The sequence below is a fragment of the Toxotes jaculatrix genome, chromosome 1, assembly GCF_017976425.1.
Source record: "Toxotes jaculatrix isolate fToxJac2 chromosome 1, fToxJac2.pri, whole genome shotgun sequence".
NCBI classification, from domain to species: domain Eukaryota; kingdom Metazoa; phylum Chordata; class Actinopteri; family Toxotidae; genus Toxotes; species Toxotes jaculatrix.
Genome location: NC_054394.1, coordinates 29,952,861 through 30,094,450, shown reverse-complemented (window position 1 = coordinate 30,094,450; position 141,590 = coordinate 29,952,861). Strand labels below are relative to the sequence as shown.

The window sequence follows — 141,590 nt, the reverse complement described above, 5'->3', positions numbered from 1 at the left end:
CATCCACCCCTCTGTTACTGCCATAAATCTCAAACTTGGATTCATCAGTCAAATGCTGGTGTTTCTCTGCCCTCCCCAAGCGTTTGGCCTTGTTTCCCTTCCTGAGAAGTGGAAGTAGAAACTGCTCCTCGTCCTCTGAGACCATTACACCGCAGCCTTCTTTTGACAGTACGTTTGTTGATTGGAGTCTTTTCTCCTTTATACAGCAAACTCTGTATCAGTGATGAATTTGCTTCTCTATCTCTCAGGGAACTGAGCTAGATGTATTAATCTTCTGAGGGTGTGGTCACCTTTGGTCTGCCTGATCGTGCTTTGGATATAACTGATCCAGTTTCTGCAAAGCATTGTAGAGTCCCATGCACTGCCCCCTTACAAATCTTTATTCCAGCCATGCTTTGATGCTGAGAAAGCTCCTCTTTGCTTTGAATAACAATCTGACTTTGACACTCTCCTAGTTTTTGGTGCCTTTTTTTTCCCCCCACGATCACACTGCTACTGAGGGCACAGCCTTATTTATAACAGGTGAACACTCTGAACACAGCTCAAGGAAATCTGACCTTTTGTGCGAAGGCGTTAAGGTGGTCAGTGCCCTGAATGTGCTCAAATTTGATTGCTGAACTAGAAATGGAGCTGAATCTTAAATGCCTGCTCTTTGTTTTACATGACATAACTTGTTATGTTTTTAAATGTTTCTGAACCCTCAAACTTCCTGATTATTTCCAGGTTTATGTGAAAGTATTTGAAATTTTCGACGTGGTTTCAGAGGTTTTGACTTGTGTGAATTTACCCACCCATTAGTGCCGTCTAATTCACTTTGGATGAAATCAGGCTGCATTTAAAATTCCCTGTGTGTTCTGTCTGAACACGTCCTGAGACTTTAGAGATGCAGACATATATTCATGATGCTGTGCTATTGGAGTAAAACTGTTTATTTCTTTGACTTAACTGTAACAGTTTTGCTGTTTGCTGGAATTTTGCTGTTATAAATACAGTAATAATCACAGTGGTAGATTTGCAACAGATTTTACAGTAACCTTAAAAATCCTGTGATTATTTCTGCAGTATCTGACCAACCAGCTGGCCAATTGTTGCCAGGAAGTTAGTGTAATTTTAACAATAAACCAGGCAGAATATCACCAGCTGAAACCTTTAAGCCAGCTATTCAGAGTATGGAGAAAAATAGCTCGGAGTCCAAATGACAGATTTCAAACTGATTCATGCGACAAATAGTCACTTTTAAAAAAAACTAATTAACTGTACACAGCATGTCATCAGATTCGTTAGCGTTTTCTTTGCACTTAACACAATCTGTTCTACTTACCACTGAAACAGCCCTGATATGTACACCAGTCCAGTTTCTTCCTGCTTTAATAATGACTCAGTTAATCATGTGGCTAATGAGAAAACACCCCAGAAAACCACTGATGAAATGGGCTGAGCAGTCATGTAATATTTACCAGGCGACTAAAGGCTGCAAAATTTCCTCTCTTGTTCAGACACACACACACACACACACACACACACACACACACACACACACACACACACACACACACACACACACACAAAGTCAGACACTGTAGGGGTTTCTGGTGTTTGTCTGTACATATTTGTACCCATATGTGAGTGTGTGAATGCCTGCAGCAGAATAGATGAGAGGAGCACCTCTCAAAATAAAGCTTTCTGCTGGTGCTAAAATTTCACCTACTTTTAGGGGGTTTTTTTTCCCAGGGAAAGGATGAGAGCGCGCTCAGCTGGGAGACGAGTCACAGAACTACTGTGTGATGAGTCACTTCAGTCACCTAAACAGCACCGAGGCAAAGAGAGAGACCAGCAAATGGGAAAGATGGAGAAATTATATGTTTTTGTGGACTGTCCATGCTCTTGATGTCAGCTACCAGTCGGAAGATGAAGTTCAGGCTGATTAAATCATTTATTTTAGACGTTTGAAAAATGTCTTCCGGGCTGGTCTCTTGGTTTTGCTGTCATAATCAGTGGACTCCAGTGTCTTAACAGCCTCCTCAATCACTTGGGCAACAATTGTGTTGGCTGCCTCAAAGATGGCTGAGGTGGTGTACACAGGGGAGGAAGTCTGACTGGGGCTTTTCTCAAAGGCCAAAGAGCAGCTGTCAACCAGGTCAGTGAGGGACACTTCCCTGTCAGTGTCAGCAGAAGCCCTCTGAAGTCCATGAGAAGAGTCTGTGGATTTTCTACTTCTCTCCTCCTCCTGAAAATCTTCAGAAGCTTCAGCCAGCAGTTGGCTCTCTGGCTGAGCCAGCTCATCCACCTGAGTGAACGAGGTGGTGGAGGCTGGCGATGTGCTCCTGATGATTTTCTGTGTGGTGTCCTCCTCTTTTTTAAGCAACTCCAGAGGAGTGGGTGTCTGGTCCGCCTCATACTCGTGGCAGACTGGCGTGATCTCTTTACTCCTCTTTTTGCCAAAGCCCTTCTTCCATATTTTCTTTATCTTTTTGAAAAATGTCTTCCGGGCTGGCCTCTTGGTTTTGCTGTTATAATCAGTGGACTCCAGTGTCTTAACAGCCTCCTCAATCACTTGGGCAACAATTGTGTTGGCTGCCTCAAAGATGGCTGAGGTGGTGTACACAGGGGAGGAAGTCTGACTGGGGCTTTTCTCAAAGGCCAAAGAGCAGCTGTCAACCAGGTCAGTGAGGGACACTTCCCTGTCAGTGTCGGCAGAAGCCCTCTGAAGCCCATGAGAACAGTCTGTGGATTTTCTACTTCCCTCCTCCTGAAAATCTTCAGAAGCTTCAGCCAGCAGTTGGCTCTCTGGCTGAGCCAGCTCATCCACCTGAGTGAACGAGGTGGTGGAGGCTGGCGATGTGCTCCTGATGATTTTCTGTGTGGTGTCCTCCTCTTTTTTAAGCAACTCCAGAGGAGTGGGTGTCTGGTCCGCCTCATACTCGTGGCAGACTGGCGTGATCTCTTTACTCCTCTTTTTGCCAAAGCCCTTCTTCCATATTTTCTTTATCTTTTTGAAAAATGTCTTCCGGGCTGGCCTCTTGGTTTTGCTGTTATAATCAGTGGACTCCAGTGTCTTAACAGCCTCCTCAATCACTTGGGCAACAATTGTGTTGGCTGCCTCAAAGATGGCTGAGGTGGTGTACACAGGGGAGGAAGTCTGACTGGGGCTTTTCTCAAAGGCCAAAGAGCAGCTGTCAACCAAGTCAGTGAGAGAGCTAGCTGTTAGCTAGCATGCTAAGTATTAGCAAGCCACAACCTACTGACTAACTTGCCAGGGCAATAATTCCTAAAGTTAACATTTAGTTAAAGTGTGACAGCCAGACAATGGTATCTCAAGATGATCAATAAATTATATTCTTCTTTTGTTTTCTCTTCTCTCTCTCTCTCTCGTCAGCGGGACTTAGTGCAAGGATTAAGAAATGTGCGCCAATTGACCGAAAGCCATTGAATCGAAGTCCCAGAGACCTCCTGGTGGTGCCTCATGTATTATCAGCACCATGCTCATTGAAACAATACGGATTCACAGTTGGTATTTGAACCTTGAAAAAACATTTATACAACATGATTCAATAATATTTTTTTCAGCCATTAAAGTGGTAACTGTAATTAAACATTGAATCAACATAGACTTTTCAACCTCAACCAAAAATAACCAATCTGACCATAACTCAATTTTGAATTGATATCTTTTGCTATCTGGGAAGTGATCATATTTCTTTTTGCTTGCATTACTTTTTTTATAATGTTTTAATGTGTTTTTTAAATCATTTATTTTAGACGTTTTCATTGTGCGCACACACTTATCGGTTGTTGTTCTCAGGTTTTCGTGGGAAACATCTCAGCTAGCTTAGCTGTTAGCAATGGCTCGGCTCTCTCCCGCTGCCTCTCCTCTTTCCTGCCCGGTGTGTGAAATGTTTAGTTACTCCTCTGCCTCCTTTAGCGATAATGCTATTTTTAATAAATGTAGCATTTTTATAGCATTGGAGGCGAGGCTGAAGGAAGTAGAGGCTCGGCTCCGCATCTTAGAGAACCACCAAGTAGCTGCGCTAGCTAGTCAATCAATCCCCTGTAGGTGGTGTGGATTAGCCTAGAGCAGCTTCAGCTAACCGTCCTGCTGTAGCTCCTGTTAGACGTTACCCAGCAGTTCCGGAGCAGTTGGGAAGTGAGTGATGAGTCACTTCAGTCACATAAACAGCTCAGAGGCAAAAAGAGATACCAGCAAATGGGAAAGATGGAGAAATTATATGTTTTTGTGGACTGCCCATGCATGCCCTTGATGTCAGCTAAGATGAAGTTCAGGCTGATTCACTATTAAAGATTTTCTGTGTTGTCAGTTAGTTGTGTAGTGTGGTCTATGTTGTAATACTATGTGTGCAATGCACATTAGCTTATCATAGTATTTATGTTTTTTTGTTTTGTTTTTACAGAAAAAAAAGTCCTTTCACTTTTGATTAAAAAAACAAGGTTTTCAAAATGAATCTCTGAACTCTTAACTAACATGGTGCTTCAGTTAAGTGCATTTAGCCTGTTCACCTGTCTGTGTGCAGACACCTTCCCTTGATCTGGAATTAACATGCACGTTAACTCCCCCATGCAGCAGAGTATGTCACTCACATTAATTCCCAAATGCACAAACTACATTTTAAATCCCTGGAGGAGTTTTTCTCTCAGGGGGAGAAAGTGACCATGTACAATGTAGAGCAGGGCTACTCTGTACCCTATGGAGACCCACGCAGGCCACTAGGGTAAGTCACAGCTGCACTGGCAGCAGAACAGCTGCTTCCACCCAGGACACCGTTTAGTCCGAGCCTTCTTCTCCGGGTTGTTCTCCATGTTCTCCTCCAGGTTGTTTTCCAGATTCTCCTCTCAGTTCTTCTCCAGGTTCTTCTTCTTCTTATCCTTTTGTTATTAGAAATGACATTACATGAGTACAAAAAAAAAAGTAAAATGCTACAGTTCAACTCAAATACCACAGTGAGGAGACAACATCAACGACACCTAGGTTAGGTAGGACAGAGGAAAGGATTTGGGTAAAGGATGAAACATCTTCAAGAACAAACAAGAAATCCAGCTGCCTTTGACTTACGTCTCCTCGGATCTGGTCACATGTTCTCTATCTAAATTCTACTTTTAATGTGGTCTCAGACATTTTAATTTCTATGTATATGCATATTTACCTTTGAAAAGATGTTGCGGAATAAGTACCAAAAGTTGCTTCTCTTCTTAGCCTCAGTTACTGACTGACTGTGACTGTGAAGCTTTCACACAGTTTGTGTGAACTGATCATCTGACTTTTCAATGACCCACAGATATGCCTCACAGAATTGTTTTTACAGAAAAAAAAAGTCCTTTCACTTTTGATTAAAAAAACAAGGTTTTCAAATTGTGAAAATAAATCTTTGAACTCTTAACTAATATGGTGCTTCAGTTAAGTGCATTTAGCCTGTTCACCTGTCTGTGGGCAGACACCTCCAGATGATCTGGAGTTGACATGTTAACTCCCCCATGCAGCAGAGTATGTCCCTCACATTAATTCATTGTGTGCACTTATCGGTTGTTGTTTTCAAGACTCGTGGGAAACAGGTGGTAGAGTCAATGTTCTTCTTGCTCATGAACTGACCCAATATCTGAAAGTCAACTAATTTAACCTGATTAATTTTTTTCAGGTTTTTAAAAATGTAAATTTTAGCATAATACAGACTTTGAAGCTCCATGATTGGATGTCTTTCATCGAAATGCACCCTGAGAGACCTACTTCACTTCTCTGCTGCAGTTTTTCTTAAACAAACCAGAAATGTCCTGACATATCTGAATTCCACCAGGGGACAGTTTCATGTCCATCCAAGTTGTGAAATGCTCCAAGTATCAGTCACCTAATGTTACAGCCTCTCTAGGTAAACGTTGGAGATGAACACTGCAGCCTCTAAGGCACGATAGTAGTGCTTCAGACTTTGAGTGTGATTTCTGAGAAACAGAGAAAGCCACATTCCAGTTCTCTCTTAATTAACATGTAAATGTTATACAAAGCAGCAGTATCATCCGAATTTAAGTATTGATGATGCTGACAGGCAGAAGCAGTGAGTTTGATTGAGTTTTAGTGATGTTTATTTTGAAGGGAAAGAAAGGGGGCGTGGGGGAGTAGTACAGTGTAGAGCAGTGTAGGTTGGGGTGGGGTTGATTGTATTGGGGGGGAGGGGGGGGGGTGATTGGTGGGGGGGGGGGGGGGGGGGGGGCGGGGGTGATTGGTTGGGGTTGGGGGCGGGGTAGTAGTACAGTGTAGAGCAGGGCTACACTGCACCCTATGGAGACCCAACATTTCCCACAAGAGCAAGCACTTGGCGACAGCGGCAAGGAAAAACTCCCTTTTAACAGGGAGAAACCTTGGACAGAACCAGGCTCATGGTGGGCGGCCATCTGCCTCGACCGGTTGGGTTTGGCTGTAGGTCCACACAGGTCACTAGGATGAGACACAGCTGCACTGACAGCAGCAGAACAGCTGCTTCCACCCAGGACACCGTTTAGTCCGAGCCTTCTTCTCCGGGTTCTTCTCCATGTTCTCCTCCGAGTTCTTCTCCAGACTCTCCTCCGAGTTCTTCTCCAGGTTTTTCTTCTTCTTATCCTTTTGTTATTAGAAATGACATCACATGAGAACAAAAATAGAAGTTAAAGGCTACAGTTCAACTCAAACACCACAGTGAGGAGATATTTTAAAGTCAAAGACAACTAGACTTGTTTGGTCCTGATGAGGCTTCACTGCTTCACAACTTGCCTGGATGAAGGAGCTCAAACATAAAAATACAGGGATTCTTATGCTTTCACATCAGTTAAATTAGGTAGGACAGAGGAAAGGATTTGGGTAAAGGATGAAACATCTTCAAGAACAAACAAGAAATCCAGCTGCCTTTGACTTACGGCTCCTCAGATCTGGCAACATGTTCTCTATCTAAATTTTAATTATAATGTGTCTAAGACATTTTAATTTCCATGAATATGCATACTTACCTTTGAAAAGATGTTGCGGAAAAAGCTGCAAAAGCTGTTTCTTTTCTTAGCCTCAGTCTCCTTGACACTGACACCAGAGTCTTTGAACTGAGGCTGAGAAGAAGTCCTCATCTCTTCATGATGTTTCAAAGGAACCGAACTGATGGAGGACAGAGAGGTGTCTGGGGTCATGTCGTCGTCTGTCAGATTTTCCAGTGGGACCGGCTGAATCTTTGTCCTCTGCCGTCTTGTAAAATGTCTCCTCCACAGCGACTTGCTCTTTTTGGTGCTCTTTCCTCTTGCTAGTGGTATGTTAGGCTCCAAGTCTTTTTGTGCTATGATCCTCTTCTGGACCACAGCGCCTCTGCCTGTGAGGAAGGATTTCATCATTGAAATGGCTCCTGCCAGTGTCTTCTCTGCTGCTCTGTCTCTTGACACCTGGCAGCTGACAGGAGCAGAGGCACTGGACAGTCTTCCATCCAATGATAGGGCAGAGTTGACCTCACCGAGTACCTCGGTCACTGTGGCCTCTGTGAATTCAGGTGAAATTTTTACAGGTATATCTTCACCAAGAACTTCACAAACGGCCTCAGTCAGGGAGCTTTCCACTCTACTCTCGATGTTGTAGTTGAAGACGTTCTCCAGGTGCTCTGAGGTTATGGGGCTCATCCGTGTGAAGGTGCCAGATGTGGAGGATGACTGATGGATTGACTGCCAGACTGCTTCAATAACCGCATCTAAGATGCACTTCAGCATATCTGTGCACATGTCGATCAAGTACTCCTTCACATCTTTGTTGTATACACCTTCGCTGACTTCTCTCCATTGCCTAAAACAGAAAGAGCAGAAACAAAAGGTGAAAAACAGAAATAATAATGCACAAAAATATCATAGATATATTTCAGTATCAAAAGGAGTATCAGAGGGGAAACGACTATCTTACTCTTCACTGAGACTTCTGAAGAATCTTCTTATGACGGGTGACATGGTGGAAGAATCCAGCTGTTGTTGCTGTTCTTCATTTTCTTCCTGGGAAAATACTCTGTTAATATTGTCTTCTGAGGGTCCTGGAGTTAGGCAACTGTCTGTGATGTGATCTTCCTGAACCTCTGTAGGTCTCACTTCAGGAGGCTCAGCAAACAGTTGTTCCAGTCCATAAGACAATTGCTGCTCAGGTGGGGTGGAGGCAGTCCTTTTCTGGTCCGCCTCATACTCGTGGCAGACTGGCGTGACCTTTTTACTCCTCTTTCTGCCAAAGCCCTTCTTCCATATTTTCTTTATCTTTTTGAAAACTGTCTTCCGGGCTGGCCTCTTGGTTTCGCTGTCATAATCTGTGGACTCCAGTGTCTTAACAGCCTCCTCAATCACTTGGGCAACAATTGTGTTGGCTGCCTCAAAGATGGCTGAGGTGGTGTACACAGGGGAGGAAGTCTGACTGGGGCTTTTCTCAAAGGCCAAAGAGCAGCTGTCAACCAGGTCAGTGAGGGACACTTCCCTGTCAGTGTCGGCAGAAGCCCTCTGAAGCCCATGAGAAGAGTCTGTGGATTTTCTACTTCCCTCCTCCTGAAAATCTTCAGAAGCTTCAGCCAGCAGTTGGCTCTCTGGCTGAGCCAGCTCATCCACCTGAGTGAACAAGGTGGTGGAGGCCGGCGATGTGCTCCTGATGATTTTCTGTGTGGTGTCCTCTTCTTTTTCAAGCAACTCCAGAGGAGTGGGTGTCTGGTCCGCCTCACACTCGTGGCAGACTGGCGTGATCTCTTTACTCCTCTTTTTGCCAAAGCCCTTCTTCCATATTTTCTTTATCTTTTTGAAAAATGTCTTCCGGGCTGGCCCCTTGGTTTCGCTCTCATAATCAGTGGACTCCAGTGTCTTAACAGCCTCCTCAATCACTTGGGCAACAATTGTGTTGGCTGCCTCAAAGATGGCTGAGGTGGTGTACACAGGGGAGGAAGTCTGACTGGGGCTTTTCTCAAAGGCCAAAGAGCAGCTGTCAACCAGGTCAGTGAGGGACACTTCCCTGTCAGTGTCGGCAGAAGCCCTCTGAAGCCCATGAGAAGAGTCTGTGGATTTTCTACTTCTCTCCTCCTCCTGAAAATCTTCAGAAGCTTCAGCCAGCAGTTGGCTCTCTGGCTGAGCCAGCTCATCCACCTGAGTGAACGAGGTGGTGGAGGCCGGCGATGTGCTTCTGATGATCTTCTGTGTGGTGTCCTCTTCTTTTTCAAGCAACTCCAGAGGAGTGGGTGTCTGGTCCGCCTCATACTCGTGGCAGACTGGCGTGATCTCTTTGCTCCTCTTTTTGCCAAAGCCCTTCTTCCATATTTTCTTTATCTTTTTGAAAAATGTCTTCCGGGCTGGCCTCTCGGTTTCATTTTCAGAATCAGTGGACTCCAGTGCCTCACTGATTACCTGTGAGGAAAGCATTTTGGCTGCCTCGCTGATTGCTGTGGTGGAGGAAGAGGAAGCAGAAGAAGCTGGTCTCTCGCTGTCTTCTGATCTGGTGGAACAGCTGGCCAAACATCCTGTCTCGGTGATCTCACTGAGATCTTGAGCATGAGGCGTGATCACCTCAGAGATGTCTTTGGCCGGAGAGGAGTTTTGACAGGTGTCGTCCTCGTCCTCTGGAACATCCCCTCGGTGCTCAGAAAACACTCGCCGCAATGCAAAAAATCTGTCAAGGTTTTTCCTCACCTTCTGTTGTGTGCGCTCTTCTGTGGCGTCTTCCTCTTCATTCCAGCGGTTGATCGATTGCATCAATTCGCCGACGTTCGCTGCAGCCATTCCCAGAACATCTGGGACGAGAGTGTTGACGATGTCTTCTATGTCGTTTTCCATGTCCGTGCTGTTTGAAGTTGTGTCCTAGTAGAGAAACATATAAGCAGTGCCAGAGAAAATTTTCAGATTCATCTCTCACATTAAGGTTGAAGTATCACAGTGTTTAAGTCCTGAATTCAGAATTTTACTGAGGTTAAAGTATGAACTCTATCATCACTAATCCACATTACCACATGGTACACTCATTTTTTCTTACATATTGTAAATATATTGCAAAGATTTCCTTGGTGTATTGTTGTGTGGTACAACAAAATAAAAGACAATATTTTCAAATTGTGAAAATTAATCTCTGAACTCTTAACTAACAAACTGATGGTGCATTCAGCCTATTTACCTGTCTTCTATTTACCTGTCTTTGTGCTGACATCTCTAGATGATCAAGTGTAATGTGCTATTGTTTTACACTCTGCCTTCTCTTGTTGATCTTCTCTGGTGATGATGCTGGTAGATAAGATATATTCACTGGAGATCAAAGCCAAACTGAAGCCAGTATGATGTCATAACTCTAGAGTGTTGCTTAGTTACCGAGCTCTTTTCAGTTTCCTTTGATCTAGTTTTCTGTCCTTTTATCTACTTTTTCCTATTTGAGAGTAAAGTTTTATGATTTTCAAGTGAATTCAACTTACATTTTTCTTTTTTTTTTTATGTTCAGACGGCTTCAGAACATGATTTCAAAATACCTGAAGCTTTTTTTTTAATGTGAGGTGATGGGTTGAATGAATGTTCTGCACAAAATTCAATCAGTTTTCCAAAGACACATGATCAGCACACAGTGGCAGTTTTTGGCACGGGCGAATTATTGACATTATTGAGGATTTTGCATCAAGGAAGGCCAGAAAGGTCAGGTTTTAGTTTTAGTTTTTGTTTGCTGTTCTTAGTGCAATAGAAATCTTATAATTAGATTCTTTTGGTGTGTTTTCATTTGTGTGATGAAGGATTTGTGCTATTCAGAATATTTCATTTATATTTTATTTGTATATTATTCTTTAATTTTTTTTTAGTATTCTAAAATAATTAGATTATATTGTTTTTATTTTATATTATTGTTATTCTCTGCTGTTGTTATGTGTGATTGTGTATATTTTTGCCACACATATAGAGTATATTTATTTAATTTCTGAAAGCTTTAATTTCTAAATTGTTTTGGCAATGTTGGAGTTGGAGTTTGTTAGAATATAAACATTGTTATAATAAAACATGGCTGTTCGTAGGTTAGGGGTTGGGGTTAGGGTTAGGGTTGGTGGGGGTGCTCGGAGGGGATCTCGCCCAGGGAGTAATTCATTGTAGAACCGCCACTGTCAGCACACCAGTAGCGTGCATTCTGTGAGAGTGAAATGATCCTGAGACCCCTCTTTTATAAGACGGTTATCCCATAGGCTGTTTGTGAAAGCAGCTGATTTATGACCCATTTGTCTTTTCAGCAACTGCCCCAAAGCAACTAGTTTATGTCCAAGTGACAAAGCCCTCTTGTGGCTGTAGTAATTATGAGAGAAGGAAAACAGGAACATTAGGTGATTTTGTTATGCAGGGACAAAGTCCATAAAGGGAGGAGGGAGGTTGGGGTGGATGGATGGATGGATCGACTAAAAACACTGCACGTTAAAATGGGAGATCACTGTTTGTTTCCTGCTTCTAACTGGTCAAAGATCAAAGGTCACCATCCATCATTTCTGCTAGAAAGTGATGCATATCACTCACTGATGGTATACAGGTAGCGTGGCCGCCACACATGTAATGCTATGCAGTCATATAACACAGAGTGAGGAACACCCAGAGGCAGATGTGTTTACATGGACCACCGTGCAGCTTTGCGTTTGAGGCTGCAGTCTTATACAGTATGATGGGAGGTGGTGTGGAACGTCCTGTCTTTAAAATGTCCTCTGTGTCTGCTTGAACCACCGTGACGTGACGCTGCATAACAGACGACTGGCCACACATTTGTACTGCTAGCATGGTTTACCATGTTGGAACAGGATCAGCTCAACATTTTTTAAAATCATTTTAGCTTAACTTAGTTTACCATAAAAACTGGAATCGGGGGACACGGATCCCCTGTGCATCCCACTGCAGCTGAATGTTCTGACTAAAAGACCGACTTCATATATGTTGGAAAAATGTTTACATTTGTGTCATACACCTTGCTTGCAAACTGAATAAATCCACTTCTACAAACTCTCTAACAACACAATATGAAGAACAGAACAAAACCTGTGTCAGTGCTCGTGTAAGGACCTGACTGATGTTTTAAAAAACTGTGAACCTGTCCTTTAAACCTCACAGAGAAAAATAATCACACACAAATCCACAGCTAAACCACAATATTACAGATCACAGGGCACGGCATCACTGCATCTAAAAATAAAAAAACAACAAACCATCGCACTAATTGAGACCTTCTGTAGCAGACGAGCTGACACAGTGCTGTGAGAGCCTGATCGTGGCTGCTATTCCTGACAACAGTGAGTAACCTTAACCTTTTAACCTTAACTTTTATGATTATGATTTTACATAAAACCAAATTAAATGATAAGCTTATAAAATTAAAATCAGATTTTAGTTTCCTTATTTCCGCCTCTCCCGACCCCTCAGATTCATCTTGTGACCCTGTGGAGGGAACTGACACTTAGGTTGGGAACCAATGGACCAATCCACCAAATTACACAATGAAATTGTGAAAACCAGCTTTACTGTGACCAGCTTACCTGTTGCATCACCACTACTGATTTAATAATGTATTAATAATAATATATCAGTCACAGGGCATTTCTCTGCAGAATGAGAACTTTAATTACATTTTGCTGACAATACTAATGTGGTTTTGAGTAGGAAGTAGAATAGAAATATAAAATGCTTGTTTATTTGTTTGGAAATGTATTTTATTTGAAAAAAATGTCACTTCAGGGTAGAAATGAATATGAAATCAATAAGTGGCTAAATATTTAGTACTTTAAAAGAAAAAGATGAAAAGAGGTTTGGTCCAATGAGTCCTAATAATGTTATTCATTTTTTTAAATTGTTTTAATTGCTAATTTCTCATTTGGATCCTTTTCCTGCTGGTGCAGACTCACAATTAACCCTCTATTTAAACTTTATTTCTAATCTGGTTATTTTTTATTTCAGGGCTGCGTCTGTCAACAACATTATCAACAAGCATCAAAACAAATCACTGACTCTTGGATCTGTGCCATCACCAAATCATACAGTTTGTATGATTTTAAAACCAAGAAGAAAATCAAGAGGTGAGTAAATGATTAAAATCAAATTATAAATGGTTAGAATCAAAGGCCAAGCAATCCTCCTAAAGGCAGAAAGAGATGTAATGCAATCACCCTCCAACAGGTGGCCCTGCAGTCTGGAATGAAGAGCCAAGGTTCTGCCCCATTTCTTAAATTAGCCTCTGTCCCACTTGTTTTTATAGGGACACTTTTTCAGAATTCATGAAGGCTGAATGATGGACGTCAGATCTCTACATGTATGCTGCACATTTTCTGTTGCTTCAAAGTGATGCTGTTGCAGTACAGCAGCTCCGGGCCTTCAGTGTTATCATGATGTGCCGAGAGTTGAAGCATCTGGAGGGCGGGCCGTTCCTTCTGTCATTAACAGAGTGGTTGGGGGGGGAAAAAAGCAAAAACAAATGAGGTTCTGTTCAATAGATTACCATCTCACATTTCTAATATTTCAGCCCTATTTTTTACTTTGTTCTACTGTGCTGCTGTTACACAGAACCCCAGTCAGTGGTGGGATGTATTTGCTGTGTCCTTGTGTATGTTAACTGTCTGACTTGTTTGTGTTTTCCACTCACAGCACTGGTAAAGTTTGTTGATGCGAGCAACGTCATTACTGCTCATGTATGTAGCTTGTCCGAAGATAAGGTTAGGATTGCTCTTGGCGACGATGGTTGGCTGCCCGTTTTTGGAGAAGGCCAAACTTGAGGAGGACACAAACATAACAGTTTTCATATATTGAGAGCTACACGCACACAAACACACACAAATGTAAACCTACCCCTCTCAAGTAATTAAAGTCAGAATGATATATAAACACTGCAAATACAGACGCATGAAGTCACACAAACACTCACTTGCTGTAATGCATGACAGAGTTGAAGTCGTAAGGGGTTCCCAAGTTGTTAGTCCACACCTTTCTGAAGTTTGATTCCTTTCCTGCACGGATGGAAAGAACAAATTAAATATTAAAGAACAACTTTTACATTTTCACCTGTTTCAGCCCTCCACTTCGGTCCAGGCTGAAGTAGCTGCACAGACTGGCTGCCATGAAATTCAGTACAGATGTTCATGATGCCCAGAGGACGAATCCTAATCTGACTCGGTGTCCAAGAGGACGTCCTCTATTGTCCTCATTGCCGTGCAACAAATAGACGCAGGACTGTGAAATAAAGGTTTGTGTGGGTGAGCTGACCTGACTGAATGTTCTGGGTGAGGATGCTGACGTATCTGTCCCGGTCTGAGCGGACTTGCTCATGGTGGAAACCGAGAGCGTGGAGAACCTCGTGCTGCACCGTGTCCGTGTACAAACAACCATTTTTCCTCAGGGAGACTGGCTGTCCTCGGCTCTGACGCCCCAGGTAGGACCAGCACCTGCCACAGACACACACACACACACACACACACACACACACACACACACACACACACACACACACACAATAAAACAGGTATTGTTTTGTTGACACATTAGTGTTGTTGACACATCCCTGGCCTCTTGTGTTGTCTGACAAATTCTGAAGTCAACTGGCTAAGTGGATGTGTATCATCTTCCACTTTCTGTCTGTCTCCACTGTCTTCAGCTGTTAATAAAGCCAATAGATGATGACAAAGTTGTCACCAGCAGAGTGAAAACACCAACTGCTGATGTTTATTTTGGTGTGTGTGTGTGTGTTTCTACCCAGATCCAGAGAAGAAGTGGAGGTAATTCCGATGCCACCAGCGTTTCCAGACAAAGCGAATGCAGGTGGATCGGTGGAAGGTCAGCAGGCTCCTGATGATGATGTTGCGCTCCTCTCTGGCTGCAGAGACAAAGTACAGGCTGCTGAGAACAGACTACACCCTCCCTCAAGCAAAGTACAGTAACTTTCATTTTCAGTTTTTCAAAGTAACCCTGTTCAAATCAAACTCTCTCCTTTTATCTCAGGTGCTAAACACAGAGAGAAAAGAAATTAATAAAACATCAGGGGATGGAAATGTCCTAAAGAACGCACGCTGAGCTGCTGTCAACAAATAACACCACAAATAAGAGCAAACATTTCCTAAAGAACTTTTCAGTCGTCCTTTCCAGCTATAAACTTAAAAATTACTTACCTACTTAACTTTAATCTAGTCTTTGTTTTCTTGTGACTTATTTGATAGTTTTCCTTCTTTGGGCTTTGAACACTTATATAAAGGAAACTAAGAGGTTTAGAGGATAAATGTCTCTTTGGTGAAACTGCTAACAAGTCAAACATGTGTAACTCGTGATGAGGATGATTTAATATTTGGTTGATAGTAGATAGCTGTAGCTACAGCTACCAGGGAAATGTAGTGGAGTGAAAAGTGGGGTAGAAGTAGGGAATGGGATTAGCACCTCATAAATGTACTTAAGCTCAGTACTGGAGTGAATGTACTTAATAATTTTCCACCAAGTGTTAAAACAATACTTCTTCATTCTGCAGAAAGATTTTGGTTTTGTAAACTGCTACTTACTGTATTCAGAGGAGATAGAGACGGGGACTATGACGAAGCCTCTGCTTTTAGGCCACTTGCAGCCTCTGGCTGTGCAGGGGTCTGCGTTCCTGTTTAGATTTGGCACAATGTCGCCGTGGGTCAGGGTCCCTGCAGAACAACAAACAGACATTTACATGAATATTTAAACAAGTTTTATTTGTGACACATTCCCATTTTTAATATGAAAGACAATGAGCAAAAATCTTTATCATTTTTCATTAATTTGTCACTTACTTTTTCAATTATTTGATTAGTTATTTAGTTTTGTAAAATACTGAAAAATGTCATTTTCAAGTTCCCAGAGCTTAAGCTAATATCAGCCCTCACCCTAACAATTTGCCTGTTTATACCAAACCTCATTGTATTTTTGCCATCCTGTATTTCTGATTTAACCAGAAGAGTTAGACCATAGAAAACCTCTGTCTTACTTATGCCAGCGTTGGCTCTTGCGATGATTTCAGAGACGTGTAAAGGTGCGTCTGGAGGCAAACAGAGAAAACAGAGGGCGTCAGAAACCAGGAGCCGCAGTTTAACATGTGAATCATCCACATTTTTGATGTTAATATCTGGGGAATTCTCCATCAGTCGTCTCACCTGGTTGATTTCCATCTTCAGTCGCACCCTGCAGCACAAAAGAACAATATTGGAAATTTTTAAATGACGTTTTCTACTTTTTTTCAGATGTTTTTTCAGATGATTCTGTTCAGTGAAAGTCAAACATGTAAATATGTTCATGACTTAGGTTGTTTTTTTCTTAGTTCATGTCAAGTTGATGTTGAAACTACATGTTTTTTACAGAATAAAAAATTCCCATTGCTGAAAAAGCCAGACGTACTGGAGGAATGGCTGTCAACGAGAATAAGAAGAGGAAGAGGAGAACAGGAATCATGACGGTGGTCCTCTCCAGTTCAACTTCAAATCTGAAAATACAGGAAAATCTGAGCAGTGTTTGCTGCATAAGTTTTGGTGCATCTAAGTGTCTAAGTGTTAAATCAGTGACATGAGAATGGAAAGAATAAGAAGGAGATGAGTGGAGTTTACCTGTTGTACCGGGAGTCTGGTGCTGAATACAGCAGGTGCTCAGCTCCTGGCTCTTTATAGGCAGCTCTCACAGGGTGTGGCTTTGGTTTTTAAATCTGTCAGCTCAGGTGTCAGAGAAGCGCTCAGTTTATTTGAAGCTGCTCACATATTCAGTCAACAATGATTTTACAGGAAGGAAATCAGTCGTGGAGGAGGGATTCAGATCCTTTAGTCAAAGAAAACCTCACAAATGTAAAACCACACATTATGCAGAAAAACACCTCCGTTAGAGTTGTACTGTTCTGTATTATTATCACCTCCACAAAAGCTGTTATCACTGTTTGTTGTTCTGTTTATTTATTTATTTATTTGTCAGCAGAATCGTGCCAAAAAAAGCGCTGAACCAAACATAACGAAGTGCGGGGCATGGCCCAGGGAAGAACCCAGTACATTCTGATGAAAGGGACGGATTCAGGAATATCACTTTCCTGCAAGGTTGACATTTTTTTTTAACATTTTGCTCAATTTCTCAGGGAATAATGTTTGGATCTTCATCATATTCATGGTACTTACTGTGTTTTATGGCAAATAAATATTTCATACTGTCAGACTGACGGATTGTTTGGCCTTGGTGGAGAGTTGCACTTTACTGAGTGCGCAATTTAACTGTTAAGTTAGTTGAGGAAAAGGAAAATTGAACAACTTTATTGCTGCTGTGCATCATAATCTGTAAGAAACCATCATTTTTCATCTTGTCATGTTTTGTGTGTAAGATTTACTTAATCTGTAAAGTGACTAAAGCTGTCGGGCAAATGTGTCGGAGTAAAACGCACATTTCCCTCTGAGTGGTTGTGGCTGAGTCGAAAACAAAATCTAAACAACAATGAACCCTCAGGCATGTTGAGAGGAATGGGTCAAAAATAAAAAGAGCCATGAAATTCATTTAGTCACAATGAATTTCATGTTTAAATTTAATGTCGTTTCTGCTCATTTTATCGTACGTTTCTGGATGGCAAAGCCCGTGCTCTTCTCAGGGGTGAAGGTATTGTTACATAAAGATCTTATTCAATACTCTGCTCATCAGGTTAGGACACATCATCGCTCAACGTGTTGCAAGCAGGTTGTCTGTGGACAGAAGCATGTGAATGGATGAGTTATTTTCAAGTGACACAATAACAATGGTCTATTGTTCACTTTGATTCAAAGGACGTTGTGTGGTAGAAACCAGGAACCACTTTTTATTTTTAATAGCTTGCAATGAAAGGGTTTAAGTTCAATAAACAAATTAGAAATACAAAGTCAAAGTAAAACATATTTAAATTGGAACTGTTCTCTGTAGAGCGCATTCCTCCACTAAGGCCAAACTATCCTCCACACGTCTCTTTAGTTCTGGTAGCATAAACGATTTATTTGTCATAAAACACAACAAGTGCAGTGTTTGTGTGTGAGATGCAGATTCAGCATTTTCTTCCACCGTATCAGTCTCATCATATTAATGACAGGATCTGCACCAAACTGCAAAAAGTCATAGATCTAAACACCATAAAAATGTCTGATTTCTCACACGTTGAAAAAAAAAACCTTGTTGGTAAAAATACACAGAGGGAATTTGAAGGATTGAGGGAAGACACATACCTTTACACCACAAGCTGTATCACATGTATCACAGTATCTGAAGTAGGCCTGCAACTAAGAGTTATTTTATTATTTTCATTATCAGTGTGAGTGACTGCCAATCATTTTTCCAATTGTTCAGTCTATGAAATTAAATGCCAGAAAAAAGTGGAAAATGCTTGTTATAATTTCCCACAGACCAAGGTGACCCAAGGTGGTCCAAAAGCCCCCCCCCCCCCCCGCCTCCCCCCATCAAATCGAACCAGCAAACTGTTTATTCAGTATTTATGGGTTTTTTTCTACATTCTGCTTTTTTGGTCTGTATTATGTAAGTTATGTAAGTTCAACACAAAGAAGAACCAGCATATTCATAATGGTCCACCTGACAGGTGCAATCATTACTGTCACTAAAAGACACTCATCACTTGTCACTTTTTTTGTCAACATGAACAGAAAGTTATCTCAGTCTCTGAGCGTTCACATGCAAACCGACATTACTGGAGGCTTTAGAGCAGCGGTGACATGCGGAGGAGCTCAGGCTTTAAATTGACATTTAAAGCTCCCAGTCATTATATGTGACCTCAAAGAACAAAACAGTCTCCTGGTTACTGGGGAATGTGGCACGGCTGCATGTTGTAGTTGGGTGCACATGTGTGACATGTACTTTAGGAACACACCTTTATTCTTTAGACCTTTATTTTAAGGATCCCTTAGTTTAACTTATGACATTTTATTCACATTTTGGTGTGTGCTGTAGAGACAGCTGTGTTATAAGATACAAATTTATAGGAAAAAAAGAAAAGTATACAGAACACAGAAGAGCGTAAATAGGTGGAGTTAATGTTTGACCATGTTCGTCACTTTCTGTGATATTTACTGAACAGAACTGCAAATATCTGGTCAAACTGTAACAGTATATATCTGTATATTGATTCACAACTGGAAATATCTTCTCCCTTCATACTGGAATCCAAGAAAACATAGAAAACACTTTCAGAAAAAAAAATACACTTTTCAAATGCAAGTCTTTGGTGCCATGAACACCACAATCAAAAATCCATTCATGTCCTTGTGCTGGTGTGGCAGCAGAAATGTCAGAGACAGAGAACTCACAGCTCAACAGATCAGATAAAAGTTGTATGAATGTAAGTGAGAATTTTTTTTCCTCCTTATTTGGGTGAACTAACCCTTTAACATCAGGAACTGCAGACATACAGGGAACGACAGGATGAACTGTTCCTCAACCGACTGTTTAAATATGTTTTGTCATTTAAATGTGAGGTGAGATCTTTTTGTTTTCAGCTTCTGAGCGTTTCTGTGACAGACACACCTGAGTACTGGATCCTACCAAGGGCCATAAGATTGATTACACTTCTGCTGCTCCCACGAGAAAATCACTGATATGTTTTCTGGATTGTGATGACCGACAACAGACCTGGCTTGAGGACTTGTGCCAGGAAGATCACTACATCATCACCTACACACTTGGAGCTAACGCGATCTTACACTGATCTCCTTAAAGCAGGTGAGAGTGCTGCCACATTAGTGAAACCCCTTCTCTGCCTACGTGACTTTGGGCTCAGTGGATGCGATTCCTCAGTTTTGGAACTGCACTGCCATGCACCTCAAAAAACAAGCTGATGTTTCAGATGGTCAGGCGCCCTGATGCCCTGATACCGCAGAAATGGTCAGGCTGGTTTGCTGCTGAGCAGCACATCACCTCTAATGTGCACGCTGCTTATGCTACTGATATCAGGTCACCAGCTCGGTCAGCTGTTCAAAAAGAATGCTATGCTAAGGACAGCAAATGTACAAGAACTAACACTGCCTCTGGGACCATACCAAACATTTTTTGAAACTGCACAGCCAGTTTCTATTTATTTCATTCCTGTGCGTGTTAGTCATATAGTAATGCAGCCAGACAGTTGTGATTCTCCATTTCTTTCTGTAGGTAAATGAGTTACTGGCTTTAGCACAACCGGTTGTGGTGCATTCTGTTAATGCATCATTCTTCCTGCTCCGGGAGGATCGATGAAACTGCATGAGGAGCCCACTAGGTTTGTGACCATTACCATAACTGAGAGCTCCAGCAATGAAACGGTTAACTGTGGATACTGATGCATGTGTGTGTGTGCATCTGCGCACACACACATGTGTGCACTGTCGGTGTAGGTGTACTCTTCTTTTGGCCATTAAACTCATTGTGCATGATGTTCTGTATGTGTTGGAGGACTAGTTGCAGTTGGAGTGTCTGCCTCCACCCGCTGCTGTGTGCCGCTGCAGCTCCTCACCCCTGGTGCCGCATCCCTCCACTGCCTCTGCCTGCTCTTGGCCTGAGAGATGTGTGGATATGACAGAGGCAGCATTTTTCCAGTAAGTGATTTGGAACTGAGTTGTCCGTTAAAGGATAACTGAGCTGCACAGGGCTTCTGTTGGAAACGCTTATTAAGATTTTGTGGTGGAAAGAGAATCAAATGACCACAAAGAATCTCAAAACAAAATACAAAGAGATATAAAAAAAATGAAAAAGAGAAGAAGAAGAACTACATAGAGATGTCAAACAACCACAAAGAGACACACAAACACCACCACCACAAACACTCAAAAAACTAGAAAAACAAATAGAGACAAAAACAAAGACATTCAAAAGAACAAGAGAGTGCGTTTTCCGAAGCAGCTGGAGGCTGATCTGTATGCACTGAGATTTTTATGTTGAATGTTTTTAATGCTCATGAAGGCAGCTGTAAGGCTATCTATCTAGCTTTCACTGGAGCTTTCCCAGTAACCACCAGCTATCACCTGGTAGCTTTTATTTTGAAAATCTGGCCCACATCAGAACTCCCCTTTAAGCTTCTGTTACTGTTTTGCTTTGAAAATCTGTGTTTGTGTGTAGAAACCTCAGGGAGGCAAACTGATCTGTATCAGCTGTGTGTGCCCACCTGCAATTAAAGGTTGCCATGGCGATGGTAACTGCTTAGTTACCGTTGGTTTAAGCAGGGATTACGCTGAGTCTCACCTCTCCAACTCTGTCTTATCACTCGCTGTAATTCACATCAGTTCCTTCCTATCTACCTTTTTCTCTGGGCCATTCCCGTGGGTGGAACCTCCAGTGAGAAAGCAGAAGCAGCAATCGTGGTTCTTTCAAAACCGATTCACCTTCAGTTTAGTAAATACTGCTTTGTGTTTTTTTTTTTTTTTTACAGATATTTAACTAAAGCAGCATTTTCTAAAATGTCCTTGTGGAGTATGTGTTGTGCTGTTCATGGCTGTACTAACAACCAGACTGAGCTACATCTGTGGCTTCAACAACAGTGTGTTGAACATGCACCCAGAATAAACCGTAACCAGCGGTTTCCATCTCCTGCCTACAGACGAAGAATCCCAAAGAATGTGGCTGAAAAACCTCAACCTGAACAGACCACCCAAAACGCTGTATGTGTGCTCATTTCATTTTGTTGACAAGAAGCCAGCGGAGGAAAACCCGCATCTCACTTTGTGGTTGGGCTACGAAAGACCACCGGAGAAGAGACACTGGGTCCTCAGTGGGATTGACATCAGCGCCAAGAGAACATCAGGTGTGGTGGCAGGTGAAGGGAGGACACGAGTTAAAACGAGTTAAAACCTCAAACGGTCAGGTCAACAAGACTGCTGGAATGTGGATAGACATGATTCTGAACACACCAAGGATCTCTGGGGACTTCAGTGGCAACTGCTCACTGTCTGAAAACACCTCCAACATGTTGGATGGGGTTGAGGTCAGAGCTCTGCACAAGCAAGTCAAGTTCTTCCACATCAAACTGGAACAACCTTTCTGTTATGGAGCCGTGGGGAGGCAGAAAAGAGACAAACACACAGTTGTCTAAAATAGTGCTGTCTGTGGCTGCATTAAGGATTTTAGGGGTCGAGTGTGGACCATCAAAAACAGCCCAGTGTGTATTTTGTTCCTCAGATATAAGGACTCATTGATCTGAGTTTTAAACCAAAGGAGCAAACTTCCTCCAGTTTAACCTGACATACAGAATTCCTTTGAAAAACTCTTGTGTTGCACATAAGTTGCAGTGATGTTTCTGGCTCAGCAGGTTACAGCAGTGATTGACATGAAAATGAAACATGCTGTTGACTTCACAGAGCAGTACATGCTAAATGTATGTGATTATTAATACCAGGTATGTTTGCATATGACACAAGGGTCTGAGTGTGTAATTATATTTGGGCATGTGAATGGTAAAAGTATTACAACATTAAATTTTCACATACTTATTTTAATGGGTCTGTGGTGCAGAGCCATAACCAATGTAAGGCTGTTGTTTCACAAACAACATTTCTTAGTACGTTTATTTATTTTATCAGCTTTGGTCTCTTTGTGGAAATTGTTGATTCTAAAAATGCATTAATACCAGCTTTCTATTTGAAACATGGACTGACAATGTAATTGAGAAGCATACTGTGATATTATTGTTTTGTTTTGTTTTTTTTTCTTATAAATAGCTGGAAAAACAGTGTAAAAAAAAGATTTTTGATCAGGAAGATTGATGGTGTGCATCTGATTTCAGTGGTGTCTATGGTGCATTTGAATATTCAACAGTTAGTAAAGAATCCCTGTTTGTTTGTATGGAACTTAACATATTTACAAAGTGCTTAAACAAAGAAAACAAAGAATAAATGAGACTGCTAAAATTATACACTAAAGAGTTATAATTAAGGGGACGAGTGTACTGGACCTTTGTCAGAATTACTATAGCCAGTAGAGGGCACCTTATCACTCAGTCAATCAATCAATCAATCAATCAGACTTTAATTGTATAGCACTTTTCATACAAACACAACGTAACACAAAAATACATTTCTGTGTCTGTAATTTATAAACATTGAAAATGACATTTACTGTAGATTCATTAAGCTGCAGCTGGGATCTGGTTGTTTTTATATCCCTTCACACAAAATAAAGGAAGCATGCAAAGACTGAAATGTTTTTAGACACTAAAAATAAATCTTTGTCTCAGGAACACTCTGCACTGATGTTTTAGCTTTGATTGAGGTTTAAGTCAAGTATGGTATTTTACAATCTTGCAGAGGAAGGTGATTAGATTTTTGAGTCCTAGGGTCTGCAGTTTCTGTGCAGCTCTAACAAACTCCATCAGTCAGAAGGACAGAGCAACCTGTATGTGTGTGAAACCACACATTAACTGTACCAGTTAAAGGCTTATCATGGCACTGAAACCACGACAGCAGACAGTTTGGATTCTGGTATTTCCCAACATTATTCTAATGTCCTTATAAATGTGTTTTTTAGAAGATAAAAAAGATAAATATAATCAATAAACAGAAAATACTTTACAATACACTTTGTATTGTATACTTTGTAGTGCTGTGTAAATAAAATATTCCATTTGTTGACTCCAGCACAACATTTTTACAAAGCTTAGCATGCCCTGCTCTCTGCTGGCCGAAACCATGTACAACACTTTCCAAAAGTGCACTTGCTCTGCTTGGAATAATAACTTGTGTCTGATGTGTTTTAAGATAAAAGTATAAACACCTTACTACTGTATATTTTCTTTATTTGTGTGTATATATATAAAGTAATAAATACACAAACAAATAAAATAGTTAAAAGATTAAAACAAACTAAACATATTTTTAAAACACAGCATAGTACATCTATATGTACATATGATGTGGTGGTACAAACTATGCAATAACCATAGACTGTACACACGCGCGCGCCGTCATCTGACTGATCAGATGATGGTCACGTGCTTCAGTCAGCTGATGCTAACGCTAACCGGACGGTCGGACGGTTCTCCTGCTGCAGAGACGGATCTGACGGTCAGACAGGATGCCTTTCTCCGAGCTGTATTTTAATGTCGATAATGGCTACCTGGAGGGGCTGGTCAGAGGCTTTAAAGCCGGAATACTGTCCCAGGCGGATTATTTAAACCTCGTTCAATGCGAGACCCTGGAAGGTGAGTTTAAACAGATGGTCGCTAACGGCTAATAGCTAGCTACCCTGGGCTAATCTCTCTAGCTAACGTCGTTCTCATTGCTAGTTAGCAGTTAGCTAGGTTTAACTCCGCGATAAGGTTGCTTTTATTCGTACAATTCAACGTATCAGTTTATAGTATTATCACGTAGAGCTGCTCATTAAGCTTCACAATGACAATTTGCACAGATTAAAGGAGAAATATAATTCAACGCTCTCTAATCTCTCTACACAGCTAACGCAATGCTAACTTAAGCTAAGTCAGTGTAATTGGGTGTTGTGTCGTTTATTGATCAACGATGGGCTTTTTTTTCTAAGAGGAAGTGAAAGTACAGAGGATTTACGCTGTTTCTTTCAGCTTTCACAAAATTACACATTTCTGTTACACCGACGTTTTAACTGTGCTGCTTGTGGTTGTTTTCTGGTTAACATCAATGTTTTGTTTTATTGCGAAGCAAACATGTGATATGATCTGTAAAAGATCATACCGGCGGTTCTGTTATACAACTCTACTGCACAATCCTGTGGATTATTTTACTAACAGTACTTATAAATGTGTTTTTTTCCACTACTCGCAGCATCTGTACAGCATCGGAATCAAAGAAAGGAAAATTAGTCACAGTGGACATACTCTTTAGTTTTATTTTCAAAGGTTCATCAAGTATTAATCGTATTGTGTATGTGCAGATTCATGTAGAGAGTCTTCACTATTACACAATAATAATGTAACATTTGCACCAAAGGCCTGATGTTCACTGATAGTTTGTGTATTTCAAACAATATCAAGTCTGAGGTTAGAAAAGAAATTTTACGTCCTCAAACTCAGCTGCAATGATCAGCCGATTGATACAAAATAGTTAATAAACTATTTGGTTATCAATAGTTACTTTTAGTTTGAGTTTTTTTTTAAACAAAAATGCCATTTGTGGTTACAGCTTCTCATATGTGTATATTTTTCTGTTTTTCTCAGTCTGGCTTACGGATTGTTCTGACAATCTAACAATGAATCGACTAACAAACAGCTAATTGAATAAGAGAGAAAATAATTGTCAGATTAATCAGTGATGGAAATAATTGTCAGTTGTTGTCCTGTACACAACATTCAAATATAGAAGGCTGTCAAAGTCTTAGTCTCGTAGTCAGTTATATACCTGGTTCCCATAGAAGTGTTATTTCTTTTTAGTTGAATTTTTATACAGTTAAAGTGGTAAATAAACTTGAACTGCTTTGTCTGGACACACCTGTGCAGAGGAGAGCATAGACTCCCCAACCCATGCATTACACCCTGACAAGAAGCACCTGATGAATCAAGATTTTGCAGAGGTAGTATAGACCTGTCTACAGTGCTCATCAGATAACAGCAGGCTTACCAGATGACACAAGAATTTGTGATTACCATCATAGGAGAAATATAATTAGCTGCAATATAAAATATCAATATGTAGAGAGAATTGGCTAAAACGTGCAAAAATTCTGGTATCGTCGTTAGGTGTGTTTTAAGATCAACATCATTGATGAATCTGATGATTATTTTTTTCAATTCTCTGATCAATTGTTTGGTCTATGAAACATCAGAGACCTGGGGAAAATGTCCTTACCAACATCTCCATAGTACTTTTTCTGTCCAACTAACAGCCCAGAACCCTGAGAGATTCACTTCACCATATGATGAGAAAAAGCAGCCAGTTGTCAGATTTCTGAAACTGGAACCATTCACTGTTTGGCATTTTTAGTTGAAATTCACTTCAACTATTAATCAGAAAAGTTGCTGGTTATTTTTTAAACACTGATCGATCAAATGACTGTTTTTGCTGTAGATCACAGTTTAGTTTTTTTTTTTTTTTTTTTTTGATAAACACCTTAAAACACCAATCAGAGGCTTTCTAATCAGCTGTCCGTGCGTCTCCCCTGCAGATCTGAAGCTCCACCTGCAGAGCACAGACTATGGCAGCTTCCTGGCCAACGAGGCATCTCCTCTCACCGTGTCGGTTATTGATGACAAGCTGAAGGAGAAGATGGTGGTGGAGTTTCGCCACATGAGGAACCAGTCGTACGAGCCGCTGGCCAGCTTTATGGACTTCATCACGTAAGCAAAAAGCCGCCGCGTTGAAATAAACTTCTTGGACCATAATATTCCTTACAAATGTTCTGTTATGGAGCTTTAAAGTCGCAATAAATTATTTTTACACTGTGTACGTCAATGTCTCGACACCTTGTGTGACACCTGAAAACATTTCCCCAAATTTCACCTTGTGTAAACCATGAAAACCACGACCGTTAGATTGATATGTGAACACGGTGATGTACATGTGTGAAGGTCTGTCAGCCAGGGTGGTGGCCATGTCAACGTTTGTAAAATACTGAGATCAGCATGTGAATGGCTATATACAGATATACAGTCCAATACACTGTATATCTACATGCTGTAGGACCTGGATGATAATTTTTATCAAAAACCAGAAAGAGGGAAATGGTCCACAGGCTGCTCACAGAGTGATCTACCACAAGACAGATGAGTTGACTTCTTCTTCTCTATCGTGACGAATTCTCTCCTGGTCCCTTCCACGTGTGACTTCAGGTACAGCTACATGATCGATAACGTCATCCTGCTCATCACGGGCACTCTGCACCAGCGGGCCATCTCTGAGCTGGTGCCAAAGTGTCACCCACTGGGCAGCTTCGAGCAGATGGAGGCGGTCAACATCGCCCAGACCCCCGCTGAGCTGTACAACGCCATCCTCGTGGACACACCCCTGGGTATGTACCTCCATATAAACTGGAACTTAAAGGAGGATGAGAAAAGTCAACAGTAATGTGCTGTGCTGAGCAGGAGATGGCGCCAAACTTCAACATGACTTTGTGTTGATTTGATGTGAATTCTCTTCCTTTTCTTTTCAGCTGCGTTCTTCCAGGACTGTATATCTGAACAGGACTTGGATGAGATGAACATTGAAATCATTCGTAACACACTTTACAAGGTGAGAAATGTTATAGTCACCATAAACTTACTTACTACTACTTTTTGTTTTTTATTTTTGCAGTGTTCTACAGAATAAAAGGCAGGATGAACTAAAACAGCAGAAAGAGTCAAAACAAAGTAAATTTAATGGAGAGAAAACAGGCAAACAGGCAGGAGATTAAAAATCATAAGAAATACAGGAATTGTAAAAGATACTGATACTGACAACTCAGGGATTGCAATTAAGTTTTATAATATACATGATATGATATAGGATTATATTTTCTATTTTCAATTTAATATATAATTTAGAGAATGGTAATTTAAAGAATGGTCATCATCATTATTATTATTAATAATGGGATTCCTAAAATATATTTTAGGCTTATCTGGAGGCTTTCTATAAGTTCTGCTCCAACCTTGGAGGAACCACTGCTGACACCATGTGTCCTATTCTGGAGGTGAGTCTCTGCCCTGTTTTACAGGTGAAAATAAACAAACGTGCTCCTCACATGTGTACGGAAACATTGAATTGTTGTCAGGTTGATTCGTCGATGCACAGAAACAAGCTCAGTGAGCATGACTGCAGGTTAAAGCATCAGCTCAGTCACTTGTTGTCTCTGCCGCAGTTCGAGGCCGACAGGAGAGCCTTCATCATCACCATCAACTCATTCGGCACTGAGCTGTCCAAGGAGGACCGTGCCAAGCTCTTCCCCCACTGCGGCAAGCTTTACCCAGAAGGCCTTGCTCAGCTGGCCCGGGCAGATGACTACGAGCAGGTCAAGGCCGTCGCTGATTTCTATCCTGTAAGTCCAAAAACACGTGGCCTGTAGATGTCACCTGAGCATTTAAACATAAAACAAAGCCACTGATGTTATTCTACAGCTCTGTTTTTATACAGACCCTCTGATTTTATGCAGCGAAGGTGAATCCAGTGTTTCCTCTAAATATTGTGAATCATTCTGACCTGCAGAGTTTTAGATCAGCCAGCATGGTTTTGTTTGTTTGTTTGTTCTTGTTTACTTGTGTGCGTGTGTGTGTCCGGCTTGTCATATCACTTGGCTGTTTATCCGTCTCTTTTTAATGTCTAAGTCACTGTTTCTGCAAAGCTCAAAGTTCATCATACAGTTTATTCTCTCAGTTAAGAGCCTGTGCCTGTGTCTGAGCTTCCCTACTCATGTCCTCAGGAGTACAAGCTGCTGTTCGAAGGCGCCGGCAGCAATCCAGGAGACAAAACGCTGGAGGATCGTTTCTTTGAGCACGAGGTGACCCACATCATCAAGCGCACATTTTACACCCGAGCAGAGAAACAGAATTATATTGATGGATTAACAAATCACCCAAAGGCCTTTGTTTGACTCATGCTCTGATTCACTCTCTTTGCTGCTTTAACACCATCCTCCTCCTCCTGCACTTTCCCCTGATGTTCTTTCTCCTCCCTCCCCCTGCAGGTGAAGTTGAACAAGCTGGCCTTCCTCAACCAGTTCCACTTTAGTGTTTTCTACGCCTACGTGAAGCTGAAGGAGCAGGAGTGCAGGAACATTGTCTGGATCGCAGAGTGCATCGCCCAGCGGCATCGCGCCAAGATTGACAACTACATTCCCATCTTTTAAGCCTACTCGTCCTCAATCTCACCTTCCTCTCCTTCTTCCCATCTTCATTTCACTCAGTCCTATGTCTTGAACAGTGTCACAGCTCGGTGTTAAAGAATCTGATGGTTTGATGCTAAATTTTCTCCGTTCTTCACTCGTGGGTGTGAATTGGTTCTCGGCACCAGAGTTTCTTGTTAGAATGTGAGTTCCAGTCAGGCTCATTATTGCTTACAACATAAGACATATAATCACTCTGAATACCAAGCTTTTTAAACAGGAGGAGACTCACAGGAGCCTGGTCCAGCAGAGGTGGTTGGTGTTTGTTTTGACAACCTTGCAATGTAAAGGAGGGAACTCATTTGACTTTCAAAACCTCACCTCTGACTGTCTCAACTTTGACTTTCAGCGTGTTGTTTTCGGTGGCACTCCTTGTCCGCCTGACGTGTCACCGAGTAAAATTCATCAGAAGAAGAGTTTGCATTTTACTCCAGACGGTAAAGCCGCTTTCCCCAGAACTCCCAGCACAGTAAACACCAACCACCTTTCTAAGGTTCTGTTGATCTGGTCATCTGATCATATTGATATTCAGGCACGTGAAATAGCAGAAGGTGTAACATACTGTATGTTCTGGATTAATCACCAAAGTCAGGAGAAAACTTGACTGACCTTCAGCCTGTCCAGCTCAAAGCAGAGATGAAAACATTCCTCGCATCAGTCCTCGCCAGGTTCCCTATAACCGGTATTTATTTCTGTTTTAGTGCTAGGTTTTGTCAGCATGTCTGGTCATTACTGTGGTTTTCCCCAAAAACTAACGTGAAACGTGTGAGTCCCACCTGATTTGCTGTCTTAACTAGATTGTGGTTAGATATTAAAAATACAACGGGCGAACAGGAGCTTCCAGTCGTCACCATCCCTGTTCCTGTGGGAACTTTCTGTAAATGAACGTTCTGGAATGAGGCAAAATCTTGTGAGTATATGACAGATATAATGTTTAAACTTTAAAAAGATATAAATAGATATTTAAAGATGACTATATGATTTTGTTTTCTCATGCTGTAAAAATTGATTTATTGCTGTTTTGATCTGTTTCTTACTTGTGAAATGTGTACTGTAAATGTGGTAAAAAAAAAAAAAATAAACAGACTAAACTGCACTAATGCAGGTCTGCAGAAATGTAAAAGACTCATCAAATGGCTGTGAAATAGCAATTTAGTTTTTAGAGGAGGAAAAGGTCAGATGTTTGAGTTTTCACACACAAAGCAAGCAAACATTTTGTAAGTTAAAAAGCCTAAAATACAAATATAAAGAGAGATCTGACAGGGTTTCAGATACACTGTAAATCTGATCCTGATTAAATTTTTACTTAGTTTAATGTATGAAAGTGATTCAGTTTTATTCAATTGAAATGTAGTAACTTGAAGCACAAACATCTCTCTGTGAGTCCCCAGTGGTTCAGCACAGGCTGAACTCTCTTTAGGTTTAATTAAGTCCAATCAGGCCGTTCAGCTCCAGCTGCTGTATGATCGGCCTGCAGGCCTGTCAGCGAACCTGCACATCTTCTCAGAGCCTCTGCAAAACTGAGAGGAGAAACGTCCAGACATGAGCTTCCAGCTTAAAACCAGCGCTCAGCTCTTCGACCTGCACTGCTCTGTAGGCCTGACAGACTGGGACATGGACAAGGAGCTGAAACTGGCAACAACCACCGACCAGTTTTACCACGGTGACAGTTTATTCTCTTTCTTCTGTAGTTTTTGGCTTCACTGTAGGTTAAATGACAAACCAAAATCCCTGTAGCACAGAAAACCAGGTGGGTCACAGTTAAAACACATTATCACAGGGAAGGTTTGACATTTAGAAACAAGTTTCAGGTTTTAAATTACATTCAGAGGGGTGAATGAAGTCTCAAGGTTGAATCAACACATTTAAAGTTCAAAATGTGCAGTTAGATGTCTGTGTTTCGCTCTGTCCATCTCCGATGACAGATGACAAATTGAATGATCAGTATGTGGTCCAGAGGCCTTCTGCAAGAGCCTCGAGAAGAAAGGATGAATTCATCTGGTACGACAAAACCTCAGGTAAGCTGAGAGAAAAACGCTGAGTTTTTCAATAAGACGAAGGTGATAATGTCATTTTACGGCACCAGTCTTCTGTCTGTGGATCAACCGGCTAATTCAGCTATGTTTAATCTTTGAGCAGCTTTAACACAATTAACTCTAACAGTTTTCCACTTTTTTGTTAATTTCTGCTCCGTATTTGCAAAGCTTTTAAATACATATTTGAATTATTATTCTGTCATTATTTTAAAATGATCCTGTGAAATTTCAGTGTTTATCAGTAGAATGGGTCTCTGTGTATCCTTGAGGCTTAGAGGAACTGTTGAATTAGTCATTTAACAAATGTTATTAAAGCATTCATTTCCTCCCTCATAGTCTTTACCATAGGTGTCCTTTAATGTTGCCACTGTGAGACTGGATTAAATGCCTTCATTAAAATATGGAGCACAGTCCTCATATAGACCTGCTCTGTATGAGGAGTGCCTTGAGATAACTTCTGTTACGATTTGATGTTATACCAAAAAAATAGAATTGAATTAAAACTACAAAAAAAAACTAAAACTAATTTGAAATGAATAGATTTTTCATTTCACTGTGAATATGTGATTTGATGTGCTGAGGGAAACGCACTGCACTGATCTTTGTGGCACCTTGAATGTCTGCCATGGTGTTTCCGTCCGTCAGACACCTTCGTGAAACCAAACCTGTGGCTGTTAGTGAATCCTGGCATCGCCTGCCCAATCCAGTACGGAGGAGATGCAGCAGATCTGCGGACTCTCTGTGAACCTGCAGAGGAAATCCAAACACCTCTGCTGAGGCCTGCAGAGACCCAACATCCACCTGCAACAGAGCTCCACATGTTTCCCACCCATGGTGCTCCACTCCAGGAGGAACTGCTGCACCCTGAGTACATGGTACAGCACACACTGCAGACACCATCAGCGGTCTCTCTGTTCTATATGCTTCATATATACACATCTTTATCTGCATTTGGTTTGAAATTTGCTGGCTTGTTAAAGTGTTGGGTATATTTATGTATAATAATCCATTATATTTTAATAACTGATCATGTGTATTGTGTAAGAGCAGATGTTAAGCGCAGGTACCTCAGAGATTGTGCTTAAACAAAGTGCTTGAGTAAATGTACATTCCAGCTCTGGTGAGGTTACACATGAAACGATCTTAGTTTAAAAAGAAAGGGTGTAGAATTATTCAAAACCACCACAGGAATTAATGCACTAATTCAAACAATGTGAGTCTTTTTTCCTTTTATTTTTTCCCCTATATTTATAAAATCAAGAACGAAGACGTCTCCTGTCCGCCGGCTAAGAACAGACGCAAGGGGAGGACCACCAAAGCCAGGGTGAGGACACCAGGCTTAGGACTGGCCTGCTTTCCTTCACTGAGACGTAAATCTGATCAAACTATACTAAGACAGAGCTGATGAATCCGATTAGTTATTTGAGAGTTAAAGTGCCTATCGATTTTTGTTCAAACGTTAACTTTGTAGTTTCTTTTGTCCTGAATATTTATTGTTATTAATAAAAACTTATTTTAAATATCCTCAAGAGATAAAATACGTAAGTGTGGTGACTGCATGGTTTCCTCATGGTGCCCTGCAAATGTTAAAATTAAAACTCATGCACGTGCAGCACAAGTGGATTGAATGGAATTTTTGCATTTTACTCCAGGACAGTAAGACCCTGAAGCCAGGAAGCTGGCCTCGTCCACCAGTGAATTACTGCATCCTCATCGCCCTGGCACTCAAGAGCAGCCACACTGGGAGCCTCAAAGTCCAGCAGATTTATAACTTCACCAGGTCATGATTTGATAGTTTGGTAAAACGCACCCAACGGTTTTATGCAAAGGTTTAAGGTCCTCTCCCCTGTGATTATACAACACACATTCTGTTGATCAGACATTTCTGAAGTTGCCGGAAGGCAAAACTTTCAATGATAAAGTTGCATTGACGCAACATTCCTTTCTGTCCTTTCCCAGAGAGCACTTCCCCTTCTTTCAGACAGCTCCAGACGGCTGGAAGAACACCATCCGACACAACCTGTGCTTCAACACCAGCTTCCGCAAAACCTGCAACCAGCTGTGCAGAGACGGAAAGAGGAAGTCGTGTTTTTGGCACTTGACTCTTGACGGCCAGCGCCGGCTAAGGGACGAGATCCGCACGCTGACAGGAGAATCCTTCAAGCAGCTGGAGAGGAGCATGTCCCACCCAGGTGAAATGTGATAAGACATTAATCTGAGGACATGAATTCAGTCATTTGAGAACATGTCAAGTGTCACCATCACAAAACACAGGTGCCAAAATGATGATCCTTCTTATCAAACTAACCACAGCAGCTTGTAACCTCAGCTCTTACGAATACAGATATTTAAAGCTATTAGCCTAATTTCAGGGAATGAGAAACTTAACTGTGTTGTTGTGGGTGACAGGCAGAAAATATTTATTACTAATTAATGTTTTCTGTTTCAGATATAATTCGGAGTTTACTTGCACTGTGACAGGAGTTGGAAAAGTGTCAGAGTTGAAATCAATGCATAATAAAACTTAATATACAGAATGTTTTCTTCTCTGTTATGTATTATTCATGTATTCTGTAATCTCTCCCTGAGCTTCAATACCAACCACCAAGATTTCACTTTGTCCTCCTTGAGTTGAAAATTAGTCTCTGTCTACTAAACTTACCTTTCTAAGAAAGGACTGCAATCACCAACAGTTCCAGTGATTTAAAACAGTGATTCAGAGGAGTTTTATTTGCCTGCCTCCTGGTGTTTCTAGAGCGTAACATGACTTTTTTTCATGTCTGTAGCTAAAATTTTCCCTTTCATTTGCCAATAGTCAAATGGTTTCCGGAGGTGCTGTGACAGGGAGCTCAGGTGTGTCTGCTAGTCAAATGATTGTTGATACAAGAAACGCAAAGTAGTGAGACGCACAGTCTGATGTTGGAGACTCATTGACCAGCATTGAGTGTTTCTCACAGAAGACATTCCTGCACAAGAGACAGCAAACCAACGCATTGGGTCAGGTAACAACATCAACTGAACACACTAACACTGGGGTTCCCTCCATTAGTGGGTTTTTGTTTGTTTTTGTCATATCTGGTATCACATTATTCACAAATATGCTTTGCACAAGACACTAAGATGTCCATGACTGTATTTACCTGCTGAGCAGTTTTAAAAGTTGTCAGACTGTTTATCCTCACTACACACAATAGCACAGAGTGGTTCAATATGATGCTCTCTGTACAACAGGATTGTGGTGATGATGATGATGATGATGATGATGAAGAGCAGCCTCTCAGGAGCCTTCCTGGTCCTCCTCCTCTGCAGTGATGTGTCTGGACAATCTGTGTTGTTGAAATTTTACACATTCGTCCAAGATTATAAAACCTGGCAGGACGCTCAAAGCTTCTGCAGGAATGGGTAGGGGTTTCTTTTTATTCACATTAGTGTCAATAGCTCATCAGAACAAGACATCAAAATTGTTTCTGAAAAAAAGGAAAAGACCAAAAGTTCAAAACTTTCAGACCAAATACCTGAAAACTGTGTTTTGTCTGTTTGCTTATTATTGCAGGGTGATATGCTAACATGCTAACATGCTAAACTATAGGTGCACTTTTATCCACCTTTTTTTGTGCATTAAAAAACCTGCGTGGAAACACAGAACAAACCTCACAAATAACGATCAGCTGATGTGGAACTGTTGGTGTATCGATAAAAGCAAAATACGACAAAGTGCAATGGAAACAGACCTGAGGAAAAAATCATGATGTACATGAAACATGTGACTTAAACACTCACTGAAGTTTCTGCTTCAATAAAGAGACTAAAAAAAGCAGCAGGTGAAAACATCAGACTCTGTGATGAGGAGACTATAACATTTCTCACATTAATACATGGGACAAATGGAAATGCATTATTTCCATCTTGTCTTTTTTTTCATATTTGTTTCCACCATTTGAGGTTTGACTTAAAGAATACGTCATCTTGTTGCACCTTCTTCTCCTACAGTGGTTTAATGGCATCCAACTGGAGAAGTAGTGTAACCCACTGCTTATCTCCATGATCTTTATTCTAACCGCAGACTCTCATTGACCCCGATGGTTTGTTCACAAGTTGTTTTCTCTGCTGTTTGAAAGTGAATGATTTTCAAATAGCTTTTAATCGCACAGCATTCAGGTAAATGTAAAATATGGAAAAAGGAAAATGTAACAAATGAGCAAAACCTCAAGCTGTTTCTGACTCGAGGTTTCGCTGTGCAGATAAAAATCTCGATTTTCTTTTTTGTCCAAACAGCTCACCAAACTACAATGACTTGGCCACCATGACTACAGATTCAGATATTTCAAGAATGTATTTACATCAATTTCGTGCATGGATTGGGCTAAAAAAGAGCGGTTCAGATTCCTGGCTTTGGCCTGATGGACAAAGTGACTTATTCAGTTATACCTGGGAGTCGAACGAACCAAACAGCGGTGAGGACTGTGCTTCCATCTTTAACACCAGGAACAACAAGTGAGACTTTTCTAACACCATTTTAAAAACTGTAACAGTTTTGTTTGATGTTAACCAGATTCACTTCAATTCACATGTATTTACTCTTACTGCTGAGCACTCTACCTGTGCACACCGAGGTGCTTCATATTTTGTAACATGATTTAAAACTTTGTATCTGCTGTTATAGCTAGAGTTGAGAAGTGTGAGTCCTGATTTTCATAATGTACAGAAATGAATGGAAACTGATGGCTGCCAGGAGTTTCATGAAGTCAAGCACCATTTTGAAATTGTGTTGGCTGTGCTGTAATCAATCAAGTAATCATTTTATTTATATAGTGCTTCACAATAGACAAAAAAGTATAATAGAGCACAAGGTTTGGGTTTAGGTTACTAAAGCCTTACTTTAGGTTTAACAGAAGAGGAAAGAGAGCCAAGACTTTCTATCCTCCTCGGGATAAAGCCTGCTGGGGAAGACAAAAAGACAGACCAGTTTTTCTTCTGTATTTCTGACAAAGTAGCAGCTTAAAAACTGTTTGCTGCAGTATTGAGGTGCACTGGTGTTACCCCAGGTGTCTGAAATCCAAAGGATTGTGACTTTAAACTCTTAATGAACGACAAAAAAAGATTTCTTTGCCCCTGAAATTTAACTTTGATTGTTACTTATTTAGTCAGGAGTTGTATAACATTTGAAACCTTGTCTTCAGGGGCTTTAAGAAAACACACACAAATATATACAGCTATACACCTCGTGTAGCGGGGTAGGGACAGAATTCAAAAATCTAAAGCATGATTTGATTTGGAAAAGGGTCACGTAAAAAGGACAAACTGGATGAATGCATCAAATTCTTCCAAATTCTCAGTTTCTTATTTTCTTTCTCTCTAATATTGTTTGTTTGTTTGTTTCTTTCTTTCTTTCTCTTGAAAGGATTTATGGCGCCAGATGTGAAAGATATTTCTTCTTCATCTGTTCCAAGTCGGATGGAAACTACCACTATGAATTTATACCTCTGACGAAGACATGGTCAGAGGCCCAGGACTACTGCAGGAATAATAAAAGTGATCTGGCAGTTCTCAAATACTTATCAGACCCACATTTTTCTGGAAACAGCTTTCCGATCTGGGTTGGACTGTACAGAGATGGTAAACACTAACACACTTGCAGCTTGTCATGGTTTTATGAACTGTTCTTTTGTATTCAGCCCAGTAACTTGTCCATTGGTGAGTTTTTCTTTCTAAGATGATACCACAGCTGTTAAGTCCCCCTCTCAAATAGCTAAATGTCCGTCTCACAATAAGTAGCCTCTCAAGACCCAGACTTTATGGTTCTGTAGCTTTTTGACAACAATGCACATCAGCAGACAAAAAGTTGAAAATGTGGTATTGAGTGCTGGCAAAAGCTGCAACCAACAGGGTTGATTTCACTTCCCTCATGATGAAAACTGAGCACACGCTCTGCAGTTTGTCTGCAGTGTGATAAGGAGCTGAGGACTCTATAACCAACTCCCTTCACCTCCTGAAACACATAGAAGCGAGCAAACTCCTACTATTTGATCATTTTTTTCTTGTTTTTTCTTCTTTTCTTGCTCTCAGTGCAGTTCATGGTAGGATGAATTTTACCTCTGTTGTGATGCTGAACTTTCAACATCTGTTCTGCAGGGGAAACATGGAGCTGGAGCTCAGGGTTTTCAGAGTACAGAAATTGGAAATCAGGTGGCCAAAGTAACAACGGAGACTGTGTCACCATCCTCTCAACAAATAAAGAGATGGTTGCCCGACCCTGCTCCGACCGCTTTCCCTTCATATGCTACAGGGACAACCTGGTCTTGATAAACGACAGCAAGACCTGGTACGAAGCGCTGGACCATTGCAGAGCCCTTGGCTTGGAGTTGGTCAGCGTGCAGCCTGGACCAGACCATAAGTACATGATGGCCAAGATCATGGCGGCCAACACGGAGGAGGTGGGTTCACATTCAGCCACATATGTAAGAAATGCTGGCATGAGATCTGTTTTTGTAAGTGCTGTTTGTTACGGTGAGTTAACGCAGACAACAACAGAGAAGCTTTCTCCAGAATATAAAGGAAAGTAAACAGGAGATCTGAGGAGGGAGGCGTCACACTCTGGTTTGCCTCTGTGTTGTGTGCCCACCTGCACATGCTCATCAGCGTCTCTCTGTCCTTGCACCCACCAGCCCGGCCCATAAACTTCACATTAAGATTACCTCATGCACATAAAAATAGTTTTCCTAGACTCTTGGAATGTACAGACTTTAAACCTTAATGGGCTGAAAATTATAATAATACAAAGAGTAATAAATGAGCTTGTTTTATAGATGTCTCTTTTATAATGGTGATCTGTGGGGAAAATGCTTTGTAGACTGCAGGGTTTTTTTTGTTGCAGCTCTGTTAATACATCCATGGAGGTTCATTAGTCGTTTCCTCTCACTAGGTGTGGACAGGCCTTCATTTCCTGGGCGGTGACTGGCTGTGGATTAACGGGGCTGATATGTTGTACTCTGACCTGCCCGTTTGCCCCATCAACGGGCAGCACTGTGGAGTCTTAACCAAGAATAACACAAAGAGTATAGAGACCAGACGCTGTTCAGAGAAGAGGAACTTCCTGTGTTACAAGTAAGACTGACATCACTACAATCATCACTCCAAGAACGTCCTGCATCTACTATCTACCTTCTGTGTTTGTGTTCACATGCCACCAAAATTTTGATGACGACGACATGAAAATGATATGAAGTGTGCTTTTTTCTTCTAAAGTTTTTACTCGTGCCAGAAATTTAAGCAAATCTTCTAATTAGCAGCCTTCTAATCTCATAGATTATATATCAGCTCAGTAAAAGTTGTGCTCAGCTTTGTACTCATTACTCCTTTCTCTCACAATAAATAGAAGTAACTTGGAGTACTGTAGACAACTTAAATTTCTTTATCATAAAGACCAAGCTCAGAAATGCAAAGGAAAACTGGGAAACACAAGCAAATAAGAAAAACAAACCAAAACACTGGTGATATAATAAAGTTGTAATTTTTCTTTACATTTCATATCTGAGCTCTCTGTTGAATTTTGTCATGATAATAATAGCTTTGAGTTGCCATTACTATCTACAGTAACATGTTTTTGCGTAACAAGTAAATTTCCCTGCTATGGGATCAATAAAGTTCTTATCTCATCTCGTCTCATCTCATCTTTTGTTAACGGACACACTAAACTCGAATCTCTGACACACCAAACTCAAACGTAAAAGTAAGACCTCTCCAAAAACCCGTTCAAAACTCACTTTGAACCATGTCCATGTTGTAATGGAAGCACTGGAGATGAAACTGATGCCGGCTGTGATCAGAGTGTTGCTGTGCAGAGAAACACACTCACTGTAAATCATTGCAGTCAGCTGGATGAGTGAGTATCAGTGTTGGCAGGCGGGCCAACACACACACACACACACACACACACACACACACACACACACACACACACAAACTAATCACTCTTGGTTTCCCCTGGTGGTCACATGGCTCCATAGAAAACAATGGCAGAAATATAAGAATTTCATGTATCAGCCTACAAAGGGAAAACGGTTCAATCTGGTGAAATACAGTAAAAATGTCCAATATCACCCCTTTTCTTCAAAATGAAATGCTAACATTACAGAATGAGAGAAATGGTCGCACTCTGGAAATGTTCTTCAGATGATAAAAACGTTCTTAATTACATTTCTAACACGAGACTCAAAGCTGAGATCTGATGACTCAGAGGTTTTTCCTCCCGTTTACAGGGGTTCAGTGCCAGTACTTACAGTTTCACACTGAGTTTCTCTCGCTGAGCTTCAATACCTACGGCCAAGATTTCAGTTTGTCCTCCTTGAGTTGAAACCTATTCTCTATCTACTAAACTTGCCTTTCTAAGAAAGGACTGCAATCACAAACAGTTCCATATATGATGAGCACTGATTTAAAACAGTGATTCAGAGGAGTTTTATTTGCCTGCCTCCTGGTGTCTCTAGAGCGTAACATGACTTTTTTTCATTTCTGTAGCTAAAATTTTCCCTTTCATTTTCCAATAGTCAAATGGTTTCCCAGAGGTGCTGTGACAGGGAGCTCAGCTGTGTCTGCTAATCAAATGATTGTTGATACTAGAAACACAAAGTAGTGAGACGCACAGTCTGATGTTGGAGACTCATCGAGCAGCATTGAGTGTTTCTCACAGAAGACATTCCTGCACAAGAGACAGCAAACCAACGCATTGGGTCAGGTAACGACATCAACTGAACACACTAACACTGGGGTTCCCTCCATTAGTGGGTTTTTGTTTGTTTGTTTGTTTTTGTCATATCTGGTATCACATTATTCACAAATATGCTTTGCACAAGACACTAAGATGTCCATGACTGTATTTATCTGCTGAGCAGTTTTAAAAGTTGTCAGACTGTTTATCCTCACTGCACACAATCGCACAGAGTGGTTCAATATGATGCTCTCTGTACAACAGGATTGTGGTGATGATGATGATGATGATGAAGAGCAGCCTCTCAGGAGCCTTCCTGGTCCTCCTCCTCTGCAGTGATGTGTCTGGACTGCAATCTGTGTTGTTAAAATTTTACACAGTCGTTCAAGAACATAAAACCTGGCAGGACGCTCAAAGCTTCTGCAGGAATGGGTAGGGGTTTCTTTTTATTCACATTAGTGTCAATAGCTCATCAGAACAAGACATCAAAATTGTTTCTGAAAAAAAGGAAAAGACCAAAAGTTCAACACTTTGTTTTCAGACCAAATACCTGAAAACTGTGTTTTGTCTGTTTGCTTATTATTGCAGGGTGATATGCTAACGTGCTAACATGCTAAACTAAAGGTGCACTTTTATCCACCTTTTTTTGTGCATTAAAAAACCTGCGTGGAAACACAGAACAAACCTCACAAATAACGATCAGCTGATGTGGAAATGTTCGTGTATCGATAAAAGCAAAATGCGACAAAGTGCAATGGAAACAGACCTGAGGAAAAAATCATGATGTACATGAAACATGTGACTTAAACACTCACTGAAGTTTCTGCTTCAATAAAGAGACTAAAAAAAGCAGCAGGTGAAAACATCAGACTCTGTGATGAGGAGACTATAACATTTCTCACATTAATACATGGAACAAATGGAAATGCATTATTTCCATCTTGTCTTTTTTTTCATATTTGTTTCCACCATTTGAGGTTTGACTTAAAGAATACGTTGTCTTGTTGCACCTTCTTCTCCTACAGTGGTTTAATGGCATCCAACTGGAGAAGTAGTGTAACCCACTGCTTATCTCCATGATCTTTATTCTAACCGCAGACTCTCATTGACCCCGATGGTTTGTTCACAAGTTGTTTTCTCTGCTGTTTGAAAGTGAATGATTTTCAAATAGCTTTTAATCGCACAGCATTCAGGTAAATGTAAAATATGGAAAAAGGAAAATGTAACAAATGAACAAAACCTCAAGCTGTTTCTGACTCGAGGTTTCGCTGTGCAGATAAAAATCTTGATTTTCTTTTTTGTCCAAGCAGCTCACCAGACTACAATGATTTGGCCACCATGACTACAGATTCAGATGTTTCAGAATTGAATTTATATCACCCTAACACATGGATTGGCTTAAAAAGGAGCAGCTCAGATTCCGGTGAGGACTGTGCTTCCATCCATAACACCCTGAACAAGTAATGTGAGATGTTTCTAACACCATTTTAAAAACTGTAACATGAAACAGTTTTGTTTGATGTTAACCAGATTCACTTCAATTCACATGTATTTACTCTTACCGCTGAGCACTCTACCTGTGCACACCGAAGGTGTTTCGTATTTTGTAATATTATTTAAAATTTTGTATATTTGCTGTTATAGGTAGAGTTGAGAATATAAGTGTGAGTCAATGATGAAAACCTTTAAAAATCCTTGAGGACACAGATTCTTGAGAAAAACTGAGCACACGCTCTGCAGTTTGTCTGCAGTGTGATAAGGAGCTGAGGACTCTATAACCAGCTCCCTTCACCTCCTGAAACACATAGAAGCGAGCAAACTCCTATTTGATCATTTTTTTCTTGTTTTTTCTTCTTTTCTTGCTCTCAGTGCAGTTCATGGTAGGATGAATTTTACCTCTGTCGTGATGCTGAACTTTCAACATCTGTTCTGCAGGGAAAACATGGAGCTGGAGCTCAGGGTTTTCAGAGTACAGAAATTGGAAATCAAAAGAGCCAAGTAACAACGAAGACTGTGTCACCGTCCTCTCAGGAACTAAAGAGATGGCTGCCCGACCCTGCTCCGACCGCTTTCCCTTCATATGCTACAGGGACAACCTGGTCTTGATAAACGACAGCAAGACGTGGTACGAAGCGCTGGACCATTGCAGAGCCCTTGGCTTGGAGCTGGTCAGTGTGCAGCCTGAACCAGACCGTGAACCAAACCATGAACCAGACCATAAGTACATGATGGCCAAGATCACAGCGGCCAACACGGAGGAGGTGGGTTCACATTCAGCCACATATGTAAGAAATGCTGGCATGAGATCTGTTTTTGTAAGTGCTGTTTGTTACGGTGAGATAACTCAGACAACAACAGAGAAGCTTTCTCCAGAATATAAAGGAAAGCAAACAGGAGATCTGAGGAGGGAGGCGTCACACTCTGGTTTGCCTCTGTGTTGTGTGCCCACCTGCACATGCTCATCAGCGTCTCTCTGTCCTTGCACCCACCAGCCCGGCCCATAAACTTCACATTAAGATTACCTCATGCACATAAAAATAGTTTTCCTAGACTCTTGGAATGTACAGACTTTAAACCTTAATGGGCTGAAAATTATAATAATACAAAGAGTAATAAATGAGCTTGTTTTATAGATGTCTCTTTTATAATGGTGGTCTGTGGGGAAAATGCTTTGTAGACTGCAGGGTTTTTTTTTTGTTGCAGCTCTGTTAATACATCCATGGAGGTTCATTAGTCGTTTCCTCTCACTAGGTGTGGACAGGCCTTCATTTCCTGGGCGGTGACTGGCTGTGGATTAACGGGGCTGATATGTTGTACTCTGACCTGCCCGTTTGCCCCATCAACGGGCAGCACTGTGGAGTCTTAACCAAGAATAACACAAAGAGTATAGAGACCAGATGCTGTTCAGAGAAGAGGAACTTCCTGTGTTACAAGTAAGACTGACACCACTACAATCATCACTCCAAGAACGTCCTGCATCTACTATCTACCTTCTGTGTTTGTTCATATGCCACCAAAATTTTGATGACGACGACATGAAAATGATATGATGTGTGCTTTTTTCTTCTAAAATTTTTACTCGTGCCGGAAACTTAGGCAAATCTTCTAATTACAAAGCCTCTCATAGATTATATATCAGCTCAGTAAAAGTTGTGCTCAGCTTTGTACTCATTACTCCTTTCTCTCACAATAAATAGAAGTAACTTGGAGTACTGTAGACAACTTAAATTTCTTTATCATAAAGACCAAGCTCAGAAATGCAAAGGAAAACTGGGAAACACAAGCAAATAAGAAAAACAAACCAAAACACTGGTGATATAATAAAGTTGTAATTTTTCTTTACATTTCATATCTGAGCTCTCTGTTGAATTTTGTCATGATAATAATAGCTTTGAGTTGCCATTACTATCTACAGTAACATGTTTTTGCGTAACAAGTAAATTTCCCTGCTATGGGATCAATAAAGTTCTTATCTCATCTCGTCTCATCTCATCTTTTGTTAACGGACACACTAAACTCGAATCTCTGACACACCAAACTCAAACGTAAAAGTAAGACCTCTCCAAAAACCCGTTCAAAACTCACTTTGAACCATGTCCATGTTGTAATGGAAGCACTGGAGATGAAACTGATGCCGGCTGTGATCAGAGTGTTGCTGTGCAGAGAAACACACTCACTGTAAATCATTGCAGTCAGCTGGATGAGTGAGTATCAGTGTTGGCAGGCGGGCCAACACACACACACACACACACACACACACACACACACACACACACACACACAAACTAATCACTCTTGGTTTCCCCTGGTGGTCACATGGCTCCATAGAAAACAATGGCAGAAATATAAGAATTTCATGTATCAGCCTACAAAGGGAAAACGGTTCAATCTGGTGAAATACAGTAAAAATGTCCAATATCACCCCTTTTCTTCAAAATGAAATGCTAACATTACAGAATGAGAGAAATGGTCGCACTCTGGAAATGTTCTTCAGATGATAAAAACGTTCTTAATTACATTTCTAACACGAGACTCAAAGCTGAGATCTGATGACTCAGAGGTTTTTCCTCCCGTTTACAGGGGTTCAGTGCCAGTACTTACAGTTTCACACTGAGTTTCTCTCGCTGAGCTTCAATACCTACGGCCAAGATTTCAGTTTGTCCTCCTTGAGTTGAAACCTATTCTCTATCTACTAAACTTGCCTTTCTAAGAAAGGACTGCAATCACAAACAGTTCCATATATGATGAGCACTGATTTAAAACAGTGATTCAGAGGAGTTTTATTTGCCTGCCTCCTGGTGTCTCTAGAGCGTAACATGACTTTTTTTCATTTCTGTAGCTAAAATTTTCCCTTTCATTTTCCAATAGTCAAATGGTTTCCCAGAGGTGCTGTGACAGGGAGCTCAGCTGTGTCTGCTAATCAAATGATTGTTGATACTAGAAACACAAAGTAGTGAGACGCACAGTCTGATGTTGGAGACTCATCGAGCAGCATTGAGTGTTTCTCACAGAAGACATTCCTGCACAAGAGACAGCAAACCAACGCATTGGGTCAGGTAACGACATCAACTGAACACACTAACACTGGGGTTCCCTCCATTAGTGGGTTTTTGTTTGTTTGTTTGTTTTTGTCATATCTGGTATCACATTATTCACAAATATGCTTTGCACAAGACACTAAGATGTCCATGACTGTATTTATCTGCTGAGCAGTTTTAAAAGTTGTCAGACTGTTTATCCTCACTGCACACAATCGCACAGAGTGGTTCAATATGATGCTCTCTGTACAACAGGATTGTGGTGATGATGATGATGATGATGAAGAGCAGCCTCTCAGGAGCCTTCCTGGTCCTCCTCCTCTGCAGTGATGTGTCTGGACTGCAATCTGTGTTGTTAAAATTTTACACAGTCGTTCAAGAACATAAAACCTGGCAGGACGCTCAAAGCTTCTGCAGGAATGGGTAGGGGTTTCTTTTTATTCACATTAGTGTCAATAGCTCATCAGAACAAGACATCAAAATTGTTTCTGAAAAAAAGGAAAAGACCAAAAGTTCAACACTTTGTTTTCAGACCAAATACCTGAAAACTGTGTTTTGTCTGTTTGCTTATTATTGCAGGGTGATATGCTAACGTGCTAACATGCTAAACTAAAGGTGCACTTTTATCCACCTTTTTTTGTGCATTAAAAAACCTGCGTGGAAACACAGAACAAACCTCACAAATAACGATCAGCTGATGTGGAAATGTTCGTGTATCGATAAAAGCAAAATGCGACAAAGTGCAATGGAAACAGACCTGAGGAAAAAATCATGATGTACATGAAACATGTGACTTAAACACTCACTGAAGTTTCTGCTTCAATAAAGAGACTAAAAAAAGCAGCAGGTGAAAACATCAGACTCTGTGATGAGGAGACTATAACATTTCTCACATTAATACATGGAACAAATGGAAATGCATTATTTCCATCTTGTCTTTTTTTTCATATTTGTTTCCACCATTTGAGGTTTGACTTAAAGAATACGTTGTCTTGTTGCACCTTCTTCTCCTACAGTGGTTTAATGGCATCCAACTGGAGAAGTAGTGTAACCCACTGCTTATCTCCATGATCTTTATTCTAACCGCAGACTCTCATTGACCCCGATGGTTTGTTCACAAGTTGTTTTCTCTGCTGTTTGAAAGTGAATGATTTTCAAATAGCTTTTAATCGCACAGCATTCAGGTAAATGTAAAATATGGAAAAAGGAAAATGTAACAAATGAACAAAACCTCAAGCTGTTTCTGACTCGAGGTTTCGCTGTGCAGATAAAAATCTTGATTTTCTTTTTTGTCCAAGCAGCTCACCAGACTACAATGATTTGGCCACCATGACTACAGATTCAGATGTTTCAGAATTGAATTTATATCACCCTAACACATGGATTGGCTTAAAAAGGAGCAGCTCAGATTCCGGTGAGGACTGTGCTTCCATCCATAACACCCTGAACAAGTAATGTGAGATGTTTCTAACACCATTTTAAAAACTGTAACATGAAACAGTTTTGTTTGATGTTAACCAGATTCACTTCAATTCACATGTATTTACTCTTACCGCTGAGCACTCTACCTGTGCACACCGAAGGTGTTTCGTATTTTGTAATATTATTTAAAATTTTGTATATTTGCTGTTATAGGTAGAGTTGAGAATATAAGTGTGAGTCAATGATGAAAACCTTTAAAAATCCTTGAGGACACAGATTCTTGAGAAAAACTGAGCACACGCTCTGCAGTTTGTCTGCAGTGTGATAAGGAGCTGAGGACTCTATAACCAGCTCCCTTCACCTCCTGAAACACATAGAAGCGAGCAAACTCCTATTTGATCATTTTTTTCTTGTTTTTTCTTCTTTTCTTGCTCTCAGTGCAGTTCATGGTAGGATGAATTTTACCTCTGTCGTGATGCTGAACTTTCAACATCTGTTCTGCAGGGAAAACATGGAGCTGGAGCTCAGGGTTTTCAGAGTACAGAAATTGGAAATCAAAAGAGCCAAGTAACAACGAAGACTGTGTCACCGTCCTCTCAGGAACTAAAGAGATGGCTGCCCGACCCTGCTCCGACCGCTTTCCCTTCATATGCTACAGGGACAACCTGGTCTTGATAAACGACAGCAAGACGTGGTACGAAGCGCTGGACCATTGCAGAGCCCTTGGCTTGGAGCTGGTCAGTGTGCAGCCTGAACCAGACCGTGAACCAAACCATGAACCAGACCATAAGTACATGATGGCCAAGATCACAGCGGCCAACACGGAGGAGGTGGGTTCACATTCAGCCACATATGTAAGAAATGCTGGCATGAGATCTGTTTTTGTAAGTGCTGTTTGTTACGGTGAGATAACTCAGACAACAACAGAGAAGCTTTCTCCAGAATATAAAGGAAAGCAAACAGGAGATCTGAGGAGGGAGGCGTCACACTCTGGTTTGCCTCTGTGTTGTGTGCCCACCTGCACATGCTCATCAGCGTCTCTCTGTCCTTGCACCCACCAGCCCGGCCCATAAACTTCACATTAAGATTACCTCATGCACATAAAAATAGTTTTCCTAGACTCTTGGAATGTACAGACTTTAAACCTTAATGGGCTGAAAATTATAATAATACAAAGAGTAATAAATGAGCTTGTTTTATAGATGTCTCTTTTATAATGGTGGTCTGTGGGGAAAATGCTTTGTAGACTGCAGGGTTTTTTTTTTGTTGCAGCTCTGTTAATACATCCATGGAGGTTCATTAGTCGTTTCCTCTCACTAGGTGTGGACAGGCCTTCATTTCCTGGGCGGTGACTGGCTGTGGATTAACGGGGCTGATATGTTGTACTCTGACCTGCCCGTTTGCCCCATCAACGGGCAGCACTGTGGAGTCTTAACCAAGAATAACACAAAGAGTATAGAGACCAGATGCTGTTCAGAGAAGAGGAACTTCCTGTGTTACAAGTAAGACTGACACCACTACAATCATCACTCCAAGAACGTCCTGCATCTACTATCTACCTTCTGTGTTTGTTCATATGCCACCAAAATTTTGATGACGACGACATGAAAATGATATGATGTGTGCTTTTTTCTTCTAAAATTTTTACTCGTGCCGGAAACTTAGGCAAATCTTCTAATTACAAAGCCTCTCATAGATTATATATCAGCTCAGTAAAAGTTGTGCTCAGCTTTGTACTCATTACTCCTTTCTCACACAATAAATAGAAGTAACTTGGAATACTGTAGACAACTTAAATTTCTTTATCATAAAGACCAAGCTCAGAAATGTAAAGGAAAACTGGGAAACACAAGCAAATAAGAAAAACAAACCAAAACACTGGTGATATAATAAAGTTATAATTTTTCTTTACATTTCATATCTGAGCTCTCTGTTGAATTTTGTCATGATAATAATAGCTTTGAGTTGCCGTTACTATCTACAGTAACATGTTTTTGCGTAACAAGTAAATTTCCCTGCTGTGGGATCAATAAAGTTCTTATCTCATCTCATCTCATCTCATCTCATCTCATCTTTTGTTAACGGACACACTAAACTAGAGTCTATGACACACACCAAACTCAAACGTAAAAGTAAGACCTCTCCAAAAACCCGTTCAAAACTCACTTTGAACCATGTCCATGTTGTAATGGAAGCACGGGAGATGAAACTGATGCCGGCTGTGATCAGAGTGTTGCTGTGCAGAGAAACACACTCACTGTAAATCATTGCAGTCAGCTGGATGAGTGAGTATCAGTGTTGGCAGGCAGGCCAAAACAAACACACGCACACGCACACGCACACACACACATAAGGTGTGTCCAGTATAACAGAAGCGTGCTGAGAAGCTGCTGGGATTACTGTCCTGCTATCTTGGGAGTGAAACAACATCTGAGATGAAAGAGAAGATCTTAGATTCTAAATTTGGGAATGGATAAAAACGTGAAATTAAAACACGTTTGAGGAGATGTGGAATGCGTTAAAAGCTGGATGAAGGGTATCTGTGTTAGTTGTGACTGGATTTTTCTGTTCTTTAACAGCTAATCCCTCACTGTGTTTAATGAAGCTGGCAGCTGTTCAGTGATGAATGTTTCACAGATGTGTCATGTGCTCGTTATGAGCGAGTGATGGAAACCTTTCCTGGAGGGCAGAGCCTTAGAAAACCCAGCCTGTATGAACAGCATGGTGCTGGCAGGGAGTGTGTGTGAGTTTATGTGGACTATGTCTTGAACAAAATACACAATTTCAATCAGCTGAGACTAAATGATTTCTCTTTCATCAAGACAAATCATACTTACCTTCCAAAATACAAAAATGATTCATGAAGCCATTTTCTTTTTTTGCGGTAGTACTCCCAAACACCTGGACACAGACTTTGATGTGTATAATTTGTGGGAACAATTGTGGTCATAGTTAAAAAGAAACCAACATTAAAGGACGAGCGGAAGCAAACACTCGATCCTCTCTGTCAAAGTCAGATCTTCAAGATCAAAGTATTTTGCGATTCAGAGCAGTGTCTTTAGTAATGGGTCTGTGCTCATGGGATTTGTGCAGTTCATATCCTGTCACTGGTTTCAGGCCAGTTTCTGGTGACTGACAGTTACAGGTAAAAATGCACCAGCAAAATCAAGGAAGAAGCACAATACAAGCTTGCAACCATGGATGTAAACAATACACATTTTGAAGTATTAAAAAAAAATAGTTTTACACATTTAAAAAGAGACATTTAGAAAGAGAACACATTTGTTGGACCTCATGGATACACACAGCACTGAAAGTAAACCCAACTTTTTATTTCAAGAAAATGTAAATTTGTTTCATATGTTTATTTTAGGCATTATGTTTTATGTAAATGATACCAGTGCCTGGCCTAGTGAGAAAAACATATTTTAAAAATAAATTATGGTCATGATGTCAGGTACACGGAAACTGAAATAACTGACATTGTAGGGAAAAAACTCTCCTTCAGTTTCTCTGGTTTCTAACATGCAGTTCAGTCAAATTTTCACTAGGTGGCAGACGTTTCTCCCTCTGCCAGGCAAGAACCATCCTCACACACAGGCCTGCTTCAAATGCACATGCTGAACTGCATCCATCCAGTCAAAGTGGGGCCTTTCGGTTTGTTTATTTTGTGGATTCAAACAGATACGGACACTGAACAAGTGTGTGATGTGGTGGAGCTTTGTTTTCTGCCCTGTCTTTAATCCAGATCTGTGACTCTCAGACTACAGATTCTGGACCTGTTGCACAGTCTGGCATTCTTAAAATTTATTACTGAGGAAATGTTGAACATATGAACTCACCAGGCCTCCTTCTTCTTTGTCTTCTTAGCAACTGACAAGGTGGAGCAAAGTGTTTTGGAGGATGAAAACTGACAATGAAGGTGAATTAGTTTGGCAGATGATGGAGGCAGTTCCATTAAAGTCAATACAAATCATGTAAAGTCAAAGAGGTCACAGGGCTCCATGAGATTAGTGTCATTTTTTCTACTTTACACTCACCTGTCCAGGTATTTTCCACCTTATAAGTCACTGCAAAGATTGTCTTCCACTGAGTAAGTCACTCTTCACACTCTTCCTTAAGGAAATTTATGAATACTATAGTACGTCAGTGCATCAGTCAGCTGTTACACCAAAACAAAGACTTATTCCCGGGGCAGTGTTTCCTTTTACGCTGTGTACCACCTCCAACAAGCTCTAACTTCAGCTTTGCTGCATTAGCTGTTGAATGCTCCTTGCTGACGTCACTCACGGTGAATCCATTCCCTCATCTGTCTGGATTGGATCAGCAGCGGCTGCTTTCTTGCTCGTGATGCCGTCTGGCAGTGTTTACTGGAGTGAGAGACACTGACGGGGTGTTTGGGCCAAGAGTTGGGAACAGAGCTGCAACCTCCGGGCCGAGGCTCAGACAAAAGTTCACAGATTGTACAGTAAACCTATCAAACAGTAACATGCCTGTCAAACTAAAAACTAAAACACTGTGAACGCAGATAAAAAAGCAAAGGCTGCACGAAAGCAGACAAAGTGAAAGGGAGGAGCAGAGGCAGGTTCACTCCAGGTGACACAAACTGAGGAGACACATCTGCTCGAGTTGAAAATGTTTCAGCTTTCAGAGAGAAATTTGTGTGAATCAAGAAAATCAAAAGCTGCTCAGCCTGTTTGCTGGATTCCTCTGTAAAACTCAACTGGACCCACGGAGAGGTTCATTTGAATATTTCGATCGTTAAAGGGAAGATGATTGATGATTCTGCAAATCTAGTTTAAGCTTAATTAAACTTGTCTGTTGCGTAAAATCTTATTTAAATTTGTACCAGAATCAGTACAAACCTTCACTGTGGTTTCCACTGTTTTCATAATTATCATAGAGGTCAAACAGTGCATGTAAAGAAATCTGCTAATGTTATCTACTAGTTTTGTTTCTTTAAAAACTTAATCTGATGAGTTGGGTGAACTTTAGCGGTTTATTCTTTCAACTCATTATTTCAAATACAAAAATTAAATTAGAACAGTTTATAAACTGATATTTTAAAAGTATGTTAAGTTGAATTAACTTTAAATTTAAATTTAAATTAAAAACGTATATATTTATGTTACATTCCTATATGATGTTGCACAGTGTACCACTGTACACCACCACCTCAAAACCTGACACCTCTGTCCGACACTAGGTGGCAGCACCGGGCTAGGTGACATGCGCATTTCCCCGTGAAGACGTGCTCGGTAATGGCCGCAACCACCTTGAAAGCGGGAAGAAAGCTTCTGGCTCCGTCTTGTTAAGGCAAGTTGCTGCAAACTGGAACATTTTGTCGGCTTTTTATTTAGTAGCGCGTTAGCTAGCGCTAACGTCGCTAGCGCTAGCTGACACACTTTGACGTAATGAGCAGTTGTAAGCTAGCGCTAACAAGCTAACGTCGCTAGCGCTAGCTAACACACTTTAACTGAATGAGCACTTGTAAGCTAGCGCTGGCGCTAACGACGTTAGCCCTTCACATTGGTCTTGTAAAACTACACATTCAGTATAATTTAAAGGATAACTTAAAGAATTTCAGCGAAGGCATTGTGCTTCTTAACAGCTGCTAAATCAGTTGCTACAACCATTGATGGTGCAGTAAATCTTTAATGTAAAGTTGGACATTCAGAGAAATTAGGAGCAGCCAAAGTAAAAAATTTTAACTACTTTGTAAGTAACATTACAATATGAGTTAAATTAAACTTATGATGTCACGTTTTATGAATTGTGTTTGCAGTAATAAAAAATATTTCCTAAATCACAAACTAACGAACTGAAAAGACAGTGTAACACGCAGACGCATGTATGGTGCAGACTTAGTCTTTATAATTTTTTGACATGATTTTTTTTCATACTTACTCTTGAACTTGGAGTCAGTGACGATGAGTCAGATGTGAGAGAGATTGTGGATGCTGTCAAAGAGAATAACCTTGTTCTTGAAAATGACAGAGCTGATGTTCCAGGTAAAATTCTCACTCATGATGGCACTGGTGATGGATTCACAAACTTTGCAGTATTTATCAGGTTCTTGACAATCTTCCTCCAAAACTTTTCTCTTCACGCTATTCAGCTTGAAATTTTATGCAAAGCAAGTGCAGTCAAACAGCATGGCTGTGCAAATGTCCTTCGCCCTCTTGTTCAAGACCTGGTAACTCTTGAAAAACATGGTGTCTATGTTGAGCAGTTAGGTGAGTGTGTTAAAGGAGCTCTGCTGTTTGTGTCAGCTGATAACCTAGGTGCTCATTCTTTGGCTGGTTTTCAGGAGAGCGTCATCGTGGAGCACCCTTGTCCATTTTGCGTGGCTAAAAGGAGTGACATTCAGCAGAAAGAGGTCCGGTCAGGAGCATTTGAGCCCAGAGCCAGCCAGGATCGTGATAGGCAAGTGTCTGAAGTTTTAAAGAATCCAAATTTGATGAAAGAGTATGGTGTGAAAGGTCCTTGTGTTTTAAGAGACAGCTTGGAACATTTCCACATTGTCATTGGGTTTCCCCCTGACATAATGCATGATCTCTTGGAGGGCATCATCCCTGTCACACTGTCAGGGTTGTGGCTCCAGCATCTTGAGGAACTAATTTCTTCTGTGGATTTAGTCTGTCTCAGTGTCTCTGTCTCTCCATGTGATCCCTGACTGACTCCACGATGCTGAGATCAGGGCTCTGTGGGGTCCAGACCATGCTCTGCAGGACTCCTTGTTCTTCTTGTCTCTGAAGACAGGTCTTTATGAGCGTGGTCGTGTGTTTGGGCTCGTTGTCCTGCTGACACCTCCTTGTGGTTTTTAAATACCATGCAAACTCTTGCACAGCAGACTGGAAATCCATAAGCTGCTGTGAATATCATAGAATGTGATATTGATTGTGTATTGATTATGAGTTTGTAGTGAACTGAGGAGAGTCTCAGGTTGACTGAAGTTAACCTGGAGCTCAGAGGGATTGGGGTTTTTCACAGTTCGCCACAGAGTGTGTTGGGTTTTCCTAACTCTCCAAACTAAAAAGTAAAACTCCTCCTCTGGGGAGACACTGGAGAAAGTGTTGTAGTTGGCGGTCGGGGCGGCGTCTTCGTCAGCCTCGTACGAGCTGTTTCGACAGTCAGACTGTGTTAAGTGCTGTGGGAGTGTTGCCGTGGTAACCGTTTTGTGGAGTGTTTGTGAGTGTTTCAAGCTCCCGCGGGATTTTGGGGGGGGGGGGGGGGCGAGCAAGAAACTGTGTGTGTGTGTAAATCAGTGTTGGCTTGAAATGCCTGGGTGACCTCATGCACATCTGTGTGTGTTGGACTGATATACGGAGAGAGTTTGTAAAGAGAAAAGTTCCACTTCTGTCTTCGTGTTCAAAAGCCGAGTCTCTTGGTGTCTGAACAGCATTAAACAGACAAACAACAAACAAACAAACAGACTGGGTGGTATTAAGGCCCTGACAGTGATGGTGCTCAGTGTTTGGAGCTGGACGGAGCAGATCAGCTCGTCGCCTCCAGCAGCTGCTCCTGTTCTGAGCTGCCATATCTTATTCATAACCTGCTGAACAGTAACCGGATCCAACGCGCTCATTATTCCTTCAGCTTCGTTCTCAGGCTGCTGCTCATATCTGAGTTTTGTACAGTCGGAACAAAGGGAACAGCTTCTTCTCAGTTCTGCTCGTCTGCTCTCTTTGTGTGATACTGTTTTTGTTTTAATTTGTGTTTACCAGATCCTCAGATTCATTAAAGTGACCATAATGACACTGATGGTTCTGGACTCATCATCCAGAACCATCAGGGAAGTGTCTGATTGGTCCCAGATTCAGTCTGCAGCAGGACAACGAGCCCAAACATAAAGCCAGAGTCATAAAGAACTAAGAGGAACAAGGTCCTGCAGCAGATGGTCTGGCCCCCACAGAGCCCTGATCTCAGCATCGTGGAGTCAGTCTGGGATCACATGAAGAGACAGAGACACTGAGACAGACTAAATCCACAGATGGACTGAGGCAAGTTCTCCAAGATGCTGGAATACCAGACCTGCCCAGTACCTTGAAAACTGTGCGCGGGTGTAGGAGGAGAACTGGTGCTGTTTTAAAGACAAAGGCTTTGTTTACTACTTTTCAAAGTAAATATCATAAATCACCAGTGTTGCCAGATTAGAAGGATTTCCACCTACTTTTTATTTATCTGGATGGTTAAAAATTAATCATGGGCAGACTGTGATCATTTGGGCTGCGTTGGTCAAACACCAATAAAAAGTTCAGGCATGTTCCAGTTAACAGGCCACTCTCACATCCAAGCAGTATGACTGTGGACAGGACACTGAGTTCAGTAGCTCAGCTCCAGGCGCAACAACTAAAATGTTATTTCAGTTTATCACAACTGGAACTTCTATGTATTGATTAAATGTTAATTACCTACTTCTAATTAAACCTGTTCTGATTAACATTCTGTCATAGCGCTGTGATAAAGGCTTATATTTGTTCATATGAGTGAAAACTTTTTAACATTTAACATAACTAACTTTAAAGACTTTGTTGTGTTTGTGACTCATAATCTTCAGCTTTAAAACGGAACATTATAACCTTCATGAAGGAGGATTTTTTGCAGGACTGTCATATTAGACTTCATTAGTTTTACTTCAGTGTACCTAATAATCTGACAACAGAGTCAGATTATACAGTATATATACAAAATATTTATATAATGTAATATAAGTAATAATTGGACTGCTTTTTGTCATTAAAAACTCTCTGGGAACATCCAGAAAATTTCCAAACTGGTCACCTTCTAGAAATTCGGTGAAATGTAGTTTTTATTCAGAAAACAACGAAAGAAGAGAATAAAGTTTCATGTTGCAGCCATCGTTGCTTTTTTAAAGGGTAGTGAGAAACACAGCTGATCACTCCGCTCATACTCAGCCGGTCTCTCAGCCTGTTTAAAAAAAGACTGCATGTAGACACAGAGCTACAGTACACAGACTGACACTCCCCTCATAAGATGCATGCATACAATATTGTTACTGATCCACTGTTATGATATCATCTTACTTTTCCCTGTGGGACTGTGGGAGAGTCACGTGACCCCTGTCAGGGAACTGGTGGGGGGATCACAGTGCTTCAATGAAAACCACATGGAGGGAGGAGAGAGCTGAACTAACAGAGGGAGAGAGAGAGGCTGACATGAGCTGCAGAGTCAGAACGAGAAGACGGAGAGAGCAGCTGTAGGGAAGGTCTAAGACTCCAGGACCAGAACCAAGGTCAGATCCAGGACCAGAGGCTGTACACAACAATCAGAACCAGAACCCAGGAACAGCCCAGTCCACCATGTCAGAGTCCATCAGGAGAAGGAGCTCCAGCAGACAGCTGCTGCAGAACCTCATCAGGTGAGAGAAAAAGTCATCTAACACTTCACAGGGTTTGTTTTTTTTTCTTGTTTGTTTGTGCAGGATAAAACAGTTTGCTAAAACTGTGTTCTGCAGAGTTTGATAAAGTTTGAGGGTAATCGATCAGGAATAAAGCAGAATGTGATTTAAGGATTTCAGTCAGTCATCAACTAAATAAACAGGTGGTGGAAACTAACTACATTTACTGACTAATTTGTCTTCACTTCTTACCAGATGTGGAAAGTAACTGAGTACATTTACTCGAGTATTTAAGCGCTCCTTTGATACTTGTATATATTTTCATTTTCTGCTCCTCTAAACTTTTACTCCACTACTTTTCACTTATTAGTGCACTTTGTACATTTTATTTATCAGGCGTCACATCACATATTAAACGTTTCTAAATTTGGAGCATTTTTAGAGATTAAACTACCCCATGGTATATGGAATTGTCCAAATTTGCTCGATCTTGACCACTTACATAACATGAATGTACAATCAAGAATAATAATGATGTGGTATTATAGTAAAATAACTCTGACAGGACATTTCCACAAAGCAAGGTCTTTTTGCTTTTGGCTTTTTCTGCTGTAACTGCAGTACAGAAGCAGAATTGCTTGGGTTTTTTTTTTCTGTTCAACTTTAATTTTATTGTCCCCAAATCTGCAGCCAGATTGAACAGAGGACACACTTGAACATAAAGAATAAAATGTATAATTAAAACTATGTAAAACATTATGATAAAACTTCACACAAGCTCACAACAAACTTTTAATGTGCGTTAAGTTTATTTCACTTTAGTGACAGAATAGTCATGTTGTCAGTCATATTTACTGCTTTTTACAATCTTGAAGCATGAAAATCCAAATTTGGGAAAAGAATCCGAGTTTAGTTGAAATCATTTGTTTGAATACAGTCAGATTTGGCAAGAGTATAGGTGTAGTTTAAGGGGGTCTGTGTATAGTGATATGATATTATAATAAGTTCATTATAATAACATATAATTAGCTACCTTGCTTTCCAAATTTCCAAAATTTCCAAATTTCCAAAATTAACATTAATGCCACTTAAATGCCTTATCTTTGATGTTCCGTACTGTTATAGGAGAATAATGGCTATAAATGAAAACATCAAGAATTTCCCCAAGTTGAAATAACAACCTTTGGTGTTCAAGTTATGAAACTTCAATTGCACCCACGCTACAGAGCCTAATTAATTAATCAAGTCTTTGACTTCACTGTAAGATCTAAAGAAAAAATCAAGAAATGGCTCTGTCAGCTCTGCAGCAGCTTCTGACGGGTACCTGGGAGACGAAAACAAACGCACCTTTTTCAGGTACACAGCTATGACATGATAAGGTCAAGTCATAATGTAACATAGATCAAGCAGCTAATCTTTCATGTTTACTGAGGAGCCTAATTTATTATTTTAATTTATTTTAATTACACAGTGATGATAAAGTATATGGGCTGTGATATAATGTCTTCCTCTTTATTTTTACCAAATATTTACAGAAACACTTAAAGTTTATTCATTTCTCCTTCCCTGTCATCATTAAGTTTTCTTCTCTCTCTGTTCAGTGCTCCATTGGCCTTGTTCGTGCACTTAACACAGTCTGTTCTGATTGATCTCCTCTAACAGGCACAGGAGCCTGGCTTCGTGCTTTGTTTTTCATGTTTGCAGCCTCTTCCTAACAACTACTGCTCCTCGTTGTCAGTGAGGTTGTTGTTTCCTCTCTGATCGGTGGAACATTGCTGTGTGACTTCACTGTAAATGACACTGAGCTCTGAGTTCAATGGCCTCTTTTAGAGCTTCAACCTTCTTAATGGCCATGACATCATCTGGCTGAGTCCTAAACCCCCCCCAACCCCCACTACACACACACACACACACACACACAAAGAAAATGCCGTTCCCCAGGCCTCCATTGCCTCATTGTGTAAATGGTGGAAAAAGTGATGTGTATCAGACAGATTTCCTCCATAATTTGCTCGCTTCACATTTGTGCTTCGCAGCGTCATGTTAAATGTCCCAGCAGGCCCCGAGGAGACCTTGTGCACCAGACTGCTCTGCAGAGACAATGCACTGTAACAGCAGTAACTGTGTGAATAACGCAGCGCAGACATGCGTCATGAACTTTTGTCTGTATTAAACCTGAACCAGGAGCTGTGAGATTCTGAACCGAACCGTCAAACAGTTTAATAATGCTGGAGTCACTACAGGTGGACACTGTGCTGCAAGATCTGGTATTTTGACAGAACACAACAGACTGCAGACTCAGTTGTAGAGACACTTGATAGTCTGGAGACAGATAGTGACTCCAGCTGTGGGTTTGATATTTACTACGTTTTCTTCATCTCATTTGTTTTTCAGTAAAAATGTTCTGAATCTTTCCCTGACCTCAACCAAAACGACGACAAGTTGTTGCCCAAACTCAACCGCAGACGCAAAAGTCAAAGTCCGGCAGTTTGTACACCAACTATTAACCTCACCTCCTCCCTGTGACTTCTGTGTGGGACATGAATGTTGGATTTCATTCAGTCCAAAAAACAAACTGGCTGTGAAGACGTTTGTCAGCACAGGTCAGGGTTGGGCAGGAAGAACCGCGGCAAATTTCACTGTGATTTCTGTGTCACTTTCACATTTGTATCTCTTCACCTCCTAGATGTTAGATTTCAGTCCATCTCTAATGCATCATGAAATATTTACTGGTACTTTATTGTCAGTACAGTAGGAGGAAAGAAAATTATATTCTAAGTATTTTTGCACATACTGGGAATCTGCTTGGTACAGGAACGGGAAGCAAAACTGAAGTTTGGGAACCTTGATCTCATCTTGTAATGAAAGAGGAAAATGGGGAAAACTTAACAAAATTACACCATAAATCTAAGATTACTGTTTTGGATATCAGGCGGCTGTGGCTGAGTATAGAAAGGTCCACTGATGTGTCTTTCTTACTTCTCTCATTTATTTATGTGGTGTTGTACTTTAAAAAAAAAAAAACTGGCAGCAACTGATTCATTTAAGTTGAGGAATCAGTCTTAAAAACTCATGTTGCTCTTTGGATAAATGGTTTATTTCACTTTTACAGCAAAGTATACATGAACTCTGATCACTGATGTGATCCTTTAAGGATTTCATTCTCCGTCCCCTTCCTGCATGTCAGACCGCAGTGATGAGGTCCAGACAATCAGACCTGATCCCCGTTTGACCCATTTCTCCCCAAAAAAAGGCCTGAGTGAGAAGCTGAAACAACTCTGTCACACATTAAATGGATTTACAGCAAACTGAGGACTGATTCCTGCCAACATGGATCCCACTACGTCTCTAGCCTGCACGATCTTATGTAGGTCACTTTCCCACATAATAATGACCGCAGCATGTTTGACTCACAGCCGTCCACGGCCAGTGTCCTCAGCAGGAGCTCAAACCAGTGACATTTTCATTAGTCTTTTAAATTTAAATTTGTTTCTCGCACATTGAAGATGTTTTTTTGTGATGATCTCATCAAGACACATGTTGGATGAGCCCCGGGGTTGACATGTTTGGAAAATTAATCATATTTTTGGGTGAAGGCCTTTGCATTTAATTGATCTGCAGTTTGCCAGAGCAAAGATGAATTATCTGCATGTTTTATGTTTTCTATCTTAATGAAAACCAACGAGCTTGAGGCTTTGGCTGGTTTTTGTCCCACGGTGCTGCTGCAGTGTCGTGATCATCACAACACCAGCAGATTTTAGCAGAAGACTGGAGTTTCCAGAGTGAAGCCTCCAAACAAAGACAGCTTTTACATAGAAGCTTTTATTGTGAGTACATAGAAAATTAATTCATGTTTTTCTATGTTTGACCAGCCACTGTAATATCGAACATCGTTATATACAACTTAGCCAAATGATCTAAATCATTCAGAGGTAAATGGAAAAATGAGTGCGTCCAAAATGTTGGAAAAACTCTGCCAAGTGCCGTAATTTAAGAAAAGTTGATCTTTAAAGTGTGATGGATGTTTACAGACAGTTTGGGCGATAATAATTTTACTTTTCACTTTTGGTCTGAATAAGATTGACCTGAAAGTTTGTTAAAAACTATCTGAGTTTTCGTGTTTCTTTTCTGCTCAAACTTGTACAATGCCACCATGGCAGAAAAAAAAATCCAAGTCTTAAAAACAATGACATAAGACTTTGGAAAGCTTGTTTGTACCCAACTTAAGTCCAACAACAATTTCTGTTTTCAGAGGTGAACAGTTTCAAGCTGACAGCCAATCAGACGTCTGACTGAATATTTCCAAAGCTCCTTTTATTCCAGTTTTCTGACAAGATTTTCTCCAGACCTCCATCGTGCTTGTGGAGGTCTGGAGTTCTGCAGGATTTAAGTCTCTCTCCATCTTCCGTCGTGCTCCTCCTCCATCTCTTCGCCTCCTCCCTCTCCCTCTTTGTTTCTCTCCAGAGATTAAAATTAAGTGAAACAGCACAGCAGCTGGCTCGAGCTCCACCAGATGTGCTCGGACAATAAAAAGGGTTATTGTTATCAAGTCCCGCCCACTGGAAACTAAAACAGATCAGACCGAGAAAGTGAATGAGCTTTCAATGAAAGAGAAAGGCCAGGTCATTTTTTCCCTCTGATTTTTAAATCCACTCACCTGAGAAAATCCTCATACAGAAACTGTTCTATAGAGACCTTTCACTGTTGTACCAGACAAATAAATAGGAAATGTGAATAATGTGCAGGTGGGCAATGAAGTGGTTCACAGAGCACATAACATGGCTTTAAATTTCGTTTCTCGACTTCCATTTTTGTGGCAGCAGTTGGTTGTTTGTCTCTTTCCTGTTTCCGTCTCGCACAAAGACAGCTCCATGAATAAAAATGGTTTTCCCAGTTTGGTTTGGAGGAAGTTACCTGGTCTGCACAGAAACCAGATCTCAGTGCCACCCAGCACATTTGGGTTGGACTGGAATGAGTCAGGCTTTGTCACCCAGCATCAGTGGCGGAGCTCACTGATGCTCTTGTGTCTGAATGTTGTAAATATTTGCAGCCAATTTCTAAAATCTGGTGACAAGCCTGAAACCAGAGGAGTGGAGCCTGTTAGAGCAGCAGATTAATGCTCATGGATTCAGAATGAGATGTTCAAACAGTCACATATGGCTGTAATGTTCGAGAGTCCGCATACTTTTACTCACCCCCTGGGGCATGAGGAGCAGCTGGGGAGGTAAAAAAGAAAAAAAACACAAGTCATTGCGCTCAAAAACAGCAGAACTTTTTAAGTGATCGAATATCATCAAACACATGAGAGCATCGCAAGGAAGTGTGATAAACTTGTCATTTTTGTAAGAGAAGTTGTGTGACCAAACATTGTTTAAAGCAAAATTAAATGTGATGAGGAGACCATCACTGTCTACGAATCCTGGTCCTGCTGCTAACGCTCCACACACTGAGGCTCTTCAGGGAACGATTAAGATTGATGGAGACTTGCAGATGTTAACTGACTGCTATAGGCTGTTTTCAAAGGATGTGTGCGCTGACGGCCTGCCGGTGTCCGTTCTGTCTGCAGGGTGACGGCCCAGCGGAGCCAGGAGGATGCTGAGGAGGTGGAGCGGGAGCGAAGGAGGAGAGCCAGGGAGAAGCAGAGAGGAGAGGGGAGCCCCTCCTGGCCAGAGCCCCCCCATCACAACAACCTCACACAACACAACACAGAGTGAGTACGATGCAGGCTTTACAGTTGTGTGAATACGAACAGAGAGCTAAAGCTGGAATTTTTGATGTGGATGTAGATTCACTACAATCTCAGTCAAGGTGGACCAGGTGATATGTTACTTCTTACTGTATGTAATGTAAATGTATGTAATATGCCTATTTATTTATTTTTGTTGTATGTTTTTTTATTTCTGCAACTTGAGCAAAACATTGCAAAAGATTTCTGACTTTTTGTTAAATTCCACACTGGAGTCGTTTTCCATGTGACAGCATGTTCATAGTTTAACGTTGCACCAAACTTCATCAGCTTTCCTCCACACATAAGGAGCAATTTGCTCTGAACATCATTAATTTCACACTTCAGCTGTTTGAAAAGCAAAACCATGAAGAAGAACATTTGCTTTGCTATGGTGTGAATAATCCCCTGACTGGTGCTTGTAGCTGATTACAGGGGAAAAGACTTGCTCTTGTCCAGCGATGCTGCAGGTGAATGAGCTGAGGAAGCTGCTGCACCATCAGTTTCTGGTTGTTTGGTCAGAGGTGAGACGTCAGAGCGGGTCTCTCGGGGGGGGGTGGGATGTCCTCATCACCTGAGACTGTTTGCTGTTGAGCAGACTCACCTACAGCACCGTGAAGTAAAATGCACTTCACTCATCAGATGTTCACTGGTTCGGTCATTAGCTTCACGCTCGTCCTGACTGGAGATTTAAACATTATTAATCTAACTACCTGCTCTGCACAGGGTGATTCTTCAGCCTCAGCCTGCTCCGTGAAAGGACTGAAATCCTTTGTATTTTAGCTTTTCTTACATTTACTTTCTTCCCATGAGCATGTCTTTTTTGTAATGTATTATAGGAAAATGGTGTGGCGTATTAAAAAAAAAAAAACTAACTTTTTGGGGTCTCAAGCACTTGCTGAAGAGGTGAACGTTGTGTGAGGAGCACTTGGCTGAAAGATTCATGTTCAAAAAAGAAATCCAGGATTTTCTTCTTCTCTGCCTCACGTTTCAGAAGTTATTTAGCAAAAACACAGAAAAATCCTTTCATGGCCTGATAACCCACCAAACTTCACTGAAATTTGTTGGGCTTCCCTGAGAGAACACATAATCTTTTATCTGTGTTATTGATGCTGATGAGGCTCAATCTGCCGACCTGAGCTGACCTGAAACAAGAGGCAGCAGTGCTTCTCTGTTTGATGTTTCCATGGTTACCATCTCAGTTGCCATGGAGCCTGAAACTGCAGGTCCCGTCTACCACCTGCCGCCTCACTCAACTCGGTTACCTGTGTAATAAACTAAGCAGCAGATAAACCTGACCCTAGACTCTGAAGCATCGTCTTTGAATTCAGCTGCTTGTAAACTTTTCACTAGTGAAAAATAAATAAATAGATAGGTAGAACATCCGTCCGTCTAGTTTTAAAAATGGTTTTAAATATTAGCTCACCTTGATTTTCTTATAATCAAACTGTTTATGTGCTGCGGTCAAACCACTTTTACACCTACACTACATGTGGTCTTCATTTCCTCTGGTGTGTGTCATGCAGCAGCACAGTGCAGCAGTTTGCATGTTTAGTTTTTAGTGTGCTTCAACCAAAAAATTCATCAGGGCACAGAACTTGAGCTTTGGTCCCATTAATTCAAGCCAGGAGGTACAATCAGTCAGTCCTCTAAGGTACCCGTTTTTCCATCTGTTCCTCAGGTTGGACGAGGAGCTGAAGCCCAGTTGCTGCTTGGTTCTGGAGGAGGACGAGGGCTTCAGCGACTGGAGCCACAGGCTGGAGAATCGAAACGAGCAAGAGGTGCCGGATGACTGCAGGGCCAGGGTGCGGACACCTTCAGTACCACAGTGGAAACCAGGGCCTGAAGAGGAGAAACAGCAGGAGGATGAAGAACAGGGACGGGAGCCAGAAAGATGCAGTCGGCCCCAAGAAGCTTCAACAAGACCCGCAGAGAAGGTACGAAGCCTAGCAGATCGATTCTGTCAGTACTAACTACCAGCCTAACAAATTAGTTTGTGTTGTCCTGGATGTGTCTGATGCTTTGGCCAGTCTCAAGGTTTTCATGTTGAATCAACGTTTTCTATTTGAAAACTCTCTTTCAGAGCAAGTTTCCTGGACTAAACCTTTAGGGACAGTTAACAATACAATAGTCACTGTGGTGATGATGTTAGCTTCTACCCTGCTAAGATGTTAAAATCTGCATTTTAGCATTGTGAACATTGTTAGCATTTAACTCACTAGCATGGCTGTAGACTCCTAATGTTGTTTAAATATTCAATGTGAAAGCAACGGCAGTAATCATGATGATTACCACTGTAATTATCTGCAAGTACTTCAACCTTTTTATTACCTTTTATTATTATTATTATTTTTTTTTACACACGGAAAGAACTCATTAAAGAGCGTGAGCCCTTTACAAGTCTGCTGTGTTAACATCATAAAAACTACATAACCCAACAACGCTAACAGATGATAATCATAATCATAAGAATAAATGATTAAGCATGAGTGTTAAACAAAAGCATCACTGTTTTATTGAGAAGTGTCATTACTAAAAAATGTGCTTTTAATGAGCTCTGAAACGACTCAGGCAGCGTCAAGCCACAATCTCTGCTGCAGATTATTCAGTGAATATGTAGAAGTGCATCTGAAAACAGACTTTCCAAACTCAGGACTCAACGTTTGGCCGAGATCATCGTCTCTGTGGAAAAACATGTTAACCTGCTCTGCTTCTGGTTTCTTTTGTTTTAGACGTCAAGCAACAAAAAGGACGTCAGGACGTCATATAGCTCGTCAGTCTTTCTGCCGCAGGACACCAGACTGCAGCACGCCACAGGCCAACCACCCGACAGGACGTCCTACCTGGCGGCAGGGACAATGAGGCCACGGTGTGACATGTTTTTATCGCTGTCGTCTCGTGATTGGTGTTTTTCTCTTGGTTCAGTGTTTGCATCTGAATCATTCTCTGCTCAGTAACAGTTTGACTTTATTGACCTGTTCAGTTGTCTCCTCCACAGCGGGGGGGCCGGATGCAGGGTGGATGGAGAGGTGGAGCAGGAGGTGCTGAAGGAAGAGGAGGTGCAGCCTTCTTTGCAGAGGGAGTGGAGGTCAGCAGAACCCCGACAGAGCCGCAGAGATGAGGGTGATCTTGATGAAGAAGAACTGAGCTTCACACATGAAGAGAGGGAAGACCTCCACCTCAGGACAGAGCAGAGACACAGGGAAGAGGAGGAGGAAGAGGAGGAAGAAGAGCACAAGGTGCCAGACAAGGTTTGCTTTCTAATAATACTGTTACTGTTACTACTCCTGCCTCTACTGCTGTTCTTACTGGTACCTGTGTGTAAGGAAACCTGAAGATTTGTCATCAACTTTAGTCCACAACAAAATATGTTGGAAACTACCGTCCAGGTTGTCCTGAAACTTGCTGTGGTTATTCGTGGTCACCAGAATGGATTGTAATGTTTGTGATGACCGTTCCTCTAATACCACAATCACAATACAGTTTTTATTTGTGCACCAGTTGTGAAGAAAAAAAAAAAAGAAATTTAGTGGTGAAATCTCCATAAAATTTACGAGCCATTGTGTTTGTGAACATGAACAAACAAAACAGGGACCCACTTGTAAAAACACTGCTTTATAGTGCTACCACTGGTCAAAAACTCCTCAGGGTACCTTTAATGTCCACGTCACAAGCATGAACTTCACACGTTTTACTCCCATGACTGTATCTCAAAAACATATGTTGTGAGTTCTGTCCAACACTTTCACCTAGTGGGGTGTTAAAAAGGGCCCCAAGCTGGGACTCAGACTTTTACTCTTATTTTTCATCACCTCTGCTACTAAGCAGCATTGTGCTGACATAACTCCAAAAACGTTCCTGTTTCTCTGAGTGTTATATAGAATATTTCATCAAACACATGGATGTTTATTAGAAAATTCATAATATGAAGAATTTGGCTTGAAATCTGAAAGTAATAAAAGGAAAAGAATGCTGCTTTGGCTCAGATGCATGATGTTGTAACAAATTCCAACTTTTAGCACCAGCAATTTGCCAGTTATTCATTAGTGTTTTCCACTGAACAACACAGTGTGTGTGAGCAGCGTGAACAAGGTTTAAAAGTCTGAATCATAATGTAAAAATGAGCAGGAACAGATACTGGGGGGAATCTGGACTTGAGATGATATAATAGATCTCTACTTCTGGACCAGAGCTTGATGACTGATGCCACAAAACCCAGTTTCTCGTATTGATCAGGTTTCATTAGACCCCTGATCATAATGTTGACATTTATATGTTGGTGCGGTCCCAGAGGTCAGTGAAGAGCAGAGACAGGAGGAGCGACGAGGTGAACAGGAGATCTGCAGTTTCTCTCTGCAGCAGCAGCAGCGAAGGCGAGGAGCTGTTAAACTGCTACGGCCCCATGAGCCCGACATTCAAGGTATCTCATAAAACCAAAAGTGGTCTGTACAATGGAATATTTCTAATTCAAATATAAATTAAAGGTGATATATGATTAATTTTTCAAAAATCTGTATCAGTAACGGCAGCCTCAGTGTGACTAATCGCTGCATTATCCTCAGATTTTTCCATAACACATCAGGTTCTTTTGTCAGTTCCTATGAATCAAAGCTGCCATTTTACAGCAGGATTCAACAATCAAGTTGGAAAAAGATTTTCTGAGTTGATTAAAGTTTTCTCCTCTTTGCTAATGGAGCTGCTTTCTCCATGTGCATCAAAATTCAGCCGCTGACATCAGATTTCAGTTTGCTGGGCAGTAATGTGTGTTTTTCAGTAATGATCAGTTTAGATTATGATTTTTAAAAAGAGTTTTGGACTGAATGATTGTAACTGTACATCAGAACACAACAAAGATGGAGAACCTGAAGGGGTTTTCCTGTATTTTCCACTAACCTGCAGTGATATGCTCAGGGTGAAATTATGTTCTGCTGATCTGTGCCATCTGTCTGTTTCATGCTCCCCGCTGTTCCTCCAGAAACTCCTCATACAGTTTTACCCGGTAAGTACCGTGTGTGCGTCAGCTGAAGGTTTGGAGAAACACATCACCTCAGATTGTACTTACAGTCATTTAGCTGACGCGTCAGAGCTGCTGGAACCTGCAGCCATCAGCCATTCAGCACTCTGTCTCTTTACAGGATGAAGTCAACAGCAGAGTCTCAACAGACGGTCAATGCACGGTGAGTGCGGCTATGCATGATGGTCAGGGTCGAAGGTGAGCGGCTGCCTAAAGATTACAAAGGTTGCAGACATGGATGTGTCCCAAACAGGCCTACCACGTCCTCCTTCACCTTTTGGTCCCCAGGACTTGTGCCTCTGTTTGAAAGTCATAGAGCTGCTAAATTATCTCAGAGAGAGGCTAAACAACAACAAAGACACACTAAATGATCACCAAGAGACACGCAAAGAGATGCAAAACAATTATGTTTGTAATTGTTTTATTCCTCTTTCAATCTGGAGGTCCTGTTTAGGAAGGAGGGTGGTCCATTTTCTCATCCATGGTTACAGGATGAGAAGGTCACTACTTCTTCTGTTATTGTCTTAATGTTCTTTCCTTGTGTCATTAAAAACAGTCAAATAAACAGTCACAGAGTCTATTTCTCAAACAGCTCCTTTTAATTTAGTCCATGTTCCAGATTTGAGGGCTGCTTTCAAAACCCTCCCCTCAAAAACCAACCAGTGAGGGAACATATGTTTCTGCCTTTCACCATGAAAAAAAAAAAGAAAATTCAATTTTTATTTGGTACAAATAATTTTTATGTCAGTATGTAAGACTGAAATGCAGCCTGCTTCAATAAAAAGTCTTGTGTTACTGAAGGTCATTTCCCAAATGTGAGTTACAAGGAAAATTCCTGTGAGTTTTAACCAGCGATTGTCTTCATTCTTCCCTCAGATTGTAGAGAGAACCGAGTCTCTGAGGAAAAGGTGAGTGTGTGTTTGTGGGTCGTGAGATGGATTTAAATGCATGACTGAGCGGTGTAATAATGCAGCACATCAGTCACACTCAGAAATCTGCTGTTCTTCCACTCAAACACTGGGACTCTGGCTGCATCCAGGGCCTCTCCACCCTCCAGTCTATATAAATATGAGGAAATACACTTTCACCATGACTGATCTGAACATTTTCCATTGTTCTACAGCACCAACAACATAAAGAAGACGCTGCCGCCTGTTGCTGTTTCCAAGATTCACAAGAAACTGGAGCAGTACACACATGCGCTCGAGGTAAAACCCCACTGAGTTACCCTCTTCTTTAATGGACATTTTCCTTTTATTAACTTAAGCAATCAGCAGGTATTTTGCGATGTTTTTTTTTTTTTTTTCACGCTGACTGTTCTTCCACAAACTGCAGGTGTAGATTTACTCTTTAAGATCATATGAAGCTCCTACGTGCGTGTTTGTTCTCTCACCCCACCTCTGGCCTAATAAATTAGCCATGATCTGAGAGGAGACTTGTGTTTTGGCGTTGTTACTTGAAAAGGATGTGATTTCAGACATAGACCAGTTTCCAGATTCAGGCTAAATTATCAGCGTGAAGGACCAGGATTTACTGCTGAACCTCAGACTCTGTGCCTCAGACTGTCACAGTCGTTCCTCCTAACTCACTGAATCATACTTTATTTTTCACAGGTCTCCTCAATGGAAGGCAAAGCAGGCGGTCCGGCTCTGACAGACTTGACGAGTCCCACTGAACCTGTCGCCTCCAAGAAGAACCTGTTTGAGGCCGGAGAAGCCTGGAACCAAAACGCCATCTCAGTCCCATCCTCTAAGGTTAACAGGTTTACTGATGAAGTTAACTTTATCATTCACATATAATCTCTCAGGCCTGAGGAGCAACTACTCCTCCTTTTTCTCATTTACATTGCGGAGGTGTTTAGAAGTTTAAAGCAAGACTTTGTTGAGTTTGCTGAGCAGCAGCGGAAATTACAGGACGCTGAAGCATTAGATTCTTCTCTTTCTTATTTGCCCTGTTGACCCTCTGCCCCTCTTGGTCTTATAACGCCCATCGCTCTGGTTGATAGTGGCTCTTCTATTTCCCCTGACGTGATTGTTTGTTTTATGTTCCTTTAATGTTTTATGGCGGCTTGAAAACTATGAAGTGACTCACTACCACCACCCGCTGCTATGGATTGTGTCACTTGTGTCTTTGCTTGTTGCTGTGGGGACACATGTGACCGTATGTCTCTGCTGCCACATCTGGTCTCAACTGACCATTTTAGAAACCAAAACAAAAGAATGTGTTTGGTATATTATTCTTACTGCTTGCAAAGTTTTGCTTGAATGAATCAAGATTTTATTTTCTTTATTCCACGTACGGTATTTGTTTATTCACAGTAATAATTTCTTTACTTCCGTCTCAGGATGCAGACGGTTTAAAAGTCGGTGTGGCTGAGCTCATCAATCAGTGGGTGAGAGGAAGTGAAGATGGGAGCAGGTGCAGCTCACCCTTCAAACCAGCAGTAAGCCAGAATTTACCTCCTTATCCTAAAGAACCCCTGAAGCAGCCTGTTTGTTTGAAATGTGCTTTGTTGCCTTTCTGTCTAACGCAGTTCTGATAAACAGTTAGTAAAAGTCTGCCCCCTTGTGGTGGCAGTGGCAGTTCATTCAATCGGGGGGACAGTTTTGTAAATCTCTGTATTTCCAGGAATTTTTTTTATAGGAAATCTGTCCTATAAAATGTTCAGGCCCGTAAAAATCCTTAAGAAGGAAACATGTCTCTTTAGTTAAACTACTCGCAACTCATGTCAGCATTAAGGCCATAACCTGTGATGTGGGGTCACGAGCAGACATAGCTTCATTTTGAGGAGCCACAAGCACAGTAGTTTAAGGTATTTCTCATTTTTACATTTCCCATCCCTTCAATCTTCAGTCAGGCTAAAATCTTTCTTCTGTTCAGAATTTCATGCCATGAGAGCTGATGAATGAAATGTAATTGATAACTCAGTTACACAAACACAATAAAGCAAAACTCCTCTAGCTTCTCATAACATAATAAACATTGGAAAATATGGGGAAAGACAGATTTTGGAGGAAACACTCAAAAGTGCTGGTTTGAATTGTTCACATGAATGTTTATGAAACATCAAATGAATGAAGAAACACTGAAGTTACAGTGATATAACACTGTTTTATCCACTGAATTTCAGGAGAGCTCCGCTGGTAAAAGGTATAAATTTGTGGTGACCGGTCACGGCAAGTATGAGAAGGTTTCTGTTGACAACGGCTGCAGTAAAGACGTGAACTGTCAGTCAGGTGAGAGTCCCTGAAAGTCCCTCAACCTTAATCCCATAGGAAAACTACTGAATAATTGAATGTACCTCAGCTTAACGCAAAGAATTAATAATAATGATGCTGCTTAAAGTCTCAATTTGAGGATGACAATTCCCATCAAAAGACCAAAACCAACAATTAATGTCTCATACTAACAAGTTGTGTGTGTGTGTGTGTCAAAGCCTGGTATATCTTATTCCTCTGAGCCATAGAGCTTCTTTGTTTCCATAAACTATTAAAAGCACATCAGTGAGCCACACTATTACTCTGGGTGACATGTTCCTTCATCACCAGGAACACACACACTGTAGTTTATTTTTACTCAGTCCCACATACACACACCGTCCTGCTGCTACAAATACTCACTAGAGAACCAAATGTGAATTAATCCGCCACTGAAAATAGTCCCCAACAAATTCATTATTTAGTCCTGTCTGAGTAACTTTGGGTAAAAACTACAGTACCCAGCTCTTTCAGGAAATTATTATTTTTTAAAAAATGAAACGATATACTTCTGAGCCAATTTCAAAGAGTTACATCTTCAGTGGGAGCTTAAAGGGATTGAACTGACAGCCACAGACAGGGCAGGTAAGTCATAAAGTGTTGGGTGACAGATTTGGTTTTGGTCTTTTCAGGGGATTTGTTGACTGGTTGTTACTATGTCTGTTGGAAATTGCTTTTAGGCTATTTTCAGTTCCAGCAAAAGAATGGCGATAAAAAATGAGAAATACAAGAAAAGAATTTCACATTCAGCTTTATGCATTTTTGAGAATCACACAGTAAACAAAACATAGTTTAAGCATCAGTGTAATAAATAGGGCCGTGGTTAGCTTATAGGGGTAAAGTCCCCCTCACCTAAACAAAATTCCACATCATGATGGTCAGATTGTGGAAAACAACAATTTTTAAAATCCAATATAGAGACAAAATGGATCAAAATAACTTCTACAACATACTTACAACTGCTACAGCAGCAGCAGCAGCAGCAAAGTCCTCCAAAGCCGTAAAATATCATACCACATATAATATCTGCCCTCTTTCTCCAACTGTCACTTGATTTCCTTCAGTCTGTTCTCCTACAGCAAGCCTCTTCACCATAATCATCGTCATTCACTGGTTTTCACTTCTACGTCTTAATCACACTCCTAACTCAGTGATACTGTTCATGGCCTGGACAATGCATCACAAAGCAGGAGAATACTAACCACCAACAGAACAAAGCTGGTCCCTACGTTTATCTGTTACACGGGCTGGAAATTTTATCATATCATCATTGTTGGATGAAAACAATTAATCCCCATGTTTACGGAATTTGGGAAAACATCCTCACACCTCAGATTAATAACTTGTTGACGATGTCAGGGAAAAAAAAAAGGTTTCTCAGCTTGAGAAACCATGTTGCCCAGACCCAAATTGTACCAGCCTGCGTGGTTGTAGTTTCCTGCCCTGATCGAAAGCCCGGACATTTCCCATCACACCTCCACCCATCCCTGACTTGCAGAAACCTGAATCTGTTCTGACTAGACCTTTACCCTTCACTCATCTGTTTTCCATCTGCCCTGTTGTTCCAGGAATGTAAAAGCCCTATTTATTACAGAGATTAAAAACTGCCTACCAGCGGTGTTCACTAAAAGCCTCACTTTGTTTAGAAAAATAGAAAAAGGTGGAGCATGACAAAATAAAACAATCTTTTATCTATCAAAGTATCTACAGTTCATGCATTCAACACTACAGCCTATTTAGGACACCATCAAATGAAAAAAGAAGACTAACAGAGTAGAGATGCTGAGTGTTCCTTGCTTTCATTGCCTTAGGGTTAGGGTCTTTTCATCCTTATTTGATTTAATTAAAAGTGCAAAGATGCCACCCCTGTATTACAGCTGTAGTAACAACTCTGAGCTCTGAAAGCTAACACAGGTATTTTTACACTTATATATACTCAATAACCACAACTGATGAGAATATCAAATATGGTGCATGGATTTATTTTACATAGGGATGAATTTTTTTGTGAAATTTCTTTGCTTTCCAAGTTTAAATTTAAAGACCAATGGATCAAGTAGATTTTAATTAAGCAGTAAACAATAACAATTCTAATCTATTTTCCCCTCAAGAATAATCTGCCTCCTCACTGCAACCCCATTTTATAAAATTAACTTCAGCTATTCTATTGCAGAAATGCACAAATGACCTTTTCTATGAGGCTCCCTCACCGCGCTGAGACCACTGCATCTTTCTATCTCATCATGAGTTACCCAACAGAGAAATAATTTATCAAACCCAAGTATACTTTTGTATCAGTTCAAGTTACATATCTGTGGTTTTCAATGAATTGAATCCTCTGGCTGTTCTGTTGAAGTCTTTGCGTTCGTCCTCCTGAGATTTGCGTTTTATCAGCCCCCTTTCAAACACAGCTGATATTTTAGTGAGTGGCTTCTCCACTGCCTCTTTAAGCTTCCTGGCATCAAATCGGGGGCTATAGAGTAAAATCGGCAGGCGGTTGACAAAAGAGGGAACTTCTGCCTGATTGTCTTTAGAGGCCTTTTTCTTGTCTGAATCTTTCTTGGTCGTGTTGATTTGTTGCATTATTCGCTCTTTGGTGGAGAACATCTGAAAGAGGAGGGCATCCCACATCTTTAACGCCCTGGGACCTTCTTTGTTCCTAACCACATCCTTGTTTTCACATTGGTCTGCTGACAACTTATCACCACCATCTTGATCTGTTTTCTCGTTGCTGCCACTGGCATCAACCTCACATTTGGCCTCTGGCTCTGGAAACTTAGGTTCCTCCGGATCGACAACCATGTGTTTCTTGAGCCGTGTCCATCCGCTGAGCTTACCCTTAAGGCCTTTCGGCTTCTGGGCTGCCTTCAGCTCAGCGGATGAAGGGGTTGTCTCTGTTGTAACAACCTTCTTTTCAGCAGTTGAAGATGCAGTTGATGTCGCTGACTTCGTGGAGGGTTCGGCTGCCAGGGTTTCTGTCGGTGCAGGCGTAGTTTTGGTCTTCAGAACATCCTTGTCTTTGAGTCCAGCTTTTTGCTGAGATGGCGGTGACGTTCCTCTGTTTGGGGATGGAGCTTTGACTGAGACTGAGGCCTGAGGCAGAGAGGCAGGAGTGGCAGAGTCAATCATAGCGGCTTTAACTATGGACGGGTTCATGACAGTATCTGTTGCTGGCTTTGCAGGGGAAATGTTCAGTACTGGTAGCTCTAAATCTGGTCCAGACCTAATCTGGACCAGATTGGGGGAAGACTTAGAAGAATCGTTTTTTACAACTGATGATTTCGTTTCTACAGTGGCAGAGGAGGGTCTTGACTCTACCTGCTTAGTGGGAGGTTTTGATTTAAAAGTAGGTTCACTGGTTTTATCAGTAGAATGGATGGGAGCACTAGCTTCAGTTATCAGTGGGAAGAGTTTTCCTTCTTTACTGGAGTTTGATTCTATGTTTGCTTTTAGTTGTTGCTTTTGGGAATGTACTTTTACCTCAGGGAGTGAAGTGTCCTTAGTTGGGGGTGATTTTATTTCTGGTTTTGAGATGTTCTTGTTAAACGACTTAGCAGAAGGCTGAATCGTGCTAGTCGGTGTATTATTTTGAAGAGGTGCAGTGGGAGGGTTTATCTGGGGTGTCGTTTCTGTTGTGTGGTTTAAAAAGACAGGAGTTTGAGAGCACTGGGGTAAGGTTGGAGTATAGGTCTGTATAGGTGTACTATATACTCTTTTCTCGGGTAGAGGGGAAGCTCTTGTTGCAGTCCAAGGTTTACATACGGTAGGAGGGCTAAGTGGGGATTTAAAATCTCTGTTCACTTCCCTAAGGGGCTGAATGTTTGTAGCAGAGTAGTTACTTAAAGCAGGGTGTGAGAGGGCTTGAGTGTGTACAGCATGAGCATGAGTTTCTATAGATTTCTTTGCTTCAATGACAGGTTGCCAAAACTGTTTCATTCCAGTCTGAGAGCTTACTAAATTTGCAGAGGCTTGAACATTGTCTTCTGATAGCATGATATGACCTGGTGTTATAATAGTTTGCTGTTCTCCACTGATATTAGATTTGTCAGCTGTGATATAACCGGTGGAAAGGGAAGTTGTTGCCTCAGTACTGGCCATTATAGAGTGTTTAGTTTTTGTAGTGGGACTTGCTAAAGATTTATTGTCAATAATTGGCTGGATGTAAGGGGATTGTTCTTTTACAGCAGTTTTAGTAGTAATTTGAGGCACAGATGTCTCAGATGATCTTTGCTCAGCAAGAAGGCTGGCAAACTGTTTACTGTCTGCTTTTGAGTTTGTGTAGACTCCTGTTTGGGCAACAGGTCCAGAGACAGATTTTGCAGGCTTCTCTGATCTCAGCTGAGGGCTTTTTGGTGGGACATGCCTCATGGTTGGGCTCAATGGCACAGTTGATTTACTGACCTGCACACTATTAAATGTTGGTTTACTACTCACAGCTGGATCTGTCATCATTGGCAGAATAGCTTCTGTATGAAGCTTGTTGGTGACTCTAGTTTCAGTAGAAGGAACATTGCTGCCCAGACAGGATTTGTATGACTGTGCCATTTCTGTAGCAGGTGTGCTATGTTGACCAGCCTCTACACCTCCTGGTTGTCCAGGTGAGACCTTGTCTGTGGAAAACTTGCTGACAGTTACAAATCCTGCACATGATTTGTTGGACAGTTTGGTTTCACTGCTAGGTGTGGGCTGTTCTACATTTCCTTTTGAAAGATTAGGAGCTGGTTTTGTTTGAATGTTTTCTGTTCTAATAGGTATAGTGGTAGAATGCTCTGTTTGCATTTTCCCGGTCATTACACCTGCTCTTCCACTGGTGAGTTGTAGATACCATTCTGTGTCTACTGTTGCGCTGCTGACTTTAACAGTGTTACTATTAATATGAGTTGGAGGTTTGGCTTCTATATTTACTTGACTAGATGGTAGTGCATCTTTAGCAGGGATATTAAGAGTGGTTTCAGAGGCCTGTGTAATCGCTACTGTAGTTCTGCTTGAGTTTGTGTAGACGTTTGCTCCTTGGACAGTTCTATCTTGGCCACTCAACCCTATGTTACTCTGTGTGTTTACGAGTACATTCTCATTAATTTTGTTTGGCTTTTGGGGCTCTTTTGTTGACACATTTAATAGTTCTGTCTCTAAAGGGAATTTAACGTCTGAAACATTGGGTGATTTGTTTGCACCATTAAATAGGCCTGGGAGTTTTGCCTCGCTGGTAGGTTTACCCAGTAGTGTTGTATTTACAGCAGATGGGCTTAGCACAGTTGGTGCTTGAGACGATTTCAAACCGAGACCTGGTCGGGGAAGCTGCATTTTATTTTCTGCTGTTTGACTATGACTGTAAATTTGAGTTTCTGCACTGAGCTGCTTAATGAATTTGGTGCTTTGCTCAGCTGCAGATACTGTGCAGATACTGGACTGTGCAGAACATACAGAGGCTGTGACTGGCTCATGTGGCAACATGGATCCTGTGGCAACTGGTTCATTTGAAAACAGGTTTGAGAATTGGGGCTCTGTACTTGCTTTGTCAAGGATACGTTCTATATTAGCAGCCACAGAAGGCAAAATGTTCCCTATGCTTGTCTTATTGGGAGGAATAACCTCACTTGTTGCTTTGATTTGCTGCTTAACCTCCTCCCTTTGTTTAGACAGGAAGGCCGTTTCAGTAGCTACTTTGCTGGGCAGTGGTGTTTCTGAAACCATATTGGTAGCCAGTATTTTACAGTCAGGCTTGGCAGTGAGTTGAGCACTGATTCCATTGGCTGTTGATGGACTGACTCCACCAGCTGTTTGGTAAGATTGGACCGGCACTATTTCTATTAGTCCTGACTGTTGTTTGGTATCTGTGACCTTGGATTCTCCTTTTGCAGGTGTTTTCTCAAGATTGTCATTATTCTCTATGGCATCTATCCCTTTTGCACTATGCTGTGTTTCTGCATTTGATTCAACTTTCACTAAGGTGGAGGAAGAACTCAACAGACCACTGCTATCAGTCAGGCATGGAGTTGTATTCAGTGCTGCCTCTATAGAAAATAGTGCCGCACTTTGTGTGTGTACCTCACCTGCTTTAGGTATTGGTATTGGAGCCTCAGAGTATGAGGCTTTTGGTGTGGAAACGTCACTTGTGGATTGTTGCATTGTTTTCTGTGCCAAGCCAAGAGGAAACTCAGGTTTTTTTGTGTCCATGCTAGATGTTTTAAGTGATTGTATTCCAATACTGTGAGCTTCAGACCGACTTTCCTCAAACACATCTTTACCACGCGTGACCATCCATTCAACTGGATGCTCTGAATTCTTTGGAGATGACAAGGGTTGTAAACTGTGAGCAGCAAAAACCCCCACCGAAGAGGGAAGATCTTGATGTCCATTGAGTTGTTTTGTTGCATTGGAGATGTGTGATCCATTTACAGTTACGTCTGACAGCGCTGTGTTCAAAGAGGCTTCGTTAACCCTGTAGGGTACAGGACTGTGATGTGATACAATAGTCCTAATCCCACCATAGGCAACATACTCAGCCGGAGTAAGCCCATAATACGTTGATCGTGATTTGGGCTTCGAGGATGCCAATGACATTTGAGTCTCCAACAGCGACGTCAAGGACTTGCGTGCCTCAAACACAGGAGGACGATTAGGGGATGACAGGGGGCTTGGACTTGTCGGTGCTTGCATTGAAATCATTGGTGTAGGGTTGAGATTTGAAGTCTTTGGCACAGAGAGAAATGATGGAACCTTTGGCAAAGATGAAGCTTCACTTTCTGCAATTTGCTGTGTTTTTAGTGTTGGAGTTTTTTCTATCAGTGTTGGTTTGACCACAGGGGATTCAGGTGCACTGATACTTGATGCTAAATTCTCTCTGTGGTACAGCTCAGTATTGGCAAGGCTTAAATTTATCGTACTCCTTCGAGTATGTTGAATCTCTATCTCTTTGTAATTGCTGTTTTGTTTGGTGGAAGTTATGTGATTAACATCAGTTCGATTCAGTTCTTCTGTGGCAGCAGGAGGTTTACTTATACCAGTTTGAATTGCTGATTTGTGTCGTGGAGTCTCGTTGATAATAGCGGGAGCCTGTAAATCTTGAGAGCAGTTGAAAGCAGGACTTGCAGCAAATAAAAGTGGGTTAGGTTTGGATATTTCAAAAATAGGTGTGGACATTTGAGTCGGTGTGCAAGAGGGGGTCTTAGGTCTTCCTCTCTGAGTCCTGGACACAGACAGTGTCTGATCAGTTTTCTCCACTGACACAGCTGTTTTGTTCCTGTGTACTTCAGACAGTGATGCTCCCTGGTATGCTGGGTTTATTACTGTGAGGTCCTGGATTGAAGGGGGTTTAGAAATCTCATAAAATGTTGCCTTTGATGTATAAATCCTGGTTTGTGGGGCGTCAGATTTTGATTCTTTCACTGCTTCAACAAGTGATATTTTTGAGGCAGTTATCTCAGGGGACATCTGGCTCGGGACAAAGTTGCCATTACTGGTAGGTCTTGCAGTCCAAGATGACATCTGGCTCTGGGGGCTGTCCTTTGAAATGGCGTTTGTCTCCCTCTGGCTGAGAATAAAAGGTTGTGTCTGGGTGTTTGAAAGTGATAGCAGCACTGGAACGGGAGGTAGGTCTGCAACTTGAGAAGGTGCTGAGCCTGGACCACAGTTGGGGGCGGCTGGGGATAGGGTCAAGCTGTGAGTTGATATTTTAGGGCTAGACTGCAGTACAGGAGCAACGGGAGGGACTGTTGTGACTGACCCATGGGAATTTGGTGTCAGGTTTAAATTGAAAGCAGAAGGAGGTGGCGGTGCTGGGACCTGCTCAGGTGGTGATCGGGGTGGTGACAAAGGTGGCATTGTGAAGGGAGCCGCTTCATCGAATAAAAAAGAGGAGCACTCATACAGTGGAGCAACCTGCTCTTCAGAAGTCTGAGCTCTGTAGGACTTAGGGGGGAAGCTGACAGTTTGGCCACAGGGGCTGTTCTGAGGATGAGGGAATGCAGATGCAGAGTGATCATGAAGGGAGCCAAAGGGGAAACTGGACACTGAGGAGTCTGCAACATATGCTGAATCTGGTGTCCTTGGTGGGCTGGACTGGTCACTGTGCTCGAGGTCTGTGCTCGCTTCATTGACAGGCGACAAACAGGAGCGAAAGGGGACAGGCGTCTGAGAGAGACTGCCTTTTTTCTTGGCTCTCTTCTTCTTGAGTTTCTGAAGCCTTGCGTTGTCTTTGCCTGGTTTTGGCAGCAAGGGCGGAGGATACTGCTGGGAAAGGTCAGGCTCCAGCCCGTTACTGTAGCTGACTTCCATCAGCATTTCACACTCCTGCAAGACAAATGAGACCTCTCAGTCTATTTACCTTCGACCAAAAATCTACTTATATAATAACAGCAAAGCAAATAAAAAACAATCAAATTGTCCCTCACATAAAACTCACAAAAGCATCTAAACCTTATAATGAGCCAGAGTTTCCCCAAAAAAGAGAAAATCTGGGCCAAGATCCAACAAAATAATTATATAATTATAGATATAATATGTAAGTGATTAAGCTCAGTAATTGTGTTTGTATGACTAGTATACATGCTGATAAGTTTATTTTTCTTCCTTTACAGCTGGACAGTTGTATGAGGATTTGTGAAACACATGTTGGACTTGGAATCATTTTGGATTATGAAAGAAAAAAATCTTTGATCCTGCACAAACTCTAGCCACTATCACTTCACCATTCCCTGTATTTCAAGCTTTACATTGGAAATGCTCTTAAATCCTGTTGTAACAGCAAATTTCCTTTGAAAATCTGTTCTCATTTTACAAAAGATAGTGAAGCAAAAAGTGAGTCTTTTCTCTGTTTAAACTGGATTGGTATTCATTCTACCCTGTGAATAATATCTCAAGGTACTTCAGCAGTAGTATATCTTTGAATAATGAAATAAAATCAACTGAAAATGATTCCTGGTGTGTGATTCCTCAATGTTTAGCTCTTAGAAAGTTTGTGTCTTTGCTTCCGTTGTGATTTACTCTCTGGGCGAGCTCGTCGTCTTCTGTGGTCCCTGTTTAGTTTGTTCAGCTGCTTACCAACTGTACCGATTTAACCCGTGCTAATGGCTCTGAGAAAAGTCTGCAGCTGGCTTTAGAGAACTATGAGCTCTCATGACAACGAGCTCATTAGCAGGTTTCAAAACTCTTAATTGGATCCTGAAGATGCTGCATGGCTACAAGAAGCGTCACTATTGGAAATAGAAAGGCATGTGAAGCTGTTGCTCATGGCAAGGCTGCTTTGAAATGATGACAAACTACTTATGAAAATAGTCACTCAAGGAGACCGTCAGATTTAAAAATGACCTCTGCACAAAATAAAAGTAAACCCAAAGGAAGAAGATTGACACATACAGGAGGGTGACCGGGTTCATGCAGGGAGGGGGCTGTTAGCGTTCTGCTAATGTTCATAATCAAAGAAACTTAAAACGTGAGCAGCAGTAAATGGGGTCCAAATTCCTTGGTCACTGACATAACAAGCAAACAGTAAGAAGGAGGTCAAAGGTCAGAGGCATAATTAACTGACAATAAATGCAACATACATTCCTGTGCGTCCAGGATTATATTAGACAGACATGTGTCAGAGCCACAGAGGGAGCTGAATTTTGATGCATGTTTTTAAGAAAACTTAAACAACGTCTCAGAAGATAATTAATATTCAAATATGACCAACATTTTATGATAGTGTGTTGGTTTTATTTACTATATTATATACTTGGTTGTCTCGGGTGGGAACGAGCTGAATTGTTCCCTTTCTCTCTGAATATTGGAGTATCTTTGGGTGACACTAGAAAAGGGCCAAGCTCTAATTTTAGACTGAGAGAAATAAGAGCAAACATCCTGACACCGAGCACCTGCTGCCTGCCGTCCTGCACTCACACAAACAGCCTCAGTCTGCTGGAAATCAATCCCAGGCCCAAATCCTCTCAGAGCTGCTCCGACTGTGAGCTTAGCCTCGTGTTTCTGAGCGATGATTCTCTTAAATTTTTATTTATGTCATGTTTGTGCCAGTTTGATCTGAGTCAGGCAGGATATTCGTGAGGTTTTCTGACAATTTCTGACTTGAATGTTTAAAATGTAGAAACTCCAGGATAGAAACATATCCTGTGCAGTGTGGCCCCCGTCCTGAAATTTAAACACCCTGAGATGTTTGTCTGGTTTTGAGCAAATGTTTAACATGAATCCCTGTCGTCAAAGTGACTCCTACAGTCACAGTGACAAGAAGACCAGCTGACACATGAGAGGTCCCCCTTTTAAGGCTCTGGGGTTGGATATCTGGGAGGCTTCCACTGGAGCAGCTCAAAAGAGGAAAGTGTAAGATTAGCTATGTGACAAAACTGTGCCATGACCTCGATCTATCTTCCTTTAAGGAACTCAATTAAACAAAATGGAGGGCGAGCTCTTCATTAATCATCCGGTTGTTACATTATGAATCGGAGCAACACTTACCTGGAATAGAAGCAGGTGTTGCTTGTTTTTTGCTGGACGGGCTGCAAAGCAAACGACTTCAGTGTAAGAAAGGAGGAACAGAGACAATTCATTTATTTACAGTTTACAACAGAAAGTGAATAAAAAGGCCAAAAAGGAACGAAAGCATAATCAATGTGCTGGTGTGAAGGTTTTGTTAATTGCTGACTCATGCTTACATTTATGTACCATGGCACAAAACTGTGCAGAAACATACAACACGGTAAAAGCTGCACTGCAAGCGCTTCCTCTCATGGATATAATGTCTGATATGCATCATGCCTTTAAGATTTCAGATCGTGCACGTGCCACTATCAAATCCTATGCACCGTTTGCAGGTTAGCACCTGGCTGACGGGTCAGCAACACGCTGCAGTACCACCAGCTTGTCAATCAACAGACACTGAGTTTGACTGGTTTACCTTCGGCGAGCGGCTGTCGGGACAAACTGCTCTCTGCTTGTTAATCCCGGCTCAGAGTGCCACAGGGCCGTCTCATCCTGGAGTGAACTAGAGCCTTAGGGAGCGAGCCACAGTGCCCGTGGTCACTCCAAAAATAAAACTGTTGCCCTCAGTGTGTGTTGCAGGGGCAGATGGGGGGTTTCCAGGCCACCTGAGATGGCTGAGGTGCAGCCCCTACAGGCGGTCGGCAGCCACCTCCACCTGAGGGAAGGCGGTCACCTTTGTCAGCTCAGCAGACCAGCGGAAGGACATCCAGTATGTAAGCAGGACATTAGGACACAGGCCCTTCACATGACATCTGCAAGGTTGGGCTCACTGTTTTTTAACCCCCCCTGCTGCAGCTCCTCACCTTGTTCACATCTTGGAAAATTGGAATAAAAATCCATGTAGAAAGAAGATGTTTTTTTTAAAGGTTCAACCAAAACATTAGTCACAAAGCATTTTTTTTTCAGGTCTAACTTTATTTTGATCACATTTCCACACCTAACAGAAACCTAAGGTTTTAAATGAAAATGTGTGACTATATTGGACATTTCCTGTTTTCTAAAAGCAGATTTATCATGAATAAATACGTGGATGATTGTGGGAGAAGATAAAACAAAAGGGTGAGTTTCTCAAAACCAAATTTGTGGGTGAGATAGATGAAATGAGGATGAGGTAGACTGCCAACCTGCCTTTAAGCAAGGCATGTACACCAGTGGAGCCACTCTGGGCCCTCAGCTTTTCATTTGTGATCTCTGACTGGTTTCAAACAGCTGCATAAAAAGCACTGACGATCACTGACAATGTTGTTGAGTGTTGTTGCAGTACAGCCTCTGACCACCAGTGGCATCAGTGAGTAGCAACATCCCAGTCAGTGAGAATTTATGCACCTTGGACTTTTTTCTAAAGAGAAGGGTGTGGGCCGCGTCTTCCCCCACAGAGCTTTGACTGGTCTCCATGTGGGTCCCACCATGTAACAACACATTTGAGGGGCCTCCTGCAGGGCCCACAGTTTCCGCTATTAACCTTTATTTACATCTGTTCATCAAAAGAGACGTTAATGGAAGAAATCATTTAGAAATGTAATTATTAAAACTGTTGAAACAGATGTAAAATGTTAGCAAACAATTAGCATGACTAACATTCCTTAAGCCTCCAGTTTCAGCCTCCTTTTAGCTCTGGGTCAGTCTTACGATGACTGCACAGGATCAGGACTGTCTGACAGTGTAGGAGACTCAGCTCCAGAAAAGCTGGTTGTTTGACCAGTTTCTCAAACTGGCTGTTTTACTGGTGTTGTAGTTATGCAGCTATGTTAGCTAGCTAACTAGGCTAACTCCCACTATTTATGTTAAAAATCCAACCCACACTATTTTCGGTCCCTTCCTGCTTTTGGCCACACCACACTGACTGCACCATTACTCTGCTGATGCTGTTTGTTATATTTGGTCAGTTCCTTATTATAAGTGTCTCTGAAATTGGTTTCATGTTTTTCTTTGAAGTGACATCAAATGAACTTCAGTATACAACACAAAGGTTAATTATGGCCCATCAGCTGTGGGGTGTTGCAGCCTTGTTTATATATACTAATCCATATTGATTTTCCAAATACATTTGGAGGGAAATTTAATTACTTATTTGTTTTTACCGAAAAAAAGAAACTGCAGAATACAGCCGCAGTAGTTTTACAGCCCTGAGTCGTGCCTGTAGGGCCTCCTCTCAGGCTGCAGGTATAACCTCCACCAGAGGATGGAGCAGTAGCCTTCACAGTATGTGAGCCTGAGAGGCAAAACCAAGGGCAAAAAGGTCTGTAAATCATCCACTACTTGAAAAGCGTAGTTACTAAAAGCTCATGGTGATAACTTCAGAGAGACCTGGATGAACGTATCAATATTTTCATCAACTCCTCTGTTCTGTCCTCTGGATTTTGGCACCTGGACAGTTTGAAGACTCTGTTTACAGAAATTTTAATTGACTGAATCAAACTAAAATCTTAAAGTGAGGCAGACGTGTAGGAAAGCCTTGAATCTCCTCTGCAGCTGTAAAACCTCTTTGCAGCTGTATTCAAAAGAGGAACTAGTTCTGCAACAACCTGAAACGGAGACCCACATCCAGCCTATTCCCATAACTTATCCAGTCAGAATGAATCTGACTGGTGCTGCTCAACTTGACACCTAACATGGAGGGTGAACTAAAAAAATGGTATATGTATTTTTTATTCAACCTACGAATGTCTAATTTTATTTCTCCAGTAATCACATTCAGATTGACAGTTCTATTATTGTTCTATTATTCTGTTTGTCTGTGTTCTCTGTGAGTGTCTGACTGATTGAGTGACTGGTTGATGAAGTGACTGGCACACACACACACACACTTTCCCTCCATTGTCTGGATGCCAAGCTGATGTGTAACCCCCCCTCTCAGCCTTCTGTCACCGTAAATTTAGCAACAGAAGCTTCTCAGCTGCTCCTTTCCTAAACCTGAGCCCTCCTCTTCCATCCACAGTATTTCATCCATCTCCTTCTCCAGGGTCATGGTTGCTCCCCCCCCCTGTCCCCACCTTTTCCACACATAAACATATATACTACACACACACATCACTCTCATCCCACAGCCAATAAGGGTCTGATACAAGGACTTATTCTCTGAGCGGAGCCCGGATTCTTACAGACCTTCATCTTCATCGTCGGAGGAGCTTCTCTTCCCCTCTGAGGTAAAACCGCCACAGACAGGCAGAGGCCCTGAAATCTCTCATCGACACTTAACCGCACGTTTCTGATTACTCGTCTCTGCTTTTAAGCCAAAATATGCTGGTTGTAGATTTAGTTTCTCGCTGCATTTGTGTGCAGCAGGAGAAAAGAGCCTCAGGTGTTGACTGACAGTGAGAGAACACAGATCATCATCTGTCCTCCAAACCTGCAGACTGTAACCTCAGGAGGGACGTAGACATGTTCTGCTGCATGTCAAACATGTGTAGTTTGTGTTTGAGATGGTCGGCCGAGCTGGAGTCCAGTTTCCTCGGCCCAGATTAATTTACAGGTTCATAAAATTGTCATTTTATGTAATTGAATCAGACGTTTCTAATTTTAAAAAGACAGCTGGAATTTTATTTTAATGTAGTTTTTAAGGAAGTAGATGATCATTTGAAATGATGGAGTAAAACTGAAGAGCTTTGGAGGGAAATAGATGAATGAAGTCATCAAAAGCACATAAAACACGATCAGATGCTTTAAAATGTTCTGTGAAATCAAACAGTTTGACTTCATGTGATGCTAAAGAGCTCGACTCATGGAAGCTGTGAACTGCAGCTATAAATGGAAATTCTGCCGTAGTTTAGTTTTTATGTTTTCCATCTCTTTCATTTTGTTGTTGACTGGTTTTATCTGCCAGAACAAAGATTAGATTTTAGATTTTTATTTTTTCCAAAGAGCATACTTACTGCATTGGAACTGAAGGCTGGCACTGGATGTAACTTGTGTCCTGGACAACTGTACAACATGAATGTAATTTTGGGAATGTCATGCTTGTGGCTTTGAGAGGCTCACAGATGAGCAGTGGACGTTAAAGCCACAGAAACTCTGAGGGGTAGAAGCAGAAAGTGGCAGTTTTACGATGGGGGTTACACATCAAGTTCTAAGCTGATTCTTAGAACTTGAAATCCTGAAACCAAGCAAAACCAAAAACATTTCATTTGTTCCCTTTTTTAAAATTTATTTATAAATCACACTTTTTCTGTATCTTTGGTCTTCATGTCCTGCATGTTCTTTTCTTGGAAATGTGATTTCTACGCCTTACACGTTACGTATCAGGCATCTGGTTCAGGTTTTACATGAGCAGATGCTGAATTGTCAGGTTTCTGGTTTAGGCTTGGCCTCTCCCTCTCTTTTCTGAATTTGTTTTATCTACATATAGATCACTGAATCTGGAACATGCTCCTCCCGTAACCTCACGTCAGTATGTTGAACTTTAAACTGATACGCCCACGCGGCCACAGTGGTCGACCTGTAATCCTGGCTGACATTTTAAGAGAAATGAGGTTTGGAGATAGTGATGATCCATGAGGCTGAAGTAGAGCGTATAACGTATACATCCTTCAGCCAGACTGGTGTGATGGGTCTATAAATTCATCTCCTTTTGACATTTCAATCTAAATCTGCTCTCGATTGGCTCAGGATGTGATTTTCCTCCGCGGCGTCACCTGTTTGGACAGTCTTTTGGTTTCAGCACAGAGTTTTGGTTTCAGAAGGACTCAGGAAAACTTCTCAGCATTCAGTGCTCTCATACTAAAGAAATGAAGTGACCATCCACTAAATATACAGAGTGCTGAAGTGTCGGTATGTACTGAGTGACTGGTGGACACACAGAGGTGAGACCGCTGTCAGCTGTAAGTCGATCAAAGAGCTCATTTGTTGGAGGTGCATGCTGATTGGCTGTTCGAGCACAGAGGATCCTCCTGCTGGACCGAGCCGAGGGATTAAAGCAGCTATTTGGACACCGTTCCTCAGCTGATGGGTGGAAATATGATCCAGGACTAATCCTCCGAGTCCTCTGCAGCTGTGCCCACCACAAAGTGTGAAGGAGTCATCCAAAGATACTTTATACATATATATCAAACATGATATAGTTGCATATACAGTGAGCAGAAATCCTCCCAGATTAGCTCCACCCCCCTGACTTAATTGGTAGTGATGTTGGGACTTCGGCTGAGCTTCGTGGGGCCTGTAGGAACATTTTCACTCTCACGGTTTGGGTTTTTTTAAGCAGTGTTAAAGCTGTGGTTGAATCCAGGAAAGCAGCCGAAGTTTCAGCTCAAATCACGCGAGGTTTGTTGGGCTGTCTGCGCTTATCTTTAAAAAAAATCAGGGGCTGTGTCCAAAATCATTCCCAATTTACTATATTCCAGTGCATTATATTTGCCTTTAGCCATTACCATTGAATATATGATATATGAATTCTGAATGTGAAATTTAAGGAGTTTTTTGATTTCTCACTTTGGTTTGATGAAACATGTAAATTAGTGAGGAGCTGGCAGAGCCATGCCTCCTGTTTCCAGTCTTTAAGCTAAGCTAACTGGCTCCTGGTCACAGCTTCATATTTACTGTACAGACATTAAACTGACGTCAGTCCTCTCGTCTAACGTCTCATCAGGCTCTTTGTCTTTCCCCTCAGGTGTGAAATCTGCTGTCACCATGTCTGACACTGAGGAAGTGTAAGTGAATCCCACACTGTCAGTAACAACACACACCACTGTGATGGGTTTGATGTGCTGCAGATGAGCCCGTAGGATTGAACCGTATGTGTGACTTCTTAATGTGCTGTTTTTTTTTTCTTTATTTCAGGGATCAGCTAGAGGGTAAGTGACGACCATTCAGGCGACCATTAAAAGCCCTGTTGTTGTTTTAAATCTCTTTATGGTATTTTTTTTGCTTTTTAGTCATTTTACATCTCATGGTGGTCATTTTATGTTTCTTCCATCTTGTTCTGCATCTCTTTTTCGTGGTTCAGTGTCTTTTTATAGGTCATTTTTGTCTCTTAGTTGCTGTTTTGCTTCTCTTTATGTTCATTTTGTGTCTTTTAAATGTTCTCTCCTCAAGTCTTAAATAAGAAATATTAATAACAACTTGATACAGAGGCTCTGACCCAGGGGCCCTGTGACCTCTCGGGCCCATGGGCCCCTCCATCCGCACATATTATCTCTCATTTTCACTGTAAATTGTGACATGCAATGCTTAAAATAAAATGAATACAATTTGCAAAGAATTATCTTTTTTCAGTTTAACCTCTCACACATTAACTGACTTTTTTTATACAACAGATGTGAAAGTGAACTTTGACCTGACACATTAAGTCCTTTATTTATTTATAAGTAGTGAAATCAATAAATGTTCCCGTGACATGATTTCACAGCTGTTTTCTCCTTTATTATGATAAATTAAATTAAATAAATAAAATATAATGGAAATGTATCTTAGATTTACTGCTAACACGTATTACGTCACTTTATTTCACATGGGTAACTTGACCCATCACTTGAGCGACGTCAGCTCAGAGAAGTTTTAAGTGTAAGGAAATGAAATGACGTCGTGTTGTATTTGTTTCTGTTGTCCCACCATGTCTTTCTTTCCCAAACTGAAGACGAGGAAGGTAAAGACGACTGAATCGATTCGACATCGACCTGTTAGACCTGTTTCCACTGTACTAATTTATCAGCTGCCTGGTTTCACCCTTAATTTGAAGCGTTTGACTCTGGCACCTGCTCTTTGTACGGGACATACAACATCTGCACAGACTTAATTTGAGTCTTAGCAGGATTTCCTTAACACAAAGTGATACCACCTCATTTTGGTCTAATAAAAAGTTTAACAGCTCGGAGCCTCGCTGAATAGGTCGGCATTCTGTCTTTAATTACCCGCAGCTGCAGTGCTGTTATTGCAAATATATTTGTGCAGAGTTACACATCTGTAATCTAGGGAGCGTAGGATTTTTATTTTCTACCTACGGCTGCGTGAAGCTGTGAACATCCAGCTGTCAGTCAAACACTCCCAGGTTAAGGGTGACTTTCTCTGTCTGAGTGATGTTTCAAATCACATGGTTAAGAAAAAAATGTGACAGAGCTCCTCGGCTCTCCGCATTTATTTTCTTGGCATGTGACATGTTTACATGGTCATCTGTTAATGCCGCACCGGCGCAGCTGTCATTGACCTCATTCGCACAACGGCCATATTTCAAACAGTGGAGGTGGAAAGCTACCTGGATGGTAATTGTAAGACTAAAGTTAGTCGTTAGTCAGCTATTTCTATTGTTCTTTCTGTGCTTTAAAAGGGAAACATATTTCTGGGTTTACTCTCTTTAACTAGTAAGAAAAAATGTTAGAATCCATTTGTCCTTTTAAACAAAGTTAATAAGAGTCAGGTTAGCTTTCAAAAAACTACAGCTCCCCGAAATGTTTTACCGATGTCACAGAGTCAGCAGGAGGGCAGAATTTCTGGTTTCTGATCCAGAAGTAAGAAAAACTGTTTCTTTCATTCCTTCTTCTCGCAAAGCAGACAAATCGTTGTTAAAATCACGAGGATTACCAGTTTCTTATGGCAGCTACTGTTTTGGAATAGAAGTTTGGAGAAAAGTTATCTTGAGATAATGGGAGAAAAAATAGTCTCTGTGGCTTCTCTAGGCTTCCGTACTCTGGATTGTAAGGATTTTGTGTTGATGTGTTCATCAACGTCAACACAAAACTCGCTGCTCTTCAGGCAGTTTTCCACCGCAACAGTTAAATATGGCTTCTGTGTGAAAGGTCAACTGACTCTTCTCTCATCATCATCTGTTTCTCTCTCTCTCTGTTCTCCAGCAGCGCTATCCCTCGCTCAAACACCCATCCTCTGTGTAACTAAAGTAATCTCTCACTTTTGGTTTCTAATGGCTCTGTAATATCTGTGGTCTTCATTAACGGCCTTCTCCGACACCCTCCCTCTCCCCGGCGGTTTGGTGCATGCTGCGTGCCCGTAGCCCAGGAGGAGGTAGTAGAAGTAGAAGTAGCCCCTGAGGCGGAGGCCCAGGTAGAAGCAGAGCCAGAGGTAGAACCTGAACCAGAACCAGAACCAGAGCCAGAGCCACAGGCGGTGGTGCAGCAGGTGGTTCATGAGGAGGAAGGTATGTGGCATGGGCAGTCCCTTCACCCTTCTCCTGCAGGACACTCAGCACTGTGCTCTAGGATAGTCAGCCCTGTCGACATCAACACGCTGCAAAACATATCCTGCTTAACAAGTCAAAGTTTTGGGTCTTAAAAAGGGAAAAGCGTGATTTGAGTTTTCACTTTTACATTTTCCAGTGGTCCCTCAGAGCCTTGCAGTCTTTGTGACTCCTGAAGTTTAACCACACAGTGGTCTCTTCATCCGTAGGTTTATTTACCACCTTTTAAATGGTAAAATCAAAAAAACTATTTCTATTTGTCCGTATTTCAACACAATATGTGTCCAACAAAGTGAGTTGTGAAGATTATTTAGTAAGAAACTTCACAGTCGCCTTTGACACAGTTATACAGTGCAATAAGTTTATTTTCTTACAGCAGTAAAGCCTGTTTAGCAGGTTTGTGTGCAGTGTTTTGAATTTGTAACTTTATGAGTATGAGCAAAAAGTTTCCTCTTAAACAAGTTTGATGTTAAAAGATATCGCATCCAACTCAAAGTAAAATATAGAGGCGTTTTTCCTTGATTTTATCGGCTTTTAGTTGAGAGGAGATTTACAGGACCAGCGGACCATCTGCAGGTTTTGTTTTTTGTCTTACCACAGTAAGTTTTTTTTTTTTTTGCCACAGTAAAGGAAATGTGCCAGATTGTGGAGATATTTTCTGATCTCCAGTTCAGAGTCGTATTATCTGTTTACTGGTGATGTTGCTGCTTTAGAGCTGGCAGATTTCCTTTTCTCTGGTTCTAGATACAAGTGAATGTGATGACTCAAAGCTCAGTTGTCTTGTTAGGTTTGATATTTTTGCGGTTCACTAATCTAGTTCCGCTTTAGCTTCCCTTTAGCTCTTTCCACCGGAGTTACCTCCTCTTCATAACTGCCCTGAATGACAAAAGTGAATCTGCAGAGTAAATACAGAACCTGTGTAGTTTCAGGTGCATTTGCAGAAAAACTAGAACAATAAACACAAAACCCACATGTTCTCTAGCTAAATTTAACGGCAGCATGCTATTTCCTCAGTACAGCTGAAGTTAACATAATGGATCACAGGGCAAACTACAAACCAAAGACGTTTTACACCCATGTTAGAGTCAGGAGCATTTTGATCCATTCAGATCACTTCCACTCACCGCTGGGGGTTTGTGTTTGTGCAGGAGAACAAGTTGTCATGACTTTACTGTAAAGACAGGCCTAACATGTCTGACATCACGGCCTGGGAAGTCATGGAGATAAGCATTTAATGCACGAGTCCTAGAGGCAGACACTGTAGAGTAAACCAGCGATTTCCATAATCACCTGTTGATTCACTTCCTCTCTGACCCCTAAAAGTCACCACATCCGAGTCTGGCTCCAAGAAGCCTGACACAAGGTCACACAATCCTTAACAATAATACCACATTTATCATAATGGGGCTTTTCAAAGAACCATTTTAGAGAACCTTTCTTTGTATTGCTGCAATACTGTCAATGCTCCCCAGAAACTGACCTTTCCATTTTGTGTGCTCCATGACCTTTCTTCTAGTGCCCCCTACAGGTCAAATTTAATAACTGCACACAAGAGATCTCTTTATCTCTGAACTATTTGCTGTGAACACTTAATGTGATGAACCCTGTTGATTATTTTTGCCTCTGCTTTTATAGCCAACTTCAAAACTGTTTTTTTTACAACTATAACCCAAATGCTGAAGACTCTAAGAACAGCAAAATCCTCAGTTTGTTCATTCATGCCAGTGTCATGATGATGATGATCCAAACACTGATGATCCAATTGTTTTTTTTATGGGTCAGTGTAGAGATACAGGCTGATTCCCCATCGTCGACACTCATCAGATCTGCAGAAAAGCATCAGTTTAATTTAATTCCTGTGGCATGACAAGGCCCGTCTGTGTTGCAGCCTTGTTCCAGTGAAGAACCCTAAAGTGCCTTTAGTTGTCTTTGGGCTTCTCAAAGAATTCCCCATGAACCCCAGTTTCCCAGAGTGCACTGCACTGAACATCTGGGCTTTGCTTTATGAAATGTCCACAGTTCTCACGTCACGTCACGTCACATCACCATCAGTGTTAGCTGACACGCAGTCACAGCCAAACATTACATCCTGTTTCCAGCGTTATTGCTCAGTGTCAGACGTGTGTTTTGAATATGAGCTGTGCATATAAATGTTTGAAGGGAGAAGAAGAAAATCAGCTGCTTTTACATGAATCGGCTGCCCTGTCTCATCCGCGGCCTTCTTTCCATTTATATGTCTCATTTTGTCGTCAGTGACCATTTCCATCATTTGCATTTTGGCAAACCTATGTGTCAGTCTTCAAGGCCGTAGCAGAAAGGATGATGGGTAATTTCAGTCATGTAAAAGTCTTTTCTCTTCACCTCCCTTCAGTCCATGTTTAGCATCTTTCTCTCTGTGTGTAGATGAAGAGTGAGACTGGCAAACTGCTCTAAAGCATTTACGTTGGGGTGTTGTGATGAGACGCGATCATCCTCAGTATTTAAGTCCTTTGTGGACATGCTTGTTTTGTTCAGATGCCTTTATGATCCCTGCAAACTGTATTAATATACAGACAGAGTCACTGCAGGAGTCCCAGGTTTTAATGAACGTTTGCTGAACTAATGCTTCGATGTCGCTGCTTCCGCACTGTCAGTTTAGAAAATGTCTGTCTGACTTGAAAATGCAGGTCACACTAGTTTTAAGTGTTTAAACAATGATTTGAGCAACCAATTATTTTTTTCTCTGTGGGAAGTAAAGGTCCTGTATTTGAAATTTTACTAAAGTAAAAGTACAAGTAGTATTAGCATGAAAATATACTTAAAGTAACACAAGTAAAAATATTCATTATGTAGAATTCTCCATTTCAGAATAACATGGATTGGATTATTGATTCCTAATTATTGGTGGATTGATGTGTAAATGCTGTAGCTGGTAAACGTTGCACTAATTTTAACCATTTAATATATTGCCGGTTTGCTTTATAACTAAAGCTTCTCCAAAATCAAACACGAGGAATAAAAGAGCTGCCTGCGGCGTTAATGCAGGATGAATGTGCAACCTGGGACTTGTGCAGTGGCTCCCAATGACTCTGCAATAAGAACATGAACACCCCAATCTGGTAAATGTGCTTCATAAGCTGTGCACCATAAAGAGGACAGGAACAGGCTGCCCAGTCCGATCACTAATCATTTCTGTTCTGCTCTTGCTTTGGACGCTTGCTGCATGCAGAGGCCTATGAAGAGGAAGGTATGTTGACTTGAATTCTTCTCTGTTCTTCTGATTGGACCTGTTATCTGTTTCCCTGTGGGTTAACGAGTCTTTCACACATGAATAATTCAAACTGTGTGCACATTTGTTTGTTTCACTGATGCATCCTGAGAGAAAAGCAGAATTTACCCGTTCGCTTTAGTCTCTGCGTCAGCTGACGGAGCTGACGTGGAGGAACAGGGTGAAGGATTCAGAAGTGCTGAGTCATGGCTACGGGCCCCACTGCTCATCTCTGCTTCTTCTCTTTTTTGCATGAATGTGTCCTGCCAGTGGAGGAGGGAGATCAAGATGGTAGTTTGTATTTCCTGCTGAGTCGCTGTTGCTCTGCCTGCGTTTTCCTCCCGTGTTGTCTGTCTTTTTGGATTTGTTTTGTTTATTTTTTTTTTTTATTTTTTTTTTTTTTTTAGTGTGAGGGTCCCATAAAAACATAAAAAGCTAATCACAAACTTCCCAATTGTGTTTCTACCACGAAAACAATTAACAGTAATTACACAGTGAAAGTCTTACATGCCCCATTGTGAAAGTGTGCGCTGACGTATGTTCAGAAAATTAAACTATTAAATAGTTTATGTGGTGGGTTATGACACGGAGTACTGATCCTGATTAGCACTTTAAACGTCTCTGGTTAAATTGGTTTGATTCACACACTAATGTACAACAAATTAACACTGTGAAATAGATAAGTAGGGTAACACCTGATTTTTCAGTGGCCTCATTCTTGTGTATTAACCTTTACTTTAAAGAAAATGCACAGTAATAAAGAAAGTTATTAGCATTACACAGTATCACTGTGTATTTACAGTACATGAAACTGAGGCAAACACATAGTAATTAGGCCACTGATGATGGAAAGTTTTGGTAAAATTAAGACTCACACTCACATTACAACGATCTACTGGAGGTGTGAACCAACTTGCAGCCCCCAGGTGTAACTCAGCTTGTCCACATGAACCTTCCCCCTGATTAACCAGCTGCTCTTTAGACTTCGTCTCTCTCCATATCTGCATCTCTAACAGTCTGATAACTCTCTTCTCTCCCTGTCGCCATTTTGATGCTGAAAAACCAGAGGAGAAGCCAAAGTTCAAGTGAGTCTATAAGCTTTGGCTGAAACATTTTCACGTGGTTTATACCTGTAAGTTACTCATCAGTACAATTTTCATATCACGTCTTTCCACAGACCCAGTGCTCCGAAGATCCCTGATGGCGAGAAAGTGGACTTTGACGTAAGCTGACGTGTTTTTGGTGACTGATATCTGTCCTGGGAGAGCTAAATGAACCCCTCCAAACCTGATGCGTCCTGATGACCCATCATGCAGTCAGAATGTATAGAGAATGCACAGGAAAAAATGGCTGTGAAAATGCTATTCAATTAATGACACTTTTATTAACCCCTCTAGTGGTTTATTCAAGTTGTACTTGACCCATAATCAGAATATGTCCAACATGTCCATCTTGCTGTCAGCAGTTATAGTTAGACACTGTCGAACTAAGACTCTTCTGTAAAGAAAATCTTTTGTGAGCTGTTGTAGTGGAGCAAGTGGATGTTATGAACGTATCCATGAACGTATCAACCAACAAACCTGCTGAAAGCTGCTCATTTCAAAAACCTCTGAGAGTTTATTAACCCTCAGAGGTTTTGGAACCAGCAGCCTTCGTCCCTTGCACCGTGTACACTGAGCGAGCCAGTGTCTGTCCACTTCTTACAGGACATCCAGAAGAAACGTCAAAACAAAGACCTGATTGAACTGCAGTCGCTGATCGATGCTCACTTTGAGTGTAGGAAGAAAGAGGAAGAGGAACTCATCGCTCTCAAAGAACGAATTGTGAGGTTTTATTCACATAAAAACATATAAACCAAACACTAACCTCGTTTCTGCTCGTGGCAGACAGCATTGCAGCCTGTCTTTTGGTTTGCGTTTTCAGGAGAAGCGCCGAGCTGAGCGAGCCGAGCAGCAGAGGATTCGTGCTGAAAAAGATAAAGAGCGACAGGCCAGGAGGGAGGTAGGCAGCTGCTGCTTCTGTTGAGCTGAAAGAGAGCACAACTGGTTTTAATTGTTTGAATGACTTTACCTTATTATTTACCTTATTTAACTTATTTTTGCTCTACAATACTTCACTGCTTAGTGCAGCAAAAACAAGATTTTCATCTGATGTTACGTTCCTCTGCAGTGTTTGTGACAAAAGGAAAAAGTATAGTGTAATATAGGTTGTCCCTCATGCTGTTGGATTCTGATATCTTTACAGGCTGAGCGGCAGAGAAAGGAGGAGGCCGATGCGCAGAGGAAGGCTGAGGATGAAGCCAAGAAGAAGATAGCGCTGACCAACATGGGATCGGGCTACAGCAGCCACCTGCAGAGGGTGGGTTTTCTTCTTCTTCTTCTTCTTCTTCTTCTTCTTCTTCTTCTTGAGAGTTCAGATTTTTGCTTCAGCCTCATACAAAGCACAGTGAAGACATGGAGTTTTAACTAGTTGGACTTTTTTTAGGTTGACCAGAAGAGAGGCAAGAAGCAGACTGAAAGAGAAAAGAAGAAGAAGATTCTGGCAGAGAGAATCAAACCCCTGAGCATCGAAAATCTCAGTGACGACAAGCTGAGGTAATGCACAGGAGGAAAAACGAAGACAAGTCACTGTCTAGACAACACAGCAATTACACCTCATAGTGCAAGTTTTATCATGTTCTGGAGAACAATTTAGATTTGCAACGAGCAGATAAATCTGTCACCTACTGATGTGGATTCTGTTGAAAGTGAGAGTTTCTGTTTGGTTCACCAGATTAAATTTAAGACTTTTTAAGACCTTCCTGATCAAAGAGAACTCAGTACATTTTTCCTACTCACGTGGTTCAAAAAATGATGGAAAAAATTATTTATTAATGATATTAATTAATTGACATTTAAATCATATTTTTGCCAGGTCTTCCCACCTGTATATAACAATAATTTGTAGTCAGGCCTACAGGACACAGCCACGAAGAGTCTCAACATGTAGTCATTATGAACCGATGAGCTTCCTGTCTCCCAACTCTCATCCAAAAGTTAGAACTAGTGTTATTGTCTCCAGCAGGCAAGAAAACATATTCAAATGCCTTATTACATGAATGCAATGCTTAACACTTTTCAAGACCTTCAGATAATACAAACAATAATAAACAGCAAGACTGTTTCTCTCCCATAGATCTCGCTGAATTGACTTCAATAGTTTCTAAATCTAAATCATCAACATGTCTTTTGGATCCTATCACGACCAGACTTGGTCGGGATAAGATGTTTTGCCTTTGATTGGCACTAACATATTATACCAGATAAATCTCTCTTTGGTAACAGGATATGTTCCACAGGCTTTTAAGGTTGCAGTTATCAAACCTTTACTTAAAAAGCCTTCTCTGGACTCTGACATTTTGGCAAACTACAGACCTATATCCAATCTCCCCTTTATTTCTAAAATTCTTGAAAAGGCTGTTGCAACTCAGTTGTGTGACCATCTACATAGGAACGGTTTGTTTGAAGTTTTTCAGTCAGGATTTAGAGTTCATCATAGCACAGAGACAGCACTGGTGAAAGTTACCAACGACCTTCTTATAGCATCAGATAATGGACTCGTCTCTATACTTGTCCTGCTAGATCTTAGTGCTGCATTTGACACCACTGATCATAATATCCTATTGGATAGATTGGAACATGTTATTGGGATTAAAGGAACAGCACTAGGCTGGTTTAAATCATATCTATCAGATAGATACCAGTTTGTTCATGTTAATGATGATTCCTCCATTTATACCAGAGTTAGTCATGGAGTTCCACAGGGTTCTGTGCTTGGACCGATATTGTTCACCTTATACATGCTTCCCCTAGGCAATATTATCAGGAAGCATGGAATAAATTTCCATTGCTATGCAGATGATACCCAGCTATATTTATCTATGAAGCCAGACGAAACAGATCAGTTAACCATACTTAAGGCATGTCTTAAAGACATAAAGGCCTGTAACTTTCTTCTTCTGAATTCAGACAAAACTGATTTTGTTTGGTCCCAAACACCTCAGAAAAGGTTTATCTAATCATATAGTTACTCTGGATGGCATTAATTTAGCCTCCAGTACGACTGTGAGGAACCTTGGAGTTATTTTTGATCAGGATTTGTCCTTTAACTCACATATAAAACAAGTCTCTAGGACCGCCTTCTTTCACCTGCACAATATCAGTAAGATTAGGAACATTCTGTCGCAGAGTGATGCTGAAAAAATAGTCCATGCTTTTGTGTCTTCTAGGCTGGACTACTGTAATTCCCTATTATCAGGATGTCCAGTTAACTCTCTAAAAAGCCTCCAGCTGATCCAAAATGCTGCAGCAAGAGTACTGACTGGAATTAGCAAGAGAGATCATATTACTCCTGTACTAACTTCTCTTCATTGGCTTCCTGTAAAATCCAGAATTGATTTTAAAATCCTTCTCCTTACATATAAGGCCCTCAATGGCCAGGCTCCTTCATATCTCAAAGAGCTGATAGTACCATATTATCCCAACAGATTGCTTCGTTCCCAGAATGCAGGTTTGCTTATGGTTCCCAAAATCTCTAAAAGTAGAATGGGAGGCCGAGCCTTTAGCTATCAGGCCCCTCTCCTGTGGAACCAACTGCTAGTTTGGGTTCGGGAAGCAGACACTCTCTCTAATTTTAAAATTAAGCTTAAAACCTTTTTGTTTGACAAAGCTTATAATTAGTCTAAGAGTCCACAGCCACAATGTGGCTCTGTGCAGCCAGTTGTAGCTACAGTGATGCTGCCATCAGCATATAAACATGCTCACTGTGTCATATGGTATAGTGTTTATAATGTTAATGTCGCTTCATAAGCTTGTTGGATGAATCTTTGGTTGCTGCTTTGTGTTTGTCAGGGAAAAGGCGAAGGAGCTGTGGGAGTGGTTGCACAGCCTGGAGGCGATTAAATACGACCACTGCGAGAAGCTCAAGAGACAGAGATACGAGGTGAGGACACACACAAGACTCTTATGATGATATATAATAAAACTACTAAACCTTTGGACACGAAGAAGAGAGCACATCCGGTCCTGATCTTTATGAAAAGTACACTGAGATAACTCAGTAATATGTGAATAAAATGTCTTTGACTTGAAGCTCACAGCAACTGCCAAGAAATTCAAAATGTGAAGTATCAATCATTTTGTTAAATTTGCTAATATTAAACTCATCTCTAAACACTAAAAGAATCAGGCTTTGCTGCATGTCCTCTGCCACTCTGTGTCAAAGTTTTCTACCTGTCTTTACACTTTCCTTTTTATTTCAGCTAAAACGCAGAATATGAGAAACTCACTTTACACTTTTATGATATTTTGAAGCCTTACTATACTATGACATTGTTTAAGGCAATTTGACGCCATAATATACTATGATGCTTTTTTCATATTTTGAAACCTTACTATACTATGATTGTTTTATGACAATTTTGAAGCCTAACTATACTATGACGTTTTTACTGCAATTTTAGGCTATACTACTGTATACTATAATGTTTTGAAGCCGTACTAAAGTATAACTTTTTCCTGCCAATTTTGACGCCTTACTATACTATGACGTTTTTTATGACATTTTGAGGTCTAAAAATTTTTTGACTTTTTTTGCCCGAAAAAAACGCCTTACTATACTATGACGTTTTTTATGACATTTTGAGGTCGAAAAATTTTTGGACTTTTTTGCCCGAAAAAAACGCCATACTATACTATGATGTTTTTTATGACATTTTGAGGTCGAAAAAAAAATTGACTTTTTTTTGTCCGATTTTGACGCCTTACTATACTATGACGTTTTTTATGACATTTTGAGGTAAAAAAATTTTTGACTATTTTTGGCCGAAAAAAACGCCTTGCTATACTATGTTTTTTTATAACATTTTGAGGTCAAAAATTTTTTTGACTTTTTTTGTCCGAAAAAAACGCCTTACTATACTATGACGTTTTTTATGACATTTTGAGGTCGAAAATTTTTTTGACTTTTTTTGGCCGAAAAAAACGCCTTACTATACTATGACGTTTTTTATGACATTTTGAGGTCGAAAAAACTTTTGCCTTTTTTGGTTCACTTTTGACGCCTTACTATACTATGACGTTTTTTACGACATTTTGAGGTCGAAAAAATTTTTGACTTTTTTTGGCCGAAAAAACGCCTTACTATACTATGACGTTTTTTATGACATTTTGAGGTCGAAAAAAATTTTGACTTTTTTTGGCCGAAAAAAACGCCTTACTATACTATGACGTTTTTTACGACATTTTGAGGTCGAAAATTTTTTTGACTTTTTTTGGCCGAAAAAAACGCCTTACTATACTATGACGTTTTTTACGACATTTTGAGGTCGAAAATTTTTTTGACCTTTTTTGTCCGATTTTGACGCCTTACTATACTATGACGTTTTTTATGACATTTTGAGGTTGAAAAAATTTTTTTGACTTTGTTTGGCCGAAAAAACGCCTTACTATACTATGACGTTTTTTATGACATTTTAAGGTAGAAAAAAATTTTGACTTTTTTTGGCCGAAAAAAACGCCTTACTATACTATGACGTTTTTTACGACATTTTGAGGTCGAAATTTTTTTTGACTGTTTTTGTCCGATTTTGACGCCTTACTATACTATGACATTTTTTATGACATTTTGAGGTCGAAAAATTTTTGGACTCATTTTGCCCGAAAAAAACGCCTTACTATACTATGACGTTTTTTATGACACTTTGAGGTCTAAAAAAATTTTGACTTTTTTTGTCCGATTTTGACGCCTTACTATACTATGACGTTTTTTATGACATTTTGAGGTCAAAAAAGGTTTTGACTTTTTTTTGTCCGATTTTGAAGCCTTACTATACTATGACGTTTTTTATGACATTTTGAGGTCGAAATAAATTTTGACTTTTTTTGGCCGAAAAAAACGCCATACTATACTATGACGTTTTTTACGACATTTTGAGGTCGAAATAAATTTTGACTTTTTTTGTCCGAAAAACACGCCTTACTATACTATGACGTTTTTTACGACATTTTGAGGTCGAAATAAATTTTGACTTTTTTTGGCCGAAAAAAACGCCATACTATACTATGACGTTTTTTATGACATTTTGAGGTCTAAAATAATTTTGACTTTTTTTGCCCGAAAAAAAACGCCTTACTATACTATGACGTTTTTTACGACATTTTGAGGTCGAAAATTTTTTTGACTTTTTTTGTCCGATTTTGACGCCTTACTATACTATGACGTTTTTTATGACATTTTGAGGTCGAAAATTTTTTTGACTTTTTTTGGCCGAAAAAAACGCCTTACTATACTATGACGTTTTTTACGACATTTTGAGGTCGAAAATTTTTTTGACTTTTTTTGGCCGAAAAAAACGCCTTACTATACTATGACGTTTTTTACGACATTTTGAGGTCGAAAATTTTTTTGACCTTTTTTGTCCGATTTTGACGCCTTACTATACTATGACGTTTTTTATGACATTTTGAGGTTGAAAAAAAATTTTTGACTTTGTTTGGCCGAAAAAACGCCTTACTATACTATGACGTTTTTTATGACATTTTAAGGTCGAAAAAAATTTTGACTTTTTTGCCCGAAAAAAACGCCATACTATACTATGATGTTTTTTATGACATTTTGAGGTCGAAAAAAAAATTGACTTTTTTTTGTCCGATTTTGACGCCTTACTATACTATGACGTTTTTTATGACATTTTGAGGTAAAAAAATTTTTGACTATTTTTGGCCGAAAAAAACGCCTTGCTATACTATGTTTTTTTATAACATTTTGAGGTCAAAAATTTTTTTGACTTTTTTTGTCCGAAAAAAACGCCTTACTATACTATGACGTTTTTTATGACATTTTGAGGTCGAAAATTTTTTTGACTTTTTTTGGCCGAAAAAAACGCCTTACTATACTATGACGTTTTTTATGACATTTTGAGGTCGAAAAAACTTTTGCCTTTTTTGGTTCACTTTTGACGCCTTACTATACTATGACGTTTTTTACGACATTTTGAGGTCGAAAAAATTTTTGACTTTTTTTGGCCGAAAAAACGCCTTACTATACTATGACGTTTTTTATGACATTTTGAGGTCGAAAAAAATTTTGACTTTTTTTGGCCGAAAAAAACGCCTTACTATACTATGACGTTTTTTACGACATTTTGAGGTCGAAAATTTTTTTGACTTTTTTTGGCCGAAAAAAACGCCTTACTATACTATGACGTTTTTTACGACATTTTGAGGTCGAAAATTTTTTTGACCTTTTTTGTCCGATTTTGACGCCTTACTATACTATGACGTTTTTTATGACATTTTGAGGTTGAAAAAAATTTTTTGACTTTGTTTGGCCGAAAAAACGCCTTACTATACTATGACGTTTTTTATGACATTTTAAGGTAGAAAAAAATTTTGACTTTTTTTGGCCGAAAAAAACGCCTTACTATACTATGACGTTTTTTACGACATTTTGAGGTCGAAATTTTTTTTGACTGTTTTTGTCCGATTTTGACGCCTTACTATACTATGACATTTTTTATGACATTTTGAGGTCGAAAAATTTTTGGACTCATTTTGCCCGAAAAAAACGCCTTACTATACTATGACGTTTTTTATGACACTTTGAGGTCTAAAAAAATTTTGACTTTTTTTGTCCGATTTTGACGCCTTACTATACTATGACGTTTTTTATGACATTTTGAGGTCAAAAAAGGTTTTGACTTTTTTTTGTCCGATTTTGAAGCCTTACTATACTATGACGTTTTTTATGACATTTTGAGGTCGAAATAAATTTTGACTTTTTTTGTCCGAAAAACACGCCTTACTATACTATGACGTTTTTTACGACATTTTGAGGTCGAAATAAATTTTGACTTTTTTTGGCCGAAAAAAACGCCATACTATACTATGACGTTTTTTATGACATTTTGAGGTCTAAAATAATTTTGACTTTTTTTGGCCGAAAAAAACGCCTTACTATACTATGACGTTTTTTACGACATTTTGAGGTCGAAAATTTTTTTGACCTTTTTTGTCCGATTTTGACGCCTTACTATACTATGACGTTTTTTATGACATTTTGAGGTCGAAAATTTTTTTGACCTTTTTTGTCCGATTTTGACGCCTTACTATACTATGACGTTTTTTACGACATTTTGAGGTCGAAAATTTTTTTGACTTTTTTTGTCCGATTTTGACGCCTTACTATACTATGACGTTTTTTATGACATTTTGAGGTCGAAAATTTTTTTGACTTTTTTTGGCCGAAAAAAACGCCTTACTATACTATGACGTTTTTTACGACATTTTGAGGTCGAAAATTTTTTTGACTTTTTTTGGCCGAAAAAAACGCCTTACTATACTATGACGTTTTTTACGACATTTTGAGGTCGAAAATTTTTTTGACCTTTTTTGTCCGATTTTGACGCCTTACTATACTATGACGTTTTTTATGACATTTTGAGGTTGAAAAAAAATTTTTGACTTTGTTTGGCCGAAAAAACGCCTTACTATACTATGACGTTTTTTATGACATTTTAAGGTCGAAAAAAATTTTGACTTTTTTTGGCCGAAAAAAACGCCTTACTATACTATGACGTTTTTTACGACATTTTGAGGTCGAAATTTTTTTTGACTGTTTTTGTCCGATTTTGACGCCTTACTATACTATGACATTTTTTATGACACTTTGAGGTCTAAAAAAATTTTGACTTTTTTTGTCCGATTTTGACGCCTTACTATACTATGACGTTTTTTATGACATTTTGAGGTCAAAAAAGGTTTTGACTTTTTTTTGTCCGATTTTGAAGCCTTACTATACTATGACGTTTTTTATGACATTTTGAGATCGAAATAAATTTTGACTTTTTTTGGCCGAAAAAACGCCTTACTATACTATGATGTTTTTTATGACATTTTGAGGTCGAAAAAAATTTTGACTTTTTTTGGCCGAAAAAAACGCCTTACTATACTATGACGTTTTTTATGACATTTTGAGGTCTAAAAAAATTTTGACTTTTTTTGTCCGAAAAAAACGCCATACTATACTATGACATTTTTTTATGACATTTTGAGGTCGAAAAAAATTTTGACTTTTTTTAGCCGAAAAAAACGCTTTACTATACTATGACGTTTATGACATTTTGAGGTCGAAAAATTTTTTGACTTTTTTTGGCCGAAAAAAACACCTTACTATACTATGACGTTTTTTATGACATTTTGAGGTCGAAAAATTTTTTGACTTTTTTTGTCCGATTTTGACGCCTTACTATACTATGACGTTTATGACATTTTGAGGTCGAAAAAAATTTTGACTTTTTTTGTCCGAAAAAAACGCCTTACTATACTATGACGTTTTTTACCACATTTTGAGGTCGAAATAAATTTTGACTTTTTTTGTCCGAAAAAAACGCCTTACTATACTATGACGTTTTTTATGACATTTTGAGGTCTAAAAAAATTTGACTTTTTTTGGCCGAAAAAAACGCCATACTATACTATGACGTTTTTATGACATTTTGAGGTCGAAAAATTTTTTGACTTTTTTTGTCCGATTTTGACGCCTTACTATACTATGACGTTTTTTATGACATTTTGAGGTCGAAATAAATTTGGACTTTTTTTGTCCGAAAAAAACGCCTTACTATACTATGACGTTTTTTATGACATTTTAAGGTCGAAAAAAATGTTGACTTTTTTTGGCCGAAAAAAACGCCTTACTATACTATGACGTTTTTTACGACATTTTGAGGTTGAAAATTTTTTTGACTGTTTTTGTCCGATTTTGACGCCTTACTATACTATGACGTTTTTTATGACATTTTGAGGTCGAAAAAAATTTTGACTTTTTTTGGCCGAAAAAAACGCCTTACTATACTATGACGTTTTTTATGACATTTTGAGGTCGAAATAAATTTTGACTTTTTTTGTCCGAAAAAAACGCCTTACTATACTATGACGTTTTTTATGACATTTTGAGGTCTAAAAAAATTTGACTTTTTTTGGCCGAAAAAAACGCCATACTATACTATGACGTTTTTATGACATTTTGAGGTCGAAAAATTTTTGGACTTTTTTTGGCCGAAAAAAACGCCATACTATACTATGACGTTTTTTATGACATTTTGAGGTCGAAATAAATTTTGACTTTTTTTGTCCGAAAAAATGCCTTACTATACTATGACGTTTTTTATGACATTTTGAGGTCGAAAAAGTTTTTGACGTTTTTTGTCCGATTTTGACGCCTTACTATACTATGACGTTTTTTATGACATTTTGAGGTCGAAAAAAATTTTGACTTTTTTTGGCCGAAAAAAACACCATACTATACTATGACGTTTTTTACGACATTTTGAGGTCGAAAAAAATTTTGACTTTTTTTGGCCGAAAAAAACGCCTTACTATACTATGACGTTTATGACATTTTGAGGTCGAAAAAAATTTTGACTTTTTTTGTCCGAAAAAAACGCCATAGTATACTATGACATTTTTTTATGACATTTTGAGGTCGAAAAAAATTTTGACTTTTTTTAGCCGAAAAAAACGCTTTACTATACTATGACGTTTATGACATTTTGAGGTCGAAAAATTTTTTGACTTTTTTTGGCCGAAAAAAACACCTTACTATACTATGACGTTTTTTATGACATTTTGAGGTCGAAAAATTTTTTGACTTTTTTTGTCCGATTTTGACGCCTTACTATACTATGACGTTTATGACATTTTGAGGTCTAAAAAAATTTTGACTTTTTTTGGCCGAAAAAAACACCATACTATACTATGACGTTTTTTACGACATTTTGAGGTCGAAAAAAATTTTGACTTTTTTTGGCCGAAAAAAACGCCTTACTATACTATGACGTTTATGACATTTTGAGGTCTAAAAAAATTTTGACTTTTTTTGTCCGAAAAAAACGCCATACTATACTATGACATTTTTTTATGACATTTTGAGGTCGAAAAAAATTTTGACTTTTTTTAGCCGAAAAAAACGCTTTACTATACTATGACGTTTATGACATTTTGAGGTCGAAAAATTTTTTGACTTTTTTTGGCCGAAAAAAACACCTTACTATACTATGACGTTTTTTATGACATTTTGAGGTCGAAAAATTTTTTGACTTTTTTTGTCCGATTTTGACGCCTTACTATACTATGACGTTTATGACATTTTGAGGTCGAAAAAAATTTTGACTTTTTTTGTCCGAAAAAAACGCCTTACTATACTATGACGTTTTTTACCACATTTTGAGGTCGAAATAAATTTTGACTTTTTTTGTCCGAAAAAAACGCCTTACTATACTATGACGTTTTTTATGACATTTTGAGGTCTAAAAAAATTTGACTTTTTTTGGCCGAAAAAAACGCCATACTATACTATGACGTTTTTATGACATTTTGAGGTCGAAAAATTTTTTGACTTTTTTTGTCCGATTTTGACGCCTTACTATACTATGACGTTTTTTATGACATTTTGAGGTCGAAATAAATTTGGACTTTTTTTGTCCGAAAAAAACGCCTTACTATACTATGACGTTTTTTACGACATTTTGAGGTTGAAAATTTTTTTGACTGTTTTTGTCCGATTTTGACGCCTTACTATACTATGACGTTTTTTATGACATTTTGAGGTCGAAAAAAATTTTGACTTTTTTTGGCCGAAAAAAACGCCTTACTATACTATGACGTTTTTTATGACATTTTGAGGTCGAAATAAATTTTGACTTTTTTTGTCCGAAAAAAACGCCTTACTATACTATGACGTTTTTTATGACATTTTGAGGTCTAAAAAAATTTGACTTTTTTTGGCCGAAAAAAACGCCATACTATACTATGACGTTTTTATGACATTTTGAGGTCGAAAAATTTTTGGACTTTTTTTGGCCGAAAAAAACGCCATACTATACTATGACGTTTTTTATGACATTTTGAGGTCGAAATAAATTTTGACTTTTTTTGTCCGAAAAAATGCCTTACTATACTATGACGTTTTTTATGACATTTTGAGGTCGAAAAAACTTTTGCCTTTTTTGGTTCACTTTTGACGCCTTACTATACTATGACGTTTTTTACGACATTTTGAGGTCGAAATAAATTTTGACTTTTTTTGGCCGAAAAAAACGCCATACTATACTATGACGTTTTTTATGACATTTTGAGGTCTAAAATAATTTTGACTTTTTTTGCCCAAAAAAAACGCCTTACTATACTATGACGTTTTTTACGACATTTTGAGGTCGAAAATTTTTTTGACTTTTTTTGTCCGATTTTGACGCCTTACTATACTATGACGTTTTTTATGACATTTTGAGGTCGAAAATTTTTTTGACTTTTTTTGGCCGAAAAAAACGCCTTACTATACTATGACGTTTTTTACGACATTTTGAGGTCGAAAATTTTTTTGACTTTTTTTGGCCGAAAAAAACGCCTTACTATACTATGACGTTTTTTACGACATTTTGAGGTCGAAAATTTTTTTGACCTTTTTTGTCCGATTTTGACGCCTTACTATACTATGACGTTTTTTATGACATTTTGAGGTTGAAAAAAATTTTTTGACTTTGTTTGGCCGAAAAAACGCCTTACTATACTATGACGTTTTTTATGACATTTTAAGGTAGAAAAAAATTTTGACTTTTTTTGGCCGAAAAAAACGCCTTACTATACTATGACGTTTTTTACGACATTTTGAGGTCGAAATTTTTTTTGACTGTTTTTGTCCGATTTTGACGCCTTACTATACTATGACGTTTTTTATGACATTTTGAGGTTGAAAAAAATTTTTTGACTTTGTTTGGCCGAAAAAACGCCTTACTATACTATGACGTTTTTTATGACATTTTAAGGTAGAAAAAAATTTTGACTTTTTTTGGCCGAAAAAAACGCCTTACTATACTATGACGTTTTTTACGACATTTTGAGGTCGAAATTTTTTTTGACTGTTTTTGTCCGATTTTGACGCCTTACTATACTATGACGTTTTTTATGACATTTTGAGGTCAATAAATTTTTTGACTTTTTTTGGCCGATTTTAACGCCTTACTATACTATGACGTTTTTTATGACACTTTGAGGTCTAAAAAAATTTTGACTTTTTTTTTCCGATTTTGACGCCTTACTATACTATGACGTTTTTTATGACATTTTGAGGTCAAAAAAGGTTTTGACTTTTTTTTGTCCGATTTTGAAGCCTTACTATACTATGACGTTTTTTATGACATTTTGAGGTCGAAATAAATTTTGACTTTTTTTGGCCGAAAAAACGCCTTACTATACTATGACGTTTTTTACGACATTTTGAGGTCGAAATAAATTTTGACTTTTTTTGGCCGAAAAAAACGCCATACTATACTATGACGTTTTTTACGACATTTTGAGGTCGAAATAAATTTTGACTTTTTTTGTCCGAAAAACACGCCTTACTATACTATGACGTTTTTTACGACATTTTGAGGTCGAAATAAATTTTGACTTTTTTTGGCCGAAAAAAACGCCATACTATACTATGACGTTTTTTATGACATTTTGAGGTCTAAAATAATTTTGACTCTTTTTGCCCGAAAAAAACGCCTTACTATACTATGACGTTTTTTACGACATTTTGAGGTCGAAAATTTTTTTGACTTTTTTTGTCCGATTTTGACGCCTTACTATACTATGACGTTTTTTATGACATTTTGAGGTCGAAAATTTTTTTGACTTTTTTTGGCCGAAAAAAACGCCTTACTATACTATGACGTTTTTTACGACATTTTGAGGTCGAAAATTTTTTTGACTTTTTTTTGTCCGATTTTGACGCCTTACTATACTATGACGTTTTTTATGACATTTTGAGGTCGAAAATTTTTTTGACTTTTTTTGGCCGAAAAAAACGCCTTACTATACTATGACGTTTTTTACGACATTTTGAGGTCGAAATTTTTTTTGACTGTTTTTGTCCGATTTTGACGCCTTACTATACTATGACATTTTTTATGACATTTTGAGGTCGAAAAATTTTTGGACTCATTTTGCCCAAAAAAAACGCCTTACTATACTATGACGTTTTTTATGACATTTTGAGGTCTAAAAAAATTTTGACTTTTTTTGTCCGATTTTGACGCCTTACTATACTATGACGTTTTTTATGACATTTTGAGGTCGAAAAATTTTTTGACTTTTTTTGTCCGATTTTGACGCCTTACTATACTATGACGTTTTTTATGACATTTTGAGGTCTAAAAAAATTTTGACTTTTTTTGGCCGAAAAAAACACCATACTATACTATGACGTTTTTTATGACATTTTGAGGTCGAAAAATTTTTTGACTTTTTTTGGCCGAAAAAAACGCCTTACTATACTATGACGTTTTTTATGACATTTTGAGGTCGAAAAATTTTTTGACTTTTTTTGTCCGATTTTGACGCCTTACTATACTATGACGTTTTTTATGACATTTTGAGGTCGAAATAAATTTTGACTTTTTTTGTCCGATTTTAACGCCTTACTATACTATGACGTCTTTTATGACATTTTGAGGTCGAAAAAAAATTTTGACTTTTTTTGTCCGATTTTGACGCCTTACTATACTATGACGTTTTTTATGACATTTTGAGGTCGAAAAAAATTTTGACTTTTTTTGGCCGAAAAAAAACGCCTTACTATACTATGATGTTTTTTATGACATTTTGAGGTCGAAAAATTTTTTGACTTTTTTTGGCCGAAAAAAACGCCTTACTATACTATGACGTTTTTTATGACATTTTGAGGTCGAAATAAATTTTGACTTTTTTTGGCCGAAAAAAACGCCTTACTATACTATGACGTTTTTTACGACATTTTGAGGTCGAAATAAATTTTGACTTTTTTTGTCCGAAAAAAACGCCTTACTATACTATGACGTTTTTTATGACATTTTGAGGTCGAAAAATTTTTTGACTTTTTTTGTCCGATTTTGACGCCTTACTATACTATGACGTTTTTTATGACATTTTGAGGTCGAAAAAAATTTTGACTTTTTTTGGCCGAAAAAAACACCATACTATACTATGACGTTTTTTATGACATTTTGAGGTCGAAAAAAATTTTGACTTTTTTTGGCCGAAAAAAACGCCTTACTATACTATGACGTTTTTTATGACATTTTGAGGTCGAAAAATTTTTGGACTCATTTTGCCCAAAAAAAACGCCTTACTATACTATGACGTTTTTTATGACATTTTGAGGTCTAAAAAAATTTTGACTTTTTTTGTCCGATTTTGACGCCTTACTATACTATGACGTTTTTTATGACATTTTGAGGTCGAAAAATTTTTTGACTTTTTTTGTCCGATTTTGACGCCTTACTATACTATGACGTTTTTTATGACATTTTGAGGTCTAAAAAAATTTTGACTTTTTTTGGCCGAAAAAAACACCATACTATACTATGACGTTTTTTATGACATTTTGAGGTCGAAAAATTTTTTGACTTTTTTTGGCCGAAAAAAACGCCTTACTATACTATGACGTTTTTTATGACATTTTGAGGTCGAAAAATTTTTTGACTTTTTTTGTCCGATTTTGACGCCTTACTATACTATGACGTTTTTTATGACATTTTGAGGTCGAAATAAATTTTGACTTTTTTTGTCCGATTTTAACGCCTTACTATACTATGACGTCTTTTATGACATTTTGAGGTCGAAAAAAAATTTTGACTTTTTTTGTCCGATTTTGACGCCTTACTATACTATGACGTTTTTTATGACATTTTGAGGTCGAAAAAATTTTTGACTTTTTTTGGCCGAAAAAAAACGCCTTACTATACTATGATGTTTTTTATGACATTTTGAGGTCGAAAAATTTTTTGACTTTTTTTGGCCGAAAAAAACGCCTTACTATACTATGACGTTTTTTATGACATTTTGAGGTCGAAATAAATTTTGACTTTTTTTGGCCGAAAAAAACGCCTTACTATACTATGACGTTTTTTACGACATTTTGAGGTCGAAATAAATTTTGACTTTTTTTGTCCGAAAAAAACGCCTTACTATACTATGACGTTTTTTATGACATTTTGAGGTCGAAAAATTTTTTGACTTTTTTTGTCCGATTTTGACGCCTTACTATACTATGACGTTTTTTATGACATTTTGAGGTCGAAAAAAATTTTGACTTTTTTTGGCCGAAAAAAACACCATACTATACTATGACGTTTTTTATGACATTTTGAGGTCGAAAAAAATTTTGACTTTTTTTGGCCGAAAAAAACGCCTTACTATACTATGACGTTTTTTATGACATTTTGAGGTCGAAAAATTTTTTGACTTTTTTTGTCCGAAAAAAACGCCTTACTATACTATGACGTTTTTTACGACATTTTGAGGTCGAAATAAATTTTGACTTTTTTTGTCCGAAAAAAATGCCTTACTATACTATGACGTTTTTTACGACATTTTGAGGTCGAAAAATTTTTTGACTTTTTTTGGCCGAAAAAAAACACCTTACTATACTATGACGTTTTTTATGACATTTTGAGGTCGAAAAATTTTTTGACTTTTTTTGGCCGAAAAAAACGCCTTACTATACTATGACGTTTTTTATGATATTTTGAGGTCGAAATAAATTTTGACTTTTTTTGGCCGAAAAAAACGCCTTACTATACTATGACGTTTTTTACGACATTTTGAGGTCGAAATAAATTTTGACTTTTTTTGTCCGAAAAAAACGCCTTACTATACTATGACGTTTTTTATGACATTTTGAGGTCGAAAAATTTTTTGACTTTTTTTGGCCGAAAAAAACGCCATACTATACTATGACGTTTTTTATGACATTTTGAGGTCGAAATAAATTTTGACTTTTTTTGGCCGAAAAAAACGCCTTACTATACTATGACGTTTTTTACGACATTTTGAGGTCGAAATAAATTTTGACTTTTTTTGTCCGAAAAAAACGCCTTACTATACTATGACGTTTTTTATGACATTTTGAGGTCGAAAATTTTTTTGACTTTTTTTGGCCGAAAAAAACGCCATACTATACTATGACGTTTTTTATGACATTTTGAGGTCGAAAAATTTTTTGACTTTTTTTGTCCGATTTTGACGCCTTACTATACTATGACGTTTTTTATGACATTTTGAGGTCGAAATAAATTTTGACTTTTTTTGGCCGAAAAAACGCCTTACTATACTATGACGTTTTTTATGACATTTTGAGGTCGAAAAATTTTTTGACTTTTTTTGTCCGATTTTGACGCCTTACTATACTATGACGTTTTTTATGACATTTTGAGGTCGAAATAAATTTGGACTTTTTTTGTCCGAAAAAAACGCCTTACTATACTATGACGTTTTTTACGACATTTTGAGGTTGAAAATTTTTTTGACTGTTTTTGTCCGATTTTGACGCCTTACTATACTATGACGTTTTTTATGACATTTTGAGGTCGAAAAAAATTTTGACTTTTTTTGGCCGAAAAAAACGCCTTACTATACTATGACGTTTTTTATGACATTTTGAGGTCGAAATAAATTTTGACTTTTTTTGTCCGAAAAAAACGCCTTACTATACTATGACGTTTTTTATGACATTTTGAGGTCTAAAAAAATTTGACTTTTTTTGGCCGAAAAAAACGCCATACTATACTATGACGTTTTTTATGACATTTTGAGGTCGAAAAATTTTTGGACTTTTTTTGGCCGAAAAAAACGCCATACTATACTATGACGTTTTTTATGACATTTTGAGGTCGAAATAAATTTTGACTTTTTTTGTCCGAAAAAATGCCTTACTATACTATGACGTTTTTTATGACATTTTGAGGTCGAAAAAACTTTTGCCTTTTTTGGTTCACTTTTGACGCCTTACTATACTATGACGTTTTTTACGACATTTTGAGGTCGAAATAAATTTTGACTTTTTTTGGCCGAAAAAAACGCCATACTATACTATGACGTTTTTTATGACATTTTGAGGTCTAAAATAATTTTGACTTTTTTTGCCCAAAAAAAACGCCTTACTATACTATGACGTTTTTTACGACATTTTGAGGTCGAAAATTTTTTTGACTTTTTTTGTCCGATTTTGACGCCTTACTATACTATGACGTTTTTTATGACATTTTGAGGTCGAAAATTTTTTTGACTTTTTTTGGCCGAAAAAAACGCCTTACTATACTATGACGTTTTTTACGACATTTTGAGGTCGAAAATTTTTTTGACTTTTTTTGGCCGAAAAAAACGCCTTACTATACTATGACGTTTTTTACGACATTTTGAGGTCGAAAATTTTTTTGACCTTTTTTGTCCGATTTTGACGCCTTACTATACTATGACGTTTTTTATGACATTTTGAGGTTGAAAAAAATTTTTTGACTTTGTTTGGCCGAAAAAACGCCTTACTATACTATGACGTTTTTTATGACATTTTAAGGTAGAAAAAAATTTTGACTTTTTTTGGCCGAAAAAAACGCCTTACTATACTATGACGTTTTTTACGACATTTTGAGGTCGAAATTTTTTTTGACTGTTTTTGTCCGATTTTGACGCCTTACTATACTATGACATTTTTTATGACATTTTGAGGTCGAAAAATTTTTGGACTCATTTTGCCCGAAAAAAACGCCTTACTATACTATGACGTTTTTTATGACACTTTGAGGTCTAAAAAAATTTTGACTTTTTTTGTCCGATTTTGACGCCTTACTATACTATGACGTTTTTTATGACATTTTGAGGTCAAAAAAGGTTTTGACTTTTTTTTGTCCGATTTTGAAGCCTTACTATACTATGACGTTTTTTATGACATTTTGAGGTCGAAATAAATTTTGACTTTTTTTGGCCGAAAAAACGCCTTACTATACTATGACGTTTTTTACGACATTTTGAGGTCGAAATAAATTTTGACTTTTTTTGGCCGAAAAAAACGCCATACTATACTATGACGTTTTTTACGACATTTTGAGGTCGAAATAAATTTTGACTTTTTTTGTCCGAAAAACACGCCTTACTATACTATGACGTTTTTTACGACATTTTGAGGTCGAAATAAATTTTGACTTTTTTTGGCCGAAAAAAACGCCATACTATACTATGACGTTTTTTATGACATTTTGAGGTCTAAAATAATTTTGACTTTTTTTGCCCGAAAAAAACGCCTTACTATACTATGACGTTTTTTACGACATTTTGAGGTCGAAAATTTTTTTGACTTTTTTTGTCCGATTTTGACGCCTTACTATACTATGACGTTTTTTATGACATTTTGAGGTCGAAAATTTTTTTGACTTTTTTTGGCCGAAAAAAACGCCTTACTATACTATGACGTTTTTTACGACATTTTGAGGTCGAAAATTTTTTTGACTTTTTTTTGTCCGATTTTGACGCCTTACTATACTATGACGTTTTTTATGACATTTTGAGGTCGAAAATTTTTTTGACTTTTTTTGGCCGAAAAAAACGCCTTACTATACTATGACGTTTTTTACGACATTTTGAGGTCGAAATTTTTTTTGACTGTTTTTGTCCGATTTTGACGCCTTACTATACTATGACATTTTTTATGACATTTTGAGGTCGAAATAAATTTTGGACTCATTTTGCCCAAAAAAAACGCCTTACTATACTATGACGTTTTTTATGACATTTTGAGGTCTAAAAAAATTTTGACTTTTTTTGTCCGATTTTGACGCCTTACTATACTATGACGTTTTTTATGACATTTTGAGGTCGAAAAATTTTTTGACTTTTTTTGTCCGATTTTGACGCCTTACTATACTATGACGTTTTTTATGACATTTTGAGGTCTAAAAAAATTTTGACTTTTTTTGGCCGAAAAAAACACCATACTATACTATGACGTTTTTTATGACATTTTGAGGTCGAAAAAAATTTTGACTTTTTTTGGCCGAAAAAAACGCCTTACTATACTATGACGTTTTTTATGACATTTTGAGGTCGAAAAATTTTTTGACTTTTTTTGGCCGAAAAAAACGCCTTACTATACTATGACGTTTTTTATGACATTTTGAGGTCGAAAAATTTTTTGACTTTTTTTGTCCGATTTTGACGCCTTACTATACTATGACGTTTTTTATGACATTTTGAGGTCTAAAAAAATTTTGACTTTTTTTGTCCGATTTTAACGCCTTACTATACTATGACGTCTTTTATGACATTTTGAGGTCGAAAAAAAATTTTGACTTTTTTTGTCCGATTTTGACGCCTTACTATACTATGACGTTTTTTATGACATTTTGAGGTCGAAAAAAATTTTGACTTTTTTTGGCCGAAAAAAAACGCCTTACTATACTATGATGTTTTTTATGACATTTTGAGGTCGAAAAATTTTTTGACTTTTTTTGGCCGAAAAAAACGCCTTACTATACTATGACGTTTTTTATGACATTTTGAGGTCGAAATAAATTTTGACTTTTTTTGGCCGAAAAAAACGCCTTACTATACTATGACGTTTTTTACGACATTTTGAGGTCGAAATAAATTTTGACTTTTTTTGTCCGAAAAAAACGCCTTACTATACTATGACGTTTTTTATGACATTTTGAGGTCGAAAAATTTTTTGACTTTTTTTGTCCGATTTTGACGCCTTACTATACTATGACGTTTTTTATGACATTTTGAGGTCGAAAAAAATTTTGACTTTTTTTGGCCGAAAAAAACACCATACTATACTATGACGTTTTTTATGACATTTTGAGGTCGAAAAAAATTTTGACTTTTTTTGTCCGAAAAAAACGCCTTACTATACTATGACGTTTTTTATGACATTTTGAGGTCGAAAAATTTTTTGACTTTTTTTGTCCGAAAAAAACGCCTTACTATACTATGACGTTTTTTACGACATTTTGAGGTCGAAATAAATTTTGACTTTTTTTGTCCGAAAAAAAGGCCTTACTATACTATGACGTTTTTTACGACATTTTGAGGTCGAAAAATTTTTGGACTTTTTTTGGCCGAAAAAAAACACCTTACTATACTATGACGTTTTTTATGACATTTTGAGGTCGAAAAATTTTTTGACTTTTTTTGGCCGAAAAAAACGCCTTACTATACTATGACGTTTTTTATGATATTTTGAGGTCGAAATAAATTTTGACTTTTTTTGTCCGAAAAAAACGCCTTACTATACTATGACGTTTTTTATGACATTTTGAGGTCGAAAAATTTTTTGACTTTTTTTGGCCGAAAAAAACGCCATACTATACTATGACGTTTTTTATGACATTTTGAGGTCGAAAAATTTTTTGACTTTTTTTGTCCGATTTTGACGCCTTACTATACTATGACGTTTTTTATGACATTTTGAGGTCGAAATAAATTTTGACTTTTTTTGGCCGAAAAAACGCCTTACTATACTATGACGTTTTTTATGACATTTTGAGGTCGAAAAATTTTTTGACTTTTTTTGTCCGATTTTGACGCCTTACTATACTATGACGTTTTTTATGACATTTTGAGGTCTAAAAAAATTTTGACTTTTTTTGGCCGAAAAAAACACCATACTATACTATGACGTTTTTTATGACATTTTGAGGTCGAAAAAAATTTTGACTTTTTTTGGCCGAAAAAAACGCCTTACTATACTATGACGTTTTTTATGACATTTTGAGGTCGAAAAATTTTTTGACTTTTTTTGTCCGATTTTGACGCCTTACTATACTATTACGTTTTTTATGACATTTTGAGGTCGAAATAAATTTTGACTTTTTTTGGCCGAAAAAAACGCCTTACTATACTATGACGTTTTTTACGACATTTTGAGGTCAAAATAAATTTTGACTTTTTTTGTCCGAAAAAAACGCCTTACTATACTATGACGTTTTTTATGACATTTTGAGGTCGAAAAATTTTTTGACTTTTTTTGTCCGAAAAAAACGCCATACTATACTATGACGTTTTTTATGACATTTTGAGGTCGAAAAATTTTTTGACTTTTTTTGTCCGATTTTGACGCCTTACTATACTATGACGTCTTTTATGACATTTTGAGGTCTAAAAAATTTTTTGACTTTTTTTGGCCGAAAAAAACGCCATACTATACTATGACGTTTTTTATGACATTTTGAGGTCGAAAATTTTTTTGACTTTTTTTGTCCGATTTTGACGTCTTACTATACTATGACGTTTTTTATGACATTTTGAGGTCGAAAAAATTTTTTGACTTTTTTTGTCCGATTTTGACGCCTTACTCTACTATGACGTTTTTTATGACATTTTGAGGTCGAAAAAAAATTTGACTTTTTTTGGCCGAAAAAAACGCCTTACTATACTATGACGTTTTTTACGACATTTTGAGGTCGAAAAATTTTTTGACTGTTTTTGTCCGATTTTGACGCCTTACTATACTATGACGTTTTTTATGACATTTTGAGGTCGAAAAAATTTTTGACTTTTTTTGGCCGAAAAAAACGCCTTACTATACTATGACGTTTTTTACGACATTTTGAGGTCGAAAAATTTTTTGACTTTTTTTGGCCGAAAAAAACGCCTTACTATGCTATGACGTTTTTTACGACATTTTGAGGTCGAAAAATTTTTGGACTTTTTTTGTCCGATTTTGACGCCTTACTACACTATGACGTTTTTTATGAAATTTTGAAGTCAAAAAACATTTAGACTTTTTTTGCCCGAAAAAAACGCCTTACTATACTATGACGTTTTTTACGACATTTTGAGGTCGAAAATTTTTTTGACTTTTTTTGTCCGATTTTGACGCCTTACTATACTATGACGTTTTTTATGACATTTTGAGGTCGAAAATTTTTTTGACTTTTTTTGGCCGAAAAAAACGCCATACTATACTATGACGTTTTTTACGACATTTTGAGGTCGAAAATTTTTTTGACTGTTTTTGTCCGATTTTGACGCCTTACTATACTATGACATTTTTTATGACATTTTGAGGTCGAAAAAAATTTTGACTTTTTTTGTCCGATTTTGACGCCTTACTATACTATGACGTTTTTTACGACATTTTGAGGTCGAAATTTTTTTTGACTTTTTTTGTCCCATTTTGACGCCTTACTATACTATGACGTTTTTTATGACATTTTGAGGTCGAAAAATTTTTGGACTTTTTTTGGCCGAAAAAAAACGCCTTACTATACTATGACGTTTTTTATGACATTTTGAGGTCGAAAAATTTTTGGACTTTTTTTGGCCGAAAAAAACGCCTTACTATACTATGACGTTTTTTATGACATTTTGAGGTCGAAAAATTTTTGGACTTTTTTTGGCCAAAAAAAACGCCATACTATACTATGACGTTTTTTATGACATTTTGAGGTCGAAAAAAATTTTGACTTTTTTTGGCCGAAAAAAACACCATACTATACTATGACGTTTTTTACGACATTTTGAGGTCGAAAAATTTTTGGACTTTTTTTGTCCGATTTTGACGCCTTACTACACTATGACGTTTTTTATGAAATTTTGAAGTCAAAAAACATTTAGACTTTTTTTGCCCGAAAAAAACGCCTTACTATACTATGACGTTTTTTACGACATTTTGAGGTCGAAAATTTTTTTGACTTTTTTTGTCCGATTTTGACGCCTTACTATACTATGACGTTTTTTATGACATTTTGAGGTCGAAAATTTTTTTGACTTTTTTTGGCCGAAAAAAACGCCATACTATACTATGACGTTTTTTACGACATTTTGAGGTCGAAAATTTTTTTGACTGTTTTTGTCCGATTTTGACGCCTTACTATACTATGACATTTTTTATGACATTTTGAGGTCGAAAAAAATTTTGACTTTTTTTGTCCGATTTTGACGCCTTACTATACTATGACGTTTTTTACGACATTTTGAGGTCGAAATTTTTTTTGACTTTTTTTGTCCCATTTTGACGCCTTACTATACTATGACGTTTTTTATGACATTTTGAGGTCGAAAAATTTTTGGACTTTTTTTGGCCGAAAAAAAACGCCTTACTATACTATGACGTTTTTTATGACATTTTGAGGTCGAAAAATTTTTGGACTTTTTTTGGCCGAAAAAAACGCCTTACTATACTATGACGTTTTTTATGACATTTTGAGGTCGAAAAATTTTTGGACTTTTTTTGGCCAAAAAAAACGCCATACTATACTATGACGTTTTTTACGACATTTTGAGGTCGAAAAATTTTTGGACTTTTTTTGGCCGAAAGAAACGCCATACTATACTATGACGTTTTTTACGACATTTTGAGGTCGAAATAAAGTTTGACTTTTTTTGTCCGAAAAAAACGCCTTACTATACTATGACGTTTTTTATGACATTTTGAGGTCGAAAAATTTTTTGACTTTTTTTGGCCGAAAAAACGCCTTACTATACTATGACGTTTTTTATGACATTTTGATGTCGAAAAAAACTTGACTTTTTTTGGCCGAAAAAAACGCCATACTATACTATGACGTTTTTTTATGACATTTATAGGTCTAAAAAAATTTTGACTTTTTTTGGCCGAAAAAAACGCCATACTATACTATGACGTTTTTTTACGACATTTTGAGGTCGAAAAAAATTTTGACTTTTTTTGTCCGATTTTGACGCCTTACTATACTATGACGTTTTTTATGACATTTTGAGGTCGAAAAATTTTTTGACTTTTTTTGGCCGAAAAAAACGCCTTACTATACTATGACGTTTTTTTACGACATTTTGAGGTCGAAATAAATTTTGACTTTTTTTGTCCGAAAAAAACGCCTTACTATACTATGATGTTTTTTACGACATTTTGAGGTCGAAATAAATTTTGACTTTTTTTTTCCGGAAAAAAGGCCTTACTATACTATGACGTTTTTTATGACATTTTGAGGTCGAAAATGTTTTTGACTTTTTTTGGCCGAAAAAAACGCCTTACTATACTATGACGTTTTTTATGACATTTTGAGGTCGAAACATTTTTTGACTTTTTTTGGCCGAAAAAAACGCCATACTATACTATGACGTTTTTTACGACATTTTGAGGTCGAAAAATTTTTTGACTGTTTTTGTCCGATTTTGACGCCTTACTATACTATGACATTTTTTATGACATTTTGAGGTCGAAAAAAATTTTGACTTTTTTTGTCCGATTTTGACGCCTTACTATACTATGACGTTTTTTACGACATTTTGAGGTCGAAAAAGATTTTGACTTTTTTTGGCCGAAAAAAACGCCTTACTATACTATGACGTTTTTTACGACATTTTGAGGTCGAAAAATTTTTTTGACTTTTTTTGCCCGAAAAAAACGCCTTACTATACTATGACGTTTTTTACGACATTTTGAGGTCGAAAAATTTTTTGACTTTTTTTGTCCGATTTTGACGCCTTACTATACTATGACGTTTTTTATGACATTTTGAGGTCGAAAAATTTTTTGACTTTTTTTGGCCGAAAAAACGCCTTACTATACTATGACGTTTTTTACGACATTTTGAGGTCGAAAATTTTTTTGACTTTTTTTGCCCGGAAAAAACGCCTTACTATACTATGACGTTTTTTATGACATTTTGAGGTCGAAAAATTTTTGGACTTTTTTTGGACGAAAGAAACGCCATACTATACTATGACGTTTTTTATGACATTTTGAGGTCGAAAAAGGTTTTGACTTTTTTTTGTCCGATTTTGACGCCTTACTATACTATGACGTTTTTTACGACATTTTGAGGTCGAAAAATTTTTTGACTTTTTTTGTCCGATTTTGACGCCTTACTATACTGTGACGTTTTTGACATTTTGAGTTCGAAAAAAATTTTGACTTTTTTTGCCCGAAAAAAACGCCTTACTATACTATGACGTTTTTTACGACATTTTGAGGTCGAAAAATTTTTGGACTTTTTTTGTCCGATTTTGACGCCTTACTATACTATGACGTTTTTTACGACATTTTGAGGTCGAAATAAATTTTGACTTTTTTTGGCCGAAAAAAACGCCTTACTATACTATGACGTTTTTTATGACATTTTGAGGTCGAAAATTTTTTTGACTTTTTTTGGCCGAAAAAAACGCCATACTATACTATGACATTTTGAGGTGGAAAAATTTTTTGACTTTTTTTGCTCGAAAAAAAACGCCTTACTATACTATGACGTTTTTTACGACATTTTGAGGTCGAAAATTTTTTTGACTTTTTTTGTCCCATTTTGACGCCTTACTATACTATGACGTTTTTTATGACATTTTGAGGTCGAAAAATTTTTTGACTTTTTTTGGCCAAAAAAAACGCCATACTATACTATGACGTTTTTTACGACATTTTGAGGTCGAAAAATGTTTTGACTTTTTTTGGCCGAAAAAACGCCTTACTATACTATGACGTTTTTTATGACATTTTGAGGTCGAAAAATTTTTTGACTTTTTTTGGCCGAAAAAAACGCCTTACTATACTATGACGTTTTTTCTGACATTTTGAGGTCGAAAAAGGTTTTGACTTTTTTTGTCCGATTTTGACGCCTTACTATACTATGACGTTTTTTATGACATTTTGAGGTCGAAAAAAACGCCTTACTATACTATTACGTTTTTTACGACATTTTGAGGTCGAAAAATTTCTTGACTTTTTTTGTCCGATTTTGACGCCTTACTATACTATGACGTTTTTTGGCCGAAAAAATGGCATACTATACTATGACGTTTTTTATGACATTTTGAGGTCGAAACAAAATTTGACTTTTTTTAGCCGAAAAAAACGCCATACTATACTATGACGTTTTTTATGACATTTTGAGGTCGAAAAAAACGCCATACTATACTATGACGTTTTTTATGACATTTTGAGGTCGAAAAAAAATTAGACTTTTTTTGGCCGAAAAAAATGCCATACTATACTATGACGTTTTTTACGACATTTTGAGGTCGAAAAATTTTTGGACTCATTTTGCCCGAAAAAAATGCCTTACTATACTATGAGGTTTTTTACGACATTTTGAGGTCGAAAATTTTTTTGACTTTTTTTGTCCGATTTTGACGCCTTACTATACTTTGACGTTTTTTATGACATTTTGAGGTCGAAAAAAATTTTGACTTTTTTTGGCAGAAAAAAACGCCATACTATACTATGACGTTTTTTATGACATTTTGAGGTCGAAAAAAATTTTGACTTTTTTTGGCCGAAAAAAACGCCTTACTATATTATGACGTTTTTTACGACATTTTGAGGTCGAAAAATTTTTTGACTTTTTTTGTCCGATTTTGACGCCTTACTATACTATGACGTTTTTTATGACATTTTGAGGTCGAAAAATTTTTTGACTTTTTTTGCCCGAAAAAAACGCCTTACTATACTACGACGTTTTTTATGACATTTTGAGGTCGAAAATTTTTTGGACTTTTTTTGTCCGATTTTGACGCCTTACTATACTGTGACGTTTTTTATGACATTTTGAGGTCGAAAAAAATTTTGACTTTTTTTGGCCGAAAAAAAACACCATACTATACTATGACGTTTTTTGTGACATTTTGAGGTAGAAAAAAATGTTGACTTTTTTTGTCCGATTTTGACGCCTTACTATACTATGACGTTTTTGTATGACAATTTTGAAGCCTAACTATACTATAACGTTTGTATGGCAATTTTAGGCCTAACTATACTATGACATTTTTATGGCAATTTTAGGCCTTACTACACTGACTTTTTACATGATTAAAAGGAAAAAAAAACAGCAATAACATTTTGGTCCGAAATCGGCAGTGTTTTACGTTGACTGATTTTTTTTTAAGTGGCGCAAAGTGTCGCACACGTCGCAGTTTTAAACTCGACTTGCTGTGCGTCAGCAGGTGAGACGTACTTGTATCCATCAGTCACATCTGTCTGTCTTTCAGGTCATCTCCCTCAGAAACCGCATCGACGAGCTGCAGAAACAGTAAGTGGCCACTCAGAAGCATCAACCACAACATTCACAGAGGCATCTGGAAACAGCTGGTGTCTCAGTTTACATGCTAAAATCACGCATCGATTTTATTAATTGGTGTCTGTAATTCCATGGGTTGGATTATTGTGACCGAACACTGGAGGACGCTGTAGCTCCACAGATGGCATTCAGTATTATTAATAGTTCTGCTCTGGATGTGTAGATATTGTGTTGTAATATTTAAATAGTCACTGCACACATCTCACTGTGTTTTTGCGCTTTTTTGCGCTTTGCAGCAGCAAGAAAGGAGCCGCCTCGCGCCGCAGGAAGTGAGCGGCTCCTCGCTGCCGGTCAGGACGGACAGGAGGTGCCTTCCTTCGGCTACAGCAGCGGCTCATATCCCGACAACACCCGCAGCTCCGGAACTACGGCAACAAGTGAACGTCTTACCGCCTGTGAAAAGATTTCCTGGACAAATTCAGCTCCAACTAAGAAATGTTAAAAATGTCATCAGATTGTTTGTGTAAAAAATAAATAAATGAAGATGTGACGGTTCAGACAATAAAATGCTAGTTATTCATCCCCCAGACTGCACGTCCAAGTTTATATCCATAAATATCTGATCGACATAACTGATTAGTTCTATAACAGATCATCTCCTTTGTAGGGACAGAAGAAGAGGTCAAAGGTCCCAAACTGCTTAAAAGAAAGCTTTTCAGTTAATGTAGATTTATAATACAGGCTGTATTAAAGAATTAAAGAAAGCCATAGAAAATTTATACTCAGGAGAGGAAGTCAGAATTTAAATATTTCTTTATTAAAATGCCTTTCACTCATAAATAATATACAGAAACATATGACACAACAATCCCAGTATCTCTTGTGTCTGTATGTGAGTGTGTGTGTGTGCATTATATGAACAGGCAACTCTTATCTACAGATGTACAAAATGGTCCTTGGTCATTATGTCTGTAACAGAAATAATCTGCTCCCCCTACTAGTGTATGTACATTTGTGTATTTTTTTTTTCTGCTGAGCTTCATCCAACACATAGCAGCCTTCAGTTCATTTTTCACGCAAACAAAAAGAGAAACTGTAATAAAATTTAGAGAGATCCTGTAAAAAAAAGTGTGAACTCCAACTGTGGAAGGAACAGTTAAGCGTTTTTTCATTAGGCCTCCTGAACTTTCCTCCACAAAAATGGAGGGAATGAGTTTGTCTTTCTGTGGAATTTGAGTCCTCGGCTCCCTCAGGTTCAGAGTGACTCATAGCGGCTCAGCAGAGGGACTAGAGACAGAAGGGCTGTTATCAGGTGACCCGGGGCCCCGGGGGACCACGCTATCTCCTGGTGGGGCCACAGCCGGGTCTGTGCTGATCCGCTCTACGATGCTGGACAAACAGTCCAAACTGGAAATCAGGGACGGTTTAGTTCTGCTGCAATCTGTAAGAAACAGGAAACATTAAACAACAGTGTCAAAATAAAGGTCATACTGGAGGAGGAAATGGTCATAATTAAGTACAGACTTATCATAATAAGAGTGAAACTGGTTAAATGAAAGGTAAATTATATGACATGTTGGTCATATATAGTATAAGAATGTAATAACGTCTGGTGATGCACTGGTCATATTTAAAACGCTACTGATATTAAAAGAGAAAGCAGACAAATTTACACGCAATCAGAAATGAGTCATATTTAAACAGAAGACGAAGACGATGGGAAACAACTTATAATGAACCACAAAAGCACAGAGTAGAAGGAGAGACGGGAGTGGAAAAGTCATTGTGAAACCTACCGTGTGGTGTTTGGCTGGAACTGTCACTGTTTTCACTTCTGGTTGAACACGGAGAGATGAAATCCATCTGGAAGCACAGATCGATTGATTAGTCCTCAAACCAAACATTAGCGATCAGTTGGCAGAAACAATGAGCTCACACACTGCTTGATCAATAACTGTCCTGCAGAGTTTGCTCCTTAGGGCTGTGATTTTAACATCCAGAAAACATGTACGGTAATCTTTAATATACATTAATTCTCATCTTCATTTTACATTTTATCACGTTATTATCAAAAGTAAATACAATCAGAGATGTGTAAGTGTTGATCTTCTCAAATCTGCTGCTGATTTTTGAAACCAAACTAAGCAGAACAAAGGTATTTAAAAAACGCATTTTAAAAAATTATACACAAAATAAAACAGATTTTGAGCTTTGCATCTGAAACAAATATCTGCTACATGTTTGGATCTGATGCTGCATTTATTTCCAAATTCTTTACAAACTATAATAAATGCACAGCAAATCTATTTTAAACATTTAAAACCGACATTTCAAATTTGCATTTTGAAGATTCCATTCATCAAAATTAACCACTGTGGCCAGAAATAAATACCCCGGACACATTCTTTACATTTCATGAGGCAGCACATGAACTCAGCTGTTCTTGGACTCACCATGCCATCAGAGCAGTTGGAGCAGGGGCTGGAGACGTCCGAGTCCCCGCTGTAGTGTTCCAGCGGCGGGTAGAAGCCGTCATCCCGGCCAGCCCTCAGCAGCGCCTGAAGGGACTCAATGTAGCTGATTGCGTTGCGTAGGATCTCCACTTTTGGCAGCCGCTGGTTCGGATTGGAGGCTGTGCAGCGTTTCAGGGTCTCAAAGGCGTCGTTCACTTTACTAAGCCGACGCCGTTCTCTCATCGTTGCTGCTTTTCTTCTGTCTGCATGTGTTGTCTTTCTCTTGCAGGCCTTGCAGGCCCACAGCAGGCAGTGCCCTGCCTGGTGGAGGCCCCCTGGAGCCCTCACATGCTCATCCTTGGGGATGTGGTGGTGCTGATGGTGGTGAAGATGGTCTTCTGGCTTCAGCAGGCCAGCGTGCATCAGCCGAGCGTCCAGGTCATCGAAAAAGTTCATGTCACTGGTGCTGAAGCAGGGGTCATCGTAGAGGTCATCGGCTGAGGACAGAGGGAAGGGAAGGTCGGACAGATCCATGGGACTCTGCAGAGGATTCCCTGAGAGAGACAAGAGGACGACAAGGAGGAAAAAAAATCCCTCTGTCGGCTGAAAACAGAAAAAAAAGTGTCTCCAAAATGTGTTTGTTGAACTAAAAAGACAATAAAATTATTAAAAGAGAAGGGAAAAGAAAGGAGTCTCCCGTCAAAGTCAGCTGACCTGATTCAAAAATCTAGAAAAGGTATAAACAGTCTACTGAGCAGTGAGTGTTTTTAAAGGGTCAGTCTGTGTAACTTCAGCTCCCTTGGCTTTGGTTTGTCTTTTTAAAGGAGTCAGTGTGTAGGCGGGGCTGTGGTGTCACTGACCAATGGGCTGAGAGGTGTGTGAGTGTGGGGTGTGTGTGTGTGTGTGTGTGTAGGGTGTGGTGGGGTCATGGAGGTGAAACTCAGCAACAAAAAGGAAGCAATAAAAAAGCAATTTAGTCCATCTTCACAAATCCTTCACTTCAGTCTGATATTTGACTCTTTACTTTTAAATAAATATTCTGCATTGAGTGATTCTAATACAAATATATAAGATAGAAATAAGAATTGAATTAAAATAAAGAAATAAAATCAAGGGTTGAGATTTTAGGAAAAAAACAAAACATTAAAACTCTTGCACATTTTGTGATGCAGTTCTATCATAGTTTCATTAATTAAACAGTCAAACCAAAGCCATCAAAAAAGCTATGGGTGAATATTTCAGTACAATTTTCAGGTCGTTTTTATAAACCCTTGTTAAATTCATGTCACATTTTCACCTGGTAATTAAATATGATAACATTAAAGGAGACACAAATATGTGCTCTGAGGAGATATATTTAGATATATTTCATGGTTTAAGGCAGTTTAACAATGACACTATCTGATTTTCTGGTGCTCAGCATTTTTAATTGTTACCTCTAATTAAAAATCCATCAATAAAACCATCAGAGACTTTTGAACAGTTCTGTTAATTATTCACACAAGTGTAAGTTTACATAAGGGCACTTTTACTTCACTTTTGGTTCTTTGAGAAAATAAAATCCCTCCAGCTACTGAGTGCTGAGTCTGCTGTCCTGCTGAGGGGGTCATAATGTCACAAAGTCGTCAGGTCCCCGATCTGAAGTGGACTGGGTTTAGGGTTTTAGGGTCATCACTGGACAACAGTTTAAGACAATTTGTCCAAACAGGTGAAATGAACTCAACTCCCAGACTGATTGTCATTAGTGTTAAGGTTTGTTTGAAGTGGTCATCTGTTTTTTTTTTTCTGTTGTAGGTGTTGATGAACCACTGAAATCTCAGTCTTCTTATATGAAGTTGCTGAATATAATGTGTCTCTTTTACAGACTGGTCTCTCTGTTTTCTTTACATTTAGTTTGATGACAGTCTGACCAAACTCATAATTTAAATTTAACTAAAGAACCCCCACCCCAAAAAAAACTTCAGGAAATTTACATGAATAAGTGTGACAGTAATTATATTGTTATTTGATGAAGATTTTAAATAATTTCATAGCAGCATTGTTAAAAAAAAAAGATAGAGCCATTGCTTTCCATATGTTTGAGATTTTGTGTTGTTTAGTTTAGTATTAAAAGCCAGAGAATATGTCGACTTCTATCAGTCCAAATTGTGGTTAACCTAAGTTTCACGTACATTTTGATGCTCATTTAAGATTGAACACCATCTTTAACAGGACTTTTTTTATTTAACATATTTTCTGTTTATTTGTTGTTTTGTAAATGTGAGAAATTTCACAGCTTCAGAGGTATAACGCCGTGGTGTGGGACAGAACAGCTCAGATCGCAGACTCCTCACAGCTTAATGGGAAGGCACTGCGTTAAATTTAGCAGCTCGTGAAATCCAAGACAAGTGCCCTTCTTATTTTGGAACATCCCCGACTCTCACACCCCCTCCGTTCTTTGGGACATATTCAAAAGAACCAAAAGAACATGAACCTGATAGCAGAGCAGAGTTAAATGCTGCAATTAAGGTGTCACTCTTGGCGTAATTTTGAATTAGTTAAATGCTGTTTATGCAGATGTGAAAGATCACGTTCACATGATAAACAGACAATATCCCACATACAGTTTTACTCACAGTATGTTAGTGGCAATGTCACAACCGTGACCATCAAAAGTGTTCAAACTACTATTCCGTGGCATCCCCGAAAAAGGATTTTCAGATGCTGAAAAACTAATTTTGTCCATGACCTTACTGTTAATATTTCATTTTAATATTTATTTATTTATTTTAAATGTTATTTTTTATCACATACACACTTTACATATTTGCTTTGGACAACAAAAGTGATAATAGAGAAATACCAATGAATGAGTCAGAGCTTGATTTTTTTTTCCTACTTGGACTGAAATAATTTTTTTTTTTTTTTTTTAATTCTGTGGTTTGGACTCAGTGTGGAGGCGTTACTTTTTTCATTGAGGTTGCTTTTTAACAATGAGCTGACGTCATATTACTTTACATCCTGGTTAGCCTTTGTTCCACAAGCTCCTGTAATTCATGTTTCATCAGTCTTGCAAAAAAAATTAAGCATGTTTCTGAAGTTTACTGCGTAACCTCAATCCAGTACAGCAGTTGCTATAAGAAATGGAAACAGGATTTTCAGGATTTTAAGAAAGTTAAACAGTAGCCTAATTACTTTGTTTGCACAGAAATAACAACTTTCTAGTTGTCATCTCTAACTTTTACAGCATTCAGTTCTTAGGGCATATGGGAAATGGTGTTGATGGTGTGATGTTAAAGGCCACTAGAAAACATAAATACTGAATAGGCTGTATACACATTAAAAACTACCATCCTTAAACACAAGACATGAATCATAAGTCTGTTGAGAAAGGCTCTGTTCCAAGGCTGGACCGTTAGTTACTAGCATAGTTACACATCAGTGGGATTTTGAATGAGGCTTCTTATTGTTTAATGAGGTTTGCTCTTTAATGCCTCACATCTATATGTGATGAGTGTACAGTATAATTATACCCCTTCAACAGAAACAGTTTTTGTTTTTTTGTTTTTTTATCCCAGTGTTTACTGCTGTAAAATGTCGGACATTCACTCAAAGTGAATCACTCCTGTTCCTGTGATTCTTTGCTGGTATTTTTATGATGCTTTGTTGAGAAATTTTTTTTTTTTCAGACCTGCTGAATGACAGCCTCAACACTTCCTAATTCCTCAAAATCCTAATCACTCAGTGTGTGATGCATGAGAACAATACGCCTCCACACTCCTCCCCAAACTGCTTCTATAGAACTGAAAAGAAAAAACAATAATGGTACAAACATCTAAACACACTGAGATTATGATGATGACCTTAAGACCTTTAGCTAAGCTAAAGCCAACCCTCTAACATACCAATAGGATTCAAATTGGAGACTTTATCGTGTCCTGCTGAACCATCGCCGTCATTTCCCAGCTGACTGTTATCAAATCGTCTGCCCTCAATCCAGATTTTCTCTGCTTTTCGAGTCTGGCTGAAGCTCTTAATCCCATTTCTGTCTGTTACAGCAAATGTTTCAAGTTTCATAAGGACCCTTGGTATCCCACCAGGGACTGATGCCAAATCAGTTTATAGTGTCAGGTACCAGGAAAGGATATTTTATTAGGCTGTTAAAATCTGTGTGTAGTAGAGGGTTAGCATCTTCTGCTGTTGTGTTGGATGTGAGTCATATAGTTTTTACCACCTTAATTCGAACAGCTGAAAAAATTATTCTTTTAATTATTTTCTTGATAAATCCATTTATCATTTAGATGTTTGTATTTGATAATTCGCTGGTTTGACTGATTTTGTTCCAGTCATTTTAACAGATTAACCAGCAGCATTAACTCAGTTCAGCTCAGATGTTTTGTTAAAGTCTGTCTCTGTTAACTGCTGCTGTTGTTTTTCTTTCGAGTGAAAACAAACAAACAGTAAATCTTGGGTCCCGTCACCTGTCATCGGCGTCATCATCAAAGCTCAAACGAGGAAACCATGAAACCTCAATCTGATGTGAACGGACACGTTGGGACGCGCAGGACAGGGGGACAGCCTGTTGGACCTGGATGTGGATTCCAGATGGATCAGACTCAGAGGGACTCCCCAAACACAAACACATCAAACACCCCTGCCCCTCCTGTTTTATGACTCCTGTCCATGACTTTTGTCTTGTAATCAGACGACACTTTGTTGGAACCAGTTTGTTTCTTAAAGCGAAGCCTGACTTTAAGTCCAAGCAGCTCTAGAAAACTAGGAAGGGACATGAAAATTTTTTGAAAATATTTTTCTGTTTAATACATTCAACTGTTCTATTATATTACTTTGTAAAAAATCATGTCATTCATTTAAAAACAGCTTCATGTCCCATGTTTCTTTACATGGAGGTCTAAATCTGTTTTCTAAAAATGTTCTCTTTTTTTTTTTTAACACTACCAGAATAATTTGTTGAATTATTGTATTTAGTCATTTATATATTACTATATTATTCATGGCCTAAGAATTGGAAGAATTGTCTAAAACTTGGTGGTGGCCTTTAAAAACATATTATGTAAAACATTAAGTTATAAAATGCAAACTGTGCTTCAGAAAAATAAAAACACAAAAGACACAACCTCTGTGTCCTCAATGTGGTAGTGACCAGTCATTTTATAATAATAATTAAATTTTATTTTTGTATGCAGGGTTTTAAATTTTCTTCCGAAGTTTTCACACAACTCCCTGTGTCAGTCTTTGGGTGAATAACCAGGTGCAACACCAGTAATGTCTTCAATGAAAGACTAGTGGCCAAAAATGAAGAAACCCGATCTTTTCTATTTTTGATAATTTGATAAGAATCAAATTTGCACTGGTGCGTTCTGCCTCCAGGAAACAGCTGCATGCCCGCGCTCTAAGTGACACACTGACAAAAGCTCATACCTTCTCCTGACTACTCACCTTTTATACGTAACCGAACCGACAGAGACCACGTTTTTACGGACAGCTGCGGTGTGTCGTACTGATGTGACGCAGGAGCTGGAGCTGGAGTTCGACAGGTGTACAGCTTCTGTCTGATCAGGCTGAGTGACGCTGCCACTGTCCAACTGTGAATTACTACTTCCTGTTTGCGTGGTGAGGTGGTTGACCTCTGGACACACTGTGATGGGCATGACTAACTGCTCTAATGGATGTAAACAGCCTGCTGGGATGCACACACACACAGATTGGTTAACCATGCTGTACCTCGCCCCCTCACCTCCTGTGGTTTGAAATGTGGTCGTCACGTTGCACAGAATTAACTGTAAATTACTAATCTTCTAACATTATCTACACAATGTAAGGTGGTTAGTTGGAGAGCCTCAGGATTTGGATGTTCATAAAGGTCTCCTGGTTTAATCATCAGTAGAAAAAGACCAAAACTGGGTCGGCAAGTCTGGTTCTGTGATAAAAAGTCAATTATTGAAGCTTGTGAATGTAAAAAAGGAAAAATGACTCCCAACATGCATTTCAGTCACAGAAGAGTGTGGACAGGTATTCACCTCTAAACCAGCAGTCTGATGAGAGATGAGAGACAGGTGTGCTGTCAGATGATGGTCGGGTGGTGACTGGGGCAGGAACACAGCTGATGGGCAGAACAGACAGGCAGGTCGGTGGATTGTGCTGCAGGAGTTTCAGTCAGCACCATCAGACCTGCAGCAAACACGTCCCTACTGCTGCCACAGAAGCTCACCTGTTTATAATGGACAAGAGGCTGAATGAATGTATGAATTTATCATTTTTATGGGTTAATCCTGCCATCCATTCAGTGTCACAAAAATCCAGGTCAAGCTTTAATTATTAGAATTATTAGGAATTATTGTTATATACTGCTGCTATGTGCTGGAAAATGCAATGCAAGTCCTTATAAGCAATACTGGTTTTTCATTAAATGCAGCAATATAATTTCTATCAAATTTAATTCTACGTGGTTTTAAAAGGTCTTAGGAAATCTGAAATTTAACTTGATGAACCTGCAGAAACCCTGCAGTGACCACAGGTCATATTAAGTTGACTGCAAGTCATGGCAGAATTTATTGTGCTTCTTTTTTTCACCTATAATTCTCAGTATACAAGGAAACGAGACTGCGTCCCTTTAGTACGACAGTGTATACAGCAGATATAAGTGACTGTGACTGACCGAGGAGCTGGAAGTGGCTGCAGCATCTGAGTGCTCCGCCATGTCGTCAGTCAGCAGCTTTTTTTTCAACTGTCAACAATCTGTAAATGTGAGTCATGTTCCTGTTTGTTCACTGTCAGCACCACCCAGGCTTTAAGACATGACACGTGTTACGGTAACTTTAAAATGCTGTAATAAAACTGTAAATGCTATATTTTAAATTCATAACTTTAAATGTAGCGTAGCTGTAACCTAGGTAGAATAGCTGTATTGTAACTGCTACACATGCAGTGTGAGAGCAGGCAGTGTGTGTTGTGTTGCAGTGTTGTGAGATCTCCAACACAAAACAGCAGTGACGCCTCACTGTTTTCAGTTAAACTACAGTTTCAGTCACTGTTCCTGAAAGCTCTCTTGGTTTTCCCCTCTGTTATGAAACAGCGCTCGCTGTGTGAATCACCACAGAGACACCACAAAACCACAGACATGAATTTCTGCTCTCAGTTACATGGATTTTTGGTTCTATCTCACTACGTGTAAAACAGCAGAAAACTCCCATTTAGTGATTCAGTAGAATCAGGGGTGGAAACTAACAATGTACACTGACTGCTAAAGGGGAATCGCAGATCAAATGAGAGCTAATGTAGGCACCAGGTATTGATAAGAAAGACGATATCACAATTTTAATCCTTTTCTTTTGTCTAACTGTCCATTGTGAGTCCAGTGGTGCTGTTGGAAATGCTAAATCAGTGGATTTCTTATTTGCGTATAATTTTCAGGCACTTGGACTTTACTTAATTTTTCTTCCACTTTCTTCCTCCACTATATTTCAGAGGTGAATATTGTACTGTTTTTTTAATTTTCCATTACATTTATCTGACAGCTGCTTCACAGATTCATGTTTACAAAAACATGATTACATCATAAAATATGCTGCATTTTAAAACATTAAACTACTAAACGTGCTGTAAATATCAAATATTTACAGCAAGTTCCATCTCAACCAGTTACATTAACATGCTCCTCACATGTTAACATGTCAATACTATATTTTTACGGTGAAGTGTTTCTTACTTTGCTTTACTGAACACTTCTTTCAACACTACAGAAAATCACAATGAGTTTGAAACTCTGATTTACACTTTGAGCTTCTGAAACACACAGTCTCACACCTGTCTCACCTGTGGGAAGCTTTGTCTGTAGTTCAGGTGTATTTGGGTCTGTACTGGAGTCAGTGTTCATACAAACATTAGCCCCTGCAGTTCAGGGGCTAATGAGGCAGAAGAGTCCCTCTGCTCCCACCACTCTTCACTGTGCTTTGGTCTTGAGAACAGATCAGGTCTTCACTCCTCTCAGGGGTTAAAGGTTAAGTCAATTCAACCTGCTCTCTCTATCTGCTCCTGCTATGACAAAGCCATCAGGTCACTTCCTGTAGAGGGGGACAAATGTCCAGCTCCCACTCTCTGTCCCCAGACATCACCTGGTGGCCGGACATCAGCTGTTTTTTCACTCCTCCTCCTCGTGGATGTAAATCAGAGCGCGGCTGCCGTCCTGTTCAAAGACACAGTGAATGAAGTGGTGAAGGCGCTGATGTGTTTTATGAGCGTCTGAGCTGAACAGGAAGGAAGAGAAGCCGAAAAATTGACTTGTCAGCGTCTCACTGTCAGAGTTTGTATGCTGTCTCCATTTACCTTCACCAGTGTTTGATTAGTGTTAAAAAATGATTTTCTGTTTGCTTGTTGAGAGATTTCACAGGATATAGTACTATACATATTAATTCTATTAACAGCACATGATCGAAAATCAGAAAAGTGTCATCAATATTCAGAGTCTGATTCAGATTTCAAGAGATGCAACACAGGATCAGTTATGTGACTTACAGATCATGTCATAAACACTAAGTCTTTTTAAGACAGTGTGGTACCACATTCTGATAAGGTGCCATTCATAAGCTGTTACTAATGTCTTTATTAATGGTTAATAAGTAATTTACTAATGTTTTATAGATCGGTCATAATCCACCACTGACAACGAATTTAAAACCAAACACAAAATAAGCAGTTTTATAAATGGAATTTGGTACAGATGTCCTGCAGCACCTTTCTAGAAGTGGTTAAACAGTCAAACACTGGAAAGTTAACCCCACAGTTCTTCTTACTGATGGCTTGTAACTTCTCTATAAAACATTTTAAATGATCTATTAACTTTTAATAAAGCCACTAATCACAGCCCTTATAAATAGCATCTTATAACAAAGAGGTAGAGATGTTTTTCCACTTACTCCAAACTTACTTCTTGTTGATACAGAAATGTTTCAGAGAAATTAATCAGTGAGTTAAAATTTACATTTTTACCGCAAAACAGCAAGTTCTGGATTCTTTTAACCACATTTATGAAAACACTATGTACTCATATCTATACACACCTCATCAGTTCACTGTGATGAATTGAACTCCAGCTTTTATTGGTGGATGGGGGGGTTGCAGCTGTTGCAGAAGGATTACCACCAGGGCAAGCCGATCCCTCGCAGCGCCCCCACTCTCACCCCTTTAACATAACACAGCTCTACCCGTCTAACTCCTCCATGCCAGCAATGGAAAATGTTTGAATGAATGGACGCCGTGGCACCAGAGAACTCCGTCTGTGGAATCTAAGTGTCTTTCGGTCTCGTTCAGTGGTGACTCCGCGGTGCGTTCAGGGGCTCTTAAGATGCATTTTAACAATTAAAACCTTATGTTTTTCACTCAGCGGTCACCACTGTCCGTGGGTGGGTAATCAAAGTTTATAACTGGAGATCAGATGAGGTGTTTTTCTGGCTGGTGGACAAACCACCCACCCCTCCCACATAACAGCACAACTCCCAGAAGTCCCCGTGTTGTCATTTTGTGTTTAGTCATACTAATTCTGTCTTTTTTTTATTCTCTGTAGTTGTTTTGCATTTCATTTTGTAGTGGTTCTGAGTCTTGTTAGGATAGTTTTGCTCCTTGTCATCTTTCAACTGAGTTCTCTAACTTCCAAACAAGACATGTTAACAGTTATGACACCCAGAGGACCTGGTCCACGGCCCGCTCAGTAATCCTTCCATGGCTGGCACGTTGTAGAGAGTAAAAACCGACCATGACTTCATCTAGAAATTCAAGCAGCAACGGGAATCAGAGGACTGCGGCTGCATGAACAGGATACGAACTTCACCCGCCGTGCGTTCCCGACACTCGCTGAACAACACTGGCATCCGTCGGGTTTCTCTGCAGATGCCAGAGCCACGGTTCGGCACGTGGTTCCGCACGTGGTTCCGCAGCTACGTGTTCGGTGTGATCGGTGCTTTGGGCGGCGGCCCCGGCGGCTGGACGTCAGCAGCTGCGTCACCGCGAGCTTCACAACGTCCAGCCGTGATCAGATGATCACTATGTGCCCTTCTCAGTCCCCTCACTCCCCTCAGCGCAGGCCGACAGGAGAGGTGTGACAGGGTGAAACCAGGTCAGGCACGGGTCATTCACACCAGCCAGGTTTCCATCCGAACTTAGGGCAGGTTTCCAGAAAATGAGCAAAAAGAAAATGAAATTAAAAAAGAAATTAAAGCGAGTTTCGATCTGAGCAGATGGTTCATCCAGATAAACAGCTGGTGGCTCCAGTCACGTGCCATTAAACCATCGCAGAAGAAGAGGATGTCATTAAAACACGATCGGCCAAACATCATGAACATCATAATTTGACGAACATTACAGTTTCCTCGTCGCACCACACATCGTCTCCTCAGTGGACGTTTAATCTGACATTTAAAAAAAATTGTCATTTCAACAATAAAACTCGTTAAACAATTAACTGCAGATTTCACTTTGCTGAACACTGTTTACGCATTTAAAACTGCGGTTTGAGAGGTTTTATTAAGGTTTTATTTTAGATATAACGGTGGAAACAAATGTCCACGAATCTTTCTTCTTTCAAGATAACTCGATCCAGATTAACAAATAAATCCTCAAACTGTTTTCTAAGAACCAAAACAGCTGGATGAGAATTCACAGGATTATTTTATCCTGATAACACCCTGTCAGCCCGAGTTAGTGAAACCAGGTCTGAGCAGCAGACCCCGGGTCTCTGCAGGTTACTCTGTCTCAGGACAGAGTCGGATGTAAAGGCTGACTGCCCAGCTTACATGTCTGCTATAAACTGTTAGTCCCTGGATTTTGTGGGTCCACGGATCAGTATCATTTCCCCGTCTGCCCGTGCCAACACGCTGCAGCATGTAATCAGCCGTGTGCTGAGAGCAGCCGGCAGGTCTGGAGTCTGAGCAGACTGTGAAAGGCCAGTAGGAGAGGAGGAGCAACTTTACTGGCCTTACTTCCTCTCTGGATCCATCCTCACACATCTGGTTTAGAAGCTGATGGATACTGAACACCGAGTCTCTGAAATTAAAGAAGCAATTTGGCGACAAATGTCATTTTCTCACGTCTGCTTCAGAGTCAGTCTCAAAACGCCAAACGGCGAAGTCACAGCAGAGATTTCACCACGTTTCAGTGTTGACGTGAAAACTGAGACGTTGAGAAAGCTGCAAAACATGAAGTATGTCAAATTAAAGTATTAAAGCATAGACTATACAATTCCCCTGCGGGAAACCGCGAGAGTGGTGCGGTGTGTTGTACTGTCCCATTCATCGTCTGTACTGTTCCTGTAAAACAGAAACCAAAATATATTCATGACCTTTGTAAATGAAAGAATGATAAAAGAGAGGGTGGGAGAAGAAGAAGAGGGGGAGCGTAGGATGGGTAGAAAAGGGTCCGATTCACAGAGGGGAGAGAAATGATAAAAATGGGCTAGTATGGAAAATCACTGTAAGAAAGAAAAAAGGAAGAGAGGGTAGAAGGAGGATACAGAAAGGATGGATAGATGGGGGTGGGGGCACAGAGGGGTTAGGAAAGGCAGGAAAAGACAGATAAAAATGAGAAGGAGATCTTAAGAGGAGTTAGGGAGGATAAAGGATGGAAGAATGTCATAGTAGTGTGTGTGTGTCTGTCATTTAAATAAAATTCAATATGAACAAATTACTTTGGGTCTCTAATTACATCACATCCAGTTATATCCTGAACATACTTATCGCAGTTCAACACAGACTGACCAGAGACTGGAAATGAAACAGAGCATCAGCTAACAATCAGGAGAGAGCACAATAACAGTTAACACCGGCCTCACAGTACAAACTGAGAATGGTAACCCTTGGAAACAGCAGAATATCCCATTTCATAAGAACCTAAAGTTAAAACAATAATTTGCTATGGTTTCCTCTGTTAAACATACACATAATTCAGATGCAATACAGATTTGAAATTCATTCATAAAATCACTCATTTGGTAAAAATGCAGCTTTAAGACAGAGTCAGCAACAGACTGAATGAACAATAACTACTTACAACAGCACTATGTCATATTAGTATCACACCCTATGTCATATGAATCGACTCAGTTTGACCTTATTTCACTATGTAATGGTAAAGTTCTGGCTAACTGAATCCTGTTAATGACACCAGTTTACTGCCAAAATGTGAGGACTAAATAAAAGACAATACAAAGAATTAGACACTATAAAGTACATGATCTTCTTCATCCAAGTAACAAAATTAAATTAGAAACGTACGAGAAAGGAGACAAAGAAATCTTTGACTTCAACCTGTATTTTTTTTTTATTTAATTCTTTTTTTTTTTTAAAGATACCATTTCTTTTTTTTAAAAAAATGCAGATACCAGCACGTGTTAAGACAGTTTCTCCAGGGTTTGGATTCAGGTGTTCAACTTGTAGTATGTGAATATCACGTAGCTCAGTAGGAGCAAATGAATCATTATTGTTCAACCTGGTAAACTTGACAGATCCATTAGGTTTTCACAGTGGTCACTGTGTTCATCATCACCACTAGATGAAGAATGAAGCAAATATACCCAAACTGGGTGCATCTTTACAGTCTGAGCTATCTGAGTCGTCTCTCTGCCAGGCTTCCTTCCCTTACCCTGTCCACCACGCAATTAGAAAAAAAGGTACGAACTCTTGACACTTAAACCTGACCCAAATAACCCCACGCTGCTTGATACTGCAGTGAATCTTGTCCGCGGTTGACCGTACATAGCGCTTTACAGGGGCGGGAAAAATTCCCCTGTCGGGAGGCCTCCCTATGTGCCGACGCAAAAAAAACGTAAGAATCGCAAAACTTTTCCTCACCAAACCTACGTCAACCCAGAAAGGTCCTACTCCAGTCTCCCCTTGGAATGAAACTTGGCAGAGTGAGACGAGCCAGTGTTTGACCTCAAAGTCCAACTCACCCTCCCTGTACAATAAAGCTTATATCAAAATTTGGGTGGTGATGATGGACAGCAATGCAACTATGCTCAGGACACAGGCTGACCAATCCATCTACATCAGACCTGCCGATGTACACTCCACCATTTAATGATGGAAAACTTAACAACTTGCTGACCTAACAATGATTTTACTCAATATCAAAAAATTTTATCACAATTGTATCTCAGATGCCAATACAGATTTTAAATGCATTGATAAAACATCATCCATGGGCTGAATAACTGCTTGAGAAAGCCAACATCACAGATCCAGATGTGTTTCCATTTCCTTGTGTCCCAAGTGAAGAGCTGGTAAAACTTCAGTTCCAACAACAGAGTTGATAAATGGTCACAGTCTGTGCTTAATCAGCACTTGAGCTTCACTACACAGAAAATCAGCCCATCCACCTCCTAGATGTAGCAGACTCACTTCCTGGTCATGTCCTGTAGTTTAAAGAGCAGTTTGCAGACTTGTGCGATGTGGGCTGCAACAGTCCTTCAGTGGTGAGGTCCAGAGATCTAGGCGGTGTCCAGGGCTTGGTGGATCAGGTCAGGTCCCTAACCCTAACCCTTCCAGCCTTCCTTAAGGTTGGACATATGACTCAAACAGAGAAAAAAAAACAATCATTAGCAATAAGTAAAAAGCAAACGGACTAAAGCAAGCCTTCAACATGACCTCAGATCTCACCTTTGGTTGCCACACTCTCCCTTCCCCTGACTCTGGTGTTTGCTGCTTTCACAGACTGTTGTGGAACAGTGCAGTGCATCCCGCCCTGCAGGGAGGAAAGTCTGCTGGGAGTCTCCGAAGTCATCTATCCATCAGTCCATTAACTCGAAACTTCATCACATTCCAGTTCTGTATTGCCTGTGGAACTCCTCCTCAGCATGTTCTGCCGTGGTCTTGTGATCTTTGCAAACCCTTCCACAGAGGCTCAGCAGTAATTAGCAAGTCCAATGTCTTGACATACATGGCGACAGTCTGAGAAGACGCTATTGTCTCCTACTGCACTTTATACCTTTTACAGACTAATCATATGAACAGGTTGACAGCTCCATGTCTTGGGCTCAGAGACAGAAAAGTTCAAATATAAAGTAAGAAATATAAAAAAAAAACAAAACAAAAAAACACAAAAAAAACACAAAAAAAAAAAAACACAAATGATCAAGCACTACAGAATACAAGGTTTTCTTCATCCAAGTGACAAATATAAATAAATTCACAATGACAAAGAAATTTAAGAAAAAGGATAACTATGTAAACAAAAAAAAAATCACATAAATATGCAAAGTCAAACCAAAATAAATAACATGATAAGTATATGAAAAAGGTGCTAAATGAAAGAAAACTGACAGCATCAGCTGACAACAAGGGAGCAATGTGTGCAACATACAATGTAAAAGTAAACAGCATGGATAAACACATCACTGGAGATTCAGCCATAAACTAAAACCTCAGTTCACTCATAATCGAACTACAGCTGCTACACAATAGTGTAAGTAGAATTTATGGTCTGTCCAAACTTTGACATGTCTTCCTCACTCTGTTTCTTCTTCTTCTTCAAGCACTGGAACAAGGTCTTAACTGTGTCTTCCCCTCTAGTGTCTTTGACATGGTTTTTAAAACATAGTGAAAGGTTTCTCTATCATCTGTAAACATCTTGGCTGTCACTCTGTTCAGGTTTATAAGAAGTAGCAGTTCTACTTCAAGACAGAGCCTGTTTCCTTTAGACCTTCTCTTCAATTCAGCCCATGACAATGTGTCATTTCAAGTATGTCAATAGCACGTTGCTCAGAAAGAGCAAATTAATCATTAATGTTCAACCTGGTAAACTTTACACATCTGTTAGGTTTTCACAGTGGTCACTGTGTTCATCATCACCAGTAGATGGAGAATGAAGCAAATATACCCAAACTGGGTGTATCTTTACAGTGGTCTGAGCTATCTGAGTCGTCTCTCTGCCAGGCTTCCTTCCCTTACCCTGTCCACCACACAATAAGAAAAAAACGGTATGAACCCTTAACACTTAAACCTGACCCAAATAACCCCACGCTGCTTGATACTGCAGTGAATCTTGTCCGCGATTGACCGTACATAGCGCTTTACAGGGGCGGAAAAAATTCCCCTGTCGGGAGGCCTCCCTATGTGCCGACGCAAAAAAAACGTAAAAATCGCAAAACTTTTCCTCACCACACCTACTTCAACCCAGAAAGGTCCTACTCCAGTCTCCCCTTGGAACGAAACTTGGCAGAGTGAGACGAGCCAGTGTTTGACCTCAAAGTCAACTCACCCTCCCTGTACAATAAAGCTTCTATCAAAATTTGGGTGGTGATGATGGACAGCAATGCAACTATGCTCAGGACACAGACTGAATACTATTAAAAAAACAACTCTTACTTTGGAGAATCCCCAATCCATCTACATCAGACCTGCTTATGTACCTCCACCATTTAATGATTGAAAACTTAGCAACTTACTGACCTAACAATGATTTTACTCAATATCAAAAGATGTGATCACATAAATCACATAAATATAAAGACATATTTATTTTTTATATGTATGTTCTAAGGGCTGGGTATTGTAGTTTTTTTTTTAATTCTATTTGTTATTTATAATTTAAATTTATCAAAAAAATGTTTATATCTTACTTCTGTCTGTCAACTGTTCTGCATACTACGGTGCATTTTCTTCATTTTACATTGGGAGTTTGATTGTAACTAAAGGATTTCCCTCCAGGGATAAATAAAGTTTCTCTGATTCTGACACACATACAAAGAAGAATGTGTTTGTTTCTGAATATAACAAAAAAACAAAAATAGCTGGAAAACTCATTCATAACGCGTGATCTCTGAGCTTAAGGCATCACAAGGGAAGAGCTGGTAAAAGTTCGGTTCCAACAACAGAGTTGATAAATGGTCACAGTCTGTGCTTAATCAGCACTTGAGCTTCACTATGCAGAAAATCAGCTCATCCACCTCCTAGATGCAGCAGACTCACTTCCTGGTCATGTCCTGTAGTTTGAAGAGCAGCTTGCAGACTTGTGGCGATGTGGGCTGCAACAGTCCTTCAGAGGTGAGGTCCAGAGATCTAGGCGGTGTCCAGGGCTTGGTGGATCAGGTCAGGCCACAACATTCCCCTTCCAGCCTTCCTTATGGTTGGACATATGACTTGAACAGAGAAAAAAAAAAAAAAAACATTAGCCATCAGTAAAATGCAAACAGACTAAAGCAAACCTTCAACATGACCTCAGATCTTACCTTTGGTTGCCGCTCTCTCACTTCCTCTGACTCTGGTGTCTGCTGCTTTCACAGACTGTGGTGGAACAGTCCAGTGCATCCATCCCTGCTGGGTGGAAATTTAAGAAAAAGGATAACTATGAAAACAAAATAAAAAAACAAAACATACACATAAATATGTTAAGTCAAACTAAAATAAATTACATGACAAGTGTATGAAAAAGGTTCTAAAGGTCAGAAAACTGACAATTTGGGAGCAATGTGTGCAACAGACCATGTAAAAGTAAAGAGTATGGATAAAGAGAGCAACACCACTGGAAGTTCAGCCACAGAATAAGGCCTCAGTTCACTCATAATCAAACTACAGCAGCTACAGATTCAATTAAGCAGAATTTATGGTCTGTCCAAACTTCAACATGTCTTCCTCACTGTTTCTTCAAGTGTCTCCTTGCTGAATAACCACTTGAGAAAGCCAACATTACAGATCCAGCTGTGTTTCGTTTTAACATTCCTGAGACCGTGTTCTCTTGAGGCATCACAAGTGAAGAGCTAGTAACACTTCAGTTCCAACAACATAGTTGATAAATGGTCACAGTCTGTGCTTAATCAGCACTTGAGCTTCACTACACAGAAAATCAGCCCATCTACCTCCTAGATGCAGCAGACTCACTTCCTGGTCATGTCCTGTAGTTTGAAGAGCAGCTTGCAGACTTGTGTGGTGTGGGCTGCAACAGTCCTTCAGAGGTGAGGTCCAGAGATCTAGGCGGTGTCCAGGGCTTGGTGGATCAGGTCAGGCCACAACATTCCCCTTCCAGCCTTCCTTATGGTTGGACATATGACTTGAACAGAGAAAAAAAAAAAAAAAACATTAGCCATCAGTAAAATGCAAACAGACTAAAGCAAACCTTCAACATGACCTCAGATCTTACCTTTGGTTGCCGCTCTCTCACTTCCTCTGACTCTGGTGTCTGCTGCTTTCACAGACTGTGGTGGAACAGTCCAGTGCATCCATCCCTGCAGGGTGGAAAGTCTGCTGGGAGTCTCCGAAGTCATCTATCCATCAGTCCATTAACTCGAAACTTCATCACATTCCAGTTCTGTATTGCCTGTGGAACTCCTCCTCAGCATGTTCTGCTGTGGTCTTGTGATCTTTGTAAACCCTTCCACAGAGGCTCAGCAGTAATGAGCAAGTCCAATGTCCTGACGTACATGTAGACAGTCTGAGAAGACGCTATTGTCTCCTACTGCACTTTATACCTTTTACAGACTAACATCAAAAGGTTGAAAGCTCCATGTCTTAGGCTCAGAGACAGAAAAGTCCAAATGTAAAGTAAAAAAAAAAGAAAAAGAAAAAAAGAAAAAAAAGAAAAAAAGAAACAAAAAACATAAATGATCGAGCACTACAGAAAACAAAGAACAGAAAACTGACAATTTGGGAGAAATATGTGCAAGAGACAATGTAAAAATAAACAGCATGGATAAAGAGAGTAACACCATCACTGGAGATTCAGCCACAGAATAAAACCTCAGTTCACTCAATCAAACTACAGCAGCTACAAAATAGTTTAAGTAAATCTTATGATCTGTCCAAACTTCAACGTCTTCCTCACTCTATTCCTTCAAGCACTGGAACGAGGTCTTAACTGTGTCTTCCCCTCTAGTGTCTTTGACATGGTTTTTAAAAAATAGTGAAAGTTTATAATTATTATAGGTTTATAAAGATCAGCAGTTCTACTTCAAGCCAAAGCCTGTTTCCTTAAACCTTATCTTCAGTTCAGCCCATGACAATGTCTCATTTCACATGTCAATAGCACATAGCTCAGAAAGAGCAAATGAATCATTATTGTTCAACCTGGTAAACTTTACACATCTGTTTTCACAGTGGTCACTGCGTTCATCATCACCAGTAGATGGAAAATGAAGCAAATATACCCAAACTGGGTGCATCTTTACAGTCTGAGCTATCTGAGTCATCTCTCTGCCAGGCTTCCTTCCCTTACCCTGTCCACCACGCAATAAGAAAAAAAAGGTACAAACCCACCTACACTTAAACCTGACTCAAATAACCCCACACTGCTTGATACTGCAGTGAATCCTGTCCGCGATTGACCGTACATAGCGCTTTACGGGGCGGGAAAAATTCCCGTCGGGAGGCCTCCCTATGTGCCGACGCAAAAAAAAAAACGTAAGAATCGCAAAACTTTTCCTCACCACACCTCAACCCAGAAAGGTTCTACTCCAGTCTCCCCTTGGAAGGAAACTTGGCAGAACGAGACGAGTCAGTGTTTGACCTCAAAGTCAACTCACCCTCCCTGTACAATAAAGCTTCTATCAAAATTTGGGTGGTGATGATGGACAGCAATGCAACTGTGCTAAGGACACAGGCTGACCAATCGATCTACATCAGACCTGCCCGTGTACCTCGACCATTTAATAATGGAAAACTTAACAACTTACTGACCTAACAGTGATTTTAGTCAATATCAAAAAATGTGATCACAAATGTATCTCAGATGCCAATGAGATGATTGATGATGATGATGATTTTAAATGCATTGATAAAACATCAACCATGGGCTGAATAACTGCCTGAGAAAGCAAGATCAGAAACACATTTACAACCAGATCAAAATAGCAATGTTCTATCAATAATTCCATTCAGACCAGGCAAAAGTCATTACCAAAGTCTTGGTCCTAATCCATTATGATGATCTTAGAGAAGTTATCACCAAGAAATAACAAGGTTAATCAACAGATTATAAGAATTTACAGGGAAGCACATGTGGAGACAGTTTTTAAAAAATAAATAAATAAATAAAAATAATAAATAAAAACAGCTGCCTATGTTTTTTGTCATTCCACACTTGTGACTATGGTCACAAGTTTATTTGTCTTATTTGAAGAATTTTGTCATGTGACATAACGGCTGATATATATCACTGTATATTCTGCCGATTATATGTCTGCTTTGGAAATTTGGTGTTTAGGTTGATCTGATCTGCCAATAAAGTTAATGGGGGCAAAATCAGACCCAACACAGGGTCCCCAAATCAGCCCATATAAAGCTGATGGGGATGGGGAGGGGAGGGGAGAGGCCAAAATCGACCATCTGGGGCCCCCAGATCAACCCCTAGTAGGCTGATTAGAGGGAGGGAGGGAGAGAGAAAGAGGTGTGCATGTGAGTCTGTATTTGTATAAGACAGAAGGACAGAGACTGGCACAGCAGCCGAGACAAGGTAAAGTGATGGCACGGTGGCCAAGCAAACACTAGATACCACAAACCTCTTGAAGACTGGACAGACACTATGGATGGACTGATGGACAGCAGCCAGGTTGGAAGGATGGACAGGAACAAATTCTCTAGGAGGAAAAGTTATGGCACGGCGGCCAGACATCCCGGCATCAAAGAAACGAAAGTCGAATACCTCTTATAGCCTCTTCATCCCACGTGGTCAAAATCGACGAGCAAACAATA

At 39.3% G+C, this 141,590-nt stretch overlaps 10 protein-coding genes across 24 annotated transcripts; 7 read left to right on the top strand and 3 right to left on the bottom strand.

Annotated features, from left to right (window-relative positions):
* Positions 1-13,197: 13,197 nt before the first annotated feature.
* On the bottom strand, positions 13,198-16,432 carry LOC121180667 (high choriolytic enzyme 2-like). Its single transcript, XM_041036268.1, has 9 exons — positions 16,351-16,432; positions 16,110-16,137; positions 15,944-15,994; positions 15,495-15,623; positions 14,701-14,821; positions 14,215-14,393; positions 13,877-13,958; positions 13,598-13,722; positions 13,198-13,385 (listed from the first exon to the last, which is right to left on the bottom strand). Coding segments are annotated over exons 1-9 (771 nt in total). The 5' UTR covers positions 16,405-16,432; the 3' UTR covers positions 13,198-13,383.
* Positions 16,433-23,925: 7,493 nt separating this feature from the next.
* Positions 23,926-29,856, top strand: LOC121185377 (V-type proton ATPase subunit d 1). The gene is made up of 8 exons (XM_041043427.1): positions 23,926-24,115; positions 26,047-26,218; positions 26,711-26,889; positions 27,031-27,110; positions 27,475-27,552; positions 27,721-27,897; positions 28,279-28,356; positions 28,543-29,856. The coding sequence occupies exons 1-8, from the start codon at positions 23,989-23,991 to the stop codon at positions 28,702-28,704; spliced, it is 1,053 nt and encodes a 350-aa protein (XP_040899361.1). The 5' UTR covers positions 23,926-23,988; the 3' UTR covers positions 28,705-29,856.
* A 419-nt stretch (positions 29,857-30,275) lies between these two features.
* On the top strand, positions 30,276-33,667 carry foxr1 (forkhead box R1). Of its 2 annotated transcripts, none has more exons than XM_041038977.1 (7): positions 30,276-30,403; positions 30,666-30,758; positions 31,422-31,651; positions 32,038-32,100; positions 32,429-32,556; positions 32,736-32,968; positions 33,592-33,667. In XM_041038977.1, exons 1-7 carry the CDS (start codon positions 30,283-30,285, stop codon positions 33,615-33,617), a joined length of 894 nt encoding a protein of 297 aa, XP_040894911.1. In that variant the 5' UTR covers positions 30,276-30,282; the 3' UTR covers positions 33,618-33,667. The 2 variants fall into 2 exon arrangements, with proteins under 2 accessions (XP_040894911.1, XP_040894827.1); XM_041038893.1 differs by lacking the exon at positions 33,592-33,667 and adding an exon at positions 33,226-33,311.
* On the top strand, positions 33,667-38,425 carry LOC121182196 (secretory phospholipase A2 receptor-like). 3 transcript variants are annotated; one of them, XM_041038614.1, is made up of 6 exons: positions 33,667-33,778; positions 34,008-34,178; positions 35,052-35,270; positions 36,178-36,392; positions 36,909-37,210; positions 37,699-38,425. In XM_041038614.1, exons 2-6 carry the CDS (start codon positions 34,018-34,020, stop codon positions 37,882-37,884), a joined length of 1,083 nt encoding a protein of 360 aa, XP_040894548.1. In that variant the 5' UTR covers positions 33,667-33,778; positions 34,008-34,017; the 3' UTR covers positions 37,885-38,425. The 3 variants fall into 3 exon arrangements, with proteins under 3 accessions (XP_040894548.1, XP_040894630.1, XP_040894713.1); XM_041038696.1 differs by having other exon boundaries at positions 33,703-33,773; XM_041038779.1 differs by lacking the exons at positions 33,667-33,778; positions 34,008-34,178 and adding an exon at positions 34,426-34,934.
* A 972-nt stretch (positions 38,426-39,397) lies between these two features.
* LOC121182511 (C-type mannose receptor 2-like) lies at positions 39,398-42,954 on the top strand. Its single transcript, XM_041039105.1, has 5 exons — positions 39,398-39,510; positions 39,748-39,915; positions 40,794-40,906; positions 41,419-41,744; positions 42,235-42,954. Exons 1-5 carry the CDS (start codon positions 39,425-39,427, stop codon positions 42,418-42,420), a joined length of 879 nt encoding a protein of 292 aa, XP_040895039.1. The 5' UTR covers positions 39,398-39,424; the 3' UTR covers positions 42,421-42,954.
* A 972-nt stretch (positions 42,955-43,926) lies between these two features.
* LOC121183118 (C-type mannose receptor 2-like) lies at positions 43,927-47,488 on the top strand. The gene is made up of 5 exons (XM_041040001.1): positions 43,927-44,039; positions 44,277-44,444; positions 45,323-45,435; positions 45,948-46,273; positions 46,764-47,488. The coding sequence occupies exons 1-5, from the start codon at positions 43,954-43,956 to the stop codon at positions 46,947-46,949; spliced, it is 879 nt and encodes a 292-aa protein (XP_040895935.1). The 5' UTR covers positions 43,927-43,953; the 3' UTR covers positions 46,950-47,488.
* Positions 47,489-54,613: 7,125 nt separating this feature from the next.
* On the top strand, positions 54,614-77,701 carry LOC121179938 (lymphocyte-specific protein 1-like). Of its 3 annotated transcripts, none has more exons than XM_041035112.1 (14): positions 54,614-54,825; positions 60,371-60,514; positions 62,211-62,466; positions 63,262-63,398; positions 63,528-63,780; positions 64,821-64,949; positions 65,505-65,528; positions 65,665-65,706; positions 66,420-66,451; positions 66,667-66,751; positions 67,157-67,297; positions 67,888-67,986; positions 68,674-68,779; positions 77,380-77,701. In XM_041035112.1, exons 1-14 carry the CDS (start codon positions 54,767-54,769, stop codon positions 77,403-77,405), a joined length of 1,533 nt encoding a protein of 510 aa, XP_040891046.1. In that variant the 5' UTR covers positions 54,614-54,766; the 3' UTR covers positions 77,406-77,701. The 3 variants fall into 3 exon arrangements, with proteins under 3 accessions (XP_040891046.1, XP_040891038.1, XP_040891029.1); XM_041035104.1 differs by having other exon boundaries at positions 63,513-63,768; XM_041035095.1 differs by having other exon boundaries at positions 63,513-63,780.
* LOC121179918 (mucin-17-like) lies at positions 69,535-79,812 on the bottom strand. Of its 3 annotated transcripts, XM_041035081.1 has the most exons (4): positions 79,692-79,812; positions 79,253-79,308; positions 74,854-77,092; positions 71,588-71,893 (listed from the first exon to the last, which is right to left on the bottom strand). In XM_041035081.1, the coding sequence occupies exons 3-4, from the start codon at positions 77,081-77,083 to the stop codon at positions 71,715-71,717; spliced, it is 2,409 nt and encodes an 802-aa protein (XP_040891015.1). In that variant the 5' UTR covers positions 77,084-77,092; positions 79,253-79,308; positions 79,692-79,812; the 3' UTR covers positions 71,588-71,714. The 3 variants fall into 3 exon arrangements, with proteins under 3 accessions (XP_040890999.1, XP_040891007.1, XP_040891015.1); XM_041035065.1 differs by having other exon boundaries at positions 69,535-77,092; XM_041035073.1 differs by having other exon boundaries at positions 69,535-77,092; positions 79,253-79,293; positions 79,692-79,810.
* Positions 79,813-82,302: 2,490 nt separating this feature from the next.
* On the top strand, positions 82,303-120,056 carry LOC121178507 (troponin T, fast skeletal muscle isoforms-like). 8 transcript variants are annotated; one of them, XM_041032867.1, is made up of 16 exons: positions 82,303-82,422; positions 84,879-84,918; positions 85,049-85,062; positions 85,845-85,853; positions 87,213-87,356; positions 90,604-90,621; positions 90,913-90,933; positions 91,709-91,727; positions 91,820-91,865; positions 92,349-92,465; positions 92,566-92,643; positions 92,887-93,000; positions 93,127-93,236; positions 95,532-95,622; positions 119,439-119,479; positions 119,764-120,056. In XM_041032867.1, the coding sequence occupies exons 2-16, from the start codon at positions 84,899-84,901 to the stop codon at positions 119,798-119,800; spliced, it is 879 nt and encodes a 292-aa protein (XP_040888801.1). In that variant the 5' UTR covers positions 82,303-82,422; positions 84,879-84,898; the 3' UTR covers positions 119,801-120,056. The 8 variants fall into 8 exon arrangements, with proteins under 8 accessions (XP_040888801.1, XP_040888802.1, XP_040888806.1 ...); XM_041032868.1 differs by lacking the exon at positions 85,845-85,853 and having other exon boundaries at positions 82,304-82,422; XM_041032872.1 differs by lacking the exon at positions 87,213-87,356 and having other exon boundaries at positions 82,304-82,422.
* Positions 120,057-120,262: 206 nt separating this feature from the next.
* On the bottom strand, positions 120,263-128,043 carry LOC121178594 (myoblast determination protein 1 homolog). Its single transcript, XM_041032875.1, has 4 exons — positions 127,941-128,043; positions 121,921-122,474; positions 121,264-121,330; positions 120,263-120,908 (listed from the first exon to the last, which is right to left on the bottom strand). Exons 2-4 carry the CDS (start codon positions 122,452-122,454, stop codon positions 120,733-120,735), a joined length of 777 nt encoding a protein of 258 aa, XP_040888809.1. The 5' UTR covers positions 122,455-122,474; positions 127,941-128,043; the 3' UTR covers positions 120,263-120,732.
* Between the last annotated feature and the right edge of the window lie 13,547 nt (positions 128,044-141,590).

Excerpts from the sequence above, each read along its gene's own strand:
- LOC121180667 (XM_041036268.1), bottom strand. The coding sequence starts at position 16,404 with ATGATTCCTGTTCTCCTCTTCCTCTTCTTATTCTCGTTGACAGCCATT. Across the intron at positions 16,138-16,350 it reads CGTTGACAGCCATTCCTCCA|GGTGCGACTGAAGATGGAAA; the intron begins GTACGTCTGGCT and ends TTTGTGCTGCAG. Across the intron at positions 15,995-16,109 it reads TGAAGATGGAAATCAACCAG|ACGCACCTTTACACGTCTCT; the intron begins GTGAGACGACTG and ends GTTTGCCTCCAG.
- LOC121185377 (XM_041043427.1), top strand. The coding sequence starts at position 23,989 with ATGCCTTTCTCCGAGCTGTATTTTAATGTCGATAATGGCTACCTGGAG. Across the intron at positions 24,116-26,046 it reads TCAATGCGAGACCCTGGAAG|ATCTGAAGCTCCACCTGCAG; the intron begins GTGAGTTTAAAC and ends TCTCCCCTGCAG. Across the intron at positions 26,890-27,030 it reads CCTCGTGGACACACCCCTGG|CTGCGTTCTTCCAGGACTGT; the intron begins GTATGTACCTCC and ends TTTTCTTTTCAG.
- foxr1 (XM_041038893.1), top strand. The coding sequence starts at position 30,283 with ATGAGCTTCCAGCTTAAAACCAGCGCTCAGCTCTTCGACCTGCACTGC. Across the intron at positions 30,759-31,421 it reads CTGGTACGACAAAACCTCAG|ACACCTTCGTGAAACCAAAC; the intron begins GTAAGCTGAGAG and ends TCCGTCCGTCAG. Across the intron at positions 32,969-33,225 it reads GAGGAGCATGTCCCACCCAG|ATATAATTCGGAGTTTACTT; the intron begins GTGAAATGTGAT and ends TTTCTGTTTCAG.
- LOC121182196 (XM_041038614.1), top strand. The coding sequence starts at position 34,018 with ATGATGATGATGATGATGATGATGAAGAGCAGCCTCTCAGGAGCCTTC. Across the intron at positions 35,271-36,177 it reads TTTAACACCAGGAACAACAA|GATTTATGGCGCCAGATGTG; the intron begins GTGAGACTTTTC and ends TTCTCTTGAAAG. Across the intron at positions 36,393-36,908 it reads GGTTGGACTGTACAGAGATG|GGGAAACATGGAGCTGGAGC; the intron begins GTAAACACTAAC and ends TCTGTTCTGCAG.
- LOC121182511 (XM_041039105.1), top strand. The coding sequence starts at position 39,425 with ATGTTGGAGACTCATCGAGCAGCATTGAGTGTTTCTCACAGAAGACAT. Across the intron at positions 39,916-40,793 it reads CAAAGCTTCTGCAGGAATGG|CTCACCAGACTACAATGATT; the intron begins GTAGGGGTTTCT and ends TTGTCCAAGCAG. Across the intron at positions 40,907-41,418 it reads AAGGAGCAGCTCAGATTCCG|GGAAAACATGGAGCTGGAGC; the intron begins GTGAGGACTGTG and ends TCTGTTCTGCAG.
- LOC121183118 (XM_041040001.1), top strand. The coding sequence starts at position 43,954 with ATGTTGGAGACTCATCGAGCAGCATTGAGTGTTTCTCACAGAAGACAT. Across the intron at positions 44,040-44,276 it reads AAACCAACGCATTGGGTCAG|GATTGTGGTGATGATGATGA; the intron begins GTAACGACATCA and ends TCTGTACAACAG. Across the intron at positions 46,274-46,763 it reads CAGCGGCCAACACGGAGGAG|GTGTGGACAGGCCTTCATTT; the intron begins GTGGGTTCACAT and ends TCCTCTCACTAG.
- LOC121179938 (XM_041035095.1), top strand. The coding sequence starts at position 54,767 with ATGTCAGAGTCCATCAGGAGAAGGAGCTCCAGCAGACAGCTGCTGCAG. Across the intron at positions 54,826-60,370 it reads CTGCTGCAGAACCTCATCAG|GGTGACGGCCCAGCGGAGCC; the intron begins GTGAGAGAAAAA and ends TTCTGTCTGCAG. Across the intron at positions 64,950-65,504 it reads CCATGAGCCCGACATTCAAG|AAACTCCTCATACAGTTTTA; the intron begins GTATCTCATAAA and ends CTGTTCCTCCAG.
- LOC121179918 (XM_041035065.1), bottom strand. The coding sequence starts at position 77,083 with ATGCTGATGGAAGTCAGCTACAGTAACGGGCTGGAGCCTGACCTTTCC.
- LOC121178507 (XM_041032867.1), top strand. The coding sequence starts at position 84,899 with ATGTCTGACACTGAGGAAGT. Across the intron at positions 93,237-95,531 it reads CTCAGTGACGACAAGCTGAG|GGAAAAGGCGAAGGAGCTGT; the intron begins GTAATGCACAGG and ends TGTGTTTGTCAG. Across the intron at positions 95,623-119,438 it reads TCAAGAGACAGAGATACGAG|GTCATCTCCCTCAGAAACCG; the intron begins GTGAGGACACAC and ends TCTGTCTTTCAG.
- LOC121178594 (XM_041032875.1), bottom strand. The coding sequence starts at position 122,454 with ATGGATCTGTCCGACCTTCCCTTCCCTCTGTCCTCAGCCGATGACCTC. Across the intron at positions 121,331-121,920 it reads CCAACTGCTCTGATGGCATG|ATGGATTTCATCTCTCCGTG; the intron begins GTGAGTCCAAGA and ends CTGTGCTTCCAG. Across the intron at positions 120,909-121,263 it reads TTCCAGCCAAACACCACACG|ATTGCAGCAGAACTAAACCG; the intron begins GTAGGTTTCACA and ends TGTTTCTTACAG.